Consider the following 135205-nt stretch of genomic DNA (forward strand, 5'->3'; position numbering starts at 1 on the left):
GCTTCCATTTAACACTTTTACTGCCAGATGCAATGGCTGGCCATAGCCAAAGCCAAAGCCTTTTAAGGATCTCAGAGACTATCAATCGAGCCAGCTAGCAATCGATCGCCATCGATCGCCATTCGAGCTGTAGATCGTGTTGGCGTTGTGTCTCCCACAGCGTCTCGTCGGCTCGTAAATAAGAAAAATTTTCAGCCTGACGCAGTTTCGTTTTGCTTTGTATTTTTTTGCTTTTTTAGTTTTTTATTTTACTCTTTTGAATGAAATGCCCACCAATAGATAGTCCAGACAGCTTTGGCCTGGCTTGGCTACAGCTTGGCTGGCGGTACGTAGAGTCAGCTCAGCAGCAGCGATGACTGGCTGACTGGCAAGGCATTTAGAAAGTCGCCGCTCACACGCCGCCGTTTAAAAGTCGAGGAAAATAAATTGAAAACTGTAAAGCAAATTACCGGCAAAAAGGCATTGTGACAAGACTCGGCGTGGGTGTTTTTTCTTCCTCTTCTTTTTGCCTCCTTTTTTCAGTCTATAGCTGGTGGTGGTGGTGGTGGCGGCGGTGTTACCAACATTCCCGCCATTAAACATTTGGGATCTGTTCAATTATCTATCCACACACTCATATGAATGGAAATAAAAATGTGTTTATACTGCCGCCGGTTAAACACAAACTAATCAAATCTACCATTATTTCAAATAACAAACTTTTATGACATGCACACGATCCTGGGCAAGCTGTCTTAAAAAAAAAATATTTAAACTTTAATAGTATTTAATATTTGCCTGTTTTATAACATATACAAGTGTCTAATTGTTGTTAAACATCAGTAAACAATCAGATAAGATAAAAAGCATTTGCAATCAATAACAAATTCGATGAAATTCCAATTGACATTACTAATGGCATTATAATGCGTATGCTTTACTTTTTTTTTTTTTTTGAGTACTTGACCTTAACGTCAAAAGTCTTGAGCGACACTTGCTGTGACTTTCTTTAGTCTATCATATTACTTGTTTATTTACGTATTTGGCAAATAGTGCCAACAATAACAACGTATTGTTTTTAAGAGAATATATATTATTTTTAGCATGAGCTATTGGCAAAATATTGATACACGAGGCATGGCTATCAGTTCGCTATGCAAATACCCTATAGAAACTAACGAGTGTGACAAACTAGAAACAGCAAACCTTTAATCGGAACTATGAGTTAATAATCATATCGAAGAATACCACAAAAGACACGTCACATAGTTGAAATAATTTATTGTGCACGACTTGGCAACTGGACTACCCCCTAACTAGAGCTGTATATAGTATAAATTATTGAATCAATAAATTGATTAGAGCCACATACTATACTAGGCGTCTAGTATATATTAGTTAATACAGAATATGCAAGCGAGTGAATGACGTAGTATGAACGAGTGTAATTATGCCTCGAGCCTAAACTAGACAAACAATTAACTGCGACCTTGAGCGAAAATAGCAACAAACTAGATCAGCCTGCAAGCTGGACCCCGAAATTATTGTTCTATGTGTACATTGAACTGAAATACGTGACGAAAACAATACAAAAGCAGCTGATGATAAGGCTCTGAGAGAAGGAACGAATAAAGCACAAAACATAAAGCACATGTGGGCTGTAAGATTATTACAGGAAGTGCTCTTACATACATATACATATACACATTAACATACATACAATCATATTTTAAAGAGCATGCCATTGCAACTGCATTTGCGCTATCTCTATCTCTTTTTGACTTTCTCACGTTCGAGGTGAACTTGTCGCCAGGCACGTTAAATTGGAATACATTTAAGAGTATGCTTACATACATACATACATATGCATACAATGATAATTATAATTACGCTATGGGTGTCCCGCAGTTTCTGAAGTTATCGCTAAAAATAGTTACATACATATGCACATACGTTCATAGATATGCACATACATACATACATAACTTGGAAATTCCAAACTCATGCAAAAACAATAAACAGTAAATCCCAATCGCAGCTTACCTTTCCGTATGCGCTTGTTGTTGTTGCTCCGGCTGCTGCTGCTGTTGTTGTTGTTGCTTTAGATTCAGCTCTGCTATCAGGGAATCGCCCGGTAGCTTTGCTTGCTCCACTTGATTAACATGTGTGTTTGTATTTTTATCACTATTAGCATTATTTTTGTTGCTGTTGTTGTTTAACAGATTTTTTGGCACTTTGGCAGATGCTTGCGTTTCCTCCCCCTGCTGCTGCTGCTGCTGTTGCTGTAGATTTTCATTCATTTCAATTTCACTATGAGGCACTACACTTACATACTCATTACTTATATTATTTATATCATTATTGCTATTTACATTAGACGGCAACACATTTAAATTCACTGACGTGTCTTTTACACCGCTCTGTTTTGTTTTTGTTTTCGCACTGGCCAGCTTCGACTGCAACTCCATAGCATTGCTATCTCCATTTGCAGTTTGACGTGTCGTCGCCGTCGACGTCGTCTTTGCTGTATTTGTTTTTGTTGTTGCTGCTGTTGTCGAGCTACTGACTCTTCTCGCCTCTGATGCAATATTTTGAAAGGGCGCAGGGACATATTGTTGTTGCTGTATACTGTCTGTACCTGGCGCCAAACTGGCCTGTGGTATATGTGTGGCTGCTGCATGTGTGTTTGCTTGCGTTGAAGATACATCTGCCGCTGCAGCGTTGTCGTAAAGCCAAAAACAGCAGCTGCCAAACGAAACAACCAAAGTGGTCGGAAATGCGTTAGTTAAAAGCGAATATAATATAAGTCTTGTATACCCTTACCTTAGCGTCAGATTGATGTACATAAAGCGCACTAAATGCAATCTAATTTTCATTCTTTTATTATGCACTGGCCAGGCGCGCGCACGCTCCGCTTATTTATACAAAATAAAATTTATGCAAAATACTGCTGTTGCGGGTCTTACGCGTTTCCACTCTTACGCCCACTTTTGTTTCACCTACTTTATTTAACGCACTCTTTGGCCATTCTCTCATTTACGGTATGAGCGCCCTTAAACCACGCACGACTTTTAGTTGCAAAAATAATAAATAGTGTCGCTTTCATTAAAAACAAAATACTTCTAACAAAGCGAATCGATTATTGATCGAGCTGGGCCTATCGAGCCATGGAACTAGTAACTAACTGGAACCTTGTGTTATCGCGCTGCAATTACGCGTCAATCGCTTTCTATGCACCCATCTCTAACAAGGAACAAGTGAAATTTGTGCAAGAAAACAAAACAAAGATATTTATTAATAATAATTTATATACAAAATGTCCTTTCTACGTGGTTCGGTGAACTACGTGTGGTGCACAACAAGTGTGCTGGGAAAGGGCGCCACCGGCTCTGTGTTTCAGGTAAAGTGCAACTGATAATGCGTCATTACTTGTTGTTGTTATCTATCACAATGCATAAATACAAGTGGTTTCCCCATGCAGGGCGTAAATAAGACAACTGGTGAATCGGTGGCAGTTAAGACATTTAATCCATACAGTCACATGCGGCCTGCAGATGTGCAGATGCGCGAGTTTGAGGCTCTCAAAAAAGTAAATCATGAGAACATTGTTAAACTGTTGGCCATTGAGGAGGATCAGGAGGGTCGCGGTAAGGTGATTGTTATGGAGCTGTGCACAGGCGGCAGTCTGTTTAATATACTCGACGACCCAGAGAACTCGTACGGTCTGCCTGAGCACGAGTTTCTACTGGTGCTGGAACATCTATGTGCCGGCATGAAGCATTTGCGTGACAACAAGCTAGTGCATCGCGATCTCAAGCCTGGCAATATTATGAAATTTATATCTGAGGATGGCCAGACAATATACAAGCTAACAGACTTTGGTGCTGCTCGCGAGCTGGAGGATAATCAGCCATTTGCCTCGCTCTACGGCACAGAGGAGTATTTGCATCCTGATCTCTACGAGCGCGCTGTGTTGCGCAAGTCCATACAGCGTTCATTCACCGCCAATGTAGATTTATGGTCTATTGGTGTGACGCTCTATCATGTAGCCACTGGCAATTTACCATTCAGACCCTACGGCGGTCGCAAGAACCGCGAGACAATGCATCAGATAACCACAAAGAAAGCGTCTGGTGTTATATCAGGCACCCAAGTATCAGAGAACGGACCAATTGAGTGGTCAACTACTCTGCCGCCACATGCGCATCTCTCGCAAGGATTAAAGACGCTCGTCACACCATTGCTGGCCGGCTTACTGGAGGAGAATCGTGAAAAGACTTGGTCCTTCGACCGGTTTTTCCAAGAAGTGACGCTTATCTTACGCAAGCGTGTCATTCATGTGTTTTTTACCAATCGAACTAGCTCGGTAGAAGTTTTTCTGGAGCCCGAGGAGCAAATTGACAACTTCAGGGAGCGCATATTCCTGCAGACAGAGGTGCCGCTTGAAAAGCAAATATTGCTATTTAACAACGAGCATCTTGAAAAAAAAGTAACTCCACGCACTATAGGTAAGTTGCATAGACATAAAATTCATTTGCCTATTCTATCAATTGAGTTCTTACATTTCAGCCAAAGCTTTTCCTGCAACAACCACAGAGCAGCCCATATTCCTCTATAGTAACGATGACAACAATGTGCAACTGCCACAGCAATTGGAATTGCCGAAATTTCCAGTATTTCCACCAAATGTGTCCGTGGAAAACGATGCTAGCCTAGCAAAGGTAAGAACATAGCTAAATTATACCAAATTCATATTATTAACAAACTGTATTTGTATTCAGGCTGCTTGTAGCGTTGGTCATGAGTGCAAAAGGCGTGTCGACATATTTACCACAATGGACATTTTGATCAAGAAAGGTGTGGAGAACTTTATAGAGATGTTGATTACTACCATAACATTGCTGCTGAAGTATGTAGACTACAAATATTTAAGACCTATAACTAATTTATTTTGCTTAATGCAGAAAAACGGACAGCTTTGATAATCTCTTATCGACGGTTGTGGACTATGCGGATGTGGTGCAGAGCATGGCTCAAGTGGTAAATAAAATATCGAATTCAGGATTATATCAAATATTTTATTTCATTACCATCAGACAAAAGGAGACCAGGGATTAAAGTCGCTGCTTACCACGTTGGATAGTGTGAAAAATGATTTCGATGGTGCTGGCGATGTCATAACGCAAATGCACAAGCATTTTGTCACAGATGATGAACTAAAGTATGATAAACTTAATTTTGTTATAACAATTGCTCACCTGCTTATTTATAGTGATCAGTGGACATCATCGATGCATGGCAAAAAGTGTCCGTGTCGCACGAGAGCCAGCGCGCAAGCAAAATATCTTGTGGAGCGCTTGCGAGATTCGTGGCAGCATTTGCTGAGGGATCGAGCTACGCGAACATTGACCTACAACGATGAGCAGTTCCATGCGCTGGAAAAGATAAAGGTTGACCACAATGGCAAACGCATAAAGCAGCTACTTCTGGATAATGTCAGTCCTGCTGTAGCACAAATGGCTGAGTGCTTGGCTGATTGGTATAAGCTGGCTCAGACTGTTTATTTAAAGACGCAAATACTGGAGAAAGATGTGCGTGACTGTGAGCGCAAGTTGCATAGCATTCGCGATGAGCTTTACCACATCAAATCGGAGCAGAAGCTGGATGTGGACACCAAGACTATTAACAATAATAATCAGTTGGCCAAAATTGAGGAACGAAATCGATTGCGTGTTATGAAGCAGCAGCAGTTGGAGGTGATGAGCATGATGAAGAAAAATAGTGAACTGATAGGATTACTTAATAATTTAGGCGTTGTCAGTGTAAAGGCAAAAAGTTCAGATGCATGAGTAAGTGGTAGCTTAGTTTATTTTATTTAAGTATTGTGATTAGCCGTTAAGAAAGTGCTGTTATCGATATCAGTATTGTAACAGTGATGCGTTACGTTAAGCTACTCGTGAGTTGAGATCATTAGTTCTTTACAAGAACTAGTTCAGTCGAAACGACACAGCTCTAGTAACGAGTGACAATAAATTATCGCATTCGTAACAACAGCCGGCTTAGAAATTTGTTTTCGTTCCATGATTTGTTTATTTTTCTTTGTGTTTACAATGTGAAACTACTTACGATGCTTGCCATATTCAGTTCCATCGCCAGGATCATAGATGCAATTCTGTTGCAACCTGTTGCTGCCATTATTGAAGCAATCCTGGGGGCCGTTTACTATTTCTTTGCCATTAGTTACTTTATTGGTTACTTTCTGGTAAAATGCGGCACCCTCATCTGGAGATACCTTTGCGAGGGCTATGAAGTTGCCAATGTAGTTTATAGAAGATGTGCCCACTACTTCAGCGAGCTGTGCAACATAATATTCGATGTTGCCGAATATGCATACTATGGAATTACAGATCTGACTACTGCAATTGGATTGTTTTTGAGCAATCTGCTTATGGGCATAGGCAATTTCACGATCTGGCTGCTGATGCTTCTGCCGCGTGCTCTTGTACGTCTCGCGGACTATCTAGTGAATATGCTATACAAGCTAGGCCAATATATTGTAGAGCATGGCTTACATCTTCTAGACAACGCCTTTAGACTTTCTATTGGCATAGCTGTGCTGCTCGTCCTTTACATGTTCAGACGCTATGTGTACCTAATGACGCTATATGCACTGCAAAAGATATACACTGAAATATCAAAGGCGGCACTATGCGCCTGGACGTGGGCAAACAATCGAATGTCCTGGTTGGTGCAAAAGCTGCGGATTCAACCCGCGGAGCTCAGCCTTGTACAAGCTGATGTCTGTGTGATATGCTTGGAGCGTGGCCGAAGTATTGTCATTCTGCCCTGCCGCCACCTGTGCCTGTGCAAGCACTGCTCCCAACAGCTACATCGAACTGAGGGTGGCCACCGTTGCCCCATTTGTCGCAACTATATTGACACTTTACTTCAAATTTATGCTTAACTTCTTGTTTGATTATTGAGCTTGTTTAAATATTGTTTTATATATAGCGTAAGGTTTTATTTTATATGTAGATATTGTAAATATATGTATATGTGTAAGACTGAAAGAAATCGCTTTAATTGTATGTAAGCTATTCTTAAAAAATAAAAATATATTAACGACACTTTAATTGAAACTTTAATGAAACACTGCAGATTAAACACTCAAGAAATAAGTAATAAATTTATTTCAAATCAATGAAAATATATCATACATTTGCTTAATTGTAATTAATTGTATTTATGTATATATATAATTATTGTGTATAACTTGCTCCAAAAGGCGTTTTAGAAAAAACAGTTGAGTTAATGCTTAATTATTTCTGAAATCGAAATGAAAATTTGTGGTTGTTGTGGTATTACATATTTCAATTGCATATTGTTTGATACTTAAATGTTAAATGAAACAACAAAATAGGATAAAATTACACAACGTCGTTAAATGTATGCATATATAGTAACAATAACGGGCTTCTGCTTATATACTGTTATCATACGTTAGTGGGTGTATATGTGTGTTATTTTCTTTTGTTTACATAGCATCTTTAGGTAGTTTCTACTGTAACTTTGCTAGTAGTTTGCGTTTAATTATGATACATACATATTGTATATTATAATTCATAGATTAAATTAACGCACTGCTGATGGGGCTTTAACACTAATTATATATCAAGATATTTATTCATTTGCACCAAAAGGATGTACATATTTTTTATATTCTTTTCTCATATATGTTTTTGGCATGTATATTTTTTCCTTTTGCAAATTAATGTTTGGTTTGCTTTGTTTTACAAATTTCTAGATAATGCTATAAAATTGTGCCAATTGAAGCTTCATGGGCAAGATCTTAACTAGTCGTAAGTGCTAGGATATATAATCGAAATATATATTTATGTATGAAATGTATATATTTTCAAAATATATTTATTTATGTATGCATTTATACTAACTTTTTGTTTTTCTTGTATATCTTTTAGTAATCGTAAAAAGTGTATGTTAAAATCGTTCCATCGAAAAATTGTTTATGTTTGTAATTTCTCAAAAATATTTTTCATACTTGACATTCATAGACGCGTGTATATATACATAGGTACATAACATATGTATATAAAATTACAAAAGAATATTATTTTAAAACTAATAGCATTATATCTGTATGTATGTCGTATATACCTTTAGCTGCTTGTAAAAGTTTCCTATTCAAAATATATGTATATGAAGAAGGTACAAAGTAGGTTTTATGTACGTAATTTACATAAAAAATATGTGTGTGTATACTATTATATTTCTATATATATGTATATATGTATTTGTATGTTGATATGTAACGGCTAGATAATGGCATCGTCTGTGGGTTTGGAACCCAATTCAACTTAAGTTTCACATTCAGCTTATATACTTGTAGTTTCGAACCGATTTTGGTCACATTTTCATTTTCAAGTTTGTCTTTCCCCCATTTAACCGTTACATGAGCTTAAGTCTAGGATATAGTAACTAGTTTAAATATGTATCGGTTAGGTTTACTCTAGTGCGAGCTTATTGCTAACTGTTTATTGTTTTATAGTGGATGCGACATTAAAGAAAAATGGCTGATTTCTGCATATGGATCGGTCGTACGAGTTCCATTCTCAAGATCAAAGATTTTACTTAACACTAAAAGTTTATATAAAGTTATTCAAGGATGTACAAAATCTAAGGTTTATAATAATTGTTTAATGAGCTATCTAATTCGCTAATTTAATAAAAAATACAAAAAACACATTAAATATTTCAATTTACTGCTTTGTTTTTCCATTTCAAAGTTTATGTATATGACGAAAATAAGTTAATAACACTTAAGGTGTGTTTGTTTGTGTGTGTGTGTGTGTGTGTGTGTGCTTGTAGAGATATGTTTTTCATTCATGTAGCCTAAACATTAGATAATAGTCTTTAATTTTAAATACTATAAGTGTATTGATGCAAGTGGAAATTTTTGCTAAAGGCTTTGCTTTTGAATTTCAATATATTTATATGATTGCTAGCTAATTAATTTAATATACTTTTAAAGAATTTCTTTTATAAAATAAACCATACAAAAGTTGGACTTAACACATAGATTTAATGCTGTAAAGACATCTATGTAGAATTCAATGCCAATCTATCACAAAATCACATACATATATAGGAGTAAGGGCCTCTATGCAAAATAATACACATACAGAGACAGAGAGAGATAAAGTGAGAGAGATTGAAGCATTTAGTTTAGAAAGAGAGCAGTAGTTCGAAAGTGTAGACGAGAGATAGAGAGAGAGCAGAGAGCTTGGAACGTACAGACTATAACACTAACTATAATATTTATTATGCGTCTTAATTGTATGTAATGAATACTATTGCCTATATTTAAGTAAATATGTATACTAAATTTGATATATAGCCTAGTTATATGTGCTTGTGTGCAGAGCTCTGTGTGTGTCAGACACAAATCACATGGAAGGTACTTAAACTCTCTTTTTTGTGCACTGGGACAGTGCGCTTAAAACTGGAACCAAAAAATTTCGCTACAAAAAGACTGTTATAGGAAAATACTGGGAGAAATAGTGGGAGTCAGGGTATTAGGGTATGGTGCTATACTTAATGCTAAACTTGCTTAAATCAATTGACTAGAAGTAAGTGTGTGTTTGTGTGTGTGTAGCAAACGCGAAAGGCAAGAAATGGACAAGGCAATTGCTGGGAAACGTTAACAACTTTGAGGTTAGGGCGTACACAGCAAGTGAAGGGTTGTTGCTGTTGCTGGCCATTGATTTTGACAGTTCGAATTAAACAATTTAACAATTAACGTCAACAAGTTGTGAATTCCGCGGCCACTGACAAGTCACGCACACTCCGCACTCCACACGATGCATCCGTGGACTGCTAAAATATTTATGGTTACGCGGCGCTAATTATGCACTAGTTCGGGTTGGTCGGTCTGTCGATAGGACTGTCTGATAATTTATTAAAGTGTTTTAGCTTTCCGATTTCTTATGTTATAAATTAAGCTTTAATCTAGTTTATTTGCTTTTGCCTTTACTCACGCATAAATTTAAACTAAGAGCTAAAGTTTTTCTATTCCAGGAAGCTTTGTTGGGCGGGGGTTGGGGTGTGGCGCTTAGAAGGGCAGCGTGGTAACAAACATATTCTCAATGAGAGCCGGCGCCGGCACGAGATCTTCCAGCTTGAGATAAAAGATGCGCTGCAATCCCTGCACGCTCAAGGAGCGCAGCTCAGGCAGCTTGCCCAGCAGTCCGCTGAAGTAGTGTTGCTTCTTTTGCGCCTCCGCATTGTAGGTAACATGATCTCGCAGCGAGCCAATGATCTTCATCTGCAGCTGCTCCACCTTCTTGGGCTCGCGAAGTCCATGGCGTTCTGTAACGAAAAAGGATTCGACCTTAAGTATATCTGGCGGGGATTGTGCTGCTAAATCAACTCACCTGTGATAAGCGTGAGCGCGCAGAGACAGGCAAAGGCGGATATATCAATCTCCAGGCTCTGCAGACTGCGGCTAAACTCAATGATGCCATTGAGCCAGTCGCCAAAGGAGCTCTGGCATTGGTTGCGATGCAGCACAGTGCCATTGCAGAAGATCATCTTGGTGTCGTCGCTGCGTGCGCGATAGGACAAGCGCAGCACGAACAGCTCCAGTGAGGCGGACTGAAAGAGCAGCTCCTGATCCTCGGGCGTTAGTTCGAGAAAGCCGGGAATCTTCTCAGCGAACTGCTTGATCACATCCACGGAGCTGGTGAGCAGCCGATAGAACTGCTGCACCTTGTCCGCCGCATCGCTCAGGCCCAAGGCGCTGCCTGCATTGGAGGCTGTAGCCACCGGCAATGTGCGCTGCTCCAGCGGCTCCTCATAGTGTGAGTAGTCCAGGCAAGAGGGATCAGGTGTAGTGTCCACATGGCTGCGCACCAGCGCTGTAATCAATGATATGGGCGGCGATGGTGGCGACTCCTGCGGCGATTTTGGTTTTGAGGGCAAACGACCGCGACGACCTTTGAGCGAATCAGTGCGCACCACCTCCTTGACCATGCCCACGACCAAACACTTCTGGAAGCGACAGAACTGACAGCGATTGCGCCTGCGCTTGTCCACCGGGCAGCTCTTGTCCGCCAGGCACACATACTTGGAGCCCTTCTGCACGGTGCGCTTGAAGAATCCCTTGCAGCCCTCGCAGGTGCGTACGCCGTAGTGCTGACAGGCCGCGGTATCGCCGCAGACGGCGCAGAGCTGCGAGGCCACGCTGGAGACTGCTCCCAAGCTGGAGGTGGACTGGCGTGCATCGCTAGCGGGTGAGCTGGCTGCCGAATTGGGCGCTGAGTTTAGTTGCAGCTGCAGCGCATGGGCGGCATGCGTGTGGGCGTGGCGCGTGTTCAGCGTCAGCTTAGCCAGCTTGGGACTGTGACTGTGCATGGCGCCGCCAGTGGGCGAAACGGAGCGCTGGACGGGCAAGGAGGCGCGTCTCATGGGCGGCACCACAACCAAGGAGCCGGAATTGGAACTGGCGCTGGCGGCAGCGACTGCAGCTGTGGCAGCCTCTAGCTCCGAGATGCTAGGAAAGGTGGGCAGGGAGTAACGCTCGCCATTGTGAGTGTTGTAGTTCTAAAAAAAAATAATTAAATCAAGTTTTAAAAAAAATAAAATATGCAATAAAATATTTTATATAAATATCGTTTTGTTTTTGGAGTTTACTTACATGTTGCTGATAGTTTTGCTGCTGCTGCTGCTGTCCATAGAAGCCATCATTTTGGGCCACGCCATTGTACTCGTAGAGCGAGCTGGCCGAGGAGCTGGGTGAGGGATTGGAGGCGCCATTGATGGTATTAAAGTGGCCATGATAGTTGTAGCCACTGCTGTTGCTGCTGCCACTGTTGTTGTTGTTAGGATGCTGGTTAAGATGCGGCTGAGACTGCAGCTGATGCAGGGTTGGCAACTGCGCGGCAGCGGCGCCAGCAGTGAGACCTGCTATGACCTCGGCGGCGCTGGTTAATGGAAAGCAATCCTCATCCATTTTGAGCGTGAGCACTTGATCTGTGGGCGTGGCGGCTGCTGAGGAGGAGGAGGCTTGCTGGGGGCTGCTGCCGTTGCTGCTGTTGTACTTGAGCGAGTAGGTCTCCTGGAAGCTGGGCAGGCTGCTGCCGCCCGAGAGTGGGCCGCCAACGGGCGAGATCAGTAAATCACTGGCGCCCAGACGTGGCAGCTGCACCGGCAAATGTTGCTGTTGCTGCTGCTGCTGCTGTTGGGCGTGTAGGGCGAGGGCGGGATCGCTGCTGGAGCGCAGACTGAGCAGGCAGAGGGAGTGATGCTGCTGTTCGACGCTTTCCAAGGGCTGCTCGTGTATGGAGGAGAGACGCTTGTCGCGCAGACAGGTGAGCTTGGTGAGATTCTCTAGCGAGCTGGTGATGTCCTCGCTGCTGCCGATGAGTGTCTCGCAGGAGTTGGGTGCGGGCAACTGGCTGTCCGGATAGCTGGCTGTGGACTGATCCAAAGCTGGCGAGAGCAGCGAGTTGTTCGAGTCCGAGGGAAAGAAAAGATCGGAGAAGAGTTCGCTATGCGAGACGGCCGCGTCGGCAAGATTGCTTATCAGCTGATCCTCCTCATGGGAGAGCAGCGAATGCTCTCTGGACGTGGACGCGTGCAGAAGCAACTGTTGCTGGTGTTGCTGTTGCTGCTGATGTTGTTGCTGCTGCTGCTGGATAAGTAAGAGATGTTGCTGCTGCTGATGTTGCTGTTGCTGGTGCTGCTGGAGTTGCTGCTGCTGCTGCTGCTGCTGGTGATGATGATGATGTGTTAGACTTGCTGCACTACTGGCCACCACGGACGACGTCGTCGTGCTCGTCGCTGCGCTTTGCGTTGAGAAATTGTCGAACGGCGAGAGTGAACTGAAGGAGCTCTGCAAGCCAAGACAGTTCACAAAAGACTGAATTTAGTAAACAGCAAAGAAATATCCTAGCCTAGCATAACCTATGTGAGTCTAGCCCTAGTCTAGGGGTGGAGTTAGCCTGCCTGCCCGCCAGGACATGCGCGCTGCAGCTCTAGAGCGACCGCTTGCCGCTTGCGATTGGCTCAGAGCCAAGCCAAGCAACCCCTGATTGCAATCCAATTGGTTATGCTTAAAGCATTTAGATTGTTTTGCCAACAAATTCAATTAGACAACAATTGTTGTTGTTGCTTATCACCTCAACTGTTGCAATTCACAGCGGGCAATTAGCGTTGCCATTCAGAAACAATTGCTGCATGCAAATTTTAAGTTGTTCCCGAAGCTTTCTGATGCAGCTGCTCAATTTTTGAATATCAATTGATCTTTAGGGACATTATATTTAAAATATATACCATACGGCCATAGATAATAATATTTTCTAACATTTGCTATGCATTGCAAAATATGTTCTAACCCAAGGACAAAAACTAGTTGAATACGATTTCGTAAAAAATCTAAGCAAGAGAGTTAAAAAATATAGAACCCCCGGTCACTAGGATCTCAGATAGTTCTCAAATCTAATTAATTCTTTGATTTAATTCAATACTTACATTGGGTTGCAAAAGTAACATGCTTGTGCTCGCTGGGCTTTGTAGCCTCACTTGGCTGATCTTAGTGTGTGTTGCAGTAGCTGCAATTGCTGTTGTTGTTGCTGTTGCAGTTGCTGCTTCTGTTGCTGCTGTTGTTGTTGCTGTTGTTGTGTCGCTTTCGGCTTTCACGATTTTCAGTTTAGCGCCAGCTGTCGTGTCGCTAAATTTAGTGGGCGTGGTTCGGTGCGGCTGTGACTCGGTTGGTGTCGCCTCTGCACCTGCAAGGATAATTAGAAAGAGAAAGAGAAACGATTAGCACATGCTATATGCTTCGATGGCGTTAATGTTAAGCGGTGTCTGGGGCATGCTTCGTGTTAAATGTGCGTTGAAAGGCCAGATGCGTTATAATAATAAATGCCGAACGCCCACAAAAGCTACCAGCTATAGCCTTAGCTTTAGCTACTGTCATAATTCACAACATGCCAAAAATAATAAGAAGATGAAGCTGCAGCAGCAGCAACCACAGCAGGAATATGCAATAACATTGCCCAATTGTCTTGCGTTCCACACGCAAACGACCATATCGAATGTCTTAATTAGAAATGTTCATGCGCAGCCCAAAAAGTTGCAAAGTTGCCGCTCCAGCTCCCGCCTGCAATATGCTGCATGTGACACTAGGTCTAGGTGCGGGTGCCAGCAACGGGGGCATGCAGCAGCTCACGTTGCAGCCAAAGTTGAAGTTTAAGTTGGTGCCAGGCCAACGCCGAATAAAAAATAAACGAGGATCACATCTCCATTGCAGTTAATGCAGCACATAAAATGTAATAAATTGTCTTGTCCGTTGTGGCATGCTGACTCTCTGCCGACTCCACAGCTGACTCCATGGCGTCTCCTCGCGCTCTCGCTCTCGCTCCCCACAGACGCCGCTGGTTGCCATTGCGGGTGTTCGGCTTTGATTATAATAAATATTATGGCTTATTCGTATTGCCAAATGCCAGTTGGACTTTACATTTTGCGGGTTGCCCGTTTTGTATGCCTTTGCTGCATTTTCACAATATTTTTGTTGGACGAAAAATCATTTTTCCATAATTTGCATAATTTGACTAAAATAACTATTTTGAGTAACCAACTGCTAGGCTTTGAAACGTAAGCTATAGTTTGAAAAATATTTGCTTTTTCTCACTTTAACTTTATTATTTTAAAAACTGCATTCGAAGTTCTTTCGAAATTCATTAGGCACTATTCGCATTAAAACAATCTCTTGGCTTATTTTGTTGTTTAATTAATTTAAACAATAATTGCTATGCATAAATGTTGATGGGTAAAAGATATTCTCAGTCTATTGTGGGTAAAAGCCAAGAGCGCGATGAAAGAAAAAATAAATAACAATAGTTGTCTATAGATTTGATATGAATACAAAATATCATTGCTATACTACTATGTGTGGCCCGGGGCTATTTAGAAAGCATTTGAGCGAATATTCATTGCGATCAGAAGATCAGCACAGCGGCAAGAAGAAGCGATGGCGAAGGCGAAGGAGCGGGACCGGGAGAAAAGCAAAAACACTACCGTGGGCTACTGCATAAAAAGCTACCGGGAAGAGTGCGCGCGATAAACATTTAAGATAACAATGTGCCATTGTTTTTATGGCCCAGGGGCATACTAAACAAATATGTAAGGCTATAACTTCAATTTGGGTTGGGTTTGAATTTTGTTCAAGCTTTTACGAATTGTTGCTAAACTTGCGGTTGCATCTTCAAAGCTGCGTTTGGGCCAGAGTACTGCATTTTTTTCTAATTGTTTGTAATGTTGTTGACTATTTTGTTGTTGTTGTTTTTTCTGCTGCTGCGGCAGAAGATAAATAATTTCTTTGTTCGAGGGTTTTATTTACAATCATTGGCCGGTTAACAAATTTATTATAATGGCGCTGCAGGAGAAAATGCATGCGCTGTCTTTTATTTTTTATTTTATTTTGTACTTCGTTGTTGCTGCTCGTGTCTTCTTTGCGTTGCATAAGCTTGCTAATTTTTTATATAAGTAAGATTGTAAGATCGTTAATACATATTATTTTGCAAGCAGACAGACAGACGGACAGACAGACAGGCAGTCTGCACAGTCTACGGAGTGTCTCCACTCTCCACACTCTTTGCACTCTAAACTCGGCGTGTACTTTTGAACTGCGAACTTCGTTGCATGCTACGTCGTCTAGCTGCCTGATCAATGGACATGGGGCATACATATGCATCTGCCGAAATTGACAGACAGTTGGACAGACAGACAGGCGGACAGCGGACAGGCCGACAGGCGGACTGGACTTGTGCGAGCGAGATGGCAAGAGCTGCGCAGTGACCCAATGAAATGGTAATGCGTCGTGGCTGTGGCAGGCATTTCTTGTTGGTTTGTCGTTTGCCCGTCTTGGGCTTGGGTCAGGCCAGCAGTCTCAGTCTCTCTAGGCTGGCAGTCAGTCATTGAGTCAGTGGGTGCAACGGACAGTCAACAGCAACAGTTGCACCAGAAACACAATCAGACGACGACGACGACGAAGACGAAGGCACGGCTTCGTGTGAAGTTTCTGTTTTTGTGAGAAGTATACAAATGGGTTTCAGGTTTGGGCCAAGGAGTTAGTCATGTTGCTTGGTATTGTTTTCTTTTTGTTGTTGCTGCAGGTACGGTGACGTTGGAGGCGTCGATGCTATCGCCTTTGAAATCCACGACAACGAAGACAGTTGCCCCAATAGACACAGACTGCAGTTGCTGCTCGCAGTCCAGGCTTCCTGCAGTAACTGAGATGATGATGAGGCCGTTCGTCTGCTCCATTGTTGCTATTGCTGTTGCTGGTGCCCGCTGCTCCATTGGGGCATGGGTACTTGTTTAGACTTTCACTATTAATTGTCGATTTTCATCGATTGTTGTTGTTGCTGTTGTTGTTGCTTGTGATGCGGCACAAAATGCAGTAATGCCTAATGGGCAACGGCCAATAGGTAATGGATAATGGGTAATGGGGTTGGTATTTAAAGTTGTGCAAAACAGAGCGAGAGAACGAGAGAGCAAACCCAATTTCAGTTTCAGTCTTTTCGGCTCGTCTTGCGTTGAAATTCATATCGAAATTGGATCTATTACTCAATGCTCGCGTCGAGTGAGAGACAATTTGATTGATTTATGCAATCGCAATTGGGCCTTCAGTGCTGCATTGTGTCTACAAGTACGTCCCCAGTCCCAGTCTAATTGCCCCCAACTCGTCTGCCTGCCAAACAGACGCAATTTACAGGTACTATATGCAAGCTCATTTGCCTGGCATTTGACACAGTTTTTCCCTTTTTTATTTTTTGGTTTTTCTTTTGCATTTGAGAATATTTCTTAGGCACGGCTTAAGATCAAACGCAACTGCCACAGTCACAGCCAAAGCAATTCACAAATATTTCTTGTCAGTGCCACAAACTCAACTCCACTATTTTCAATTGCAATCTTGTCTGGCACTCTTTTTTTTTTTGGAAGCGCCAGCTTCAAGTTTTAAATGATTTCATATTAAGTTTTTTTTAGCCATAAGCAGAGATTACTAAATCATCTAAAATGTGTGCGAATGAAAACTTTGACATGTGCCGAGCTAAGGAACGTAAAGATTTATTTATTAAGCATGCAATGTTTCTAGATTAAGCCAAAAAATAATAGTCAACATTTTGACAATCTGAAATTAGAATAAATATTACTAGAGCAACAGTTGGAAAAAAAAACCAAAAAAAAATTTTAGTTTACGTTGTGTTATTCAGATTATATCAATTAAGTCATAAATATGTTTTAAATTTGCAAAATCTTTTATTCAGACGCATGGGCGTAGTCGAAAATTGAAAATTGTCTTTGCAATTTTACATTTATTAATAATAATTTTTCGGTATTTTTAATTAATTTTACATTTATTACAATTTTACTGAATTTTTACATAATTTCACAGCCGCGGATACGCCCATGCTCCAAGGCTTTGACTAAATTAAAAGTTCTTTGAAACTATTTTTAATGTTCTCTAATCATCAACTTGGCAATTTGTTAAGTTAAGTAAGTCTAGACAATATCTCGTTGACAATACTAAATATTATTTAAAATTTATCGTGAGTGGTTCTTTTATGGCGTTTTTTTAAGGCCCCATGAACTAAGTTTACATATGATTTGCTAATCGGCTGACAAGAGACACGACAGACACGACAGCAACAACATTAATCATTTATTAATTTGTCAAAAAATAAAAAAACAAAAAAACCTGGCGTTAGGAAATAAAACTTTTGAAGGTTTTGAATTTGAATTGAATTTTGCAGCTGCCGCTTTTTAATAAATTCTTACAGATAAAAGTGTCAAGAAGTCAACAAAGTGCAAGCTACGTATTTTTTTTGGGTATTTGATAGCAGTAAGAAACACAACTACAAAGTATTTATTGCTGGCTTAACAATATTTTAGAGTCTGCAATTTAGGCTTTGAATTGTGTACAGATTTTTATGGCAGCTAATGTGGCACATGAGATCGTTAAATGCAGCTATGTTGAGATACTAAAAACACCTCGAAACTGTGTCAGCTGAGCCTAGAGAGTATCTGAGTTATAAGCATGCAAAGTTTGCTCTTGAAACTCGAGAAGCCATGTGAGTCAAAGGCATTTCCCTTTTTGAATGCAATCCGTAATCTCTTAAATCGCTTTGCGCCACATGCAGCCAAAAGTTTGTGGCTGAGACTGAGTCTGAGGTGGCAACGACAAGTTTGATTTCGATTTAAACGCAGACGGCGTCATCAATTTTTTAATCGTTGCAAAAACAGAAAAAACTCATTGAAGGCCATCTTGGGCATTTCATAGCCAGCCGGAGCTGCTGGCTGGTCAACAGTGTGTGTGTGGATTGCAGAGGCTTAACATGCGCGTGAGCGCATCTTAACCAGTTAATACAGCACACACACCCGCCAGCCGCCCAGCCGCTTAGCCTAAGCATGTGCTATTGACCAACACTTGTGGTCTGGAACTTGGCCATGCGACGGCGTCATCAGCAGCAGCTGAGATTTGAGACGCGGCACGTCGCCCAGCGTCGCATTATATGCAAAAGCGGATTCATAAAAATAAATTTGAAAAAGCAGCAGGCTGTCAGGCTGACGGAATTTGCATGAGATTCTAATAAAAGATTTACCGTTTAGATCTGTGCTGACGGTTGCAGCAATCTTTTCGCATTCTGTAAACTGGTTTAATTGAAATTAAGGTGTTATATCATCTTTTGCGAATCACCGTCACATAGTCACACATATGCTCTGGCTGAGCTGTCAGATCGTTATGGATTTGCCCACTTAAACCAGTTGCCAAAGCCGACTTGAGCGCGCGCATCCTTGGAGTCTAACCATTGGGTTCTCAGGCCGACATTTACTTACAGCGGCAAGTGCCTAATTTGCATTTGCTGCAACCCAAAACTTGGCTCGGAGCAATGTTCGGGTCAAAGGTGTGCAGACTGCACTGCATCAACGTCGCGCTGAGGTGAGTCTGACTGCCTCTGATTGACATGGCTGAGACAAAGATAAATAAGCTGCCAGTTTTGGAACGTCGCTTACATAATTACAAGCCAACCAGCAGCAGCACTATGGCAGCCACTAAGGCATTTCTTTCTGGCCAAGCGTCTAGCGTTTGCCAAGCGCATCCAAAATTAACTAAAAACCCAGGCCCAGGCATACGAAACAAGGTGCAGCTGCTGATGCTGGAAGCGGGTGGGAAACTGGGCAGCCAAATAAATAAAAATTTGACACAATTTGGTTTTTTTTCTTCTCTTTTTGCATTTGCTATGCTGCTTGCATTGTTGGGGCTCAAAGTTTTTTTTTTGCAATAAATATCAGCGCATTAAAGCTATCAAAACATGCAAGCGAACGTGCGAATATTGAATGCGAGGGCGGTTAAAAGAGTTGTGTTAAAACAGAAAAATCTATCAAAATTTTGTAGTGCTCAGATTCTAAAAGATACTAGCATTTATAAAAAATATATTGCTTATAAGAGTGGACTACGATCAAAGCTGATGTCGATTTTGTAATATCAATATTAAAATTAAATTATTATTCAAAACATTAGGCAATAAAATAAAACTTTATTATAGAGCTATAACTATTTTCAAATATCCCACACATTTCTTCAAACAATTTTTAAAAACGACAGCTGATTAAGCCGTTAGAAATGCAAGACTAAATAGATTTGTAGCCAAATAAGCTGCATTGATGTTGCAGCGAAAAAAAACAAACGATTTGCAATCAATTTGAATTACATGTTTTAGCTAAAGTTAATAGTCATTGATCTACCCATAAAGACACAAAAAACCTTCTATACCAACTAGTTGGAGCGTCCCGCTCGTATTAGTGTTAATTTCAGTTGGCGATTCATTGTCTGCAAAGTGCACGTTTCGGATTTCGCTTTCGTTCGAATACAGACACAAAAAAAGCTATCGTAGATCGAGAGAGAAAGAGAGACAAAGAAAGAGAGAGAGAGAGAGAGAGAGAGAACGGAGTGGGAGTAGAAGTGGGTGCAAATCGATTACCAGCTTAAGACAATACAAAGCGAGCGTTGCTGTTCCCAGCAGGTTGCAGTTGCAACCAGCAGCAGCAGCAGCAGCAGCAACAGCAATACCCAAAGGCAACATGCATTAAAACGCCAATAATGCTTTGCATGGGTATCTGTAAAATACACAAGCGCCGAGCAAAAGATCTTGCCAACTGTTGTGGCTGGATTGAAAATTAAGGCCTAACCCAAATATACATATACATTTGTCAGAGAGGTGCGCTCATGAAGATTTGATTTAGTCGCAACAGCAATAGCAAAAGCAGTAAAATTGCAATTTTTGCATATCTAAATTTTGAGGTTGTACATAAGTATGTAGCTGACGGATGTGCCAGCAAGATTTGTATATCTTTTTGTAATATTTTAAGCACTCACACTTTGATTTGATTTTTATTTTGATAATAAAGCAAATCATTTCGCACAAGTTTATTAATTTCATTAGCTCTTTTACTTTACACTTTTACTTGTGCGCCCACGACACATGCAAGTAACTGCCGACGCCCACCTGGTCATGCCCCTGGGCTGTGAGCTCGGCGTGTAAAACGTCATAAACATGATCATCATCGCTCAAGCACTTCCCATACTTGCAGGCTAAACATAACATTAGATCGCTTGCCATGGAATTTGTGGCAGGCAGCAACAGCAATAGCAACAGCCAGAGCATCATCCTAAGCTGCACACGCTCTGACTGCAGTTTAAACGTGTCTTCAAGACTGTTATTAAATCAATAATGAAGCACACGATGTCCTCCTGCCGTGCCTGCACACCCCTCCGTCTTACGGCTTGAACATGCATAATGATCATCAAGCGCGCCAAAGTCTGAGCAACATCATTAGCACTAGTTGCTGTTGTTGTTAGTGTTGCTGTTGCTGTTGGTGTCGCTGTCTGGCACGCCGGCTGACACACAAAAAAACATCGTGGAGTTCACGGAACGCACCCAAAAGCCAAGCTCACAGTTTTTGCCATTAGACGAGCTTTGTTTTTGGCTTTGGCTTTAGCTTTAGCTTGGGTTACATTTTGGGATTTTTTTCTTTTTTTTTCTGATATTTTTTTATTTCTGTTGCTTGTTGCTTGTCGATTGTCAATTGTTGGCTTTGGCGTTTGGGCTTTAGTTGGAGAGGCGCTTCTCCTAGTTTTGCCAGCAAATCGAACCATTAACTTATTGCAGTCAGTGCAGCGCATTCGTATGCGCTGGGGCTGGCGCTGGCGCATTCCAAAAAGGCTGCCAAAAGGCAGACCGTGGGTTAACTAAGGTGTGATAAATTTTTGTCTCTTTACGTTAGCAGCGATACGGCAAACAAAAGGTCTTCGTTTTCGTTACACCTTGTGCTTGCTTTAGCGACTGCCATAATTGTTTTATTATGGGGAGGAGTTGCACAGTTCGAGTTCGAGAGTTCGAACTAAAAATCTCACATTGTGTTTATTTTTTAAATTGAGGGGCTCGTGACAACGAGCCTATGTCTTTGAGTGTGCGCCCAAAAATAGCTAAATGCTATGACATCGCCGACAGTGTCAGTGTCCTCTGCCTATCGTTATCGGCAAATGTTCTCACAGTCAGCGATGGCAGCGCGTCTTATCAACGAATCTACAACGACAGCTTCCACTGTACAAATTAATGCGACCTGTTGGCAAATTGCGTGGGCAGCAGAGGGGCAGCAATAGGAAGCTGTTAGCCAACTGCTTGCCGCTTGCCGTTTGCCGATGAATTTATTTTCATTACAGCCAGACACTCTACACCTCACCCACACACACAAACACACACACTTGCTGAGGCCTTCGTTGCTAACAATGTTGGTTTTTATTTTGGCGATAATTAATAGGCAGAGACAACGCCAGCGCTTGCTACTTGTGCATACAAATTTGTCTCTTGAATAAGGCTTGATGTTGTTGCAAGTTGCAGCTACAACTGCAACTGCCTGGTGGCAACACGCAAGCGGCTACAGCATTTTTTTTGTATTTTGGGTATTACTATTTGTGTCTATTACTTAATTGCCGGCCAGCGGACATAATGCTGGGCAGCATAGGATTCACTTCAGCTGGCGAACGCAAGGCGGGGGGAGGAACTCTGGGTATAATAACAATTAGCGTGGCATTTTAATATGCATTATTGCAGTGAAGAGATCTCAAACTGATTTCACTGCTACTGCTGAGGAGTCACGATTTTGGCCAGGACGATGAGGAAGCAACAACAGTTGCCAGTTGCCGGTTGCCAGTTGCTTGTTGCAAGCAATGATGATGCACCATATGCGTTTGCAACGGCAGTTTATGTGAATTTGCCTAAAATGGTGAACAGCACTCTGCTGCTATTTTAATTACACAATTAATTTGTATTGGCATGCGAGTAGCAAAGCACTCTCACAACAAAGGGGTATCACTGTAATAGGCCAAAAATAAGTCAACTCGGGTCAAGAAGTCTTGGTTGTGAAATCGATTGCAAAATGCTGTCTAGGCAAAGCATTAAAAATGGAAAAATGTTAATACAGTTTAAAGTTAAGCAATGCAATACTTTAAGCTCTAATAATTAAACGTTTTATTCAATAGATACGCTCTAGCTCAGATACATGAAGTATGCAACTTTAAGCATCGATAAATAGCTTAGTCAATGTCAATGATGCAGACTGTTTAATTTAAATATCAAGCTAGTAAATATTCTAACTATGCAATCTATTCTAAAATTCCTTACCATACTTATAGTATACCAATGTATGTACATCTGTAACTAATGTTGACAGCTCAGCGATCACAACAACCACAAAAAAGAACCCAAAAAATGAAGCTGTACCAAGTGGACAATTGGCGTTATTTTTGGTCAAAATGGTAAACCTGTTGATGAGCTCGCAAGCTCTGCATCTGTTTCCCATGCCAAGCAACAACAGCAACAGCGACTACAACAACTAAGACATAAAAATTGATTACAATTTGATGTCGCGGCGCAGCAGCAACAACAACAACAAAAGACAACAACAGCCTGCGCTTAATTTAGACAAATCAACGCTTTTGTGGATGAGCGTATAGCGTTCAATGTATCTAAATCTTCTGTTTGCTTAGCGCATTAGCGGCATTCAAACTGGTCAACAGCAAACGAAAGCAAAAGCAAAAAAAACACACACACACTCAAGCGTTTGAGGTGCACAGAACACAGTTATGGCTCTCAATTAGAATTAACGATGGAATTGAGCTGGCTCGACTAGCAGATATGCTATTTAAATAGAGTCATTAACACTTGAAACAAATGATAAGCGTGTAAGAAAAAATAGACTAAGCGCGGCTTTCAATATTAGGAAAATGTTTTAAAATTATTTACTAAAGAGATTCAATTTTGAGAAATTGATAACTAATATGAATTATATTTCTTCCACTCTTTAATATACCCTACTCAGACTATAGGGTATGCGAAGAGAAGCGCCGCGGCGCATGCGCAAAGTGTTTTGTCATTTTTTTCTATAAAAACTTTTTTTTACTATATTATTATTAGCTAGTTGTTGTTTTTGTTGTTGTTGCTGCTGTTGTATTGTCTTGGCTTTGTTTTGTTTTTGTTGTTATGCTGTTCTTGTTGCTGTTGACGTCGACTTGGTCGCTGTCGTTGTCGTTGTCGTTATGTGTGCTTTATATGGCACGATTAGAAGCTGCTGAGTTCGGTACTAAAAAGATCGTCGGTTAGTCGGTCGATTGGTTGGTCGGTTGGTGCTCGCGGCATGGTCATAAATAAAACGGAATAACTATGGCTATAGAAATAGAATACTGAACACATAGAATTCGCCGCCGACTCCAAGTTGAACCGGTTGTATCACTTTTACTCTCATCACCGATTGCATCACATGGACAGATGAGACGAAGGCATAAGTAGTATCTATTCGATTCGAGCGCTTGCCTATCTTGCGACTTGCAGTATCTATCTGCTGTGTGTGTGTGTGTAAAGCAAATTTAATTTATGCTAATTGCTTGACACTGCGGCCAATTGGATAGCACGCGAGATCAGCGATTTCAATACTCCAAATTATAATTGGCCCAACATCGAATCATCGAAATCTGTTGGACCTTGGCTTAAAGCGCGCCAGCATTTGCACGCATTTCTTTTTGGCCAAACTGATGATGGACATGAACAAGGTCTTTGGCTAGCTTTGGCTTTGATGAATGCAACAAATCAACAATTCATCGTTTCCAAGCCCGGAGCCCAGAGCAAGCGCGCGCGCTTGACGTTCAACTTGCCCCATAATTCAGCGCATTTTATTTGTATTGTGGCCAGGTCTAAGGTGTGTGGTGTGTGTTGCCAACGATTGGCGTGTTAAATGCACAACAAGGTTCTTATTTCATCCGTTAGATCCGCAATCCAAACAAAATAAAAAAAAATTGGCTTTTATTATGCCATTTTACATACGTTTTTTTTTTCTCTCTAGCCATAAATCATTCGATGCTGTGGGAATCGAGTCTAGTTAGCTCTAACTCTGTATCTATGACTATCTATGTCGTTTTGCCTGCACAGCAAAAAGTTCAATGTTAAACGTAGATCTTTGCGATCAGACACATAAACAAAAAAGAATTTGCCACAGTTCAAAGCATCGTTCATTAAACAATTTCAATTTGAACAATTCCAATTGTCATTGCAACCGGCTGCAAAGTCAAGCAGTCAACTGTTAACTAGGCAAGTCAGAAGAGACCAAAAGGTCTAACAAATTGAAAACGAATAAAACCAAAAACCCACAACAAAAACTGGGCGCGATCTCTACATAACATTTGCCTTTTGTTTACTTTAAGGTGGCAGCAGTTTGAGCAATTGGTTCAGGGATTGCTCACAGCTAAGCGAAAGGATGTGAAACAAGGTAAAGCACAAATGAATATGAAGTGTATATATATAATAAAAAGTTAAGATTTAGCTTAATTGAAATTATTCTAACATATGCACATCATTTTGGCGCTTTACAATTTTTACACAAATTAACTGGAATAACAATTGACGATTAGTCAGAATGTGGGATACAGGGGCAACCGATGTGTTAATTAATAAAATGTATAATGAGATTGTTATAATCGAAAGTTAGATGCAGCCGAAAGATAGCCATAAAGACAGCGAGAACAATGCCTGGGGGAATACCAACAGCTCGGCTGAGCTCAGCTAGTTAGTTAGCAGCTACAAAAGTGAAGGCTGCGTCTGCCACTTAATCATGCTGCAGCGTCAGCGGAGAGGCAGAGATTGGCACATCTGCTTAGAGCAGAGCGGTGCAACTAGTCTAAGTATGCTGAACTAAACTGAATTGAACTGTTGCCATTTGGTCAGTATGAGAACTTTCAGTTTGTTATACAATTGCAATTGCAGCTTGGCAGATGCATTTATCTAGCACTTTATACACATATGTGAGTGTGTGAGTGTGTCTGATGATTTCAAGGCCTTATTGCCAAGTCAATGGTTATGGTTTAGTTTCGCAAGCTTACAAGTATTTTAGCTTGTTTGCTTTCTTGTTGTTGTTGTTGCTGTTATTATTATTGCTAATGGATGATGTGGGCGCTTGGCATACAATCATCGTTTCATTTCATTCCTTTTTGTATTTACTTTTAGGTTGTGTCGCGTTTATGCGATTAACGGTGTGTGTAATTAATTAAAATAAGCATTTGCCTGGCTATAAATTGTGGAACAAATGCGTTGAGATCTCGAGTTAATTTCTTGCTTGCGCTTTTAGCTAACAAAATAATTAAACATTTTAACGATGTCCAAAGCACAGTTAGACGAGCAGTGCGATCATAAAGTTATCTGCTGACTAATAAACGTGTTGATTACATACTTATGCTTTGGCGAAGTGCATAAATTATACACTTAATATTTGTTAAGCTTAGGCATCCTGTTTATTCTTGTTCTAATTAACAGCAATTTATGCAAGCTCGCTTTGGTGTTAGAGAACAAAGCTTTGTTAAGCTAGTTTCATATGCAGTTTAATCCGAGCTGAGCGCACTGATTTATAAACCATTCAAAACTCTTTCATTTCATAAATAATGCAAAAGCCAAATTATTAAACTCGCCCAAAAAACAAACTCGTTTCATATTAAATGCAAGTCTTTCGATTTCCAGTTTCGAATTGCACATCCATAAGGCGATTAGCATGCTTCGTCTTTATAGCCCCCAAGGTCAGCTATGCTCTAAAATAAGAATTTTGTTTGTTTCTAACGGCATTTTTTTTGGTGTGGGGAAATTCGATTAGAACAGCTTAAAAAATATATACAATATATATATATATATATATATATATATATATACAGCTGCAACGCTCTGAATTGTATAAAATTTATGGCAACAATGTTGCGCCTCAACTTGGAAATCGAGTATATAAAATTAACATATGTATATAGGTATATGCAATGATTCAGAACGCGTTTTATTTATTTAGAGATTCTTTGTTTAAGACTCTCGACTTGATGTCACTTTGTTGCTATTTGACAATCTGGTCACATTGTTGTAGTCGGCGACTACTTCTCGATAATGAGATGCGATTGAATGCGATACGAAGCGATGCGCTGTGATCGTTGTTCTTGCTTCAATTTAAGCCAGGCTTGTTAGTGTCGTTAGTGTTGACATTGTTTGTGGCTTTGACAGCATTTTACTTATTTGATTTGCTTTTTATTTTTTGCATTTTTATTTTTATATCATTTTTATACACTTGCGTTTCATTTTAATGGCCACTCACTCTCTTGGGAGCGCTGCAAAGAATTTTACATACATCGGTGTGCTTGTGACTTTGGCAACTTTTATGGCTTAATTAGAAAACGATTGTCTTGCGTTTATGCAACAAGTGGCATCTGTCTAGCTAGCTGAATTTCAACAACTTGATCGCTATGATTTGCTTAATTGCATAAATAAAACTTGTTTATGTTTTTTTTTTCAACTGACGTATGCGAAATATTGCGCATACGCCGCGTATATGCACAAAAGGAAGCAAGCGGTGAGAACAGAGTACTTATTAAAGATACACAAACACTCACACACACACCCACACATACATGTATACAGACATGTATTTATAGCGTGTATTTATAAACGCATAGCGCTATCTCACTCCCGCTTTGACGTCATCAGTTTCATTTCCTACTTGGCAACAGCAACGAGTCCTGCGTACAAAGTTTTGCTGTATCGATCCACTGCTTGCTCTCTTTCTCTCTCTATTATATGTAGTGAGGTAGGGCATTGAAAGCGTGTTTGGGTACAGCTGTGAACTCAGTCAAAGCCAAGGACGTCATGACTCTCAAGTGCGTGACACCAACCCACACACTGGCAAGTACATTCATTTATATATGTAAGCGCTTTATTTTGCAATCAATTTAATGACATGGAGGGCTCGCCACTCTCTTCAGCGAGAGAGAAACACACACACACGCACACAGTTACGGACAGTTGGATTATTGTTGCCTAGCTTGAGGCGTTCTTTTTACTGCGCGCATGTTGTAAATTTCTAAAAATTTCCACTTTTAAGTCACATTTCAAGGTCCATTACACATAAAAGCACAAGAACTACTAGCAACAATGCAAAGGCAACAAAAAGGAGGCGTGTGTGTTGGCTGCAATGTTAAGGGGAATGGCTGAATGGTGGTTAGTGTGAAATCATCATGGGGTTGGCCCCAAAGCACACAAAAAAGAAAAAGCAGCGCGCAGCAGAGAAACGACCTTGAAAGCAACGGGAGAGCGCCACAACACGCGAGAGCTACAAAAATACGCTTCGTGGTGGTATAACTTTTACCGTTATGTACACACAAACACACACATACACATAACTGTGTGATAGCAATGACGACCCCGACCTACAGCTGTTGGTCACATACACAATGACGTCACAACGCGGCTGTGTACTATTTTTGGTATACACACACACACAGGGATATACATGCGCCTGTATGCGTGTGAAATTTTCACTCAGATTACGCCATCAAATGCGAACGCCATGCTCAAAGTTAGATATAAGTTTTATTTACAGTTTAAGTTCTTCGATTTTCTTTTTTTACTGCTGCTGCTGCAGTTATGTGAGCGTTTAAAAATAGTTTGAGGCAGCAGCTGCTACTTTTACTATGCAAAGTGTTATATTCAAAGTGTAGCCCTTTTTTTATTTTAATAACGCAAGCCAAGTTTTGTATGTGGCTGGTCATAAATTTAAAGTCACTGTGTGACGACTGAATGTCAATCAAGCGAACGCTGCCGCAGTTGCATCTTCAAGTGCGACTAGACGACGGCAGCAACAACTTGCAACAAACAAGTTACGCGCCAAAACATGAAATAAACAAGCCAATTGACTCAGTACGCGTGCAAAAACAACAATTTAAGGCAGACGCTACACACTAACAAAAACTAACATAAAAAATGATGTTAAAATTTAAGCTTTACAACGGCGCAACGGCAACAACAATTTATATGGCCAATTTTCCTTGCGACAAGAACTGTTAACGCAGCTCCAATCAAGCTTACATACATAGTTTGTAACCATCTTCTAACCAGCAGCAGCTGCTGCTAGCTAAGCATTTTTTTCTAAATTTAAATAATGAAACAAAGTTTTGCATTAATTATTTGTAGCAGCTAAAGATATTTTAGAGAAAAAGCAAGCGTTTTGTTTTTATATTTCGCAGATAACTTGTTAAGTGCAGCACATTTCTGTGTTAGGGGAGTGGGGTGAGCTGAGGATGCATCATAGGCCGCTCACATTCGTTTCGGCACATTTGCACAGATAATTAAAATAGTAAAATCAAACAAGCTTCGAATTATGGACAACAACAAATTTGTTCAACGCAACCGGAGGCTTCATTAATTTGATACCAATGTGTGTGTGTGTGTGTGTGTTTGTGTATGTTTGATTGGGTTGAAGTTGGCAGCCATATAGCAAGAATGTCGTATTATTGCTGCTGTTCAAGTATTGTGTAACTTTTTAAATGCAGCAGTGGCAAACGTTTCGAATTATCGATAAATTTGCTTACAGTACTTCCCCGAACACAATTTTCGAATGCTCTTTTAACTATTTGCAATTAATCAACAATTAATCAAATAAGTTTGAAAAGAACATCTTAGTGCAAAAAAAATATCAAAAATTTAATTTTATGATTGCTTAATAGCCATGGCTAAATTATAAACTTGATCTGAGATTTTACATGCAATAACTAAGCTGTTGAGCATGTAATTTGTTAGCCGAAAAAAATAAAAGAAATAAGATATAAAGACGCTGAGAATTTTAGTGCTTATTAAACTTAATCTTAAAATGATCAACTCAAACGCCCATTTTATGCAAACTGGCAGCCATCAGCTCATCAAGTGCATGGCAAAGTGAAGAAATAATACAATAAAAAAATAATACAACAAATTTTAAGCAAAACGAGGTAACAGCAACAACAACAAGAGGCCAACGGCCAGGCAATCCAATCAGTTTCAAATTAAGGTTTACATATGCGACGACGCCGTCGACGCCGCCAGCAGCCAGCAGCTAAATTGACCAACAGCCAACCAAATAGCCAAAAACTGGCAACAGCAACAAACAACAATGATTAAAAAAATAAAAAACAAAAAATAAACGTCTTGAGGAAAACCAGCTGAATGAACTCTAGCGACGCCTCAAAATGCATTCCCATGCCAACTGGCCTCGACTGGCGCTGACTGCGTCTCTTGGCTGGGGCCTGGGGCTGGGGCTGGGGCTGAGGATTGAACTGAAGACTGAGGAAGCGCATACGATTAACCATTAACCGAGACGGATCGGCACGTTCTCGGCATGCCAAGGCATGTGACACTTGCCGCATGATGCGAGGACATTGCACCCAATTGCAGTTTAGAATTTTGTGTATTTCGAAATCGAAATTGAAATTGAAATCGAATAAAAGCAGCAACAATGCGGAATCAATTTACTCGAAATAATTGCAATTGCTGAAGCTTGGGCACAGGTCACTGTCTATTCCTGGGGACGCGCACAATTTGAAAGCAATTGTTTTAAAATTAGACAAGAAACTGTTAGAGTGAGAGCGAGAGCAAGTGAGTGAGTGAGCAAAAAATATGCCAACAATTTGAAAGCAGCGTGCGAACTAATTGCAAACCCAATTCATGCCAATTAATGACCACAGATCAGACAATTAATAAATCTCTGTATAATCAAATACGAGCACAAAACACAAATCGAATTCATAAATATTACGTCATTATCTCGCGCGTTGCGTTGTCTTTGACGATCTTTTGTTAAAACAAACAACTAAAAACCCAAAAATCCAAAATCAAACCTCGTATGCTGTGTATGCTGTGGACTGCAACTGGGACTCTGCCCTGGTCAAACATCGATCAATGGCAGTCAGTCACAATACAAGTAATAAGCTAACAACTACAACTTCCACTCATCCTCACTAGCCGAAAACAAATTTGTGTCTCTCTATGTTGAGTATAAAATTCGCATAAATCAACGCAAATATTTTTTGAGCGCTGCCAAAGACACGATAATAATCATTAGCGTAGACAGAAAAATATATTACGAGTATTAACAAATGTTTTTTATTTATCATACGTTGTGGTTATTTCACTATTTTTTATCTACTTTGTTTTGGTTTTGCTGCTGAGGTGCGAAAATGAAGAGCAAATTTCGATTTACGCATCATATAAATATATAAACAGATATGGCATATTGATTAAATTGCAAGTGCTTTAGTTGATATATGTAAAATTTCTCTTTAAGCTGACAAGTGTTTCAGATTTAAGTCTATTAAGCACTAAAGCTGATTGATTACAATATTTTTAGCAAATATAACACTTTCATTAGTTGGCAATAAAAGTTGTTTTTATTAATGAAAGCTTAGGCATGTCTTTGAAGGGATAAAAGCTAATTTAACGACCAATAGAGCAAGCTTTAAATTTACACACAGCTTGAGCCAATGTATATTTATATAGTCTGCCACGCAGCGTAGCGTTTATTCTAGTTTTAACACGCAGCAGACGCGACAGACAGAAATAGCAAATAATGAAATCTATATAAGCAGACTTGAATGGGCAACGCGACATGAGAGCAACTACTGGTCTTAAAGCTGGCTGAAACCGGTGTGCGAAGCTATTAGCCATGAGCGATGAGCCATAGACTGAAGCAAGCAAGCCAGCCAGCAGCAATCAACAACAATCAACAATGGAAGTCCAGACAGCGTCACAAATGCTCAAGAAACGCACAAGAAGATCGTGCAAAAATATCAAAGCTATGATTACAATGGGCAGTAGCAATGCCATTTATTACACACACACTTGGTGTGCGCGCGTGTGTGTGTGTGTGAAGCTATTTGGCATCATTTATCTTGATCAGTTTGGCAGTGGGTCAATCAAAGGAATGACGAGATTATGATAAAGCTGATGCCAGCCCCAACTGTTCAGTTATCCAAACATTAAATATGTATATTTGTATATGCTGTGTGGTAATGCAATTGGCTACGCCCAGGGATGTGTATTTAGTTTTGCTTATGATGCTGAAAACGGGGCGTATGAGCAATGCGCAACAAATAATACAAGTTGGCAGCCAAAAAAGAAATTTACATTTTACAAATAAAAGCACCAAAAAAAAACTGCAATTCACACGCCATAAGAGAAATAAAAACAAAAAAAAAAGCCATCGCATTAAAATTAGCTGGGGGCCATCAATAGCAACAGCAGCAACAAAAATAAAAACTGCAGCCGAAAATGACTCGTGATTATTTTAAATGCAAACACGCATACACAGACACAAGCATATGTGCATGTGTGTATAGACTGCTGTCTCATCAGCAGTTCTGGCGACGTCATAAGCACGTGGTCTTGGCCATCGTAGCGTTTCGACCAGAACATAATAAATATATTGATGCCATCATATGCAACATGCTGACGCAGTTGATCAGTCGCTAGCCAAAAGAGAGAGCAAGAAAAGGAGAGCAAGAGAGATAGAGAGAAAGTAGCCTTGTGGCTGGACGATGACGTGCCACGCTTGTTGCTGTTGCTGCTCGCTGTTTGCCGCTCGTGCCGCTTATCCCGTGTAATTTGTAAAGCGTGAAACTGCTGTAACGGTTCGCATCAACTTTATGGCGTCGCTGGCGTCATGGTTTATCATCCAAGCAAAGCCGCATCCCCGTTTAAAATAAAAACACGTAATGCACTAATAGATTGAGCAGCATTAGTCGACCATGCCCACATGCAAATCGAAAGAACCAACTAACCAACTAGAAAAGTTAATTGAAATACTAAATTCTCAATGGCTGCATATATTTTTAATGCAATTAATTGCACATTTAAATACACATTTGAATACTAAGAAAATTCTACAGGGTAGCCCACAATTATCAAGTTCAAGTTCTTTGCTCACTCTCGCTGTCTTATATATAGAACTTGTGTGTGCATTAATATTGAATCTATTGCAATATTTTGTTTGCATTGCTTTATGTTTTGCGTAGTTTTGTTTAGTTTGTGTCTGCAAGCGTGTGTGTCTGTGTGTTTGTAGCTTATAAATCATTTTACGTCAGGGCATTATGCCACCAAACAGTGGAACTGGCGCAGCCCCAGCCCCTGCTTGGCCCTCGTTTGTCTGCCACAGTGGTTGCTCCTCTCTACGCTGTCTGATGGCACTGTGATGCTTTGCTGACGCTAGTAAACAAGTGTATAAGCCACAACACACACACAACACACACCACACAGGAGAGAGACACAGCACTCGTATTTTTTTATTATTTGTTTAATATTTTCACTATGTGTTTTAGTGGGCAACGCGCAACGCAACGCATCGAACGGGCAACGGGCAAGTCAGTGATGAAAATTTATGTCGTCATTGTGCGTTGTCGCCCCGAAGCGTGTAAACAATTTATTTAATGCCTGCATATAAGATTTTCGCAGCTACTTCTTGAAGCTGACAAAGTTTTCTGCTTTTTGCCATTAAATTATGCAGCTGATTTGGCAATGCGCATATTGCGCATACGCAGCGTACGCCTACCAATTAGAAACCCAACACCAATGTATGTATTGTAAGTGTGTGTGTGTGTGTGTGTGTGTACATACGCGTGTGTAGTCCGTTGGTGTGCCAGCTGCTGGCGTGTGCCTGATATCCAGGTGAACAGCCGAGATGGCCAATGTCGCAGCCGTCGGGGAATAGATTGCGACAGGGATAGATTAGGGCTGGCAGTGTGGCATTTAGGTTCTGCCTGTAGCAATTGTTGTTGTTTATCTCAATTTGTTGATAGTATGTGGGCAGAGCATACAAGGATTCACACTTAATTGCTGAAGGCTGTTGCTGCTGCTGCTGCCGATGATGTTGTTGTTGTTGTTGCTGCTGCTGCTGCTGTTGCTGCAATAGCTGTTGATTATTGCTGCTGCTGTTGTTGTGGCCTATAGACGCCACCGCCTCTTGCTTCACCACAATCAGCGAGGCAAGACGATCGCGCATTATAGTGTATGAGATTCAAATGAAGTTCTAAGCGTGCGTTTGTTTTATGTGCAAATGTACGAACATATGAGAGTATGCAGGCATAATAAAAATAACACACACACATACACAAACACAAAGACAAACAAATAGAGTGAGTGAGAGACAAGCACCTGTTTGGCGCGCTGGCAATCGCAGTTGGCAATCCAGCACGACTGCAGTTTTGTCCTTTGGCAAACTGTGTCCAAGTGCCCGCTAATGTTGCTTGTTCTTGTTCTTGTTGTTGTTGTAGTTGTAATCAGGCGTTGTGTGCTTCATTTTAGTTTCATTACTATGTCCTTGCCAATTGCGCAGGCAGCACGTCCTTAGACTTGAACTGACCGCTGAATTTTTGCCTTCTTCTTTGGTTTTGACTTTTGCTTTCCTTTTTTCTTTTTGGCGTTTGCGCACTGCTCTCTGTCGACGTAAGCAACTGACGACGTAACAACTTACGCACGTAGTACTAAGCACATGTACACCATGTGTACAAGTGTGTGTATGTGTGAGCAAGGACACGCGCTCAATGCTGGAGCATAATCCACACACAGCGAAATATCAACAAATGTTTTGCAATGATAAGCACTTAAAGAATTCGAGCATTAATGTTCATACGCACTGTTGCCGCTGCACAATACACATACGCACTGTGGGACGCGCGCTGCCCTTGCAATGCAATTATATTACGCATACGCCGCGTTCGACTTCCGTATCCGCATTTACCAATTTATGTATTTATGTAGGGACTAGTCGTCGGACACTTGTTGCAATTAAATTAAATCAAATTGTTTAAACTTTAGGCACACTCACGCACACATCGACTCGAGCGAGACACACACACACACATACACACGCGCTTATTTAATGATGCCCGTTAGACGCATTTGTAATGCAAATAGTTCAGCTTGTACCGTTAGACCAATTGCGATTTGTAATTCTTTGCTAATTTATTTACTAACTGTTTGTTGTTTGGCTTGGCTTGGCTTGGCTTGGATTTGTTTTGTTTTGTTTTGCTTTGAGAGCTTCAGAGAGCTGTGTGTGCTGCGAAAAGTTGTTAACAATGCGGCGTCTGTGACGCGACTGAACTTATCTTTACGGTTACACGCGACTATATTCCAAGCGCTCGACAGTAGAGCGCGCTGCGGCCGCTGCCACTGCTGCTGCTGCTGTCGCTGTCGCTTGTGGCTGAGAGCGAGAGCGAGAGCGCGCGCAAAGTGTTTCGGCGACGGCAGCGGCACACGACCTACCTCGCTGTCGGCTTTTACGGCTTGCCGAAGTGCAAGTGATATTACGTCATTCCCAAACCCCAGCAGCAGCAGCAGCAGCAACAACAACAACAAAGTGCATCCAAAGCAAAATCAATGACGTCGTTGTTAGGGCGCCTGCGCTTGCCTGCCAGCAAACAAACAATGCGGCAGTGGGCCAACTCTCTCACACACACACACACACACATACACAGGTGGACGCTGTCGCTGCCGCAGTCGCTGTTGGCGTCGACGCACGAAAGCGAAAACGGAAATAATTTGCGTCATTAAAAAGCTTGGCGCTGTCTCTGTTTGATGCACGGCAACGACCAGGTGAGACCAACAAACAGCAAAAGCAACAACAACAATGGCAATTGATTATTTCAGACGCTTTATTAGCTCTCTCGCTCTCACGCCCACGTTCTCAGCTGCCTTTAAGCCGGCACTAGCCGGCAATACGCCCACTGCAGTCATCTCCAACTCCTACCATGCGTACCCAGGAAGCAATGCGAGTCCTTAACGTGTAGGCGATATGAGCTGAATTTGCCTTTGAGCCAGAAACTTGTGCTCAAGCAATAAGTTTGTATAAAATGATTAGTAGTTGTAATTAAATTATCGAATTTTGTATAAATCATAATATTCTAATAAATGTTTTAGCTGCATGAAAGTTCTCTTGATTAGCACCGGCAAAATTTATTGCAAAAGCCAAAACGAAATTCAAATCGACTGCCGAAAGGCAAACGAAACTGAAACTGAAAGCAACAAGTGGTTCACACACACACACACACACATGCATACATACGAGCTGAGCTTGAAGCCCGGCTTAGGCTCTCTCACTCTCTATCTCTCTTTGCGTCTCTTAGACAATGACGCTGTTAGTTGTGGGAGAGTGAGAGTAAGCGTCGGCGTTGACTGCGGCTAAGCTTAGCTCTGTTTCAGTTCCAGTTTGCGCCGCATGTATGTGTGTGTGTGTGCGTTTGTGTGAGTATATTAGGCAAGTAGAAGTAGGTGAGGCCGGCTGGGTTTCGTTTTCGTTCGTTAGTGTCGTTCGTGTCGTGTGTTGCATTCGTTGTGGCTATTTTTAGACAGGTTTCAAGCCACGTTTTCCTAACTGTTGTTAGCGTATGGGCAAAGCCTAAGCCCAAGCTAAGCTAAGCTCTGAGCTCTGAGCTTGGGACAAACGTGAGATCGTCGCTCAGCCGACTTGGGCGCAGTGGGCTGGTTGCTCTTCCTTTCGTTTTCGTTTGCCAGCAGCAGCAGCAGCTCACTATAGAGTTTTTTGTTTGTTCCCACAATGCTATTAGAGGCTGCCTGCAGCTTCAAGCCGAGCTCAAGCCACCACCACAGTGTGGTGTGGCATACAGACAGACAGACAGACAGACAAACATATTATTTTGGGAGCGACGCAAGTGGAACTGGTCTCTGGGCCATGCATGGCGTTGTTGTAGTCATCATTGTTGTTGCTGCCGCCGCTGCTGCTGCTGCTGCTGCTGCTGCTGACCCGCTCGTGGCCCCAAAAAGTGCATGCAAACAGCTTCAAAACTCTTCGGTGAGCAAGCGTTGGCATCGCTTTCAAGTTGTTGTTGTTGTTGTTGTTGTTGGTTTTATTGGCTGTATTAAGCATGACATGCCAAGCCAAAGTCGCAGCCAAGCCAAAATGCTGGCACTCCTTGCTTTGCTTTGGTTGTTGTTGTTGCTTTTGTTGCTGCCTGCCTTTGAGTCTTTGTTTGTGATGATATTCTAAATGTGCTGCGCCAAATTTACTTCGTTTTGCTACGTCTATTTAGTGTTGTTGCTGTTACTGTTGCTGGTATTGCTTTTGGGCTTAATGCATGTATCGTTTTCGCATCGTTGCTCAAAAAGTTCGTGAGTTTAATTTAAGGAATTTTTTAGCTCATTTTGATTGCTATTTAGGCTTTTGCCTTTGCCAAATTTCAATTAGCATGCGGCACTTTGCGTTTTCTTGTTGCATGTTGTTGTTCTTCTTGTTGTTGTTGTTTATTTTTTATTGATATTGCTGCTTTTGTCATTCGCTGCCGCTGCCGCTGCTCCGCTGCTCGACGTCGCGTCGCATTTGCAACGGCGCCTTTTGAGTGATTTGCATAAATTGCTTTTAGTTGCGGCAACCCTTTTGAGCTGTTTACAACATTTGCTTTTGGCTTTTGTTGCAACTTTAGCTTTGCCTTTGCCTGTGCCTGCGCTCACCCGTAGCTATGGACATGCCCACTTCATCGATGTCCCCACCTAACTAACCATTATCCATCCCATAACATCCTATGCAATAATTTCTGTTGCTTTGCTAGCCTGCAGGTGCATTTTGTGGCGAATTATTGTCATTAAATTTACACACACACACACACACATACTGTTGCAATATACATTTGCCACTCGTTTGCTATTTTTGTATGCAATTTTGGGCTATTTTGGAGCCTTGGCTAAATTGCGTATACGCCCAGTGCCCAGAGTTGACATTAGTTACATTTTATAATATGAATGAAGCATAAATATCATTCAAAATATATAAGACAAAGAAATATTTTATATTTCAAGCAAGCAATGATTGGTTTTAAGTTAAATTAAAATAAACGCTTTAATTGAAAACAAATATTAAAATTAAGTATACGTAACTAATTGTATTAAATTTAAATGCATTTTTATTTTTATTTCGAACAACATCAGATTTCTTTAATGAAAATTAAATTAAATATGATTAAATAGAGGCTCGAATGGATTCATGAAAGGACTAATAAGTGCAGCAAAGATTAAGATATATGGGAATAAACTTTGGGTCACTCCTAGCAGGAACTAAGTTTACTTCAATACTTTGTTCATTGAAATCAATTGCTTTAATGCCTAATCGCTACTCATGGCACTCGAATCGATGGCGTCACAGAGAAGAGCTGGAGCTAACGTCTTTAGAGGCTCACGGTCACTCCCAGCGTCACGCAATCGCATCGGATGTCGCATTTCCATAGGTGGAACTGAGTTGAAGCATGAAATTGATTTTATAGCGTACCGCTTACGCGTCATAGTTAAATGGCCCGTTGTGCTTTGCGGACGTCGCAGTCAGGCATGACGCCCTCAAGTAGGCAACAGTTTTTACTGCCACGTTGTTGTCGTTCGACCGATTATGTGTGTTCGATTTACTGTTATCATGCGGTTTGATTGACACGCACATGCGGCACCATCGAATAAAATATTTATAAACTGGACGCATGACGTGGATAGAGCGCCAGAACTTTGACCCCAACGCATGGAACTGTAATTAGTTGAAATCGATAGGCGTGACATTGAATTGGCCTCAGCTGAGTTGTGGCTCAAGCGTTTTAGAGTTGCCGTTGTTGCTGGAATTGAGGATTCAATGCAACCAATTAACAAATTTACAGCTTTAATTGCCGTGCAATTATTTATAGCAGGCTTGCTGATTTAATGACGTCACACGCGTGTGCCAGTGACAGCAATCAATAAACAAAGACGTCATCACTTTTGGCTGCCTGGCTGACTGGCTGGCTGTGGGCATGGAGCATGCGCATTGGCACCACGCCACACTCCAGACCAGCAGCAGCCAGCATGAATGAAAAGCCGAATCGAGGCGAAACGAAGCCAAACGCAACGCAAGTGGCGACAATTGATTACGGCAACAGCAGGTGGAGCGTAGCAAACTGGGCGGAACGAGAGCGAAGCCGGCCGGCGTTTTGCTGTTCGCTGCGCGCCTACGTTAGTTGGTCTGTAGTAGCTGCGGGCTACTCACTCTCGCTCTCACTCTCGCTCATTCGCGTTGGGGCACGTGCGTCGATGACGTTGCAATTGCTGCGTGTGCGCGCTACTCTGTTGCTCTCGCTCTAGCCCCAGCAGCAGCTAATGCTATCTTGCTTCATATGACGTCACAGTGTGGCAAACCGAAGCTGCTCTGGCGCTCTCTTGCTCGCAATGACGTCATAGCCAGGCGAGCGGCGAGCCGCTGTTGCCTCTATTTATGGCCGAGGCCCATGGTCAATGTTAAGGCTGATGTCACACACCCACATTTACTGCAGCTCGCATACATAAATAGCCAAAGGATAACGCCACGTGCAGGCGTCGGCTTGCAGCACAGAAATAGTTGCAGTTGACATTATAGGCAATTTATGGTTCGCCTGCTTGCCACAAAAAGATGTCTAAAAAAAAACATGCACATGCATTACTGCAATGATATTTACTTGCGAAATCCATTTTTGAACCAAACAGCTAATTCCATTGCGCCTTATACTGTGAAGACTTAATTAATAAAATACAATATATTTAATTTTATTGTACAACAGTCTCTGGTCAAGCTCTCAGGCATTTATTAAAATATTTTCTTTTAAAAGAATATGCAGTATCCTATAGCAAGTGAAAGTTAACAAACAATTAACATAGGACAATTATTAATCGCAATTTATATTTTTTAGACTTGGACAAATTTTAAATAAAATGACCTTAAGTGATTTGCATAATGGCAGATAATCCCGCATTCTATTTCAATTATATGTAGTAATCGAGAAAATTCGATATATTATGTTATTTAATTTCAGCTCACATTAAATATAAAACTAATATAATTAGTCAATGGTTACAAGTACATTACATTATTTAACAGCTATGTTTGCATATCATAAAATTATAATTAAATGTAAACTAATATTGTTGGAACTTCAGTTGTTTGCATATACTTATGGCAATAACTGTAGCAGTTTGTCCGGCCACTCAAGGTCGTCTGATTAATGTGTACCGTTAGTTAGTTGACAATTGAAAAGATGTGCGAGTCCACAGCAACAACTAAGCTGAAATGAAAATTGCAATAAATTAAATAGTTTGTCATTTGCAAAGAGCAAACACAATATGCACGAGAGCATCCATGTTGCTCATCTATGAGCATTTTTTGTTTTTCATTCGCGCCCGCGGCGCTTGGACAGCTGCCGCCGTTGCTCGCATGCTGGCCTCGACCTGTCCCATGCGCATAGCCGAGTTGTTGCTGCTGCTGTTGTTGTTGTTATGTGAGACTCCAACTCGAAGTCTCCAAGTCTTGTCGTATTATTTATTGGCATTCAGTGTGCAATGCTTGAGTGTGTTTGGCTTCCCGCGCAAAGCTCGGCACGTTTACGTCTCTATATTCTAAATTGTATAGATTTGTATCAATTGATAGCCAGCGTGTAATGTTCCAGCAGCAACAAGCAACAGCTAGCTGCATGCACCTTGGTCAACAATTGAAAGGCACTCGGCAACATGCAACATGCAGCGACTCCATGTTAGCGACTCAAAACCGACTCTGCAGCCACTGGCACCTTGACAAGCCTGCGCACGTCTTCGGGCTGCCAATTGCCAACATTCAAGATGATAATAATGATGATGCTGCTGCTGCTGCTGCGGCTGCTGTCTCATCGAGCTGGACAGACAAACAAATCTAAGTTCATATATGATATGCGGCTGCTGGTTGAAGCGTAAAGTGTTTATTGTTGCGCAAATAATCTACTAATATTAATACTAAATTTAATATTTATTTATTAAATTTAATACAAAATATTGCAAATTTAAAAATAAAAAAATATTTATATATTAAAACATATCAAGTAGTAAATATAACAAATATATAAATAGAGAATAATTATTTCGTAGCGCTTATATGAAAGGTGCACTCACCTTTTAAATGAAATATTGGGAATTCAAAAATTAAAATATTAAACATTATCCATATATAATTAATTTATTTAATTTTTAAAATATTTTTTAAACTATTTATTATTTTACTTATATGTGTATATTTCTATTGTATTAATATTATAATTGAAGTTTTCAAATATTTTGGCACTTTCCTGATCAGTAACTCTATTATATGTATATAACTTTGTTTACTTAAAATATACAAAGCTTAGTTAACAGGGTATTTTATAAGATAACATGTACCCAGAATTCGTTGAATTAATTAAACTTCTCGAATAAGATGTACCTACAATTTGCATGGCCCAAAAGCTCATGTCTCTTCATCTATTGCTGTTGTTATTGTTGTTGTTGCTATTGTTGCTAGAACAAGTGGGAGTGTAGTGTAAATTAACTTGCTGCGCTGGCCATTAACATCATCATAATCATCATCATTAGTCAGTATCATTATTGGTATGTCGTGCTGGAAACTTTGGCCAGACATTGGGCATTACGGATATGAATACGAAGTCACATTTGGCAGGCGAGTAAAATATTGTAATTTTATTGTAGACAGCAGACAGCGGCAATATTTAATTAAAGTTTGCAGCAACATGTTGCACTGGTAGTTGCCATTGCTGTTGCTGTTGTGTGGCATGCTACAAAATAATTTACTTCAGTGGGAGTGGGTCACTACAATTGGCAAGACTCTCTCAGTAAACGTTAATATTTACGTTAATTTGTTAATTCATGGCAATTACACTTAAGCCTTGTATTTTTTTATTAGGTAAGCAAATTTAAATATGCACCAATCAAAAAGTATAACATTTTCATCTAAATTCATGTCTTATATAATTATTTAGTTAATGGAGGAAGACCCAAATAAATAGTTAGTCTTTAGCTAGGCAACAGACAAATTTAGGTGTGTGCGATACCAAAAGGCATTTCCCATAATCGCAACAGCATAGAAAATAAAATGTTGCTGAGCAAGAAGAAGAGAAACAACAACAACAGCGACAGCAACAACAACAATTTGAATTTCTATGGCAATCATTTTTAAGGCTTGTCTTACAAGTAAGGTGCCCGCCGCATAAAAATGATGAAACGAAGCCTTTTAAATAATTCACAGGCGTGATTGGACACGCTCCAAGAGAGTTCGCGCAGCAGCAGCAGCAACAACAACAACTGCAGCTTAATTTGTGCTTCGCATGCAAGCAGCAACAACTGCAGCTCATCTTGCCACTTGTTGCAGCACAGGAATGCGATCGATCCAATGTAAAATGTCAACGAGAAATACGTTAATTAGTCAAAGCCGCCATAAGAACCATAGCAGCCAAAGAGCCAGCAGACACCTGAACATGTCAAGGTGCTTGTAGATCACCCCAGCAGGCCAGCCAATGCTATAACGATAAACGACGGCGCAGTGGCCACTGGGCTCTCATGTACTACAACCAAGTCACAGCCAATGGCGATTGCATCCATTTAAGGAGCACTCCGAGGTCAGTTCGTCGCACTCGCTGCGATTGTAATTGTAGCCATGGCTAATCCATTGTTGCAATGCACTCGTAAAAAAGAAGCTTATAAAGTAGAAATTCATCAAATTAAAGATAAAAAGATACTAACTAATTTATTTATCATATCAAGTGTATCGGTTAATTACAAATTATTTTTTAAAAAGGACTTCAATGGTCTTGCATCAAAAGCTTACCAATAATAATTCCTAAAAAATAACAATAATTATAATCTTATTATAATTAATTTGTAATATTATCTAGTGCATTTAATATAAAATTCTCTATATCGTATATTCTTTGTTTGTGCCTATTTTCAAGTTGAGTAAAAGTGTAAATTATGCATTTTGTTCGCCGCGTGTAAAGCGATGACTAAACCAGAGCAGCAAGCATAACTAAGTCGAGTAGAGACGGGGCTTCCTGCTGCTAACACAGACATCAATTCAATTGGCTGGTCGATCGGCTGGTTTTACTGGCTCGGAAGCACGGCAAAGTTCAAGCGGCAATGCTGTAAGCGAGAGCACGAGACAATTTATTGCAATTGGAGTTGTGAGCAATGCGCCAAGGTGCCATATAACTGGCAATTAAGTTAATGGAGCATTGTATGCGTGAGTTAGAACAACTAGACGTATACGTAACGTGATATATGTAAAGCAAACACTTCCTTGTTTATAAATCGTTGATGTGTGTGTGTGTGTGTGTGTGTGTGTGTGCTACAAAGGCCAAAACCGAAATTAGACTACAACATTCGTAAAGTTTAGCTTGACTTTGTTCTGCGGCTGCTCATAGTCCGGATGCTGCTTGGAAAAAAAGATCTAGTTAAACTTATGGAACATAAATTAGCGCTTACCGTCAGCATGCTACTGCTAATCTTAGTGCCCTGCACATTGAGCAGCAGTGGGCGTCTGGAGGCCTTGCCACAACAGTAAATGGCATTGAGCACTAGCTGATCGGTGATCTCATCGCAGCTCTTCAGATCGATGCGTTGCAGCTTGGTGCACTTGCGTACGAGACGCATGAGACCCACATCAGAGACGCGTCCACACCAGGACATGCTGAAAACCTCCAGCGCATGCAGCTCATTAAAGAACTTGAAGTGATCATCGTCCAGCACATCGTTGTTGCACCAATGCAGCTCCTTCAATGTGCTCAACTGACCCAGACAACGGGCATGCTCGTTGGAGATTTCGAACTGACCCGTAAGCTTAAAGTAGACAAGCTTGTTGCCATGCTGCGCCGCCAGCGTAGAGAGAAAACCAATGTTGAGCTCATTCGAAGTCATCCAAGTCTTCAGCGTGCAGCGCTGCAGGTTCGGCAGCTGCGCAATCACTTCGAAGCTTGCATCGCAGCCAGAGAAGCTCAACTCCTCCAGCAGTCCGCAGCACTCGGCTATCTTCTCGTACAACGATTGATTCACCACCTCAAAGCAGCAATCGTCCAGCACCAGCGTGCGCAGCGCTCGCAGCGGTATGCCAAACTCACCCGAATTCCAGAGAAGACAGTCGCGCAGCACCAGGCGCCGCAGCTGTGGAAAGCCGCACAGATTCTTGCCCGTGTAGCAGCCATTGACGAGCTCAAAGCTTTCCAGCTCACGATTGGTGTCCAGGTTAAAGTTGAGCACATCTTCCGCATCCATGCAGTCAATGCACACGCTACGCAAATTGTTCAGACGCGGCATTATGCTGCGATAGTGAAACTCGTCCGTTACATTGGTGTAGCGAATCTCTTGCAGATTCTTGCAGTACTCCGAAACAAATTCCACCACCAGCGATTCCTTTTCAAACGAAGCACAGTTAACTGTCAGCGTCGTTATATACGGTCCTGCTACCTTAAAGAAATCAATTATATCGGGCAGCCGCATGCACTCCACATCTTCCGCATCCAGCGTATGCTGACTCGTGCGCGCCCAGCTCTCAAACGCTTGCCGGAACTTGGGCGCCACGCACGCCAGTCGCACCTTGTCGCTCAGACGCGGCAAATATCCAAACAGCTGGCGTATGATCTCCTCATGCAGTCCCAGTATGTGGCTGCTTGGCTCTGGCTTCGCAGACGCTTGGCTCGACTTCGGGAACAGTCCAGCGAATACAGACATTCTGATAGGTTGGCTCAAACCTTTTGCGAAACAACATCAAATTTTCATAGCTACGTTTTTGTGTATTTTCTTCTTTTTTTTTTGTTGACAGCTCTAGCGAGAGGTAAAGATTTAAAGTCAGATTTCAAACTGGTTTCCTGCATTTCTTACAGTGCATTTCCTATGATTCCAAAAATCTAAAGAAATTATACTTTAATTTAAAAATTATTTATAAAATAAACTTATTTAAAACAGAAAAAATAGTTATAATATCTAACAAAAAAAGCGTTAAAAACTAATTTTCATTTTGACTTTGGGCGGTACCAGAGCTCATTTCAGAACTCTAGATTCTGCGATAAGTATTCAAAGAATTCTTAGAACATATTTATTATTATTTGTTTATGTTTACTTTATTACAGCTGTTAATGCTTCCTATACAAACAATTGTTGCTGACAGCTGCTAACAATTTTCATTCCTTAACTAACGACACACTCACACACCTACAATATAAAGCCGAATAATAATCAGTTTCGTTTTTGCTCGACAGCAATTAATAATTGCATAATTGCCTGCATAAATGCATAAATCAAATACACTTCTAAACAATGAAATAAATAGCGACAAATGAGATATAGCTAGGCTCTAAAAAGTTTTTAATACGACAATATCGATGACTCGATGATATTAAAATTTATTTATTTTAACCGGATATGTTTTATGTTTTATATAATTTTTTGTTTTTCATAATTAGTTTACTGCATGCGACATTGACATTTTTTTAAGCGATCAAACTAATACATATGCAAGTATATAGACTTTTATAACTTATGAGTGCTTCATACATTTTAAATAAGTGATTTAATTACTGTGAGCATAACATAACGCAAGGGACTTTTTGTTTTAAAATATTTTTCAACAATTCTTACGCTTTAAATTTTCATAAACAAAAAACATGAATCACTTTTGTTTATGTTGCAAGTTTATTGTTGTGCCTGAGCGGAATTCATTGAATTCGTCAAGTATTACATTTTTTATATGTATATATATAGTACGACCTAGCTAGTTATACACAAATTCAGATTAAAATAGATATACGTATGTGTAATATTGGACTTGTATTGTTAGCTGCTGGAGTTTAAATCCAATGCGTGAGCTGTAGAGTGCCGTCGTGGGTGCGTTGGGTGTCCATGACGCTCATCTGGCGCACCAGACGTTTCATAGATGCACGATTCGGACGCGGAGCAACGCTGCCACTGGCGGTCATATCCAAGGGCGTGCGTTCATCGACGCTGCGCTGAGTGCGAGGACGACGATTATCCTTGAGCTCCAGTTCCACATCTGAGGCATTGTTGGAAGAGCCTGCCAGCACATCCAAGTTCTCATAAGAAGCTGGCGGTGATAGGACATCGCTGGAAAGCGTTAGGAATGTTAATTGAATTGAACTCGTCTATGGCTTGAATTAAGACTTACGGTTGAGGCTTGCAGTTGAGACAATCCTTTAGCTGCCAGTTTTTGCCAAACTCCTCACCCTCCTCGATAGTCTGTGGCAATCGATGATGCAAAGTCTCCGGCAAGCGCAAGCCCGTCAAGCCGCCCAGCATTGAAACAAATCCCATAATGACCAATGGCAGCTTCAGATTCTCCTTGCCCAGGTAGGTGACAAAGGGTATTACAATCAGACCCAAGCCGCCAATATAGCTGGAGGCGCCAATGCCAATGCCACGCACTTGCGTTGGATACAGCTCTCCCGCAAATGGATAAATGATAAGAAAGGAGGCCGAGAGCAGCGCCTTTGAGATCAGATAGAGCACCAGCGTTTCATCCACTGCTGCATCGGGCAGCATGACGGTAATGACGCAAGCCACGCCCCTGAATAAAAAGGTATAAGAAAATTGAAAGCAAATTGTACTTGTCTTACCCCAAGATCATGGACAAGCTAAGTGGCCAGCGTCGACCCCAGGTGTCCATGAAGTACCAGCAGCAGAGATAGCTGGGTATCTCCACCACGGCAGAGAGGAAGAAGCTCAGGTACTGGCTGGTGCCCAGCGAGGGACCATAATAGCTAAGACCCAGATAGACAGTCTCATTGGCAAACCAGCTGAGCGTAATCAGTATCGTCTTCAGACGCATATTCGGTGTGCGGCACAAGTCCATGAGGCCCGCATTGGCCACCTTCTTCTTTTGCTTGAGCTTGTCGCGTCTGATTTGCGCCTCCAGCTTGCTGTGCACCGCCTCCGGAAACTGGCGACCATTAACACGCGCCATGCGCTCGAGTATCTTCAGCGCTTCCTCCAGACGGCCGCGCATCAGCAGCCAGCGCGGCGACTCGGGCATAACAAACAAATACAAAAAGTACGCATAAAAGGGTAGCGAGGTGTAATACGATAAACGCACCCAATCCCGCTCCAGGTAGGTGACCAATGAGAGCAGCATAATGCCCGAGGTGTAAAAGGTGCAGGTCATAACGGTGACAAAGGAGCGATAGTTCTCGCCCACCAGCTCCAAGGCTGTGAAAACAAGAGCAAGCATGAGTCCGACTTTCATATGCACTTTCGTCACTTATTTAGTATTTCAATTGACAAAGTGTATAGGAATTATCACCCAAATGTCTACGTACATATGATGAAGGGTATCTGGTAGACGGCTGGTATGGTGAGACCCACAATCACACGACTACCTGCCCAGGTCCAGAAGTCCTTGCTGAGCGACGTCATCAGGCTGCCCGCCAGTAGCGTGGCCAAGCAGCTAAAGTAGGAAAGCCGCCGACCAGCGCGATCGTTGAGCAAGCCGAACAGATAAACGCCCACGGGTCCGCCAGTGTTAAGCGCTGCTAGGCCAATGGTAGGATAGATGTCCTGATCGCACACCAAATCGAACTGCAAGCATGGCAGGGATCAACATCAATTGTGCGCTGGGAGTTTAAATGGCATGGAAGAATGCTGGGGTAAATGAGTGGACAAACAAGCTCTAGATGTGCTTTGATGGTAGAGAAAAGGGCTTTGGCTTTCACATCAATCACTATGGAGGACCAAACGCTGCTTGTGTTGTACTCCCAGCCCTGGCTGCATCCCATTATTGGCCAGCTATCATTCGGCTGCAGTGTGATCACATCTTGTGCCATGGACTCAAGCAGCTCCGTCCAGTTGACCGCATATGTAAGACACTTGCTATAAACCAACTCATCCTAAGCCAGACGAGAGAGAAATTAGTTGAAAAGCCAACACTGTGTGTGCTTGAGAGTGCTGCACCTGTTCCATGGGTATGGCCAAGGCTTTGCGCTGCTCCAATTCCATATGCTGCAGCTCGGGCACACGACACCAATAGTCGTCCGGTGTGTCCGCCATAAAGAGCTGATTAAAGGCACAAAAGCCACAGGGTATGCAAGCAGGCAAACAAATGCCAAACACCAGCAGCTTCTGATATTTGCCAAACTCGCCAATGAGTGGCAACAGCTCATCCAAATCGAAAGCCTCCTGCAATTGAATAAAATGCAAATTTAGCACATTTAGCAAATTTGTTAACTTGCTTTTTACTCACATCCACCGACTGCTGTGGTATGGGCTTGTTGCGTTGTCGCAACTCCGTAAGCTCATCGTACTCATCCTCGCTGTTGTTGGTGTCGCTGTTGGTCATGGAGCTGCTTTGCTTTGGTAAATCTATTGAAAATGCTGGTTCTTTTGTTGTTTGGCGGAGGCGGAAGCCACAGTAGTGTTTGATATCTGGAGAGGGTTGCAAGCAACCAATTATTTGCATGTTAAACTGTCACAATAGATGGCGCCAGTTGCTTGATTTTATATAATTTATTTTATTAGTTGCAAGTTAGTTTTAAATAGTTTTAACTAAAATACACATGTTAATATTAAGATGTTACACATTAGACGGTCGATAATGATGTTCAAAATTCAAGCTATTAATTACAATTGATTTGCTTTGGGAAAAGAATTATAATTATTTCATATTTTTCATATTGCGTCTTAAGCTTTTGCTATTTTCGATTTTCGTGTTTATGAGGGGCAAGTAAACAATTATAAATATAATTAGGTTCTATACAAACAATATTGCTTTGCTTTTTGAAGTTTTTTCTTAGTTTTTTGGATTTTCTTGCAGTATGGAATTTACATAAATATGCAGATAGCATGAAATGGACACAAAATTTTGAAATAGAGTGGGAGGATACAAATGTTGCTTATTCAAAGTGTAGCTTTTTCAAATAATGTGCGCCATTTCTCGCACACACTCACTCATTCACTCGCTCATACACACACACACGCACATGCACACACACTGTCTCTCTTTCTAAATTTCTCTCAGTTGCTCTGGTTTTACTTAAGATTATTGCGCGCATTTGAATCTACAACATATTAACACGCACACACACACATACACACGCATACACCATATGATAAATGTAAACTTGGGCACATATGTGTGTGTGATCGTGAGTTGATTTTAATATTAAACAGAAGACCGGCCATGCACGCACAGCACAGAAATCACACACGTTAGGCTTAAGTGTAAATTGCGGTGTGTATGTCGCCTAGTCCACTTTAACAACGCTGTAGATTTTGCGTATAAACCAGAAGCACGCAAAGAAACCAATTGTGCCGGTTAGCAAGAAGAATAAGAACACCATAATGGCCGTATAGCCAAAGTAAAGGAACGTCGATGCGCTATCCTTAATCGAGAGCTTTGTGACGAAATAATGGCAGCAATAGATAAACAAATAAACGGCCGTAAAGCCGGATGTTAGAAACGAGCGCCACCACCAATGATAGTCCTCGGCGCATAAATGGAAATAGCAAAGCAATATTGTTGTCTCCGAGCACGTGATGATCAGTATGATAAAGACGAGAAACAGAAAGCCGAACATGTAGTACATCTGGTTGGACCATAGCGAGCTCAGTATGAAGAACAGCTGGATAAAGATGCAGCCAAAGGGCAACACACCGCCCATAACGATGCCAGGTATGGGCTGTGTATAGATGGATTGATCGGGTATCTGGCGTGGTATCTGATTGGTGCGCACCGGATGCTCCAGGGCCTGTAAACGAAATACACGAGATTTTAGCATAAACTAAGTTTCTTTTTAAAATAATCGAACTTACGCGTTTGCGGAAACCAAAGTAAGCGCCAACAAAGGTAAGCGGCACAGAGACACCAAACCAAAGTGCCAACAAAGCCACCAAGGTACTGAAGGGCACAGCGCCCGAGCTGCTCTCGCCCCATAGAACCAGATTCATCACAAAGAATAGGGAGAAAACGACACTGCAACGAGAATTTTTAGACTAATTAATGTTTTCAATATATAGAGAAGCCACTTACCCAGGGCACACAATTGAGGTGAGTATAACGTTACTCTTCCATTTAACGCCGCCAAAGCTCTTGTAGATGCGCGCCGAGACATAGCCAGCTGGTGTGCCCAAGGACACGAACAACACCATGGAGCAGGTCATAAGAGCGCCACGATTCGCGGGCGACAGGAAGCCAAGACAAGCAAATGCCAAGGTGACCATAGCCATGACCAGCACCTGAACGCCAGAGCCTAAAAACACCGACAGTAGCATGCCCTTACGCGGTGGGCGGAAAACATCGCCATGTACCAACTTCCATCCGAACTCCTCTTGCGCATCCTCACCGCTGTCCATTTGATTATAGCGAGCAATATCCTTGTGCAGCGTACGCAACATTATCATGGCAACCATGCCGCTAAGGAATAGCACAATGACCAACGAATTGAGTATGGAGAACCATTGTATGTTTGTGTGCGGAATTGACTCCAAAATATAATCCCAACGCGACGACCACTTCACCTTGTTGTTCTGCACAAACTTTACGCTATACGTGTAAATAATTGTCTGAAAATCACCAGTTTTAAGCGAATTCTCGCTAATAGCCAGCGGGTCGTTGCTCTGACAGTTCAGCTTGTTGGCATCAATATGACTAATGGATCTGGGTGTTACTTTAACGGAAATAATGCGTCCACTATTGCCACCAAAGGCAATGCCCCAATCCTCACGAGCACCGCTGTGGTAGGTAATTTCCAGATCAACATGATTGAATGGATAGTAATGGTGGGGACGATTGTAGATGGAGTTAATAGCACATCCTTCACCGTCGTTGCGTACCAAACAGCCCATGGGGAAGCCTGTGCTGCAGTACTGCTTGCCCGTCTCTAGCTGATAGCACCAAGTAACAGGCATATTGTCCACAATCCAATGATGTTGGTAGTTCAAGCTAATACCCTTTTTTAGCACCATCATGCGACGATCGCTTCCCGCATCGCCGCCGGTGTAATTCTTCTGACAAGCCTGTTGAGCAAACAAAGAATTAAGTATAAATCTTCTAGATGAACTATGCATATTTCTTACCATAGCGCACTCGACATCCTCCAAGAATTGTATGCGATAAGGACCTGGACGAATGCGCTCGCCAAAGACAACCTGGCCAAGATTCTCCACCGGTGAGTTCTCCTCCTTACCCAGACAGAAGTCAAAGTGATGATACTCATAAGGTATCACTGACTCTTCAGTATTCAAGCGATTCACATACAAAATAACATCCGACTGCAAAGTTGGCAATTTATGGGAAATTTAACAAACATTAATTAGAAATTATATGTGGCATGTACCACGCTCTTGAGCAGCGTGGAAAGTTTATCAGACATTTGTTAAAGTGATAACATACACAAGGTTCACTCAAGTCTCAAGATAAAAGTCAACTACTTGGCACTACTTTGCAAAACTATAGATCTTTAAACAATGGATAAGCATGCCAATGTAGGCAAAACTTAAGTAAACCGGGGAGCGGAACTAATGTACCCGCACTACGCTTATCATTTGCTTCCGTTGCAGGAACATTAGCGAGCACTCAAACATAAGCACATATGCTACCATTAACTGATGATAAAAGCTAGCGCACACACACATACACATACATTGCACAAGAAGTGCCAGGTACTTACCTTGCACGTAGATGACACATCAGACTTCTTGCAAAAGTTGACCGGCGCCAGGCCAGGTAGGTAAAATGCATCAATAACTTGCAATGTACATGCCAAGAGTAGTATCGTCGTGATCTGTGGAGCAGCCAGCGCCAAGGAGCGATAGCGCCGTGGCGTATGCATGTTTGCTATATTGACACCCACAGAACAGTGAACCCACAGAACGCCCAGCAACTGCAAATTATTAGTCTGTTCAGCTCACAATCTGGCAACTGAATATTGCCGACACCTTTGTGAGTAGAATGACAGCAAGAGCGCTCGGTGCGTGTGCACTTGTCCTTAGTTAAACTCCGTTTGCGGCGTAATTGGAGCTTAACAGTCGAGTTTGACGACAAATAGAGTTTTTTCCTTGTCTGAATTTCTGTTTTCCGTTTCTGTGTGATAAACGTCAGCACTATGTGACTGGCCAGCTGGTGTTGCCACCTAGTACTTGGTGGACTGCCAACTTGAGCTAAAACGCAGCAGGGATGTCGCTGCTTATTATTAATCGTATCGAAGATATATGGTATTACTATTGCTCAGATTTTACAATTATTGCAAGAATAAATTTATTTTGACAAACACTGTTTATTTATTATTCATTTATTTATGACAGCAATTTCAAAAATAACAGACAATTTACCCAAGCGTGGGGGCTGCCAACTTATTTAACGAGTAACGCTCAGCACTTTTCCCCATGTGGAGTTGAAAATTCGTCAGAACCGGTCTGGTTATTGTTTCTACTTCGCTTTTAATTCGCAGCTTGTCGCGGACTCAAAAATAATTTATACTTGACCAATTTAAATATACTTTGAAACAATTCAACGTACCGCGTTTTTGACATATCGAACACAATTAAAGCTCACTGACAAAGAAGAAACACACCTAGAGTGAGTGCTAGTATAAGAATAGAGGCCAAAAATCAATTTTGCTTTGACTAAATGTATTAAATCGCTTTCAAGCGTTGTACAAGCAGTAAATATAATATAATTAATGTGTTTTTTTTTTGTTTTGCATTTGCAGCTGCTCCGTATTGTCTAACATTACTAACACACACAGGCGTCGGAGCGATTACGAAAAATTTCCACACATACCCGCCTAAGCGCAGCGTCGTCAAACGAAACGTCAGTCTATACGAAATAGAAAGTAAAAAAGAACGCTAAAATGACTTCGGACATAACAAGGCAGTTGATTGCCATTTTGGAGAAGACGGTATCGCCAGGTCAGTGCTACAAAGATCCTGTAAAATTAAAAATTCATATTGTATGCGGTGTCTCATGGCCATGCTAGTCAGAAACCATTTTGTAGTAGGCACCAGCAGAGACGCCTATGGTGTGTGTGTGTGTATGTATGTATGTTTGTGTTTGTAAAAATATGTTGCGCAGGGTTGCAAAATAATATTAGCATTACAGTATGTTTGGTTGCTAAGGCACACACAGACACATTAACACACTCTATATATATATATGTGTGTATATGCATGCATCTGTATATATTATACGCAAACCAATCGTTTAACTGCCTTTCTGATTAAGGACTTATGTGCATATTTACCTAACCTCAAATGTAATTGAACCGAAAATAAAAATCATTTGCTTGTCTTTTCACAGACAAAAATGAACTGCTGTCGGCAAAGACTTTCCTGGAGCAGGCTGCCGAAAGCAATTTGCTGGAATTTCTTATTGCGTTATCGAAAATTCTTGTCGACACCACAAATAGTGTTGTGGCGCGTATGGCGGCTGGTCTTCAATTGAAAAATCACTTAACGAGCAAGGACGAGAAGATTAGCCAACAGTATCAAGAGCGCTGGCACCAATTTCCGGAGGAAACTCGCGAGATCATCAAGAATAACGTAAGCTCATATGCACTCTAAATAACACATGATTATTGATCTATTGATACTATTGCAGATACTTAATGCTTTGGGTACTGAAAATACGCGACCATCTTGCGCTGCCCAATGCGTTGCCTATGTGGCTGTCATAGAGCTGCCCATCAGTCGTTGGGGCCTACTCATACAGACACTTGTCAACAAAGTCGTGCACGATGGGTCGACGGAAATGCATCGCGAGGCGGCGCTGGAGGCCATTGGTTATATATGCCAGGACATCCGCTATGGCGTTCTTGAGAATCAGTCCAACCAGGTGCTCACAGCCATAATACACGGCATGCGGAAGCAGGAGCCCAGCAACCATGTGCGTTTGGCTGCCACCACAGCGCTGCACAATTCTCTGGAATTTACGAAGGCCAACTTTGAAAAGGACATGGAGCGCAACTTTATAATGGAGGTAGTCTGCGAGGCTACACAGTCGACAGATACCCAAATATGCGTAGCTGCCTTACAGTGTCTGGTGAAGATTATGTCTCTCTATTATCAATTCATGGAGCCCTACATGGCACAGGCGCTCTTTCCCATAACACTGGAGGCTATGAAGTCGGATAATGATGCCGTTGCTCTCCAGGGCATTGAGTTCTGGTCGAACGTGAGCGACGAGGAAATCGATTTGGCTATCGAGAGCCAAGAGGCCACCGATCAGGGACGTGCACCACAGCGTGTTTCGAAGCATTATGCGCGTGGAGCCCTGCAGTTCCTTACACCGGTGCTTATGGAGAAGCTGACCAAGCAGGATGAGTGCGATGATGAGGATAACTGGAATCCAGCCAAGGCCGCGTCAGTTTGCCTAATGCTGCTTGCCACCTGCTGCGAGGATGAAATTGTGCCGCACGTCTTGCCATTTATCAAGGAACACATTGAGTCACCAGATTGGCGTTATCGCGATGCTGCCGTCATGACATTTGGCTCCGTGCTTAGCGGATTGGAAACAAACACGCTGAAGCCGCTCGTGGAGCAGGCAATGCCTACATTGATACGCCTTATGTACGATTCTAGCGTCATAGTGCGCGACACTACTGCCTGGACATTTGGACGCATCTGCGATGTAAGTGTCTCTACTGCTTGGACACAATAATCCGATATTTTAATGTCTTTTTTTTTTAGATAATCCCTGAGGCAGCAATTAACAAGACATATCTACAAACGCTGCTCGAATGCTTTGTAAAGAGTTTGAAGTCGGAGCCTCGTGTGGCCGCCAATGTATGCTGGGCATTTGTTGGACTGGCCGATGCTGCCTACGAGGCAGCAGTTACCACTGAGGGCGAGACCCCAGAAACTTATGCTCTCTCGCCATACTTTGAGTTCATTATCACACAGCTGCTGGAGACCACGGATCGCACAGATGGTGCTCAGGCCAATTTACGTAGCGCCGCTTACGAGGCATTGATGGATATGATTAAGAACTCGCCCTTGGATTGCTATCTTGTGGTGCAGCGTACTACTATTGTTATATTGGAGCGCCTCAGTCAGGTCATGCAGATGGAGAACCACATTAGCAACCACAGCGATCGCCATCAGTTTAATGATTTGCAGTCTCTGCTTTGTGCGACATTGCAGAGTGTGTTGCGGAAGGTGCGCGAAGAGGATGCACCGCAAATATCGGACGCCATCATGACTGCTCTGCTGACCATGTTCAATTCTAGCGCTGGCAAATCGGGTGGCGTGCAAGAGGATGCCTTTATGGCCGTATCCACGCTGGTTGAGCTGCTCGGTTATCAATTCTCCAAGTACATGCCGGCATTTAATGACTTTCTCATTATGGGTTTGAAGAATCATCAGGAGTACCAGGTGTGCTGCGCCTCTGTTGGCCTAACTGGGGATATTTGTCGCGCTCTCAAGCAACTGATCGTTCCATATTGCGATGAGATCATGTCCGTACTGATGAATAACCTGGCTGAGCCAAATCTACACCGTAGCGTCAAACCACAAATTTTATCGGCCTTTGGCGATATGGCGTTGAGCATTGGTCACGATTTTCTGAAGTACTTAAATGTGGTTTTGGAAATGTTGCGCGCCGCTTCGAATTTACAGGTATGCAATGGTATATCCTTGTCATATTCGAGTCTAATTGTATTCTTAATTACCCAGATCGATGCCAATAACTATGATATGAGCGAGTACATCAATGAGTTGCGTGAGAGCGTGCTGGAGGCCTACACTGGCATTATACAAGGCCTCAAGGGTGTGGAGCAAACACCCAATCCAGATGTGTATAACTTGGAACCACATCTAATGCACATTATTGATTTTATCAAGCGCGTTGCCCATGAAGGCGAAGTTTCTGATTCCATGGTAGCTAGTGCTGCGGGCGTTATTGGCGATTTGTGCACATCGTTTGGGCCACGCTTGTATCCCATACTGGATGATGTGATCATTACGCAATTCCTTACCGAAGGCAAGCGCTCCAAGGTGCAACGCACCAAAATGCTCTGCACTTGGGCGGGCAAAGAGATTAAGAAGATGAGCAACCAGGTCATTGCGCAGTAAACTCAACTGATCAACTTTAACAACAACAAAAGCACCTCCCAAAATCTCTCTTGTTCCCCATAACTTATATGTATGCAGCCAAACCTGGTGAGTAACACACATTCATCACAGTAACAAATTATAACTGCTCTTTATTCCACAATTTGGAACCACAACACATTAAAAATTTTGCAATTCTTACACTTCTTTCTCTCTTTTTGCAGTCCAGTCCGAATACAAATTCAATAAAAGTTCCAATCTGCAAGTTTGTTTGTCCGATTTATATAGTTGCTGTGCGACGCCTATCGTTTAAGAAACTCTTTGTTTTTAAGCCTTAGTTCTAAGTCTAAATTCAGCTATGATTACGATATTTATGTGTGAAAAAATCTAGCAAAATATTTCGAATGCCCATCTTTTCATTTGAGCAATTCTAAATTGATTACACATTCTAGTAAATTCCGATTTTATACATCAACAAAATGCAAACGGAAACACAAGAGATTTGTTAGCCAAAATTATGTCATTGTCTCTATTGAGCTATTAACCTAAGTAAAACAAAATCGGTAGTAAAATTATTACAAAAAATACAAATTAAAAATCGAAAAGAAATGCTAAATTGTACTACACCGTTAAATTGCAAAACAAAAAATATTTATTCTTTAAGTTACAACTATGTAAAATTCCCAAAACAAAAAAACTAAAAAAAAAAAAATGAATGAGGAGTGAATGTTATTAAAAGATGACCCTAATCGTATGTGTGCGTGTGTTAGTGTGAATGTGTTTTTATATGATTGGTATGCCTGTGTGTGAGCTGATTAAGAATATATTGTAAATTTGTGTGATTGAAAAAGAAAACAAAAGTGAAGTCAATGTGATTTGTCTGCGAAAAGAAAAGACAACAAGGCTTCAATGCTAGCGCAAATAAAATTTTTCAGGAAGCTAACTACTCCATAAGTTTAAGTGTGAATCTGTGATGAATGAATGACCTGGGTGTGGGTGTCTGAACTGAGAACTGAGCTAATGTACTGTGGGGAAATCTTTCCCGCTATAGGTATGAATTTTAATTGCGCGCGTGTGTGGGCGTGTGTTGTGTGATATTACTAAATGTAAGAGCATTTTCAAAATGAAAACTGTAAGCTTAAAACCGATACTGAAATGAAATTTGATATGATATGAATGATACAATAAAATATAAAGAAAACAAAACACCAAACACCATAAAGGATTTTAAACGGATTCAATTTCAAGACTAAATTAAGTACGTTGACATGAGCACATGTTATGTTGATTTAGTCATAACTCAAATGCAACAAATATATAGAAATAGAAAACACCCAACGATTTTAATGCGTTGTAAAAATCTAAGTAAAACAGTCAAAAGCAATCTTATTCAAACTTCTTCCATACGAACTGAGTTGAGCAAGCAATAACAACCAAGCTACTACCTGCAATCATACATATATATATAAAGATAGACTTTTAGAGTCACGATTACGGACCATATTCATTTTCTATATGTACTAGGTAATGCACATAGGACATAGGACATACATACGTACAAAGACAGTGAGTTTTAGGGATAGACCATAACTTAAATACAGATCCTAACACATATGACGCACAAGCACTGACAGATTTGGTAAGTGCAACAACAAACCGTTTAAAATCTTTTTACATACCATAACAACAAATAAAATGTCATTGTCGTTTGCATTAAATATCGAAAACTTAAGTTGTAACCTTAATACACGTACGATGCATAAGTAGTTAAGTTATTGTTGCTGTCAAAGCAATTGCCATCCCAAAGTTGTTCATTTCAAACTGAAATAATTAATCGTACAGCCGTCCACATAAAAGCATTAATTAATTTCGAAACTCTTATTTCCGGGCATACAAGACATATTTGAAACAAGAAATTTAAACGTAATTTTTGAACTTATTTTGATTATAATGCAAGAGCTTTGAGTTGGCAATTGTTAAGTTTCTTCAATGAATATACATATATGTATTTATAAGTGAGATTGGTAAATTAATTAGCTTAATATTACTACACAAATAGCTTTGTATGGAACTTTGGATGACAATGGGTATTGAAATTGATGTATGCCTGCCGGTATGATGAATGTCAGGTGACAATGGATGTGTTTGTCTGTCTGTCTGTCTGTCTTATGATGATTATAAATTGAGCGATGTGGAGCGCCAAAAAGGAACTTGAGTGGAACATATATGGCTGTGGTATGCGAACGTAAGTTGCATATAAATTAACATTTAAGACTTTTAATTCTAATCTGTAGTTAGTTGAAACGCATAACATATACATAACATACATATTTATTTTCATATGCAATAATTATTAATATCTATCTCTTTCTCTCTAAATCTTTTTCCACACAATTTTACAGGTGTGTTTGATGATGATATGATATAATGTTGAACTAGATGGATGATGCTTGTGCTTGATGTATGATGAAAATAGTGTTTGTGAAGCGTGACTGATGGTGTTTGTTTCAGGACAGAATGGCAAATGGCAAAAGTGTGTCTCTCTATAAAAAGTATGAGCATGAGAGTCCGAGAGGTAGTGAAGTCACAGAATTGCTAACACCTACATAATAGAAGAGATAAAATTACGAGGATCAGTGGGCACCACAAGTCATACAGATGACTATAGTCATAATAAACATCCTAAGTGTACGTGTGTTGTTGTAATGCAAAAGCAAAAATTTTCCAAGTCCTTACACGCAAAATATGCCAAAAAATCACAAATAAAATACTGTATGTTAATTCAAATGGTCTGTCTGTTAATATGTCTAGCCTTTATATACAAATGTATATGTGTATATAATTTGTATTAAGATTAAGCCCCAAGCATTTGTACACTTGTTTCCTTTTATTGTTTAAACATTTATCTAGTATGTATGCCAATCAACGAACAATTGTGCACAGCATGTGCATGTGTATTGGTTTAGTATGTGTGTGTGTGTGCAAGTCTGAGTCGATTAAGTAAAGCACCACGCGCAGCAGAGCAAATTGTAAAACAAATAATTATTAATGTAAGATTGTTAACAAACGAAAACGAAATCGAAAGCAAAACAAACAAAAACCAAAACATTGTAAATGTAAACTAAACAACAAGGAATACTTGAACGAAACAACAAATTGAAAACGTAACAAATGGTACTGATTTTATACTGAGAACTGAGACTTACTACTTATACAATAACAATTACAATTACGAATACATTACAACTACAAATACACACACACAAATACAATTACATTACATATACATACCTACTCTACTTACTACCTACAAAGTACGTACATTAAGGACTCGCATAAATTACTTTAAAACGCGGACATTTAACAACGTACCAAACGAACTAACTACAAACTAAAACTAGTGAAATTTACAAATACTAAATAACGTGTAAACATAACATATAAACAAAAATGAAAAAAAGACAAACATGTAAGTGCATTAATGATGTACATACATATATATAGTACATAAATATAAAAACTTGGTAACGCTGACGCGCGGTGCTTTAGCCCAAAAGCATAAAACATAATGAATATAATGATTAATGGGGACACTATTGTGTGCATTGTGCTCCATTTCTGACAGAGATTAGTTTTAAGTTGTGTGTAATAGTTGTATAGCATGTAAGTTGTGAAGATTGTGAGCTGGGTAATGCGGGTAGCTTATTGTAAATTGAGCCCAAAAATCTCCGTAAAATGTAAACCGTGAATCCTTCTACTCAATCTGAGCTACATGTTCTATTGAAATCTATTGTATGACTGATAGTTTGTACGCGATGAATAGCAAATGTAATTGTGTTTGTGTGTGCAAGAGTGCGCGAGAGAATAAAAGTATTTTGAATGCAAGCCAACGAAAAAAAACTGAACTGACTTTTATTTACTTTTAATTTCTCTAAAGTTTGGCGTGTGGCAGGGGCAGCGTCAGCACGCCATCCGCCTGCAGTTGATGCAGCTGCTCCGCATTGAGTTGCAGCTCATTCAGCAGAAATTCGTGGTCGCAGGTTGTCGTCTGGCGACTTAATCTACCAGGTGAGCGACTTAGACGAGGCGCAGGACACGGGGCCCATGTCTCACCAATACGTTCAAAACTTTGACGCTCCTGGTTATGGTCATGCTCCTGCACACGCTGCCAATCCAGCACAGGATACACACACGCATCCACATCTTCAAATAACGCTGACCACTCTGCTTGGGTTTTTGTCAAAAATGCAGCGGTTAGCAGCTTTCTGCCCAGTTCCTCATGCTCTTCGCCGTATTGCATCAGGTCTGGTGGCAGTTGTAAGCGCTCTTTAATAAGCTCAAAGAATTGCGGCTCTAGCGCAGCCACTGACATGTAGAGTTCATCTTTTGTTTTGTACGTATCATAAAAGTAAGCGCCGCCATCGAGTAAATTGTGTCCGCGTTGCTGTCCCCAAATTTGCAAGCCTCTGGACATGAACAGCCAACTGGCCACATATGCTGCACCTTCCACCATAGCTGCATCTACCAGCTGTCCACGCCCCGACCGATGTCTTTCCAGCAGGGCCAAACAAATGCCCAATGCACACAAGACACTGCCTCCAGCAAAGTCAGCCAATAAGTTTATAGGCGCGCTTGGTTTCTCTGATTTGCGGCCTAGCATGGAGAGCACACCCGATATAGCTGCATAGTTGAGATCATGGCCTGCACGTGCTGACAGTCGGCCTTGTTGGCCAAAGCCCGTTAGCCGTGCATAGATAAGACGGGGATTATCAGTGCAAAGCTGTTCCGGCCCTAGGTTAAGCTTTTCCATGACTCCCGGACGAAAAGGCTCAACGATAACATCGCACTTATTAGCCAGTTGCCGCACAAGCTGCTGACCTGCTGTCATCTTTAGATTAACAGCCAAAGTGTGTTTGCCATGATGCAGCACATCCAAAGAATTTTCCAGCACCTGTTAACAAAATTTGAATTAATAGTTTATTGCAACGGCTTCACAGGTAAATTACTTTATCAATGCGTGTGACACTGGCACCAAAATCTGCAAGTATTTTGCCACACAGCGGACCTGGTGCCAATCCCACAAACTCCAAAACTTTAATACCCTTCAATGGCATTGAATTGATTTAAAGTAAAACGACAACAAGTTGCCTATTGTGTACTTTGAGCAAGTCCAAACTTTGTGCGTCGATCAAACAGCTGTTGCGATTTCGAAGCATTTTCCAACACTATGTTTTTTACAAGCTTGTGAACAAAGTCGAAATTTGCCTGCGAGCTGCGTACTAGGCCCATGTCAGTTGGCAACTTGTTTTGCGTCAACAGGCCTTAATGAAAGCGTATAAGCGAAAGACAAAGCAATAGCAAAATCACAGGTAATAATCAAGGATGCCCCAGCAGCGGCGCAAGTTGCCTTTTAGCGGCAAGAAGAAGAAAGACCAATTGCTCCAAAAACGCAGCACAAAAGGTAATCAAAGCTCAAGCCGGCTCCCGTTCCTGTTTTTATAAGAACTTAATTAGCAGGGCCAGCAAAATATTTGAGCAGCACGCATGAATCGTACGAAGACAGCGATGTACCGGAGACATCAGCGGCACGCAAGCTTATGGAGCAGCCGCTGACACGTGCTGGACGCAATAAGAACGTGAACCGCTACAATTTGCAATTCTATCAGGAGAGTAAAAAGGAGCTGGAGCTTATGAAGCAGGAGGGCTTCAAGCCGCTGAATGTGCTGACAGCACAGGAGTGTGAAATTGATGAGCGCTACTTTGAGAATTGTGATTTTCCCGTAAGGCCACCATGGAGCCTAGAAACCAGCCGCGAGCAGTTGGACCGCAGTGAGAATCGTTATTTTAAGGTATGTTAATGTTAATGCCTAAGCGATTTACTTATACGTCCCACACAATTGCAGGAATATGTTGATGAGCTGCTGCAACGGAAGCAGCGCGATGAAAGCCATGCTGAGCTGTCGCTGTTTGAGCTTAATCTGGAGACCTGGCGTCAGCTTTGGCGTGTGCTTGAATTCTCTGACATCTTGCTCATCATTGTCGATGTACGATATGCTACACTTATGTTTCCACCCTCACTCTACGACTACATTATAAACAAACTCAAGAAGCATGCAATTGTCATATTCAACAAAGTGGATTTGGTCACGCCCGAGGCAGTCATTGCTTGGCGCCACTACTTCAAAGAGCGCTACCCCCAGCTGCCCATTGTGCTTTTTGCCTCGTTTACGCCACGCAGCCGTAATGGACGTGCTGCCTTGGCGCATCGTCGCAGCATGGAAGGTGTTTATAATATATTTCAAGAATGCCAGCGCTACGTGCAGGGTGAAGTGGATCTGGCCGAATGGGAGCAGAAGATTCGCGAAGATATGCGCAGCGAGCAGCTTGAGTTGCTGCACAATGCGGCGTCACACGAGGATGCATTGACAACACAAATCGAAGGCGAGCTTAAGATCAGCAGCAACATAGACACCACACCACATCAGCATGTAAAATACTACAACGGCGTGCTCACTATGGGTTGCATTGGCTTTCCCAATGTCGGCAAATCCTCGCTGATAAATGCGTTAAAGGGACGTAAAGTGGTTAGCGTTAGTCGCACGCCAGGACATACTAAGCATTTCCAAACCATTTTTCTTACGCCTCATGTACGCCTCTGCGACTGTCCAGGCTTGGTCTTTCCGTCCACCACACCAAAGTCACTGCAGGTGCTGCTGGGAAGCTTTCCCATTTCACAGCTACAAGTGCCTTATCGCTCGCTTAAACTCATGTCCGAGCACTTGAATCTGCCGCAGCTGCTGCGTTTGCAGCTGCCAGAGGACTATGATGCGTGGTCAGCTGTGGCTATCAGCGATGCGTGGGCCTATAAACGCGGTTTCCTTACAGCCAAAGCTGCGCGTCCGGATCGCTATCGTGCTGCCAATCACTTATTACGCATGTGCCTGGCTGGCCAACATCAGCTTGTGCTGCAATTCTATCCACCAGGGTTTGCAGAGCTAAGCGACAAGTGGTGTCAGCATCCCGACCTGGCCGAGGTAAAAAAGTATCAGCAAGTGGAAGAGCAGCAGCATGATGACTCGTCTCCATCGGATAGTAAGTGTAACTGTTAAAGTATGCACATTTTGTACTTAAAACGCTTTGATTTTGTTGCAGCCGCCGATGATAGTGAAAACGAGGACGAGGATAGTTCCAATGATGAAACCAACGCCGACGATGATGAGCAAGTGTCGCAACCAGCCCGTGGTCGGAACGTATTCGCTCTGCTTGAGGATAATTAACTTGTAGAGCGATTAACAACAGTTTTTGTTGCCGTTGTTGACTAGAGACAAATTTATTAAATTACAACACTGATCGAGATGAATTATAACACACATATACATATATATATATTATATATCATATAAATTTATATATTATCTATGTCATCGGAGTACTCATCGCCCATGCCTTCGTCCAGTGAGAGCAACAGCTCGATGGCTCTGCAAAAATTAAATTATATATATTTATATTCGAAACGATTTTAACACTAATTTGATGTGGCATTTTCAATATCCTTAAGTAACTATTCATCATTAGTGTGCTCAATTTTGGAAGCCCATAATCTTACCGGATCAATTCATTCTCGTGGCTATTCTCATCGACTGGGGCCGGATAAAGTGCCTTTTTAAGCAAACAAGGTGCTTCAAGCCTGTCTCTGACCTCAGGCTCGCATCGTACCCTGTACATGACGTAGTCTACTCTTACCGCGAGGATGATATCAAGTTTCGACACATCTCATCGTGGAAAAGGCCCAGCAAGGTAACTGTGCGAAATGTGCAACGCACATCTTTAATGAAAAATCATATCATATCCTCTCAGGCGTTCAAAAACTTGGAGCTTACTAATTATGGGCTGTCCGCTAGCCGCGCACACCAGATACACCATAGGACGCTGTTGTGACAGTCTCCTGGTAAAGTAATTCGCTTCTCACCGAGTAGGAGGCACCCTTATCATGCTTACCAACGTTAATGATACTTGAGGAGTCCGAGCGGGGGAGAAAACCATTGTGGCGTCCAGCAAATAAAGCGCGGATGATTTCTGTCGCTGATAGTAGACAAAGTAATTGGACTCGAAGCTGGCTTCACCGCTATTCACAGAGGATGGGTGAAAATTTACATGACGCCCATCGTCTGTAGTCATTGAGTGTACAGTTCTAACTTGATTCCTGATTTGACGCGCCTTGTGTAAGTGTGCCATGTTTGGATAAAGACCAGCTCCAATGATGGCGCGCACCAAGCTCACGTTCTCCGAGTTGCTATTGGACTTATCATGCTGGCAATCCGATGAGGAGAGAAATCTGCAAATAGAGATAGAAAACTTGATTCATTGCCATATCAACAAATTAGGGTTAGTAGCGGGTATTCACTTGTAGTTATGCAACAACTGGGCAAATTGTTGCTTCATGCGCTCTAGCTGCTGCAGTGTCATGAAGCTAAGAAAGTTATTGTAGCAAAAGTCACGCTGACGTTGTGCGCGACCGCACTCACGATAAGCACAAATTGTATTATGCAGGCATAAATGATCACTGCGCATATTGCAGGCCAGACGGCGTTTGGTCTCATCTACTCGCCGCTCTAGTCCAATCGGCGTATAAAACGGACTCTTGTAGGATAGTGCGGCAGCCGCCGAGCTTATAGGATCCCAGCAACGAAAGAGCGTCGACATGAGCATCATTTTGCCCATCTGCGGATCAATTGGCATCTTGGCCAAATGCATGCCCAAAGGTGTGAGCAGACCAGCGCTGTCCAATGCCTCAATTCTGTGAAGGAAGCATAGAGGAAAATTATAATTTACGGCAGAGCTTGAACGAACCTCTTAAGCAATGCCAAGCCATTGGAAATAGCCTCTTTGGCTGGCGGATTAATTAATGTTTGCAGAAAGCCATAGGGATCTTCAATATGCATCAGCTTGAGACTGAGTAATATTGATTCTAGCTTGCTGCGTAATATCTCTGGCGTGGGCATCTCCGGCATGCGCTCTTCACGTGCACGACTGAACAGATTATAACAGATGCCTGGTTGCACGCGACCTGCGCGTCCGCGCCGCTGCTGTGTGTTGGCTTTGGTGACCCAGGCTTCTTCCAACGCTTGTATATTTGTCTCAGTGTCATAGCTGCTGACCTTGGTGCGGCCTGTGTTGATGACATAGACCACATCGTCGATGGTTACAGAGGTTTCGGCAATAATTGTCGATATGATGACTTTGCGCTTGCCTCTTGGCACGCGTCCAAACACTGCCTGCTGCTCCACTGAGGGCAGCATAGAGTGGAGCGTATAGAGCTGTAAGTGATCTTTCCAGTGCTGACCCAACGCTGTGCGTGGCTTTTCCAGAATGCTATGAAGCTGCGATATTTTGTCATAGCCCGGCATAAAAACTAGAATTGCGCCTTCGGCTTCTCTTGAGCAAATGTGGTAAATGAGATGCGACACAAAGTCAATGTCGCAACCCTCGGATTCGGGTAGACGGAGTTGTTCCAGCACACGCTTATCAAAATTTCCACGCACGCGCCGTATGTAAGGCTCAATCATGGCTCTGTGCTCGGCCTGCTCGGCAGCAGATTTGGCACGTTTCTCTCGCTTGCTATCGAACTGATAGCCTGTGAGCTCAAGTACATCCTCCAGATAAAGCATCTGCACGGGAAACATAACACCATCTATGTGAAACATGGGACACTGATCAAAGTAGTCGCAAAAATCCTGCTCCCCGCACTGTAGCGCTCATTAATATAACCTTTAGAGCTGGTCGATGCGGCAGTATGAGCTTTAGCAGACCCATCAGCAAATCCGTCTCTACGCTGCGCTCATGTATCTCGTCCAATATGAGTACGCTTGTGTTGTGCATCAGCGGATCCGACTGAAGCTGGTGCAGCAGCACACCCGTGGTGCAGTATGTGATGGAGGCGCGCTCGCGCGGCTTACAGGCTTCTAGCCGTATCTGGTAGCCCACCGATTTTCCAATTTTTTCGGCACGCTCGTAGCTTACACGCTCCGCCACGGTAATGGCTGAGATGCGACGCGGCTGGGTGCATACAATTCGACACTGCGAGCCAATCCCCTTGCCAATTGCGTCATCCAGCAAGATTTGTGGCACTTGGGTTGTCTTGCCGCAACCAGTACTGCCCACAATTAACACCACTTGATTGTTAGCCACCGCATCGATTATGTTTGCCGCCTGCGCCATTGTGGGCAGTCTAAGGCGCGCTCTATAACGCTCTTGGAAAATGTTGTTAAGCTCATGAGCTTCTTCCTGCTTCTGTAGCAACTGCTTATCCAAGCGTTCATTGTCGAAGCTTTCCATATTCCCATGCTGTTTCTTCATCTCGTCAAGGAACTCATCAAAGTCAACGCTTATTAAAGCCCCAAACTGAGTTTTAAAATCCTCATTCAACCTCTGTTCATTTACCTGGGTTGCAACACCGTCCTTGAAAAGCTTCACATATCCTTGGACACGGTCGAGCATGGCTGGCGGTACCGATACATCACATCCAAGTTTAATTTTAGCCTCCTCTTTAGAATTTTGTTTACGCTGCTGCGATAATTTCTTATAGTACATGCCAATTTCCTTGCCTTTCAGGCCGTAAGGCCGTTTTCCTTTGTTCTTCGACATTTCACTCAACTAAATAAAATTTTCTTTGGTCGCGCTTAATATTGTGTACAATTAAATAGTGAGGCAAAAATAAAAAGCTTTAAGATCGATGTATCGATATTTTATCTATCGATTATTTTCGATTTCAATTGATCAGTGCTTTTATGTGGCAAACAATTGAAACCTTAACTATTTCCTCTCTCTTTCACTATGATCAAAAGTAAAATAAAGTGTTTCGATTTAAACTGTTTACATACTGATAAACCTTCTGATTATCAATTTAATACTACGCAGTGTCTGGGTTGAAAAAATATCCAAATCAAAAAACAAAGAGAACATGATTTAGTATATTCTGCTTGTATTGCTCTCCGTGTTATACATAAATAAATAATTTATCCGTGGGCTACATTGTACAAGTGCTGGAAGTAGCTTGAAGAGCATCAATATAAGTGTTAAAAAGTGTGTTGTTTGCTTAGAGCTGACGAAAATATGAATACCGATATTGAATTAGGGGTTTGTATCAAAGTGCTCTTTAACAGAGAATTTTATTTTATTAAATAAGCATCGCTTAGGAACGAATTGCGTACGGCGTATTTGGCAACGTAACGAAAGCAATGTACCAGGGCAAGGAAATCGTATTATCAAGACTCTTGCTACGTGCGTGTCCCCAATCATTTTATGAATGTCGTCATCCAAATTTATTAAGCATATACGGAGTGGACGAAAGGAAAAATTTAATGATTGAGTATGTTCAGTATACAACTCTGGCAGACGTTTTATTTGACCGCGAACAAAGAGATTATACATTAAAGCAAGCTATTAATTGGATGCAACAGGCTGCAGAGGTATGACTTCAATCAGATACTATGTGCAATTAAAAAATTTTATTTTTTAGGGCCTTTTTTTTTTACACAACATGACGCCAAAACTAATAAGCCTTGATTTTGAAACAACAACATTGCTCTTAACTCAAAACCTACAGTGCTTAAAGATCGGCGGTACTCCTTTCTGTCTGGAAAATGATCAATTGCCGCGACATGAGCGTGTCTGTCATATGGCTCCCGAGGTTTGCCAATATTTTTTCTTTAAGTAATAACGAGCCTTTGTATGTACATATGTATTTGTTAATGCTTAGGTTTTTAACGGTGATCCAGTTACAGAAGCCTGTGATGTTTATAAGTTTGGAGAGGTACTCTGGCAGGTTATGACGCGTAAAAACGACCCATATTTGTTTGCTGACAGAAGTATTGATCGTATGCATTCTCCTCTAAAATTGATTTGATTTATATATTTAATTCGCAGGGGAATGCCCCCCAATAAGTGAGGTGTTAGTTATGAACACGGACGACATAAAAGCATTAATTGAAAAATGCTGCCAGAAAAATCCGATACTCAGGCCGTCAATAAACGATGTGTCCAGCATTCTGAATTTGTTTGTTGAGTAAATAAATATTTAGAAAATCTGAAGACTTATGCTTAAAATTCATTAAAAAACCTTTTTTTTAAGATCTTCGACCTCGGAAACTTTAGAGTACATTTTTACCGCTGACATCGGATCTGTAGTGAGCTGTAGTACTATAAATTTGACAGAGGACATGGTGAGGCTACCCGTTAAAATAAACTATTAAATTTATAAAATTCTTACAGAATATCGGAGAGGGTACATTTGGTAAATGCTACAAAACTACCTGGTACAATAAAAGTGTTGTCATTAAAGAGTTCAAAAAATTGGAGAAAACATCTGAAAAAAGTTTAAAAAATCTTAAAAGAATTATTGCAATTGCTACCATATCGGCCCCAAATTTGATCGGCCTGGTGCTCCCATTTGGAATTATTATTGCCCACGATAGACTTTCTTTAATTATGGAGTATGCAGACTGTGGTTCTTTATATCAACGTATATATGGAAAAAACAATCAGCCATATACAGAAAAAACTGCCTTAAATTGGATGAATCAGGCTATGGATGTATGGATTACTTATATTAGTTTTTAACGTTCCTCAGTTCATGCATGTGGCCATTGAACGGGAATACACATTATTATTTGTTGTCGTAGGCTGTCACAACATTACACCAATTGAGATGCTTTGTTCACGGCAATATTAAGCCACAAAACATGATGCTGTATGACAATTTCAAATCCCTGAAAATTGGAGATTGGTGCACAATTTTTGAACATAGCACATTGTACAAGCATAATCATCATGACATAGATTACATTGCACCGGAAGTAAGTGGCAATGTAAAAATATTGAAATTTTTTATTTAATATGTATATATTTAATTTAAGACAATGGATAAGGGATGTTATACAAGAGAAAGCGATATATATAGTCTTGGTATTGTATTTTGGGAGATATTAGCACAAAGAAAACCGTTTGATCACATAAGAAGTCTAAAAAGAGGACCTAAAATAACAAAAATAATTGAAGGTAAATAATCTTAAGCGTTAAAAACACTATTTTTTAACTGAGTTAAAAAATCTTTTAAAGGTGAACGCCCAAGACTTGAAGACATAAAATTTCATAACATGGACTATGAACTTTTACTAAATAGCTGTTGGGACCCAACTCCAGAGAATCGCCATATAATAAAAGACTTGGAGAATTTTTGTGAAAACGAATTTAAGTATGTGCAAACAATCTATATAGTTTCATATATCTTATACTTATATTTCTTTTTTAGTTTACCAAAAAGCGGAGATAAAAATTTTGAAATTTCGGAATTTACAACGGAGTCCAACGAAAATATAGCAAATGTTTGTTTATTTCATATTGTTGTTAACAAATTGTAACTATTTTTATTACGTGGCAGATTGTTAATATCGGTTCTTATGGAGCCGAACTCAAAGTCAATTGGATTAATGAGGAAAAGACTGTTGTACTCAGCAGAGTCTGTAAGATGATTAAGAATAATGCTGAGAAAATAAATAATATTATATCTGAAGTTCAACGGCTTATAACTGTCGAGCACGTAAATATTTCTGCAATATTTGGTTATACTTCTCACAGCAAATTCCTATACGTGATCACCGAATATGAACAATGCGGATCGCTACACAATTGCTTGCATGTTGATAGGATTGATTATAACGTACAGCGTGCTGTTAACTGGATTCTTGGACTTGCCAAAGTTGGTTTGCTATAATATTATTGTATAAGCAAATTAAATATAAAATAAATGTTTATTTAAAGGGCTTGGAATACATGCATGCAATGAAGCCATCACCTATGATTCACGGTAATCTAAAGAGCCAATGTCTACAGTTGACAAACAATTACACGGATTTAAAGATTAGCGGCTTCTGGACTGATTCTACGGAATTAAGTGTAATGACAGCACCAGAGGTTCGTAGCGGTATGCATTTCAAATCAGGTATAATGGTATTATATTTTATCGAAGGTGGTCAACAGTAGGCAGAAGACCAAAGCGAGTGACATATATTGTTTTGGCATTGTTTGGTGCGAGGTTTTGACTCGCCAGAAGCCACAAAAAAATAATGGTAAAAATTGTAATCAATAGAAGGAGAAAAGCAATAGTGTTCTATTAAAAGACGTATCATTACAGGCGAAAGTATGGTTGACGCCATTCCGGAAACTAAATTCAAGCATATGAAGCCGTTAATAATTAGTTGCCTAAACAAAAGTTCAGAAAAGCGACCCTTAATAGAAAAATTAACAATAATACTTTCCAATATTAAGTAAGTATACCAATACTAAAAGTTATTTTATGCCAAAATTTTAATTATTTCTTTATTTTTTTAGATCTATTGAAGAACTGCCTGCTGAAATACAATCAAATATGATTGAATCTTCAGACTTCCACGATATAAAGGTAATATTCAAGTAAAATAAATAAAATATAAGTTAACTTAATATTCATTGTTTCAAAATGTATAGGTGGCTGCTCGTGGAAGCTTTGGAGATGTGAAAATAGCAAAGTGGCGGGATCATAACGTTGCTCTTAAAATGTTTATAAGCATCAACCAGGAAGAAAATATTCCTCAATTTCAATATCATGAAAAGGAAATAGCTCAGCTGCTTTGCTTAAAGCATAACAACATTGTGACGATTAATGCCATTACATTTGATATTGACTATGTATATTTAGTGATGGAGTATTCAGACTGTGGAACACTGTATACTTTAGTACACGATGAGAGTGAGAAGTACACCATAGAGCAAGCTTTTGATTGGATAGATCAGTTGATTGAGGTACTTGTATTACAATGCTTATAATGACAAAAATATTTTCTCATAAAATATATTGTTTGTAGGGCATTGAATATATGCACAGCGTACCGTTAATACATGGTGATTTGAAGACCAGCTGTGTTTTCCTATTTAAAGAAAATCGTATTGTAAAGATTGGTGGCTTTGGTACAGAAGCTTCTGAAGAATCCCTGTTAATCGCACCAGAAGTAAGAAGTTGGAGAACAAAAATATAGCTAACATGTACTAATTTCTAGCGCCTATTATTAGATTATAGATGATGACACTAACTCGGAGGAAAGCGATGTTTACAGTTTTGGCATTATCTTGTGGGAAATAATGTCACGCAAGGAGCCGTTCTATCATTTGGAGCATCTTCCTACCTACAAGAAACAGTCCAAAATTTGTAAAGGTAAATAGTCCGTATACCTGATAGTACCAATAACGTGCTTACCGCTTTCCAGAGGATAATCGTCCACCACTTGATGATATAAAGAAATCAAATTTCGACAACAAATTGACAACCACTGAACGGTGTTGGGAGAAGGACTATGATAATATATCATTTATAATTGAAAGCTGTTGGCAAAAGGATCTTAAAAAACGTCCAGTGGGAAAGCTTTCCTATTTGTTCTCTCACGTTAAGTAAGTTGATTACTAGTAAAGGAAATTATATGTTGACTGCCAACGACTTTTTCTCAACAGAGCCACAGATAAATTGTGTGAAATGTTAAATATTTGGGAAATAGAATTTGGAGAGGTAATATAATTGATTGAGAGTGTTTTCATACTGTTTATTGTATGATACCCTTGCATTATGTATGTATAAAATAGAAAATTGGTCAAGGCGGATTCGGCACAGTATTGAAGGCGTTGTGGCGGAAACAATATGTTGCAGTGAAAACATTAAACAAAAACATTGACAAGGAAGCTATGACTAAGTTCGATAAGGAAATAAAACAACTATCCAGAGTGAATCATGAGAATATTGTTAAGCTGTACGGCATTACAGCTGATAAGAATAATATATATTTAGTCATGGAGTACGCGGAATGTGGATCCCTACATGATCGTATTCATAAGTCCTCGGAAGGTTACACAGTGAAAGACGCAATTAATTGGATGTATCAATGCGCTAAGGTTCGTTAGGCAACAATATTATTATGTGCTCATATTATAATATACAAATTTAAATTTTAGGGTATTGCGCACTTACATGGTATGAGTCCAAAAATGATTCACAGGGACCTAAAGCCGGACAACTTGTTGCTTACCAACGAATGTCGCATATTGAAAATAGGCGATTTTGGAACGGTGGTTGATTTAAAGACACTGATGACGGGTACGAATACGGTAACACCGGGATATACGGCACCAGAGGTTTGGTTATTCATTTTAAATGTACTTTGTATGTACTTATGTATATCTTATAAACCATAGGTGGCAAATGCCGGACATTATACGGAAAAGTGCGACGTATTCAGTTTTGGAATTATCTTTTGGGAGGTAATGAAACGGAAAAAGCCTTTTCATGATAACTTTTCGGAGCCGAATTTCTGGGCAATTTCATATGCAGTTACTACTAGAGTTCGTCCACCGGTAACTGATAAAATATTTTCGAACGTCAAACAGCTGCTTGAAGATTGTTGGATTCATGAGGCAGAACAGCGGCCAATAATAGAAATCGTGCTTGAGACTTTAAATAAACTGGATAATTCTACTATGCCGGATACTGTGCTAACAATACCGATTGTCGAAGATAAATAAAAATAATAATAATTCCAACCATTTGTACATTTGTATATGCGAATATACATTTATTGTATATATGTATATATATAAGGAAGTAACAAAGTAGCTCTATTGACATCGATCTTTTTTTATCATTTAATAGTAAATATATGTATTCTATAAAATTTATAATTTATTGCAAGCACATTATTTTAATTATATACTCAGGTTCTTTGCAAGAATCTTTCAAGATACCTCATTCTACCTATCGCCAACGTTATTCGGAACAATCACTCACAATTGCGATTGACACTTTAAAACGAATTACGTTGCTCTTACATGTACATGTAGCTGTAGGTATTTATTTAATCTAATGTAAGTTAAGATGTGTATGTATGTTTGTTTGTATGCATTTTGAATCAATTTTAGGCATCATAAACTACTAATTAACATTTTTTAGTTAAATGAACAACAAGTGAGAAGTTTTCAACATCTCAAGTTATAGTATTTATGATAAGTTATGTGGGACATTGGACATAGAATATAATGCATTTTGCTAAATAACGCAATAATTGAACAACAGTTAAAACAAAGCTTGTGCACATTAGTAAATTATATATATGTATATATAACATTATTTTGTTTACTCAAATAACATTTGTTCACCGCCTCAATAAGTGAATTCATTTAAATCGCTTAGCAAATTAAATTTGTAAAATCATATACAATGAATACAGTTAATGATTACTACAATAAATTGAGGGAAGGAATTTATGTGCTACAAGTTATATAATTAATGCTGCGGCCACAAACAATTTAGTTAATAACAATTAACGGGAAGAAGAAATATGAGGGAGGGCATTGCAAGCGGTGGTGATTAATTTCTCTTCTTAAGTACGTATTTAATGAGGTAATACAAACGTGTGTTTAATTTCTGAACTCGATAAATCTCAAAAATATGCTTAGGTTACTGAGGGCCATACTGCTGTGTTTGAAACAATTATGCTTAAAAAAAAAAAAACCTAGTGCAATCGCAAATTAATATCAGCATTCATCTTTATGCCTTACAATATATAACTCTAACTTGCTAAACAAATTGCATTGTCAACATGCATACAACAAGAAATGTAAGAAAACAAAAATGAAAATAAACAACAATAAGATATACCAAAGAGAATATTAGGAGAAAAAAAAGCAGCAGTGATTGCGATTTGCATTAGAATATTTGTGTTTGATTGTTATGGAAAATTTAATTTGCGGCATCTAGTTCTTAACAAGAAGTGTGTGCTGCGAAAACTGTTGTTATTGTGGCTTGTTTTGTCTGGGATCGTTGTTACTTTCATCTGGCTTTGGCAAAAGCGGTGTGGAAGCCGCAGCTCCATCCCTGTCATCATTATCTCCATTCGGCAGATCTCCTGCTACATCTGAGGTAACCAGACTACTTAACGAAGCATCTTCTGTATGCTCTGGACCCATTCTATGGCTCGTCTGGTTGTGGCCACTGGCACTGTTACTTCTCTCATCCTGAGATAAATCGTTGTGTGTAGGCGATGACGTTACACTTCTATTGGGCTTGGATAAGCGCCTCGCACTTTGGCTGGCTGCCAAAAGACGTGGCCTCTCATCTTCAGTAATTGAGTGCAGCAGACGCTCAACTTCGTCATCAAATGTTTCAGTTGAGAACGTGCCTGACTTGCGACTCTTTTCTAGAAGCGTAGCTTTCTTAGCTGTTAGATATAAACTACGTTTAATTGCGATGTATATCACGTCGGAAGATGCGCGAACAGAATAGTCTGGGACAAAAGTTTGACGAATTTTGGAGTCCATGTTTAAGGACTGCATCGAACCCGTCTGTGATGGTGAATCTGTAAAAATAATGTACAACAATTTTATAAATAGTAATATGCTCTATTGCTTACAAATTCTGCTTACCAATAACAACATTTTGAACTAATGCCTGTGTTCCAAAGTAAGTAAACGGCCCGCTTTCGAAAAGAAGACCTTCCTTGCCAATTGTCACTTCTACACGACCCTCCAAAATAAGTACAAAAAAGTCAACAGCTTTTCCCTGCGTAAATATAAAAAGGCTGGGATCGTCCTTAAGTTTGCCCTTTGCCTTAATATTGTGGAAAACGTCTTGATTAAGTAAGCGCCGCAATATTGGTTCCGATATGACATCCTTTTTAAACGCATCAACAGCTATAATGGTTAAATAATACCAAAATATTACATAACTATTTGCGGACAAGATCGGCAGCTAATAAATACCTGTACTTAAGTACTGGAATGTTGCCAGCGTTAATTGAGGAGAAATACGCACGGCCTGCACTTCGCGACGCTCAGCAAATGCCGAAAAGTCGGCCTTCTTGTAACGATTCCGGCGCGTTTTAGTACGATTGTCCACAATGACATCGGTTTCGTCAACGATTTCCGCTTGGATTAGCTCCTCAATGACATCTTCAAGAGTAACGAGGCCAATGGTCTCGTAGAAGGGATCGCCGTCGCCTTCATTATTGACGCGATGCACGAATGCGATGTGACCAATGGAGCCTTCCTTGAACTGATTAAACATAATATCCAAAGTGTAATCTTCGAAAACGAAATGCACGGGATTTTGATAGAACTCGCAGAGCGTCTTTAGCGGTGTATTATCATCGGTGTCGACAAATGCCAAGTCCTTGATATAAAGCAGTGTGACAATGTTCTTTCTATCGCCATCATAGACAGGTATACGTGAATAACCAGAGTTCATAATGTCCGACACAGTTTCAAAGTCCAAGATAGCCTCCAATGATAGCATATAAGCATCATTTATATGCGTCATAATGTCGGCAACTGTTTTCTTTCGCAACTCCAAGGCGCCTGAGATGATATTCACTTCGTTCTTGTCCAAATCATTACTGTCATTGGTCACCTAATAAGCAGGACCATGAATTATATAAACAGTAATTTTATTTTTTTGTAGACAGCACACTTACGCGAACAAGTTCCTTTAGACGCTCACGATTGAACACATTTCCAATCTCTTCACCCAGCAAATAATCTAGGATGCGAGAGACTGGATACGAAAGCGGTGCTGTTATGGCCATAACAGTTTTGGTTATCAAAATGGTTTTGGCACCAATTGCTAAGCCATGCCTTGAGCATACAGCCTGCAAGGAAATCAATCGTTATTTATTTTTTTTTTTTTTTGGACATAGGGATATAGTGTAAAACTTACCTGAGGTGTGATTTCACCAAAGAGTACAATGGCCAGTGTAGAAAATATAACAGCAAATAGTCCAGAGGTCAAACCATCCAGCAGAATGGTAAAGGTGGAGTTAACCAACACATTACCCAAGAGAATACTGCACAACAGATAATTACCTTGATCTCTAACTGGTGCAATTTTTGCAGCATACTTTCGTTCTTTTTCCGTGCCAGTATTACGCAAAATCTACAATAAAATTGTTGGTTGTAAGTTACTATAGTTACATATATAATTTCTAGTTAAGCATTAAATCATACTTTTAATTCGGTACGATCCATGGCCATTAGACCCAAATTGAGGCCTGAGAACAGCGATGAGAAACACAAGCATGTTACTATTATAATTACTGACAGCCAAACTGGCAGTAGAGGTTTATTTGTGCCCATTTTCATCCATTTCTCATTGCCCTGATGCTCAAGCGGAATGGCTTCGGCGGCAGAGCTGTGCTGTGAACAGATGAAACATTTGAATATGGATTTTGGTCCAGTCAAATAAATCAATTTACTTACAGCGGCACTTATATCGTTCTTCGCACATATATACAAGTCTTTCTCTGAATACTTCACATTGATCGAATACGTGGCTGTGGATCCATCGGGAGAGACATCAAATGGCTTGAATATAGCCGACACCGGAGTCTGACAAGGTCCCTTATAAGAATTTTCCTCATTTGTAAACGCAATCACAGTGTTCTCGTTTAATCCCTGACCGAAGACACGTATCATTTGTTGGGTATCACACAAAATGCTAGGTATGCCATCGTTAGACTCCGCACTATCAGCTTCCAAGCGCAGACCAGTAATACGGGTAATATCTGCGGCTCTAAAATTGCGTGTACAAATTTCTTATTATTATGTATGTATATCAAATTAAAATCTAATGTCTTTTAAAAAGTAATTTAAGTAATCTTATGACTGCATCTATTTTCTACAAAGATGTTGTTTATTCTTCAATCAGTCAACCTACTAATCCAAATAGATTATTAAGGATTGAATCAAACAAAAGAAAAATTTGCAGCAATGAATTGTGTTTAAAGTTAGTTGAAAACTAAAACCACGCATGTGCTTCAACCGAAATTAGCATGTGCTAGAATTGAAACAAAACAGAAAAAGCTGATTAGAAAGCTTTAGTATTACAATATATTTTGTCCATGTGTGCGTCGGTTATATAATAATATAATATATACATACAGAAAATTTGTAGCCTAAGCGCCAGCAGATAATCACTGAGATGGAAATTAGCTGGAGCTTATTCTAACAATAAACGTATGGTTAGCCCTCAAATAATTATCACATTTATGTGTTTGTGGCTGATAACGCTTTTGCACACATGCAGATAATTTATATTGATAAATCAGTGCTATGACGAAGTGAATTCAATTGAGCTATATATTATTTAGCACGCACTTCTTAGCTGAGATCTATAGCACATATGGCTAACCAGATAATGCCAAGGCTAAGCTAAGTGTATACATAAATAAAATTTATTTATAACTGCTAAGCAACAAAAACAATATTCAGACATACATACATAAACAAAAAAGGTTTGTGACGTAGTCAATGCCTTAATTTTGTGTTATGCAATCAATGTACTTGATAGTTAAAGATCAATTGTGAACAAGAACTAACCAGTATGAACTTAATACAGCCACGTCTAAAAAGATAATCTTTTATTGAGGACAGTCATAAGATTTGAAAAAGCTTACGTCATAAACGAAAAGGTCTTATCTCGAATAACTTTATCAATAACTAAATACGAGTACCAAACAATCATATATCTCATTCGATCGCACGTCAATTGTGCATTAGTGTTGGTGTTTCTGTCTGTGTTAGCGCGTTAAAGATTGCCCGAGGTAAAAAACTAGTCTTGACGTACGTATTTTTATTAGGCACAACACCACTTATAATTTCATTTGATATCTATAATGAAGTAGGTGGCTTAGAATCGCATAAACCTTGTAATTGTTTGTTTTCAGTAAACATAAATCTAAACACTTTAAATACATAAGATATACCTTTTCCATATATGTAAAAATTAAATATACTCTTTGAAATTTGCAAACATTTTTTAAAAAAAATTTGCCAGACAAAAAAAACTGGCACAGACATAACAAAAATGAATGGCCAGCATAAACCTATGTCATAATTACAGTATGTATAAAATGCATATGTTATGTATTTGAAGCATGAATGTGTGAACAGAATTATGTATACACTTATGTATTTATTTTTAGCATTGTCGTACGATATGCGTCCCATCAAAGCTACTTTATCGCGGTTGGCAGAAAGCAATAACCTATCTCTCCTCAAAATAACGAAAAATGTCTGGAGAAAGAATTAATTCCAAGCCATTCTTTGCAATATTTATTTAAATTCTGTGGTGTACTTTAACATAATTTACTCGGAGCAAACAGTGAAGGAGGCAGGCGTGGATTCGGGATGCTCGAACGATTTCTGCATGGTCAGATCTAAATACATATTGTTTATCATAATTAGGCACATATGTATTTGTATTGTGTTGTTGTCATTAGTGTATATGAAATATTGCCGTGCAAAGAAAATCGCTGTTTTGTAAAACAGTAATGCATTTAATGTGTTTTATTAAAACCTATACATTATTGAGTGTATAGTGGTATGGTTGAATGCTTTATGTTCCAAGTTATTCCTGCTTTGCTTTGTGTATGTGGCTACTCTAATTCAAAATTAAAAATGTTGTATCTCAATTGATTGAGCCATGGCCTGCCCCTCCCCTCGCATAGTTGAATGCACTTGAATAATATTTGTTTATTGTTCGTGCTTGATATTCTTGTTTCTAAGTATATATCATTTTCAAATTAGTCTCATATTTGTTTGGCGTTATATAACATCTTGTTTATTAAATTTACTACAATACATAGCTGATCTCGAGTCGCGCTCAACATACAGACGATCTTATATTGTTCTTCAACGAATAATTGGAATTATTTATTCTATTTGAACGGACTCGGCTGGAGCGAGTCACGCTGTATCTACGGGAAGTTGGTATCGATCTTAAGTTCAGGTGCTCACTACACATAATATCAAACATTCTGTCTATGGACACTACAGCGGTAACACTTCTGTTGTCTTGATTTAATTTTTTGAATTCGAGCTTATTGTGGATCTTTAATTATATGCGACTTGGGGAGCGTGAGCACATCATGCTCTCATATGTAGAGGTAATTAAAGATTTAAAGAGGAGAGTCAGGTCACTGAGGTTTGAAGGAGAGCGACCAGTGGGGTTTGCAATTAAGGCAGCTCATACATAGTTAGCATACAACATTACTCGAAGGAATAAGAAGCAAACATAACTAACTTACTCACGCACGGTAATTGCTAAATAATTGCGCTGAGGCCCACCAACAATATAATGAGTCAGAAAGACAATAGAATTGCGTGGCGGCTGTAATTTACCGGGACACTAGATTTCCTAGTTCTTTTATTTATATTTTCTGGTTTTTGGTGATCTGAGGTTGTGGAATCGGAAATGGATATACGTGCGAGGAGGAGTCTGAACGGGACACTCCAACAACTCGCGGGATGTTGGTGTATTAGGGTGTTTTTTGGCATGCTTATAGTAAAGACCTATATTCACGTGCAAGAGTCGCTTCCTTTCCCTGCGCACACATCTTTATTTGTTATGGGTGGTAGTGGGTGAGACTACAAACGAGCCCCGACTAATCATTTATTTTAGTTTTAATTATTTCATGACAGTACATTTATATTAATTTGATTTTTGTTAAGCTTTGTTAATGAGTAGCTCAGTATTCCTTGTACCTATATTAACATGAGATGATTAATTACCACCTATAACATGAGGGGCGTAACACTTGGGTGTGCCCAATAAAGAAGATAAATCGCTAAAAAGCGAAAGTAAGCTACGGCTCAAGTAATTACCTTCCAGTTATCTAGCCAGTTTACACGATGAGCTTGAGTGATAGCGGGATATACCTCCACCGGCTACCATTTAGGGCGAGGTACTATATTTTGTTTTGATCTCAGTCTGTTTTGTTTGGTTTTAAGTTTGAGTTCTAAAAATTCAAACGTGCCTGTCAGCAATAGTAGGAGAGGCATTGGCCTAAGAACGAGAACCGCTGGCAAAGCTCACGACTCATTAGTGAAATTGTTTGCGGTTATTTGCAGTTTGTTTTAGTCATCGATAGGGCTTTAAATCCGCATATATATGTACATATACATATATATTACTCTGTGAGTTTATTTTTATATGTATAGCGGTATTGTAATAGCTTTAAAAACTGTGTTTGGTATTATACGTATTTTAATAATTTTGTGTTTATCGAGAAGGGTGTACCTCTCGTGTCGTTTCAGTGGCCAGTAACAGCTAAACCAAAAAACATTACAATTGCTTGTTTGCTTTTTCATTCAACTACATATATTTAATATTATACAACATACATTTATGTACTAACTCAGGTGTATGTATGTTTACTGTATTGTTATATTTGTCATTTATGCGTGGCAGCACGTATTACTTATTGTTTATTCACTTTCGTAGTTCTTCTACAAATGTTCATTCATATAAAAGCAAGGAATGGTGATGATTTTGCACACTTTCGTCTAGTTATAAATAGAATTGGCAGCTAAAACCAAATAAGATACATAGCCCACGTCAGATATACATATATATGTATATATGTTGTAAATACATATATGTATGTATGTGCATAAAATTATGCTGTAAACACACACATACATATGTATGTATGTATGTCCATGCGTGCAGTGAACGTATGTAAGTACGTCTATTTGTATTTAGTATTTGTGACCTCAATACTTTTAATTTTCACTTCAGCGAATTCACATTTTTTATAAGATTTATGAAAGCAACAAGTCAACTAATTTAGGCGCAAATCTAAAAACAAACAATATACATACACACAGTATTATACGTGTGTATGTGTTTTTGTATGCATGTGTTGTGCGTTGATAAACATTGCCATGATAACAACAAGAAAATTGAGTCAGCATTTTTCAGCCTTCGGAGAATGCGAGTAAATAGAATTATCGTTAAAAGAAAAACAAAGAGTCTGAGATTGTTTTATGGTATCAAGAATTTTAAGCATAGAGCGTCAATGTGGGAGAGAGAAACTAACTAACCCCATTCTCATTAAAGGAAATCAATAATGTTGTGCAAATTCAATTACACGAACTGACACACGCAGGATAAACTTCACATTTACAGCCTGTGCCGCAGAAGATTCTCACGCGGCAGCTATGCCCGAGTACATATGTTATGGGGGTATCATGTATACTATGTAACGTTTACTATTCAATCAGTGGGGTGTGGGGGGTAACAGATATTCTGACAGTATATATAACTTGTATTAAACGTTATTTTTCATTTAATATTCCATTATTTTTTAACTGAATAAGCTTAGCGCATATTGTTTACAGATGATATTGGTGTAGCACAGTGACTGCGAGTACTAACTCAAGTCAATAGATTTTTCGTCACTTTCTTGGTGTCTTGCTCATTTATTTTCATACAATGCTCTAACTGACAACAATACCTCATAGACAGATGAAATAATGACTCACGGAGAATATTTTGTTTTTATCATACTTTTAAGCCCGTTTTTTTACATTCTTTAGAAAAAGTTTAGTAATGATCCATTGTACTAATTTAGGTTGTGTCAATACAAATTATACTAACAATCACTCAATTTGCTTAATGTAATACTTAAATTAATTTGTTATTTCTGTATCAGTTCGATAATCGGTACTCCACATTTTTAATAATAATTATGGTACAGTTGAACCTATTTTGTGGTCAAAAACATAAAAATCTACTTATTTTCTTTAAACACACAATCTACGAGAAATGACATTAATATGCAAGTGTCATATGACCTCCCTTTCCTGATGGGACTCGGCTGTGGTTATTTAGTATAAGGAGGAGAGGCGGTGCAGTATATCATTGAAATGTTTATTTGTTTTCCATGTATTTTTCGTCTAAAGAGGAGAACATAACAATAAGACCAAGTGAAAACTCGTTTTTTTATTTTTCTAGTCTCGTAATTTCACGTTGTATCTATGTTGTGTCAACAAAGGTTTTAATTACTAATCTATTGTTCTAAGTCAGGTTCTATTATTTTAAACTGAAAATTGAATGTGTGTTACTCTTGTGATGAAGCTTTAAATAGAGGGTAGGGGGGGCTATATTTGGGGCCTCCTAGTAAAGTGAACTTTTCATTTATCAATTGTTAAGTTACTCTTATATTAAAACCGAGTCAAACATACAGTCTACAGTGCCAGATCATGTGATCAATGATCAGGCTTTAACAAGAACCACTCATGGGAGTAAAAGACTCACAATTACGAGTATCTGTAAGTATTTCATATAAACACATTTATGTACACACACACACACACACACACACACATAAATAAGTTTTCATTTTAGTTACAGTTACAGTTCATATTATTTTTTGTGTGTGTGTGCGCACATAATTTATTTCCCAAACGCTTCTAAATATTTTTATTTTATATCATTATATCATATATTTATATCGATAGTATCGATAACATTTGCGACAAGCATAGCGTTTGCATTTAAATTTGAATAAATAATTCATTCAATTATTTTTGAATAATAATTTAAATGCTTAAAGCAAATTGCTAATAATCGAAAATAATTCGGTATTTATAGATAATTATTTAAGCTAGTGTTAAGTATAATATAAAAGTTCATAAATATATACTGAATTTTTATTTAATAAATAGTTATATGTACATTATGTTCATTGTAAATTATTTTTTTTTATTTTTGTGTTTGTCGTAGCCACAAATGATTTTCTAGGTAGGTATATGTTTTTTATATCATTACCATAAATTATACAGCATTAGGAAATATTTGAAACCTCTTCGCTGTGGTTCTGTATGTTTATTGATCGGGGGGTTTAGAGCTTACAGACTCAGCCCATACTCTTAATTGTAAGATAGGATTAGAATTATAACAACATCATAACATTCTGACATGCATATATGTCATCTCATTACATCTAATAAAACAGCTTGTACATCGCCTGTGATTTTGTATAACATTCCTCAATGATCTTATGTCCACTTTGTAACCCTATATAGCAGAAGATAAGATCGGGCAAGGATAGTGTATATTGCGAGAATTAAATGTAGCTTGACTATAATTATTGCTAAATAATTCTCAGACCTAAAAAATACAACTTGACCATTAGACTGACAATTGACGTTCCTATTTTCAATTAGATGGTAATCATGACACAACTATCCCCTTGCGCGTGATGTTTTATTTATTTTAATAAGGATACCAAAAAGCCTAATAACCCCCAACAACCAGGGTGGCAGAGGTTGAGCGGAAGGTATTTGTCCATTGCCATCATTTGGAGTGCTAAGACCTTAATTGTATATTTCAATTCACGAATATCATAATTATCGCTAATTTTATGGGAAGAAGACGGATGCTGCGTTTGCTCTTTCGTTCTTTGTTTTCTTTGTTTTGAGGGTTAACTCTCTCTCTGGTTATCACGGACCTCCGTGTGTCTCTGTCCACATAATTTTTTTGTACTGTACAAATTAGTTTTTTTTCCATCTTCTCTCATCTATCTGCGGCATCGTTAGTTATGTCTGGTAATCTATTTAATGATGGTGTTGACCACTATTAGTACCGTATTAATGAAATTGTATTTTAAACACTTATTAGCATTTTTTTTTTCCTATATATTTTAACGTATTCGCACTAAATTACTAAAATGTCTAATTAGTTTTTTCTTGCAATGAGTGTTCAATTAAACTTTTAGCCCCCACATAATCACGTCCAGTAGGGCAACAGCAAATTTCAAATATATACTTTAGAATCACAACTCGGAATTGTTTTGTCTCACAAATTGGACTTTTCTACAATCTAATGTTCGCTCCTCGGTTCACTGTCTCCATATGCCGTATCGGGGTGGGGTCATCAACTGGAATAGTTGAGCGGGAAGTCATGCTAATATATATTTATTGTTCATTGACCATTGGTTTGGTGGTTTCTTTTGAAATTATCGATGAATATCGGATTTGGTGTTTACACTAAGACTTACATCACTAGTTCTCATCTCTATGAGCTATTGTAAGAACAATAACAATATATAAATTAAATTTAATAGCACTAAATATGGAGTCTGAAGAGCTTTCGGCAATTGACATTGTCACATTTGTTACTGAAGAGCTGCAGGAAAGCTATCGCAAGTCCGATGCAGACAAAACAAAAGTGTTTCAAGACTTTCTTGGGCGTTGGCATTGGGACAAGGAAGAAAATTCATTGGCAAAAGTGAAAGCGTTGCAATTCGAGTTCCAACCTGGTTTGTTGTAATCATATGATCCCGGGCAATAATTTATATAATTAATCATGTAGATCTGGATTGGTTTAATGTCAGTCGACCGTTGACGCTAGCTGGACTGCGTGGGAAAATTGTTGTGCTGGATTTCTTCACATATTGCTGCATCAATTGCATGCATGTGTTGCCCGAGCTGCGTGCCTTGGAAGAACGATTTCCAGTTGAGAGTGGACTTGTTGTCGTCGGCGTACACAGTCCGAAGTTTGAAAATGAACGTACGGCAGCAAACATTTTGTCTGCAGCACAGCGGTATGGAATTCAGCATCCTATAGTAAACGATTCAAGGTCTGCACTGTGGCGATCTCTGGGCATACGTTGTTGGCCCTCAATTTTGGTCCTAAATCCAGACGGCGTTCCAATGTTATTGCTAATGGGAGAGGGACACGGTGGATTTCTCGAAGAATTCGTTGGCGCAGCACTAAAATATTATGGGCATCAGCAAAAAATTGACCATACAAGTTTGCCGTTGCAACTGTCAACGGATCTACAACCGGCGTCGAACTTACGCTTTCCAGCGAAAATTGCCCGCTCTACCGGCCGCTATGCTATCGCCGATGCTGGCAATAACCGTGTGCTCGTAGTCACTACATTAGGAGTTGTGGAGCATAAGATTGGTGGTCTGGACGCCGGGTTTGTTGACGGCAGCTTGACAGCGGCGCGTTTCAACAACCCACAGGGAGTTGCATTTCTTGACGAGCAAACCCTAATTGTGGCCGATACGGATAATCACGCGCTGCGCCAAATATCACTTAAGGATGAAGTTGTGGAGACATTGGCTGGAACTGGACATCAAGGTCACGATCGCACTGGTGGGCGTCTAGGCCCACTGCAACCTTTATCATCGCCTTGGGATGTGGCCGTTTTCCACACACGTGACATGGATATGTCCTTTCACCTTGACGAACTTAATGTACCTGCCAAAACTATTGTATTAATCGCCATGGCTGGCACTCATCAGATTTGGGGATACTTTCCCGAAGGTATTATCTGGTGGAAGTTTCGCAAATTCGAACCGCGTTGTTGCGTTTCATTAATTGGCAATGGCCTTGAAGAAAATCGCAACAACTCGTATCCTCAAAATGCCGCCTTTGCTCAACCCTCAGGTTTGGCCATGTCGAGCGATTGTCTGTTTATAGCGGACAGTGAAAGCTCAAGCATACGAAAGGCTTCCCTCGTCGACGGGAAAGTAATGCCGGTAGTCGGTGGAGATCGAAATCCATTAGTAAGTTACGCTTATTTTTAATTTCTTATATATCTGCTTACTGTTTTTATATTTAGAATCTGTTTGCGTTTGGTGATGAGGATGGCAAGCTGTACAATGCAAAACTTCAACATCCATTGGGTGTGGCTTATAATCATGTGGATAATAGAGTTTATGTGGCTGACACATATAATCACAAAATCAAAGTAATTGACACTGATACCAATACGATTTCAACTTTGGTTCTTAAGAACCAAGATAACAGCGTTTTAGCGTTGAGAGAACCATCGGGACTTTGCTTAGATGATAGCGGTAGTAATTTATTAGTGTCGGATACAAATAATCACACCATATATAAAGTTGATTTGGGCACTAATATAGCGCAACGATTCGCGCTAGACTTTAAGCAAATTTCCTCCGCCAGCGAAACCGATGCACCATCTAAGGAAGTTCGCATGCAGCTGGTGAAGCATTTGCCTTTACTAGAAGCTAAAAATTGTAGCATCAATTTTATTGTAAAGACTTCGGCTGAGCTGAAGTTTACATCAGATGCACCACAAAAATGGAAGATTAAAAGCACAAGTCCCAATTTGGAGTTTACGGATGCATCTGGAAACTTAACGGATGGCAAGTGCAGCTTAAAATTATATAAAAAAGAAAATCTGCCATCAAATGTATTTGCGGAAACAGACCAAACTGAATTGCTAATTGAATTCTCATTAAATCTATGCGATGCCAAAACCTGCATGATCAAAAGATTTAACGTTACAATTGTTAACGAAAATACAGTGGCCTGCAATGACGATGCTCGTACAATGGATGTTAATGTGCACATAGATCGCTCTAACATAACTTTGTGATTGTAGATACTTGTGCACAAACAAATTTTGTCTTTATTCTTTGAGGTACTATGTTTAATTTACGTTGAGCGTTGTTTATACTAAAAAAAATAATGTTAAATATTTATTTGTTTTAAATAATTATATAATATACAAAGCTTTTTTATCTAAACTAACAAACAATAATAAAACATTTTACAGCAAACAAAATGACAATGACAAAGAAGCTATTTGTGAAGACGCTGGGGTTTGTAAATTATCATATATACACATCAATCAATGCAAATTGACGGAATGTTCGAATAGCGGCTATCAGTGTTTGTTAAGCTAAGACTTGTTGCAAATTCGCTGCGTCTGTTCCGTGTTTCCAGCCAACTTGCATACCTCTGCCAGCAGATCTTTTAAAATGGAAGCCTGCTTGCCTTGGGAACCATCCAACGTGACAGTCGGAATAAATGTAACTGCTGGTCGCAACGCATGGGTAGCATCGCCATTCAGTTTTAATAGCTCAGCGCCATGGTCGCTATCATAGCACTTTTGTATCAGATCAATATTTTCAATGCTATTCTGCTTGGCGCACTGCAAATAGAGAAGCACATTGAACTAGATGTACCTTGTGCATAGCCTCTTTGGGATTGCGGTTGTCTCGTATCATGCAGTTAACAATTTCCAAACGTATGAGCGGATCTTCAACAATTTCCGCCACACAGGCATGGTAGATATTTCCTGCACATTCAGTCTCTCCATGCTGGCAATTGAATATATATTTGCCATCTGCATCTGTCGTTGTTTGTGCCTTATATAAATAAAGACAAAATACAGTACAATTGAAATATGGGAATTGTAAATATTTACCTTGCCGTAGGGCACCAGCTGCACCTCCATAATCGGTGCCGCCACTTTGTACGTTGTCAGCAATTGCTTCGTAATAAAAAATTTGGAATCTGGACATAGTGCTTCATAGTAAACCGTTACTAAAACAGGGAGTGAAACGTCTGACTTGCGGAGCTGCACTTCATCCTAGAAGTGCAGATATAAAAATAACGTATTGAATATTTTGTGGTAATTACAAATTAGTTGCGCTGTTGCGACACTTAACTGTGACTCTTATCAATTGCTTACAGTTACATTAAGGAAGCAAATCATGATATGGCCACTTACCGTCAAGAGATTATTAATCAACACAATTCGTATCAAAAGACCCACTGTGACTATTAATAATATAAATATCACAATTCGTTTGCGTGCCGCTTTCATTTATAACATTCATTAAAGTTCACCAACTTGTGCAGTGCTTGCAATACAAAAGCTAACCGACAGCACATCAAACACCTTACAAATACTAAATAGGTGCATAAAAAATAATAAATGAAGAAAATGCAATAACGTCGGCAGTAGCAGCATACGCAGGTGTGACCAAATGTATCAATTGTTAGTATTCGGTATTTTACCAGTGTTGCCATATTACTATTACAATACTCTTAATTGGCGCTACAGTTAAAAAAGCTCGCTTAAGAAATCTTTAATGTAAAAGAGTCGTTTTGCAAAATGTAAATATGTTTTTGGGTATTTGAAGAAAATGGTTTTATTTGTAACAATTGAAATCTAAAAGACGGTAATATTATATTGTCATTTATGTAAATCTCCTGAACATTAAAATCAATAACAGTTGCTTATATTTTAGACTAGACTTTCTTATATCTGTATATCATTTTTGATGTAACGCATCCTCATTAATTTGAACTGCTTATTTTCAGACTATTCGTTATCAGTTCTTTCCAGCTCAGTTTTAAATACTGATGAAATCTCGTTGAGCATGTCACTTGCTACCAAGCTACGTCCAAACTTTTGAAATGCAGCATAGTTTAATTGTTTAACAAAATAACTTGAGACGCAGGCTGATAAATAGGCAGGATTTGGTTGATTGGACTGCAACGACCAAAAAAAGAACGTTGCCAAGGATCCACTTAACAAGTCTCCTTGACCACCACAGCGTCTTCCTGATCCTCCAGCAGGCATGGCGTATATTTCATTTGTGTGCGGAATGTGAATTTTATCACGAGCTCCCTTTTCGAGCACTAAAACACCATCACCAAGCATGCACATCTTTCGTCGAGCTGCTGGCATGTCTTTGCCAAACAATCTCTCAAATTCAATGGCGTTCGGCGTTAATATAACGTTCCGTTTGCCACAAACTAATTCAATATTTTCGTTAAGTATGAACAAACCATCCGCGTCTATCACAAGAGGCTTATCAGCTTCCAAACATAATTTAATTAATTCAGAAGCTGTGTTTAAGATTTTTGGATCCCTTCCCAGACCTGGGCCAACAACCTAAAAGCAAAACGTAATTACCATTTTAAATTCATTCCTTAGACTCTCTTCTTACAACAACGTGCAGGCGTTCTAGCCAGGGCTTTATTTGCTCTAAGGCATCAGTGCGGTCTAGCATTGGGTGTACAATCAAGTCGGGACTGTAGGACTTAATCACTGAAGCAGCCTCGGTATGACAGAAAATGTGCGATAAGTCCGCCCCGACCGTTCATTGGCAGTCATAGCCGCAAAATATGGAGCCCCTGTGGTACTCTAAGGAGCCTCCTATAACGCCAACGCGTCCATATTGTCCTTTGTACTTTCCACTTGTTAGTTTTGGCACAATTGATTTAAATAATTTGAGCAGCTTTTGTGTGTGCACAGGAATTTCTATGATCTTGGACATTTTGTAAATATTTTGCTGCAAGTTGCACTTTTCTTTTATTATTATCGATTATCGATTTTTGTGAACTGCGCTTATGCTGTTAGGGTTGCTCGCTAACTTTTGGTTCACATACTTTCCTTAATTAAAATAAATAATTTAAAATGTAAAATATTTTTATAGATGTAAGTGCAGGCATCTAATAACTTTAACGATAACTTTCCTTATTATGAGGTCTGGCAACTCTGTAGACATATGATCGTTGGCAAAATTCATTGACACAAACGTGTATACAATACACCTGTTGCGCAACTATTTTGATTCCATATCCTTTTGATAAGCATAAAATTTAAGCATGAAGGTGTCAACTTTAGCTCGGGGACTTTTGGGCGCTATCAAGTCCAGTGCCCCAGCATTGACACGATCGCATTTTACTTATTATCCAACAAAGTTCTCAAAGGGATCTGGTGAGGTGCAAAAGATGAACATGTTCCAAGCCATAAATAATGCTATGGACTTGGCACTAGAGCAAGATAAGTCCGCGCTTCTCTTTGGCGAAGATGTCGGCTTTGGAGGTGTTTTCCGGTAAGCTTAACAATCTTTCTGACTAAGCAAGACCTATAATTATATCCACTTTAATAGATGCTCTATGAACCTAAGAGATAAGCATGGAAACGATCGTGTTTTTAATACCCCTCTTTGTGAGCAAGGTATTGCAGGGTAGGTACACATTAAATATGTGAAATCTAATGATCTATATTTATATAATTTGATTTTATATTCACGCACAGTTTTGCAATTGGCGTAGCTAATACTGGAGCTACCGCAATAGCTGAAATTCAATTTGCCGACTATATATTTCCGAGCTTTGATCAGATCGTTAATGAAGCCGCCAAATATAGATATAGAAGTGGCGGCCTTTTTGACTGCGGCTCCCTAACGTTCCGAGTTCCTTGTGGGGCTGTTGGACATGGTGCTTTGTATCATTCGCAGAGCCCCGAAGCCTATTTTGCGCATACACCAGGGCTACGTGTTGTGGTACAGCTATTAATTTATTTAATTAAATTATAGAATATATAATATATATTTCAATATTTTTTAGATACCTCGTGGACCCATCAAGGCTAAGGGATTGTTGCTGGCCTGCATACGTGATCCCAATCCTTGCATAATGTTTGAACCCAAAACACTCTATCGTGCTGCGGTAGAAGAAGTGCCAACTGCATCTTATACGGAAGAATTGGGCAAGGCGGAAGTATTGCGTGAAGGAAAGGATGTCACGCTTATTGGATGGGGTACTCAAATTCATGTGCTATTGGAAGTAAGCTCATATATAGTTTAGAAAAAATTGACGGTTTAATGATTTTAGTAATTTGAAAGGTTGCTGATTTAGCGAAGAAACAATTGAACGTTGATTGTGAAGTCATTGACCTCGTATCAATTTTACCTTGGGACACCCATACTGTGTGCAATGTAAGCTATGAAATTAATTAAGTAATTATATTTTAATCTTATTTGCAATTTACTTTTAGTCAGCCAGCAAAACCGGCCGAGTTGTAATTGCTCATGAAGCACCTTTTACACAAGGATTTGGATCAGAGTTGGCAGCTTACATTCAAGAAAAATGTTTCCTTCGCCTAGAGGCCCCTGTAAAGCGTGTGACTGGTTGGGACACTCCTTTCCCTCATGTATTTGAGCCATTCTATCTCCCCGACAAGCATCGCTGTCTATCTGCCGTCAAGGAGATCGTGAATTATTAATCCAACGATCTACAAACTAATCTATTTGAAACGGATGCATTTATTTACAATTTGTGTTTTTAATTATTCGTTATTGTATATAACGGTTGTTGAAAAATATTAAGTTTTTAGTGAATAATTTACATTGTTTTGTATGTACGTATGTATGTATGACATTGTAAATATGTACATTGTAAACATGTTGTGTTTGAAACTACGCAATATAAAAGGGTTTTTAAGATTATAAAAATGTGTACCTTTTTTTGGAATGGTGTTTTGAATGCTGTTTAAAGTGGAGTCCCCTGATAAAACTTTTCTCTAATTTTAGCCTAATCTAAGCTTGGGAAATCCCCTAGAAAAATTTGTTGATTGAGTTGAGAATAACAAACATTGGATTTATTGCATAAAGATCTTTGGTGATGACCAGTGTGTATCACTTTTAAAATACATATAATATGAATATAACAATTACTTCTAAGCTATAGATATATATTTATATGTTTAATTACAAGAAAAAACATATTTATAAAATTCTGGAATAAAATGGATATTTCGTAATGGGCTGCAATTTTCCTAACCCATGTCCGCATCGTGAAGTACATATGTAGATAGATGTGTATAATTCGGAAGGAAATTGGCTGCCACAAAGAACTCTATTTTATCGCAGCGTTTTTACACTATTTTTCGCGCTTTTGTTTACTACAAGAAAAGTTTAAAGATAAATTATTGTAATAACAATTTAATTTGAAATAGATATGATTACAACTAAAATTTATTTTATGATAGTTATAATTAATGTATGAATATACAGAATCACATGTTTCGAAACAAGGGTATGGTATGGATAATGGTTGTGTGTTTTTAAATCAAATGTAATAGTTTACTTTCTGGCCAACGCTATTCCAAGTCCCAGAATTCCTCCAAATACAAGAGCAGCACCTCCTGCAACTGCCATCCCCTTTGCCACCTCTTTATCGCTTTGCTTTTTAATATATTCCTAAAATTAAGAAAGCCCATGGGGATATAATCAAGCTAATTATTAAATGAATAAATACCTCTAACGAGCGCACTTGGTCATTTGACTCGATTTCAAGAAAAGCTCTGCAGTATTTCAAACCCTCTGAATAACTTTTGATACGCGCATTTCCAAAAGCAAGATAATATATGTAATCACGACGTCCATCAGGATGTACACGTGCTAGCTCCTCCAAAATCATTATCCCCTGGATTAATATATGTATATATTTTTAGTTTTGGCAAATACTCACAAAGCACTTTTGTAACACAAATGGGTACACTAATTAATAATTTTATGTACACAGTGTGCACTACACATATAATGACTCACCTTTCTAATGTCATTTGTGTAACGACTCCGTACCAAACAAAATGCGTATCTATATAAACAAAAGCCTTTATAAATAAATGCATACTTATTTTTGCTTAATGAATAATATATTAAACATGTATCTACGTGGTACATACTCAAATTTTGTCTCTGTTGTGACCTCTCCATCTAGCTCAAGTTCGTGATGATATTTTCGTTCAAACCTCTACAATGATAAATAATTTATTTAAAGTTATGTTTTATACAAATATATTAGAAGAGTTTACCTCTAAATCCTCCTGTGGCACAACTTCGTTTAGCAAATCTTCCATTGTTTTCTATATGTGTATTTCACAACAAAAAAGTACGTATATTGTTTAGGAATAAAAAAAACGTAGAGATGCAAAACAATGTTACGTATCGATGGTATCAGTGGCGTAATCGATAGTAATTAACTTTGGATATCAGTTGAGATAAGATATTAAATTATTTTCATTTCATATAATTAAATGACAAATAATGTGCAATAGCATTCGTTAGAATGTGTATATTTCAAGTTCCGTAGCTTGATTAAAACTATCGGCTATAATTATGTGTGATACTAAGCGAGCAACTTTGAAATTTCGTAGCGAATGGGTAATAGACAGAAAAAGAAGACATTAGCACCGCGTACAAAATGTAAACAAAATTTGTGTTATCTGAATAATGTTGTTATTAAAAAGGTACTTAATTTTATTTTTAGGAGAAAGCACAGAAATACAGTTCAGGATAATACACTGCTTGCTTTTATGAAGAAGCATGGAGATATCAGTAAAATCAGAGGTGCATCGTCCAAAGCATTGTGGATAGATCTTGCCGCGAAACTTAACAGGGTTGGGCCACCGACTAAATCTGGTCCTGAATGGCGTAGGGTATTAAGAACAAATACGTTTAATTTAGTTCTGTTTAATATGTAAACATTATTTTCAAAAAAAAGGTATGGAAAGACTGGAAAACTAGCGTACGAAAGAAGATTGTTTACAACAAAATGCATACAAGATCGAAATTACCATTGAAACTTGCTGATAATTCAGTTGCTATGATAGCAGATTTAATGGATGAATCATTTGAAGCTAGCCAATATGTGTCCATTGAACAACCCAGCACATCAGAAAATGAACAGGATGGTAAGTTTCAGTGCCTATTAAATTACAATACCTAGTGCACTCTATCCTTTTAGAATGGGAAGACATTGAACCTCCACCAAATAAGTCTAAATTAGAAGAACCCAAAGAACAGAACGACGCTGAAATATCGACGGTTGTGTCTGTTGGTAGCAGTAGAAGCAACAGCACAAGTAGCTTTAGAAGCATTGATGACCGACCTGACGACTTTGATAAGACAGTTCTTACCGATATTGTAGAAGAGCTACGGGAACTTAACAAGCAAAATCGTTCCAATGCCGAATTAATGTTGGCTATGGGTGCTAATTTAATTGACATGATGCAACAACAAATAGACGAAAGGAAAAGATTTACAAACGTTTTTCAAAAATACCTTTCCAAGCTAACGGATAAAAAATGAATATTGCTCAAAAAGGCTCTGCGTAACAATTGTGTTTTTAGCTTATGTGAATGAATGCATACTTGTGTGTCCCTACATAAAAATTGTTTATAAACATATCACAAATTATTTAACCTGTTACTTCTATTTATTATTATATTTGTGCAGTCACGATTAGCTAAAACAAGCAAGACATATAAAATTATAATTATAGAAACAATATACATTTAAATAATTTAAATAGGTGTAATGGCTCCGCTAGTTCATTTTATGTTTGGCAAGTGTGGCAACGCTGCGTTCTTTATTAACTAAATGCAAATAAAAAAAGGTTGGCAGTCCTATTTTAGGCAACCATATTTTTTCTGTCTACAAACCAAAACAGAAATCGCGAAATAGTAATGGTTTATTGAATGCCGTTGTACAAATTAAGTTGTCCATTATTTTCGTTACTGTTTTTACATGATTATGAAATTATACAAGAAGTAAAGGCCAATCAGTCAAAGCAGAGCAATACTCAAACAAAGCATCAAAGCACAACACGCGCAAATGGAGCAACAGCCACAGAAAAGCGCATTTCACGTCTCAAAGTTGTTTGTCTGCACTCCTGTCGACTGCAAAGATGACGTTGAAGAGGTGGCTAACTATTCATGCCCGATCTACTGATGATTGACTAACAATCACTTTTGTTTTTTTGTTTTGTGTTAATTTTAGAAATTTGAACGGTCGCACGCTAATCTGCAGCAACAAATTGCGGGCCTCAGTGATAAGGAAATGCACGAGATGCTCTCACAGTTTGTTTGCAAGGAGAAACAGCACGATGAGATATCAGTTGGATTCTTGTACATAATGCTTACTGAGCCGGCAATGGCACCCAAGACATATCGAGACATAACGCTTGTGTCCAGAGATGGTATGAACGCAACTGTGTCAAATCTCTCTCTATTGATTGCAGAGAAGTACGCAAAACTCACGGAAGTTGCACGGCGGCAACTAATCTGGGTAGTACGTGAATTTGTAAAGCATCAAGTAATCAATGTGGAGAACGTGATTTGGAATTGCCTGCGGCAAGCGGGTGGGGGTGATGTCTCTCATAGAAATCTCTATCTGGTTGAGAGCCTTTTGGATATTTTCATAGAGTACAAGCCTTGGCTGGAAACCATTCCATTTCTTGTGCAGTCCGCAGTATACAATTTCGTACGACTCATCGAAGATCATGCGAATCCCGCCTTAATAGCATTACGTCAAAAGGAAGTTAAGTTTACAATATCGCTAATAAGGGATCGTTTTCATGATATTATACCGCTTGGCAGAGACTTTGTGCGGTGAGTTGAGACCTAACTAAAATTATATTTATTGTTAATAATTCATTCAAAATTTTATTACCATTAGCTTGCTGCAGAATGTGGCTCGCATTCCGGAGTTCGAGCACTTATGGCGTGATATACTTTATAATCCGAAAAGCTTACATCCAACATTTAATGGAATTTGGCATTTATTGCAAATACGCACCAGTCGTAGGTTTCTGCAGTGTCGTTTGCTACCCGAAATGGAACGAAAGTTGCATTTTCTGGCATCAAATGTTAAATTTGGTAACCAGAAACGATACCAAGATTGGTTTCAGGACAAATATTTTGCTACACCCGAATCACATAGTCTTCGCTCGGACCTTATTCGTTTTATTATAAATGTAATTCATCCCACAAATGATATGCTTTGCTCCGATATTATACCACGCTGGGCAATTATCGGTTGGCTAATATCATCATGCACAAATCCAATTGCTTCGGCAAATGCCAAGCTCTCGCTGTTCTACGACTGGCTATTTTTTGATCCTGCCAAAGACAACATTATGAACATTGAGCCGGGCATTTTAGTAATGTACCACTCGATCAGAAATCATCCATTCGTTAGCAGTACGCTGCTTGATTTCCTTTGTCGCATTACAAAAAATTTTCATTTAAAGAGCGAGGATAAAATACGTCTGGGCGTATACAATTCTCTCAAGTTGATACTCGATAAACAGGTAATTGAAAACGAAAGTTAAGTTGAACTTATATTTTATTTACGATTTTTTCTTAAGGTCATTCCAAACCTACAACCTCTATTCGAATCGCCAAAACTTGATCGTGAGTTACGCAATTTAATACGCGAAAATTTCAGAGAATTTGTGACACCCGTCGCTAATATGCCACAGCCCATGTATCCAGCGACACATTCTATACAAGCGCCAATCTTCAAGAAAGAGTCTGACCAGCGTATGATGCAGAGCGGTGAGTGTACATAACAGTAAAAATAAGCAAATACGATGGCAGACTTATAAAAATTATTTGTTAACAGAAAATACAGATATTGGTGGTATAGGCTTTGTTCACAGCAGTGCCAACATATCTGGCCTATTAGTAGATGAAGACAACAAATTAGCAGTTACGCCAATAGAGAGCACAGAACGGGACACCGATGCGGTATTTAGCGACGAAGAGAATGCTGAGAATATAGGTAGAGGCAACAAGAATGATGAGAACACAGATGACGATGATGACCTGCCACTTTCCAAAGTTAGTACAGATGTGAAGCTATTATTCAATTGTTATTACAAAATTATTACTCTCCAGGTGCGTCTTAAAGAGAAACCAGTGCCGGAGAAATTGGATCTGCCAGTAGCAATATCGGAATCATTCGAAACATTTGTTACCAAACGTAACTCCTTTACATGGGAAGCGTTTTTGAAAGACTTTCGCCCACTACCTGCCTCAGCTTTAGACGAAGCTCAGCTCAATTATGTGATCTCAAATACGGTACTGATTCTACGCGAAACATTGCCACAACAGAATGTATTCTCGGAAAGCAAAACAGAGGAGAAATTTTTGGCAAAGAGCATTAGTTATCCGCTATACGGTTTATTTCGGTTTCTCTACGAGAACGAGGACAAGAGTAAAAAGCCTTTCCAAACGCTACTATCCGAGATATGCGATCGTTTAACTGAAACTGGCTATCTGTTGCTCTACTTCATGAAGATTCATTGTAAGCTGCAGACTCGTAAAAATGCGCAGCAATCATATCAGTTCAAAACGGCAGTCTATAGACAAATTTGTGAAGCGATGGATGAAAAAGTTGGCACTTGCCTGGCGCGAGACCTTGATTTACTTGAAAAGCAGAACACATCCTTTTACTTATGGCTTCTGCCCGACATCTATCGAGAATTCAAATCTATTGCGATTAATAACATGGAACTTTTGCGTATTACTTTGCGTTGCATTGATGCCAAAAATCTGCGCGACATTATGTATTCGGTGGCTCAAGGCAAACTGACAATGCTTAAGCATGACGGTCTGATTGAATGTATTCGAGATAGTCTAGAGTATGAGACATTTGAACAAGTTTGTCTTTGGCAACTAATTCAGGCGCATGATGTGCCCCTCAAGTGTATACAGGTAAATTCTCAAAAACTATATGTAATAAATGAAAATTTTACTTACCAGTTACAAGCCAATCTAACATTTGATGCATTTATGTTTCACTTGACAACATTTTCACATTTAATAAAAACTTTCCTCTCTCATCGCTTGGAAAAAAAAACAAATGTGTATGCAATTGTCAAACGTCAATTAAATGTCAAAATCAGTGATGTCAACTTTTAACTGTCATTATTTAAAACAACTTTCGATAACAAATATCAAACGATGCACTTTGATCAACCATTTTGTAATTGTCTTTTGTTTTTATTAAGGATCTACTACCGGAACTTGAAGCTGCTAATCATCCAGAAGCGCTAGGCCACTTGCTGTTACTATTAAAAAATGAGGAGCCAACAAATGAAATAATTAGACTATTGCTTAGTCGGGACGCCAAGTCTAGAGGGGATTCTTTTGTTACCTCTGCTTTAAGGTTAATATTGAGTTTGTATTTTTTAAATACATTACTTATTAAATGTGTAACTTTTGGATTTAGGTTTTGGTATCAGCGATGGGAAGAGAAGCTTTCCGAGCTGCTTGCATCCCTACTCACATCAAAATATCCCAGTTCGTCTCCCAACAAACGAAAGCGGTCCAAAAGTACTTCCGCTGCCAGCAGCACACCATCCGCTGAAAATGTACGGCTCATTATTGCTCATTATTGTTTATTATTTAATTTCAACAATCAATTCTTTTGCAGGTATTAAACCATTTAGAGCATTACAGAAGAAGCTGCAGGCATGGTTCCGGCACAGGACTTTTCGTTCATGAGCCAATGCAGCGAGCGTTACAATCGGCATATTCACATAGTAATGAAAGCACAAAGGTATTTGTTTAATTCACAATTATAATTTGAAAGTAACGTATTATATTACATATTTATTTATTTTCCTTTGCACAGAAACAATTCAGTGATCTGTTTTCCTTGGCTGCGGAAGATGAAACCACAGCCGTTGGTCGTCGAGGCGGCAGTGGGCGTGGTCGTAAACAACCGGTTGGGAAAAAGGACTCAAATAACCACAGTGCGGGGAATAAAAAGAATTCGGATGCGGTGAAAATAATATTTTCATCTGATGAAAACTCTAGTGAGGTAACGTTGGTCAATGTGTATTTGTTACAATATACTATCTATGTTTTATATTTTAGGAGGATTGGTCAAAACTAAAAGTAACACAGGCAGCAAAGAAGAGAAAAAAAGCAGTCAATGATTCCGACTGACAGTGTTACTTTGATTTCATAAATAATATAAAACATGAATATGAGTTTTTGGACGAAAATGCTTAAGTTCAAAATGGTTTAAGATTTTATCAATTTATAATTAGTAAAACCAATTGTAGAATTTTTGAATGTTGAAATTGTAACGTTATATTTTTTTATTTTTAATAAAAATAAAAGAAACTTATTCAACAAAATATGTGCCTAATGTATACAAAATTATTTGCCTAAATAAATTTATTGGTCAAATGATTTATTGACTTTATTTTCTCAATTAGTAGCATTGTCAAAATTTAATTTTTAAGCTCTTCTATGGGTATAATTAAGTGCAGTTAACATTAAAAGGCATTCGAACTCTTTATGTGGCCAAGATACCTAGATAACTTTGGATAGCTTCTGGGTCAGCTTTCGTAAATGGAAATATATCTCAAGAGCTACTTGGACAAGCAGAATGAAGCTATGTTTTCTTAACTGTAGATTTCGGTGTGCTAGGTATTTCAACGAGTCTCAAACGCATCAATAGCAAGAATAATTGGCCTACTAAAATAGACCTAACTTCAAACATATGTACATGCACACATACATACATTAACAAGCATATTATGTATGTATGTGTGTGATATGTAAGTACACAATATGTACAGAATAATTTCTTTGAAACGAGCACATTGCAAACAAAACAAGAAGCAAAACAACAACCACGCATTAGATTGTTCAAAACCCGCTCAGCGAATTCACGATAATGAATGAAAAAGAACAGGTAAATTCTCATACATACATACACATACATACATACATAGTACATGTACACAATTAGGTAGTTGGTTGTTGTTGGTAATTGAGAGCAAAGCTTTTGATACTCGCTCTTACTCTCACGCGCTCTCAGTCTGTCAGTCTATCTTTCTCTTCGTACTCTCACTGACGAAGGTAGTCAAGTTGGCCACTACCAAGATCGTCGTTGTTGTGAAAGCGTTAAGCGCGGATTGCGGTCTTTCGTGTCTGTGCTGCGCAGTCAAGTAAACGACTAAAAGAAAACGAAAACTTGTATTTTGCAAAAACTGCAAAGAATAAACAGAACATAAATGTTCAGCTGTGAACATATTAAAAACAAATAAAAAACAAGAACAAGTAGTTGTGTACATACAAATGCATATAGCTGTATGCATAACTCTTGAACAATTTCTGCAAATATCTTCAATCAAAACAAACTTGTGTACCGAATGGCATCTCAAAATAAAGAAAGAAATGGTAATATTTTTTCTGTGAAAAAAGAAAGTTATTCATACATATGTATGTATGGGCATATTGCATTCAAGCTATACTTAAATATGCATGTATTCAAATTAATACAACTCGTGTCTATCAAAATAAATCTCACAAAATATTATTTATCGTGTGTACGTGTGTTTGTGAGCGCTAAAGACATTGTAATTTATACATTTCAATTTCAATTCGCATTGTTGTTTGTGGTGTTGGCAGGTCGGTTAAGGCATTTCTCTTGATTTACTAAGTACATACAAACAAGTAGTATGTACATTATAAATGTATTAGAGTGTATAAAGAATGTTTATTATTGCGACCAGGTGTAAATTAATTTAAATATGTTCTCGTTTTGAAAATAAGTAAAGGGGCTAACTAAAAAAAGCATCCGCGCTAAGAGGGAACTTTCCCTGATTATTTTCCAGTGGCAATATGCAAGTAAATTGTACATATGTATGTATGTACAAGTTAGTTAAATGCGTATATTTAGAAAACAAGATGTGGGTATTTCGAAGTCGTTCACTGCTTGCATTTGCATTTGAGCTTTGGAATGTACAAGACACACACACAAGATTGTATCTGGCAAAGAAGAGCTTAAGCTTGCGTGATATTTTAATGCAACAACTATAACGTGAGAAGTACTTGATCTAACCTACATAATATGACCTTCATTAATGCTTAAAATACAAAAGAATTCGGTGTTGTAAATTTTAAATACAAATATGTTTAACATGCGCTTATGTTTATTTTTACAGATTAATTGAAATGGGAAACTCGGGAAGTGCTCACAATTTACATAACGAGCGATCTATTAATGATCATAACACCTACTATCAGCCAACATTTCAACAAACCTTACATCGTCAGTACCAGACAAACAGATCTGGCTTTAGATCTAGCCCAAATGGTGCGCAGCGTAGTTTGACTACAGAATGGCGTAGATCATATCCATCTGCAGGACCCAGAGTGCCCAAACTACCAACGGACGGACAAATTAAGGTGCTGCCTGAACTAGATAAGCGGCTACATCTGCGAGCCACAACAAATGGTGCAATACTTAACTCTGGTGGCACAATAAGTGGACGAAAGTTAAATGAAAATTCTTTTGTAAAAAGTCCAAATGCACTTAGTCAACGTTCCCAAACATTCATAAACGAACCTTCATCCAGTAAAGATGGTCTTTATAAGAAAGCGGAAGCACATCCTGAATTTACGCGTTCACAGACGTTGCTCTACGTTAAGGCCAAGACCAATGAACCAGCTTTACAATCGACCAAGTCGAACTTGTCGCGAATGCAGAGACATACATATTCAGAGCCCGAGCTTATCAATAAACTCAATAATGAAGGTGATATTTCCAAATCAACTGCAAATATGCTGGATCCCTTGTCTAGGCCAAGCAAGCGGAGCAAATATACCAAAAAACGAAGAGCTCCCGAGGCACCAGCATTGGCTAGCATGGGAAACACTTCATCATCAGTAGGCACAGATGTTGAGGTTCCACGCAATACGGCCAGCTCTGCGGATCAGCCGAAGCCTATGCATTTTGCAAAAAATTCAGATCGTATGAGCAAGATTAAGCCACACACATCGTCATTAGCACAAAATCAACATCAAAATACAACATTTAGTCGAGGCAATCAAAATCGCAACTCTGCGAATGTCAACCATGCGCAGAGGAGCCCAAATGAGCCACCCAAGTATGTCTATCGTAGAGAAAAGAGCTCAGATGCCATACTCTTAAAAAGTAGAAATTCTGCTGGACATGGACATAGTGAGTTAAGAAGAACTACAACAAATGATGCAGAGCAGCAGCCGATCAGAAGTAATGCTGTTCAAAGCAAGCTGAAAACAACGAGTACTAATACCAATTTTATGCAAAAAGAAAAGGTGGAAAAGCTAATTATACCCGTGCAAGCTGATAAGGTGCAACGTACATTTTATTTTGGCATGGACATGCCAACGCCGGCTGAAGATGTCAAGCAATCTGCTGCTCTTACTGGTAGCCTAATCTTAATACATAATTATAGCTATATTTTTTAATAATTTTATTTTGTCGTCCTTTAGTTGATGATAAGCAACAAGTTGATGTCAGCCAGTTAACACTCATGCCTAGCTATGACATTGAGTACAAAAAACCCAGCAATCAAGAGGAGAGTCATGATGATAATGGACTACTAGTGCATATACACCCCACATTGCCACGTCGGCAAATTGAAACACCTTCCTTTAGCCCCGCACTGGCTTGGCGCTCGCTTGTCGAGGAGCAAGATCGGTTGGACAAAATGCGCAAAATGCAAGCAGCTGTCAACAGCTGTGAATCAACTGTAGCTAGTGAAAAGCCCATACTGCCTAGCTGTATCTCTCATGCGCGTCAGCTTAGTAGACCAAATCAAGTACATGCCGCCTGGACACCCGAACAGGATCTTGCCGAAGAAAAGGATGATCGACACTTGAACAATCTCATACAAGATGACTCAAGCTCTGACGAATATAGATCGAAATGTGAAGACGGCTTTCTTTTTTATGGTAGCAAGACTCTAAAGCCAAGTCAGGACAATACAACAAATCTTCCCATTCATACGTTTAGTCTGTCGCTGCCAAGAGATGCGCACATTAACCATACACGCAGCAACACGGATAGGTTAAACGCTGGTGATGTACGCTCAATTTTAGACTAAGCTATCATAAGTCAAGCTAATGTAACTCTTTACACAAAGGTATGCATTTACAAAAGCCTACAGAAGTCAAAGCCAGACTACACTGCGCATAAGAATAGCTCGGCAACTGCCTTCAGCCCAAGAAACTCTGGCTCACGAGGGCAGATCCACTCAAGCAATTTCGAGGGCTCCAACAACTGGTTGTTGCATAAGAATAACAGTGGCGTGAAGCACACAACAAAGCACTTGGACTATTTTGACAAGGAACAGCGACTGGTGTCCATTGAGCCGCAGTCTATTACATATCTGACTGGTGGCAAGCATGTGATGTATTTGCCGGGCAGCGATAACCAAGCAGCTGCTTCCTCCCGACCACACATAAATGTTGAGACGGACAATTCAGCAGGCACTCAACCAAAAAATCAAACAAACCGCCATTTTAAAAGCCGACAACGACATGTACCGCAAAGTCTTCAAGACGAGACACCAATTTTTCCATTAAAGGTATGCAGCATAAAAAAAAAGTGGTTACTCCATTGTATTTAAATGCTTTTAACACCATAGTCAACGCATGAACAGAGCTTTAAATTAGACGAGGAAAAGCCATTCCATCAACGATTCTCATTTAATAATCCCGTGCGACTCTTGGAGAAAAGTTTGCGCATTGAGAAATCTACAAAGTCCAACAAAATTGAACGAAGCTTAGCAGGTGAGCTGGAAGCTCTGAAAAAGTAAGCTGACTTATTATTTGAATTGTACTTACGACGGCTTTAAATGAAATCCAATTGTTATTATTTTAGGGTAGAGGAAGACTTTCAACGAAATCGTGCCAATGAAAAGGAAAATATTCAGCATCAGCTGCGTCTGCATTTTGGAAACGAAAGTGAACAATATCATAGTCTGCCAATATCACGAGTCGTCGATGGCTTCTCAGCTTTCAATCTAAATGATACGAATAATAATTTATTCTGTCGTGATGATCCTGAGGGCTGCGTATCGAATGTACCTTTTGTCAGCCATGAAAGTGAAGAACACAAAACAGTCTTTGGTGCAACTAATATGTTAAGCTAGTGACAAAAATATAAATATGTAAATAAAACACGTTTAAAAAACGAGAACTGACAATTTTATTTATTTAGATCTAAGCATATTTTAAAGAAGTAGCAGTGTGTGCGCGAAATTATTTGCTCGATATCAAGGCAATCGATAGTTGTCCAAACAGCTGATGTTAAAAAAATCGCATATCTCGCATATTTATTGACACAAAAATACACAAATAACTATGGAAATTTTAAAGAGCATAAATAATAAGGAAATACTAATGGAGGTAATACTGAAACTTAGTAATGTTAAATCGTTATTAATAATTTGTATAATGCATTCAACAGGTTCTGCATTTGTCGATTGAATTTTTAATTGGCAATATTAACGACCAACAAACCCTTCGTTTATCACACAAATACGGATTTCAAAATCCTGACGACTTTCTCCTGGCAACGCGTACTATATCTAAATACTATAAGCACTGTTGCACAGATAATGATGAAGCTGAGCTATCGGAAAAATTATCTTACTTAAGCCCTGAGCTTAGGCCGTTGGTGCCACTGGTGTTGGCAGCCAGATTGGATGCTGTGGAGCATGCTCTTGGAAAATGTGAATACTTCAAGAAGAATGTAAAATTAGTTGTCTCCTTCTCCTGGGACACCAGATTATTGTTGGGCGACAGCAGTTACCGTAGTAATGTACGCCAAGTGGCTACAGTTAATTTAAATTGTCGTTCCAATACACGCCAGGATGTGCTCTATTTCGAAATGAGCTTGGATAAGCTATGCGAATTTATAGAAGTATTAGAAAAAGTTTTTAATGCAAACAAGTTAGCAAATAAATAAATTTATTAAGTCAAGTCAAGGACGTTTCCAAAATGTATTGTACTTTAAAGCTGTTAGGGAGTGTTCAGGTGGGTTGTGGACAGGAATTGTAGACCTTTTAATAAATGGATATATTAATATATTTGACAAATAATGAATATTAGGTATAGCTGTAGCATTTATTATAATTTTGCATAACTTTAACTTAATACGCCAATGGGCATATTATTAGAGGTTGAGCCAATTTATATTACATATTGGACTTTACATCTTATATATTTTTGTCAATTTAGGAAAGTTTATGTACATTTGTTTATTTTATTCAAAAAGTGATAAATTCATGCTGGATTTTTTTATTTATTTATGAATAATATGGTATAACAGAAACAAAGTCATATACACATGTATAACTATAGGATAAGATAAATTCATTTAAATAACTTTATAAAAATAATTTACATTTAAACTTAAAATATACATATGTTGTGTTTATGCATTTTAAAATATTTTATAAGCGAATTATCCAGACAATTCTTTGGAGTTTCGTGTGTATTTTTGCTTAACTTAGGTATATACATTTTTTAATAAAGGCAAACTTCAAGCAGGCAGCCCCATTTTGGGTGCGCATTTCCATATCCAGAGCGTATAAAATAGTACAGCGATGGCTGTAGATACTCGCTTACTCAGCTGATACCTGGTGCCAAATATTGATTCTTGTAGTAATACGCACAGACGCCAACAACAATCGATATAGCCGTAGTCACAATCACTGATTTCGGTGTTAATATCTTCATAAACCATGTTTTACTCGCGCTATAGCTGGGTTTGGAAGCTGCTGCGCGAGAAATACGTTTTCGCTTTTCCTCCAGTTGACGCTGCTCTTTCCTAAACATGAGAATAAAATATAAAGACGGCTATTAAACATTAAAGGTCTTGGCTTACTCTAAGCGTATAAGTTCCTCCACTTTCTTTTCTATGACAGTCAAACTATATTTATCATATAGTTTACTCGACGTTTTCAAAATATCTTCAAACGGCAAATCATCTGGCAGCTACAAAATAAGATTTTACATAAGATTACATATAACCAACTTGCTACAGCCTAATAAAATACCTTGGAAAGAAGGCAATGCACAGACGCCATATCACAATCCTCTTTCACTATTTCATCCGCGCGGTATAATAGTATAGCGGCTGTTACAAATATAGCTGTGTACATGGGTGAGGCTAGAAAATAATCGTACAATCGCACTAGATCCTTGTATGAGTTCAGACTGTGTCCAAACCAGGTTAAATACCAAGGCAGCGCAAAAAGTGTGCCCACTGATGAGCGTTGCAGAAATTCAAAGAGTTCAGGTTTTTCAAACTGCACCACAGGCCACATAAACATGAGCCGCCGCTGAGTTGCCTCCATGGTTTCCTCCATGCATTCGGAAAAATGTGTGGTGGACAGCTGTTCCATTATGGCATATGCCACTTCTTCCCCAGCGACTAATAGGAATGTGACGGCCACGTCATGATAGCCTTGATAATAACGCAAATTTGGGTACTTATTGATTACACGCAGTATAAGCACTGTCAACTGGTCCTGCAATGCTATACGTTGTTCGTAGGGAATACCCGGCGGGAACCGTTTAAGTGAGCGATTCACATCCAGCACAACTTGATTGTACTCCGGGTGACTTTGCAGCTCATCGAGAGTGGGTGCGCGCTCTAAGCTATGTACATCCACACCAGCTAATTGTGGCCATAAAATCCGTCTTAGGTCATCGTTTACCAAGCCATAATCACTAAGAGCCAACTTGCACAGCTCTTTCAGTGGAATATTTTTGTTTGGGTTCTCCAGAAGTTTTTCCTCAATCTCCAAGCGTTTACTGCGCTCATCTTCGTTTTCGGGAGCTACAATAACATACAAATATAATCAACAACATATGGCAAGCAAATTACGAATTTTATTTGTCATACATACGTATTTCGAAACTAAGTGGCAGGTGATCGATTTTTACTTCGTCATCAGCGCCCATCGTTAAAAGTGTTGTTTATGCGCGTTGTACCAATATTGGGTGATTGTAATCTTTTTATTTTCTGAGATAGACTTTGTATCTACAGAGTAAAACTTTTTTCTTCACATTTATCAACGAACATTGGTACAGCAATAATAGGTAACATATATTTTTGCACTGCACACAAAAGAAAAACAAGGTAGTGCTTAATCGACTGCAAGTACTCGATTTGTGGTGTTATCGACAGGTTTTGTGATGACACTGTATACAGCCGATTGGCATCCAATATAACTGGATTCAACTAATTCAAATTTAATTTATTTTTATGAACAAAAGTTACGAACTTGGAAAATTTGCAGGTTTTGGATATTTTACATATCCTTATGTGTTTCAAACAAACATTTTATATTTGAAATTGATTTATTAATTTATTTTTCTGGCTTTGAAGTAATAAAAAATTAGGCTTAGTTGTAGATTTGTTAGTATATCTAAGTCTAAATAAATACATATGTATATACAGATAATAAGAGTGGTTACTATAAAAAGTCTTCGTTCTTTTGTTGTGCACTTTGTTGGTTCAGAATTTCGAAAACAAAATTTCTGAATTGTTTTGGAAACTATCCAATGATCATGTGGTAAAGTAATACGTACATATGTATATAGTTGATACATATATCTTGAGTAAGCGTAGTGAAAAGATTACTCTTGCTCAAATGTAGCTCAACTATGCATACGTTTAAATCAAATACTCACAACAAAATATTTGGATATTTTCGACTTAAATCGATGAAAATAGTTTCGTTAAATATAAATGCCAAAAGATGGACAAATTTAAAGATTCTTATTGGTAATATGCTTATAGCTTTAAATGTTAGAATAAAATCATCAGGGCGGGAGCGGGGGCGACCAAGGTGATTTTTAAATATTGTTCATATATGTAAGTTAATTACACGCATTGATTGGTTTTTATAATATAAGCATATAAGTTGTGGGTAAGTCTGAATTCATTAAGTCACTTACAATACATTCATATGTAGATTAATTATAATTAATAAAGGTTCTTGTTTTGTTAGCCACTATTGAATCCTTATTTTTTTATAATATTGATACACAAATATAAAAGCATCAAGTCGAATTTTATGTATGTATGTATTTATGTATACACATGTTTATGTACATAGATTTGGTGTGTAAATTTGTCTATTTATTTGTATTCAATTATGTTATTTTAGTTTGCTTAGTAAATGTCAGTTGCGATGCAATTATATATTGCGATGCAAATATATGTGTGTGTATATTTTTTAATTAGGTATAATAGTTATAAGTAATTATTAAATATAAAATAGTTAAAAAGATATTTTAAAAAATTTGTTTTTTGTTTTTTGGGATTTTCTTGTTTTTGTTTGTTATCTAAACATTATATACTTATACTATTGGAAATTTGTTGGTTTTAAACAGTAACATATATCTTTTATTTTTTTCTTGTTTTGATTTGAAAAAATAGAATCTTTAAATACTTAGGCTTTTATATGCGTGTTATATTGATTGCATCTGTTATTGATTCCCTTCTTAGAAGTTGTTTTGTATCATTCTCTATTTCAATTGGCGATATGCCCGCACTATGATCGTTCATGTACGGAGCATCTTCCTCCACAATTTTCTCAAGCAGTATGTCACCGGAGTTATTTAGTCCTGGGAGATGTTTAAACAACTTAAAAAATATTATTCAATTCGCTAGTAAAGGCTCTACTAAATAAAAATGTAACTAACCATTGCGTCCCACTATCTGACTATTTGACATACTCTCTGTAGCAGCACAATGTACCACGGCAACATCTGTAGGCGAAGCGGAGCCGTTGCGTCCACTTTTTTGTAAAGCCACCGCCTTGCGGGCGTGACGCGTAGTTAACACTCCTGTTTCCACATCCCGCTCAAGCCGATGTCCTACGAAATACGGTTGTGCTTGATGGCAATACAATAAACACGAAGTGTTGACTTACCTGACCGCGATCTGGTTAGCTGACGTTGCACATAGTCCTCGAGGTCTTCTTCCTCTTTGCGACTTATCAAGCAGTTTAAAACTAATAAAAATAAACCCAAGCCAAACGAAAACAAACCAGTGCAGGTTACTTCATTCCACCACGCAGTACTAGAGCCTATGTGTAAAAAACATTTTTTAAATTTAAATATACTTTTTCAAACAAAGATGTTCTTACTAAATACGTTCCAGGACATGGCCTCATCGGGAATGATGCCAGCACCACATAAGAAGACACCAAAAACAATAAATACAATACCAATGTGCAGCATTCCAATACTTGTGACGACCTAAAAGAAATATTAAATATTCATATATCTAAAGTTAACTTGACATATTTGCTTGCTTATTAACCTGACTATCCAGCATGCCTGGTCCCGGCTTGACTGCATGATGTGGATGGTGATATTTGCGTCGCACAGATCCACTGGGTGAATGAAAGGTTTCACCGCTTTCTGAACTCTGGGTACTATAACGTCGCTCTCTGGCTCTCTTCTGTTCATCGCGGCGCTTTCGCTGGCGCTTAATGGCCATTGCCGAGTGGATGCCCACGGAATGCATGTTTTAGCCTGATAAACAATAAGACAACATTATATGGATGAAGTCAAATAAAAATCTGGTACAAAAAAATTTAAAAAAGAACCATCTTCAAACTTATGCTGAAAACTTGTCCATTGATTGCCATTGTATGAAGCTTGAATGACTCAGCTACAGTCTGTATTTACCAAATAAAGGATAATCTGGTTGCACAAGTTTTAATAGCGCACAACAAAGAGTTATACTAACGCAAATACGCTATATGCATTAATATACCTTTTATAAGGGTTGTTGCTAGCAACCGTTAATAACCCATTGTTGCATTGCTACCGGCGCCACACACGGAAATCTAATTACACTTTCTAAATCACAATCTATTAACGGTCGTTCCGGCAATGCATTTACTTTTCTAGCACTGGCCGCTTTTGAGTGGAGTGTATGACTTCAGCAACCCCCAAAATGAACATATGTACATACACAGATGTACACTTTTTTTTGCTCAAACAGAGCTATAAAGTACTAAGGCACTACTACTATATGCACATTGTGTCCATGTGTCATGTTACTCACCTTTATATGTAGTACGATTATCCTTAATAACGTTAAGCTGTCATCTAATTGTTAACTTAATATCATATCACTTTGCACATAGCGGGGATTACATATATGAATAATATGCATATGAATTAGATATGTATATTTTAGCTTAGTTGGGTGCATTCATAAACTTAAACTAGTTTAGCTGAAACGCGAAGTTATTTAAAACATGTAAGGCATATTAAATTTCATTTAACAAGCATATGTACATAAATACATAAACAATATGCATCAGCTTTAATGCATATGCATGTGTAGTTGTTATATATGAATTTTAAATTATGATTCAGTATCGATTTTTGTTGTTATTCGCACAAGTTTCTATTTCGTCAAAGCAGACTCTTGTATTTTTATACACTTTTCACTGATTGAAATCTCGACTTTAAATGTATACATTGCAATATAATTATATATGCATCAACATATGTACATGTATGTATGTATGTATGTACACTTGTATGGTTAAATTGTAGTTTTAGTGGATTTGTTTTATTTACAGCGGAAAGCGGAGGACTCGGCCTGTGAAAATGCTGCACTTTGCAGTACTAACTGCTGTTTGTGAATTTGTGTCACGAACGGCAGCCCAAATATCCTTTGGAATTCATGAGAAAGCTCATTCTCTCACACTTTTCACGCACATTCTCTCTCGAAAGCTTCTTTGAAGAGTGGTTGCTATATACAATAAACAAAAACCGGGAGCTTTTTTATTATCAATGCGTTTCTTTATTGCCAAGGGAAAAATAGAACTTAAAGCAAATTCAAAATATAATACTCAAAGCAGAACTTCAATAAATAAAATATTCAAAAATATATAAGCTAGGCTGTTTGAAAATATAAATTCAGCCATTAACTGCAGTTGTTAATGTGTCTAATGCAATCGCCTGCACTGCTAAATGTCAGCATAATGTCCTGTAAGGTCTTCAGCTTATCTAAATATAATTTGTGTGTTTTGCTGTTGGGGTTTCTGTACTTGACACCGTCTATTAGTTTCGAATTAATATACGATAACCAGAACACATTCGTCTTTGGCGCATACTTTGACCAGTCGTTTCTTAAAAGAAAGTTTATTTAGTACATGCACGTGTTTTATTACAAAAATTAAAAAAAATATTTAAAAATTCACTTTACTCACTTGAGTTCATCCCGCATCATGCGGTAAATGTCATATTGATAATCTCCGGTGGCCTCAAATAACTCTTCGTCCACGGAGAGGTCATTGTAGTGGCAATTCTCATCCACAGTAACCCTTGATAAGGTATAGTCAATGATTGTCAATTTAATGCCTTTTGTCTTAACCGAAAGGTCTTTCCCATTAAGTTTATAAGCCAGTTCTCTGTTGTCGGTTTTTTCGATGAGTATATTGCCCCAGTGCAAGTCCCGATGCTCAAATTGCAATGCTTCCTCACCAACTGCCAGCGCCGATGCGATCTTGTGTTAAAAATGATTAATTAATAATAAGAACATAAAAAACATTAGTGTAAATGTAACCTGCTGGAGTGCGTAATAAGATTGTTCGGCGTTTAAAAATGTAAAAATGTTGATAAATCTGTGCCTGCATATTTTAATTCCAGCACTATGAACAGTTGGCTATCTGAAAAAATCTCGGGATGTTCGTTCTCAGACTCTTTCGCTGAATCAAAGTCTTCCCAAAGATGTATTAAATGATCCGGATAATGTCCTTTGACTAAGCATACCTAGATAATTTGTTTAAAGTGATTAAGTGACTAACTATTAAGTACAACAAAACGCTTTGCTCACTCACATTATATATGTCCACATAGCCAAGCGTTGCATTTGCTTGATTATCGCGCAGATTACACATTTCTTTGGAAATTATAATTTCAGGCAATATTTGCTCAAACGTCTTTTGTGTTTCGCCATTAACTTGGATTTCACCCTCAATGGGTATCACTTTGAGAACAACATCTATTTCTGTACTATTCTTTGGCGTATATTTAAAAACCTCGCCATAAACTCCCTCTCCAATCTTTGATGAACCAATCATTTTCGATGCCGCATATGCTGTGCCAAATCTTAGCGCTCTACGCTGATTACAATATTTAAGTACTTGTTTCTCGTGACTTAATGGCATAACAGCTTCCAAGCTGGTCTTTACATTGACGGACTTACGACTATTTCGTATTGTAGCTTCTAAGTTAACTGCAGGTGTACTTTTTATGGGTAATGATTGCTTTTGGCCAGGATCGCTTCTGGGGGGCATGTCCTGCTGATGACATGTGCGCCGCCAGGTGATTAAGTTCTTTTGCCATTTTCCCGGTTGTAGTACAAGTGAGGATCGGCGAATCTCAGCTAAGACAGTCTTAGTTCGTTTGCGGTCGGCAACAGCAATTTGAGGCTTATCTACGTTGGGTTTAAAGCAAACTTGCTTTGTCTTACGTATTGGCGCCTCTGCATTTTCTTAGTAAATTTACATTATTAAAATACAAGTTAATAAATTCATTGCAATTAATTTACCTTTGACTTCTATCATCTTAGGATTTAAATCAGCTATCAGTCCATCCAGTTTAAGCCCGCCAATAGGTGATAATGCGCAATCAAATAGCATCGACCGCAAACGTTTGGGACAAGGAGTGGAAATCGAAGAGACATTGTTAGCTGTAAGTTTCATATTTGCTGAAGGTCCTGGAGTCTTAGGCTCCAAGAGGTTTGGGTGCGACACATTGCTGACGCTCAATAAGTTGGAATTGCTATTTTCGACGCTGGAGTCAAAGTTGAACGATCTTCGAACATTTCTCTTAATTATGTTAAGCTCACGGAGTTGTCTGTTAACACAAGTAAAGATTGCCATTTGTTTATTCTTTATCAAATGCTCAGTGTCACTTACGGGCGCGGGTCCAATAATTTATCAAAAGAGTCTTTCCAAGCGTCATCTGGTAAAGTAATGTTCACGCTGTCCATTCTGAGTTCTGGTTCTTACAAGAAGCACTCGCTTTCATTCAGAATTCAATTGCATTACATTTGTTTTTATTATGTATAAAATAAACAAGCATCTGTTTTTTTCAAAGTAAAATCACTTTTCATTAGGGTTGTTGCAGAGATGTCATAATACCGATATATCGATAGATATTTCATGCAGTACACATAGATTATTTACCCTTGGTCACACTGTTTAACGTCTATTTTATTTCAAATTAAAATATGTAATGTAAAGGCATAGACAAATACATAAAAATAATGGACAATTAATTTTAGGAATTGTAAAATTTGTATAGGAAAATATTTCTCATTTTGTAAGTAGATTGCTTAACAATTTGATTTGTAATTGGAAAAATATAAATTATTGAAAGCTAATGGTAAAAGAGCAATGTCGAACCACTGTGCAATAGGAGACTTGACATTGACATTCATAGATTATGAAAGATAAACAAATAATGCATTGTAAGAAATTGCTGAGATCGGAGTTACTAGAGAAAAATACAGTTTCAAATTTCGTTTCATATGTAAGATTGTAAATACGCAGAAACTTTATTAACAAAGGGAAGCAATAACACCACCAATACAAATATATGTACATAGTATGTACATATGTATGTGCATGTTTATGTATTTTCACGTGCAAAGACTTTTAAATGATTTAAGCTAAAATTAAGATTGGCGGGTTGATAAACAAACTGGAATGTGAAATACGCGCTTTCCCAACTAAGATATACCCAGCTTTTCATGATGTTGCATGATATGAAATAATGTATACAGGGTATTTTTTGTTACATACTAAACTTTTGTTTGATTCGGAAATAGGATTGTTACAAACCGTTATTCTATTTTAAGACCTATAAAAATTTGTTAATCAGGTTTTTTAGCTGTGAACATACATATGTACATTGTATGTCATTTCAAAAATTAAATAAAATTTATCAATGAATGCTTATTAGGAATGTCAAATAAAAATTCTTTGCTGTTGTATGTTGTGAATGCTTGTACATACATATGTATGTATGTAAGCAAACGACTTAAAAATACCCTTTCTCGAAATTGCAATGAGTATCAAGAAACAGTTATCTGTTGATTAAAAGCAAAACGAAAATAAATACCTGTTCGGCTTAAATAACAAATACCATGATTATACATAGGTATACTAAAATACACACACACATATATGTATGTGGATCATTTGATTTTTAACTTTTATTGATATTAATTTTTACTGGCGCTATAATTCGCTATTTTTGAATGTTATTTTTCATATTTTCAAATACATACTCATGTAATATGTACATATGTATGCATTAAATGTTTGTATCTGGTTTCTCTCAGCCAAATTTGTGGAGTATGCAAATAAGTATGTTCCCATGTGTGTTTGCATACATACATATGTATGGATGTAAGTAGTAATACGTATGCAATATTATTGCATTCAAAATAATAACAACAAACGCATACATATTCACGTCTCTTTTTAATTTATATTTATTTTTAAGAGAGCGACGCCTGCCGCTGTTGTTGTTATTCTTTCTGCTGTGTTTATTATTATGATGAAACAGTGTAGAGGTAATGAAGAAGAACTGTTTTTGACGATGCCTGTGCTTTAGTCGCTGCTTCTGGACAGTTTTGACAGGCACGGAGAATATGAAACTTGTTCCGAAAAGATCGCTCATTATTTTATGCTCGCCGCGTACAGTTTCAGTCAATTATTAAGCTTCAATCGGAATACAACTCAACTCACGATAAGTCGTTCATTCGAGTGCCCGAGTACATCTGTATTAACGGGAATACTCAAAAGGTGTTAAGTTTCAATGTGATTGTGTGGAAGAAACCGTTGGATTTTGATCAATAAACACACGTGTAATACCGGCAAAACTGAATGTGTTTTTTTTTTTTGTTTTGGTGCTTTATTTCGACAATTTAATGGCAAATTAATTGTGATCTATTAAAACGGAGAAATATAAGCCATAAATATATTTGTTCAGGCATGTGCGTTTATATGCACTAAACTGCGTATATCTACATTTATACATATATAGTGCTTAGAAAGAAACAATCAAATTATAAAAAAATATATTTAAACAGAACGACAAAAACATCAGACCGAGTATTTTTATTAAGTAAATATATATGCCATACAATACAAATATAAAAAACAAACAGCTTTATTAAAATTTTATTTTAAGAACATAACAGTGGGCGTTGATCAGCTGAAACTAAACGGTGGCACCATGGAACCATAATTTGCATATCTGAATGCTAGGAATTTAATGTAAGTTTATAGTGAATAAGTATCTACATATGTATGTATATGCATACACACATATGTAGTTATGTATGCATTCATGTACATGCCTAGACGCCGTATACACCTTTTTTATTGGTTTGTTTATGATGCAAGACGGTAGTAAAGATAAACTTTAGAGAAAATAAAAATAAGATATGTGCATGTAGAAGTTCTTATATGCTATATTTTATTATAAGCACATATGTACATATTTGCAAATGCTTCTTCAAACAAATGTTTAGTATGTTTTAATTCGCAATATTTTTAAAAGTCAAGTGCTAGTTTAACTGCCTTATACTCTGTACTAATATTTATTTCTTTTCTAAAGTGCATTTACTTTTGTGCTATACAGAAAATTAATTTTATAGCTTTATAATTCCAAATCAAGTATTTTGATATCAACACTTTTATACGCGCTATAAAGTCCAAATTTAAAACGTCTGAGTGACTAATTCAATGGGTGTCTAGCAACTTAGCAATCATATTTTAGTATGCCATTTTAATTATATATATACATACATACTTAATGCGGAATAACCAATAGACAATTAATACAATCGCTAGTTGCATAAATCAAGAAACATTTTTTTTTTAAATTATCACAGGGTATACTAATTATACTCAGCTACGTACTGTATCTGAACAGTCAAGATTTCAGTCAAACACGTGTCACATTAAATATCGACTTTGTTAACCATAACGTTTGTACAATGCAACTTGAAATGTGCTTTTGTTATTATTTTCTCTGCTAAAAAGCAATTTTGCTGGTGAGAATCGTTTCGTTTAAGTCACACTTGATTAAATGTTTATTTACTTGTATATATTTAAAGTTAAAAATAAGTATAGCTTGGCTGAAATGGGCAACAAGCTAACTGACTAAGCACTAGACCGGTGGCTATTTAAACATATCTATATATCTTTATTTGAGCAACAAATCCTTATCCATCCTAGACATTATTTAGTTAAGATAATTATACACAAAAATTTGTACCAAAAGCGTTCATTATATTAAGTATATTAATTATATGCCAAAAGCTTTTAAGATGCTAGCTTTAATTTAAATAAATTTTATTAGAGGATTGTTTGACAGGCATTATTTTGATATTATGTTTGCTAATCATTTATTTCTTGCCTATCTCCAATAAAGTAGACTTGAGCACAGGTGATTTTGTTTTGTTTTTCATTTGTTTTATTTATACGCAAACTTAAGAATAGATTTTATTATTGCTTTAAATTCCATAAAAACGTTATGTTCTGTCCGGCTTTATGTCAGTAGTTCGTGCCAAAAATTTTTGTTTTGTTTTGCTGATACTTGCGATTGTTAAGAAGGCGGAAGGTTTTCATTTACACATTCCGTTTCATGATATGCCAATTTGCTGTAAATACAATTGTAAACATATTAAATGTAATTCCAAGATTTTGAACAAGACAATGCTTCATAAGCATTTGGGCTGTTTGAGTACTACAAATGTATTCACATATATTCATTTTGAATTTTGAATAATGTTGTTTTTACAGAACACAAACTGCACTGAATCCACAACAATGTTAATTTACCATAAGCATATATTTTTTGCACAGTTTGTGCTTTTAAGTTGTTTACTATTGTTTTCAACTGGAAATGCTGAAGAATTGTTTCAATGCTTCGAGGCAAATGGTGAGTGCTTTTATATTCAATACATATAGTAAATTCGCAAATTTAATTGAACACATATTTCAGCCAACATAAAACATGAAAGCCAATCAACGGGCATTGGCTTACAGGTGACCAATGCGCCCATGCATCAGGTGATGACACGCATTTTTCGCATATTTTTGACAGAGATTTTAGGTTTTGACAATGTGCAAATCATACCGTTGGAATTTGAGAACCCAAACAATTTGGTCAACTCTCTGGACACCCTGGACTCTGTCTAGTAATATAGCCAAGAATTAAAATCAAATCCAAACTATAATTCAAATTATTTGCAGCAACTATAAAAACTATAACATAAGCATGATCAATTTGCATGTTTGGATGACCGTCAATGTGTTCAGTGCGCATATGGAAAATGTTTATATCGCAGGCTCCTCGATAATGCCGGGTCGCTTTGGATGGTTCGTGCCCAGGTCGCTTGTTGCCGAAGATGAAAAGTCGTACAGCTTGGACTATGAAATCTTCAAGAGTTTGAACAGTACATATTACGAGCTATATGTGCTGGAGGATCACATCGAGCAGATGCTCAGGCGCAAAAGGTCAGTGCAATTGCTCCATAGGCTTAACTTTAAACTAATTTGCGTTCGTTGCTTACAGTGTTGAGCAATATATGAATCCCAAGTGTGTGAATCGCACATGTGCCACAATTCTGGCTGAACATCGCAATGATACGGATTTCATAAAATATGAATTGGAAACGATATATTTAAATGTATATTGGTTGGGTGACAAGCTGAGGGATACGATAAAGCAGCTGCCTGAGCAGTTGAGCGCAGGCAAAAGATTTTTAGTGCTTCACTGGGTGACTTCGGAACTCATAGATGAAAAGAATTACACACAAATCAAAATGCCGCGCTGTGAGGAGCTCGAGTATCTGCAGAAGACCAATTGCCGCTACGAGTTCACTCCCATACTGAAAAGCCATGCGCAGCGTTCCTTCGAGAACAAGCGATTGATGTATGCGCTGCGTAGATTCAAACTGGAGGATGCCGCTGTGGAGTACATACGAGCGAATTTGGGTAAACTACGAGAGCAGGGCATAGCTAGCACCCATTTGTATAATAAAGTGGCCTGCAATTGGCTGAAGAGTACGCAGAAATATCAGAGCTGGCTGTCGAAAGGAAAGATACCTCTGACGATTGGAGGCATATTCCCCATGAGCGACACAAGACGCGGCCATCAGAATATTACGGGCGCAGCTCTGCAGGCAGTCAGAGCAATAAATAATAATGCAACCATCTTGCCCAATTACAAGCTGACACTCAAAATCAACGATGGCGAGTGCAAGTCAGCGATGGTAATGAAGGCCTTTATACATTACTTTTATGCTGAGCATGACATGCTGGGTGTGCTGGGACCCGCTTGCAGCGAGACTGTGGAGCCCATAGCTGGAATATCGAAGCACATGAACATGCTGGTCATGTCCTATTCCGCCGAGGGCGCCTCCTACGTTGATCGCAGCGCCTATCCCTATTTCTTTCGCACCATTGGCTCCAATATTGAGTATGTGGATGCGTACGTTAAGATCATGCAGCAACTGGGCTGGAATCGTGTGTCCATACTGACAGAAGATGGCCATCAGTATGCAGAGTATATGACGCACATGGACAACAAGCTGAGGCTGCATAATTTCACGCTCAGCTTTAATAGAAAGCTTGAGAGCGACATTAGCGCTGAGGATATGCGTGAAGTGAGTAAAATCGGGTTTGAATTAATTTATAATTATAATGAATTTTGTATTTTAGCACTTGCTTAAGCTAAAGGAAGCGCAGTCGAGAATAATTATAGCTGATCTACGTATGGAAAATGCTGCTGTAGCCCTTTGTGAGGCCATCAAAATGGGTGTAAGTATAGCCGACTTTGTTATGCACTACTTCAACTAGAACTTTTCACATGCAGATGACTCAACGAGATGAATATATTTGGTTCTTGCCCACTTGGCTTTCCAAAGATTTCGTGCTCTGGAATCGCACAGTAAATGGTCGCTGCACAATCTCAGAATTTCGTCAGGTATTAAATATAAATATTTATGTTATCAACGTACTTCAAAAGTTTTTCTAGGCCATCGAGGGTCATTTCAGCATAAGGCACACGCCATTCGGAGCACCTGATGGGCAAATGCAGGAGGAAAAAACACGCCAAGCTTGGTTGGATGAATACGGCAGGGAATATAAGAATTATTCGAGCTATGTGGGATTCGTTTATGATGCCGTCTGGGCCTACGGCTTGGCCGCTCACAAGCTGCTGCAGGCGGATAAGCATGCCGTGAATCATTTGAGAAGTAAAGAGACCGTAAGCCAATTAACCAAACTGCTCTGGGAAACGGACTTTGTGGGCCTATCCGGTCGTGTTAAATTCGGGCAAGGCGAGTTTGGCGGCTCGCGCATCATTGATCTGGATGTACTGCAATGGCGGAACCGCCAGCTATGTGCTCGTCGGCAAGTTCCAGCCCCAAGTGGAGGGCAATGCCTCAACATTGCGGCTTAGCGGCGGCCATCTCGACTTTAACCGTAATGCCGTCTACTGGGTGAATGGCAAAGAGCCTGAAGATGGTCGCTATGACTGCAGGTTCTCCTACCTGGCGCGGTCGCTGCGCCTAAGCTGTGCTGTGGCCGAAATAGTGTTCATAGTTCTCATGTGTCTGGCGACTGTCGCGTTTATGACGCTAATCTCATTCTACTTCTGGAAGCAGCGCTACAATCGCAAGGTGCAGCACTCGGCGGAGATCATGAAGATGTTTGGCATTGATCTGATAACGCCATCGCGTAACAAAGTCAATACGCTGGACAAATGGGAGATAGCCAAGGAGAATGTTGTGGTCAATAGGCGGCTGGGCGAAGGCGCCTTTGGCACAGTGTATGGCGGTGAAGCATGCCTAGGCTCGGGCGACTGGACTGCGGTGGCAGTGAAGACGCTGAAGTCTGGTGCCAGCACTGAGGATCGCCTGGACTTTCTGGCGGAGGCAGAGGCCATGAAAAAGTTTGAGCACAAGAACATTGTACAGCTGCTGGCGGTTTGCCTGCAGAGTGAACCGATTTACACGATTATGGAGTTTATGCTGTATGGCGATCTGAAGACCTATCTGCTTGCCAGACGCAACATGGTCAACGAGAAGACTGGCGATGAATCGGACATTTCAGCGAAACGCCTGACGATGTATGCCTTGGATGTGGCCCAAGGCCTGGCCTACCTGGCGGAGCAGAAGTATGTGCATCGCGATATTGCCTGCAGGAATTGTTTGGTGAACTCACAGCGCGTGGTGAAGATTGGGGACTTTGGAATGGCGCGTCCCACCTTTGAGAGCGACTACTATTGCTTTAATCGCAAGGGCGTGCGCAAGTTGTTTCCCGTGCGCTGGATGCCGCCTGAAACGCTGTCCTTGGGCCTCTTTACGCCTTCGTCTGACATTTGGTCGTTCGGCGTTGTGCTCTTTGAGGTGATTACATTTGGCTCGTACCCGTATCAGGGCTTGACCAACAATCAAGTGCTGGACTTTGTCAAGGCGGGCAATACGCTGCAGATACCTCCGGGCGTTAAGCCACAGCTGGAGGCGCTGCTGCGCTCCTGCTGGAGTCAGGATGCCAGCAAGCGTCCCACTGCCCTCGAGGTCATTGACTATATCGTCAAGTATCCACGGCTTTTGACGCCAACAATCGACTGTCCCGCAACGGCCGTGCAGCTGCCTGAGATTGAGAGCGATGAAATGGAACTGCTGCCACCTGGACGCGCACGCAAGGGCACGCCATTGAATCAGGGCTCCAGCTTGGATTTGCTGCAGCCCTCGAAAAGCGGAAACAGTCTGCAACAACTCAATTTCAACCAGAGCGATGAGAACAGCTACGACAAGCTGGCCAATGCGGACTCTGGCACCGACTGCATGCAGCTCTGTAGCTCCGGCTCCTTTTCGGCCACTACGCCGGATGGCTATAGCATAATGTCGCCACTACTCAAGCATCAGACGCATGCTAAATCTGACACTAAGCCTAAGCTCCTACCTTAATGCCAATGCTACTTATATAGATACGTTTTAAGATCTCTAAGATTAATGGCCATTTACTACAAATTATGACATGAAAGTTAACTATTTTTTTGAAGAAGAAGAAGGTGCGTGTATACTAGAGAGTACCCTGCAGTGCGGCTGACTGGTTACCGGTCACCAGCTTTGCTTACAAATGTTTGGCGTTAAATTACTTAAGCTATAATTTTGATGAAATCGCCAATTGGTAGCAGCCGTACTGCAGGGTATTTTTACAATACAATATAATACATACATATGTATATGTATTTGTAAATTATATTTTCTGACTTGCAAGCTAAGCATTTAATATATAAGACTCTATTGCATAAGATACATTTAGAACTACTTGGAATCTTGTTACAAATATATTTTTTCATACTTTTTTATACATTTATTATTAAGTGTACGCATTTTTGCTATTGCATGCGTTAATTTTCTTTATTATGATAACGCGCTAAAACATAAATCTACACACTTATATACGCACACTTGCTTATATACATGTGTATTTACTTTTGTATGTATTCGTGTGTAAGTGGATCAACTTGGGAGTGCAACACTTGCAGCTTTGCGGTATTTAAAGGGATTTCATATGCACAGAGCGAGAAAAGTCATAAAATATGAATGGAATAGAGGCGAATGCACAATGAATCAACTGTTCTAGACTTGGGGCTGAGCAGGAGCTGCCTCTCTCTCTGAGTGTGTTGTGTGTGTGCTTATAAAACCAACTACACATACGCGTATAATGAATGTGTACACACACATGCACTTTGTCGCACACACACACAGTTGCAAGTGCGTGTTACAGTCTCCTTCTCTTCTCTTTCATCTGTTTTCTTCCTTTCTGTGTGTGCGTTGTGTGTGGTGTAACTGTATTCGTTAAATCTGTGAATTAGAAACATCATAATAATGACTCAGGACGTTATTTGAAATCACATACGGTTGAGCTACAGCCCGCGCCTGGTACAGCTCCGGCGTAGGTGTTGCGTTGCTGCTGTCGTCGTTGCGTTGCGTTGCTGTGGAAAGTGCACAACGACATTATGTTTCGCTCTACCGCGCTAATGCAATGGTCTATCAGCAGCCTTAACAGTAACGTCCAGAGGCAAGCCCAGATAAGGAGAGAAAGGGCGCAAATGTGTGAGGGAACAGAGCGAAAAGACCAAAGTGGAATGCGACAACGCCGTTGGATGCAATTCCACAGTCATAGTCATCATTAGTTGTGCTAATGCACCGGCGCTCGCGGGTTGCAGTTGATATGAAGATGAGCATGAGTGTGGGCTGGGGCTTGGGTTTGGGTTTGGGTTTGGGTTTGGCATCATAGGGTGCTCTTGATGAAGCTGTGGGTGGTGTTATCGCGGTAACAGCCACAGCAACGGCGTCAGAGGCGGCAGCTGCTGCTGCTGCTGCTGCAGTTGGAGCTGCAGCCTTTGCAACAAAATTGTCTGTCAGTTGCAATTCGAAACCAAACGGATGAAATTGTTTCATGTTACACAATAAAAATTCTATATATGGAACCAAAACAATGGCTAAGTAAATAAATGCGGGAGCTGAGCGTTGACTCGAAATAAAAATATTTATTATACACACATGCATACAATGGGATATTAAAGCATAATGCTTTTTCATATTTTGTCCTTATTGCACGCTAGGCACAGTGGGCCGTCAATCAATTTACTACGCAAAAAAGTCAACACACAATAATTATTTCCTCAACATAATAACGTCATGCCGCTAAGCTCTTAACCAAACAATTGAGTCAGACATTTTTCTATTGTTGTATTATACCCAAAAATTATGCTACGAATTATGATAATAAAAGAACTGAACAATTTCCATTTGGCTTGCGTTTTTAATTTCCAAAAAATTGTTATTATTGCTTACTATTTTGTTCGTAACTGGTCTAAATATTTTGAGAGTTACGCTCACATAAAATAGCATTAAACAGTTAATGCTTTGAATGGTTTGTCTTCATTGTTTAAATGTTAATTATGTTCATTTTAATTGCGATCTCTAAGCGGAGGCAGTCATATGATGACCAAAATATCTTTTTGTTGTTAATATACAACACAACCTTTAGTTACTGATGTACAAACAATCTTTGGCTGCTGATGTACAAAAGAAAAAACCTTTGGTTGCTGATATACATCGAAACAAACTTTGATTGCTGATGTAAGCAAACAATCTTTGGTTGCTGATGTACAAATGAGCTTCGGTTGCAGATGTAAACAAACAACACTTGGCTGCTGATATACAAAACAAACTACCATTGGTTGCTGATGAACAAGCAATAAACTTTTGGCTGCTGATATACAAACAATTAATCTTTGGCTGTTGATGTACAACGTAAAGATTCTTTGGTTACAGATCAGATGTATCCACGAGTCTAATAAGGCATAAAATGAATGAAATTGTAGTCCATTTGGTTAAGCGACAGTATTTCAAGGGTGGATGTTTTCGTTGTTCACCATTTACTTCACAGCTGTGTTAATAATAATGTTAATGTTATTGATGTAACAAGCTTTTGATATTCATTTAATCTATTAGTTTCTCCAGTTGATAGCGACATGCAGCAATTTGTTCTTAGCCATGTTTAAACACAAAGCTTGAATTTGATTAAAAAGCATGAACACATTTAAGTTGTCCAACTTTGAATGCAGTTTTGTTCAAATTAAACTCTAAACTCATTTGCTTTTTGATTGAATATTTCTAAAAAGTATTCTATATTGTTTGGTATGCTGCTTACAAATTGACTAAATTTTAAAGAATACATTTATACTAATTATACTCATTGTACTGGTTTGTCTCAAAGCGATTTAAATGTATGAATGACATTCGAGCTTGTCAGCTAAAAACTATAACAAATTTAAGTCAAAGTGTATCAAAAAGTTGATACGTTTTTGTTTGCGCTTTTATATAAGAGTGTAAATGTTTATCAATTGATGAGCGTATGTTTGCTGGCATAAGTAAGCATATTATATGAACGCACATAATACAATATGAACCTTGCAATAATAACTTTTTGCACAATTGGCCCTTGCCCCCCCCCGAGCTGTACTATATGTATATGAATTGCTTGTGGATCGGGTCGAAAGTCTGGCTGCATCGAAAGCTGCAACAAGCAAAACGATTACGATTTGTGACCCAGCTGCTGCCGCCATGCTCCGTAAAAATAATACGGAATAAAAAAGCAGCGCAGACTACGGCCGTTAAGGCGACAATACGCACTCGGACATCCTGTTGTGTATGTGTACTATGGGCAGCAGACTTAAGTCCGACATTCACAATCTTTCGACTTACTGTCGAAATTATAGTTCAGAATTAGTAAAAAAATGCAAGCAATGATATGCTCAAATTAGATTTTGTTTCAGCACTTTAAGCAGTTGCAATAAAATAATTTAATCACCGTACTCACTTGATCTTTTGTGTCCGGGTCAAAGTTCCCATTGTGCTTGGCTGTATATTCGAACGTACATGCTTACGTATATTCATATATGGCCAAAAGACTTTTTGCATGTTTTTCGCTGACGCTGCAAATTTTCCGGACACAACTGGCCAACTGGTCAGTAAATAGTGAGCATCGCACAGTGGTCGTGGCTGCTGCCGCGACGTTGCGTCCGTGCGGGGTCAGGGTTCGAAATTCACGAAAACGATATCGAAGGGTGACGCATGCCAAACCGAATGTCGGGTGAGAAAAATGTGCAAATGGCAATCATAAAAACAAAAAAAAAACAAAAACCTGGCGGCATCGTAATCCGTTTATCGTTACTCTCCAGTTATGTATGTATGATGCACAGGATTTAAGCGCGACTACATATGGATTATATTTCAGTGGATAGTAATGTATTGCACTTATTGCATTATATGATTTTTTTTATTATTGTTTAACTGCATTTATGCAAATACAGGCATTAAATAATATATGCAATAGATATAATTCATTGTTCAACTGTTGGATTGTAAATGCTGATAGCATTAAAAAACAGTAACAGTAAATAGCCTTCAGTACGGTGAACTGCAATTAATGTGGGGAAAATATATATTCGGCATTCATCAAACACATTCGCCTGCTTTGTTTCTTAAGCAAGGAATGTTTGAAATAGCAAATTACTTAATCATTATTGTTATTTTTATTAATTATCAACTGCTGCCAGCTGTACTGAGGGGGACATAAGTAGCTTAACTTTAAAATATTTAAACAAATTAAACAAGAAGCAGTAGCTGAGATTAAAAAAAAAATTTGCATTAAGTGCCTTTATTTGTTTAGAACGCATTGCATACAATTGAAGTTTGTTGTTCTTTTGTAGCTAATACTTTAATTGCAGTTGAGTAAAATCCTGGAGCACATGCAGTTGAATGCCTCTAGAGTGGGTGTGGCAGTGGGCGTGGTGTCATACAAAATGCCTATTTTTGGAATCCATTAGCGTGCAACATTTGGCGACAATTTGAAGCAAAAACAGTTTTTATCGTAAAAACGCGGGAAATGACTTGCAAAATAGTTAACAAAATGCAATTAAAATACTGCAATTATAATTATAATTGGGCACAGCAAAAAGGAGCGCACACAGCAATCAGAAAGGCAGTCAAAAAGCCCAAAAGCTGCTGCCAGGGATGAGAGCATGATGATGTTAAGCGTCGGAAAGGTTGCACAAAAAAAATTTTAAAAATGAAACGAAACGCGAAAAGCGAGAACACCCAGGGCTAAGTAAATCTGAAAAGCGTTAATTGCTGCAAATGTCTGAATGCGCATCACACAACAATACAATTATTCCAAGCAGCGCAGTTTCAGACAAATCCGGCCAGACCAGGACCAGGACCAGGAGCAGGCTGCTAAAATTATTTAAATCCTTGCTGCTAAAAAATAAAATGAAACATGCTCGCTTTATGACACTGCAGAGCCAACTAAACAGAGTTGAATTATTTTTAAAAATATATATCTTTTGGTTTTTGGTTACTTAATAATAAATTGTATTATTTACGCTGAGCGCCGCTCTGCAGTCGACAGAATCTTTATTTATATATTTAAAAAATAGAAAATAAAATGCGCTAAAAATGCTGAGACCTAATGTCTGGATTTTGTTTTTTATGCACACATAAATTTACATATACATACCATATGGGTGCTGAGATGTAAATACGTAGAATTGTTTTTAATATGAGCTGACTTCATTTTTTGTTCTGGGTCTGCTCCCAGCTCCAGTCCGTATTTTGGCTAGAAGATATGAGCAGCAGCAGCAGCAGCAGCTTCGGAGCTTCACTGCCACATTTCATAATCCTATTGGGTTCAGATTGTTTTTGCTTGGCCACAAGAGAAGGCCACTGGCCAACTCTCTAATCGCTGAGCAGTGCACACAGCGTGTCGAGGTTTTCACACACACACACACAGCCAAACACACGCACACAGAGACACACACACATACAATATCCATTGCCTTTGAATGCCGTTGCGCCATCCGGATTGATTTTTCCTTTTTCCTGTTCGCTTCGTATTTGTGGGCGACTTTAATTCTTTTTCCAATTGGCTTGATGATAACACATGGCGACAATTGGAAAGTGATATGCAAACATTCGCCTCAATGACAACGAAAATTGTCAATTTGTGCACAACAATTTAACAGCGTCATAAGTTTGTTCAATGCCCAGCATAATAAATATGCCAGAGCTTAGCAAAAGTGTTCAGAAAAATTCGACTTTTAATTTGTTTGTTTTATGTTTAGTAATTTATTAACTTAAGAACAATTTAATTTCAATTTAACGTACGTTTTATACATTTTGTTTGATAGTATGGGTTTATTGTCCTGTATTTCATTTCTGAGTATTTCGTTAATATTTTATTTTTGTATGTATATATTTTATAAGTGTGTGTGTATGTGTGTATAACTGTATATTATATCATATTTATATATTACTTAGTAAATGCAAACTTATTTTAACTTTTCAGTAACTTTACATTGTTTAATTGTTTTTCTTTTTGTTTATTTCAAACAACTTTCAAATTGTTTAAAGCTTTTCAAAAATTACACTAGCCGACATATTCAAAATATATTTAGCGCACGTACTTTATGAGTTTAGAAATTATAAATGAGCATCAAGTATTTCAGTTAAAAATATAAACTTTTTGAATTTTTATAAGCTCTTATTCAAAATCTCTTAACCGAATATAAGCTTATGCTTCATTTTTATTTTATTAATTTACAGCTGCTGTTGATTTGTTGTTAAACATAAAAATGAACCAAATAAATTACATCATGTTCCCTGATATTTTACATTTTATTTTGTATAATTAAGTAAGGAATTTGTTTATATAATACAATAGATAATTGTGTTAACTGTAGATATGTAGTCGAGTGCGTAGATATTGTGTTTAAATTAAATAACATCAAGTCGTTAACTAGTTAACATAAGCCATGTGAATAGTTTAACCAACTGTTGCTGGTTGGATATGATTATGGATATGAATATGAAACATATATTAGCTATATATTAGCAATAAATATTCAGGAGTTATGCACAAAATGTTCATGTACAAAATGTTTAATTTATTGTTCATTACGAGTTACTTTGATTATTCGCGGTTTATTGTCTTAATGTCTATTATTGTTAGTTGTTAGCTCAAAACACATAAAAAATGCAAAATTTTAAATTAACAGGAGCACAGCGCAAATTAGCCGCATACAATATGTAAAAGTACAGGCACTTACATAAGTATGTGCACTGATTATAGTGCTGGGGTCTTGAATTTAAAAGCACTTATCGAGTTTCTGGATTGCATAAATCAAGTTGCAGCCAACTTGGCAAACAAACACACACAACACACAAAAAAATATGTTTGCTTGTCTATGTATGTTTGTCTACAAATAAACACAAGCTTTTCTGCATGTATTTGCTGAAATGAATGTGTGCAGTCACGACAACAATTATTGTTATTTTTCATATATGGTGGGGTACATTCATATATATTTTTGTTGCTTTGTCTGCTGTACCACATTTATACTTGTTTGCATAAGTATGTGCAAGTATTTACACACTAATATTTGTACAATATCCACTGTCATTTCAGGGCAGGTGTCTTCTCGCACCCGCAAACGTCGGCCCCAAGCCATGGCCGAACATAAACAGCTTTGCGTATACGTGATGCATGTGCTGCAGATATTTTGTTTTTGCGGCATGCACAATTGTTTGCACACACACAGATACACACACACACAGACGTGCATTTGTTGGTGTTGCTGTGTGTTTATTAACTACGTATTGTTAAGAAGTTGAATTTGAATTGACCAACTCGAAATTTATTACAACTGCATTCCAAATAGTAACCCATGGCACTTTAACTTGCATGTACCTGTAATTAGTTATTATGTTGAAATGTGAATCTTAATTTACAGGCGAGCTTAGTTTATTAAATGAAATGTGCATGCAATTTATTTGTTAAATAAAAAGCACGAACATGCATTATGACCAGCCCCTAAAAGTATGCTTTAATATTTTTATTATAACAGAATTTGAAACTTAGTGGGCCCACACCAGGAGTCGTTTGTACAATACGTTGGCAAAAACATGATAATTCTCACACATAGTTATTGCAAATTTGAGAAAACTCTTGCGTTGACACGCACACTAAATGCATAATGCAACATCCATATGCAAATACACACGCACAAATAATAAATTAAAAAAAAGCACATGAAAGTGCTGGCAAGTAATTGAAACTAGAAAATACCCTGTAATATTTAGAAAATGCAACGAATTTACTTTTGTTTCAACGCGCTCCAATTGCTCAGCACATAGAGGAATGTTTTAAATCTTTGCCTCTTAAGCTTGGCAGTGGGGCAGGCTCACGCTTAATGGATATCACGCACTGTTTGTACGCGGAGCTGGGAGAGATTGCAACATGCACATGGACGAACGAGAGTGCGGCGTGAATGCAGCGTCATATGGCACAGGAAGCGAGTAAATTATGCATGCAGCTTCAAGTGCAATAAAACAGAATTTAATGGGAGTTTAATGTCGAAAACATTATCAGGCTCGCAGATTCTGCATTGGTTAAAGTGTAGATTCGACAAACAAACACACACACACACACTCATGGATAAGTATGTGCTTTTGCCGTTTGTTTGCCTGTGTGTGTGTGTAACCAGCTGACAATTGTCTTTAGCGTCGGATGTCTAACTAAGAGAATTTCAGCTATGACACACTAAGTGTGAAATTATTTGTCTATTGCCAAGTTTATGCTTTTTCAATTTGCTTATGAAGAGAGGAGAGCTGTGGAAATAAATCCAATGTTTGCAATTTATGTGGTGCGGCGTCAAGGACTGTTCATGGCAACTGGCAGACTTAAGCTCTACACACGCTGCAGGCTAAATTAGCGACAATGAGTGCGGAAAAGCATTTCCCAATGCATGAAATTCGTAAGCGAATGTAATGCACACACTACGGTACAGCCAAGGTGCAATGTTGTTGTGTTGTTGTGCTTGGTTAGTTGGTAGTTGGTCGGTGGTGCGTATTGGGCCATTATGAACGGCTCTCGCTTCCTTTCGTGCGTTGTGGTGTGCGTCTGCATGAAGCGCACTTGAAGGTTTCATTCTTATCGCCCATTGTCCATGCGGACTCGATAAACAACGCCAGCCACTGAATGGCCACCCACCCAGCCAGGCTGGTAAGCAGGCAAGGCAGCCGGCAAACCTCGAACAAGCCCACTACGCAGTCTGTGGAGAGTGTGTGGGCGCATTGCCTGCTCGGCCGTCATTTGCACAAATGCGCATCATCATCGTGTGCTGACCGCTTTTATTAGGCAGAACTCGAAATGCAACAATAGCATGAACCACAACGTTCGGCCACTAAACGGGCCCCACTCCCACTCCCGCCCCGCCCCGTTTCACTCCTGCCTCATAACTTTGGTTGCAGTTGCAGCAATTGCAGGCGCTCGATGTCGCTGCTGTCTGTTATTGTTGTTGCTGTCGCTGTGCCGCGCTTTGTTCATGTCTCTTGGCGATTGCAGTTTGGCTTTGCCACTGCAGCAGCAGCAGCAGCAACAGCCACTTTGGCATTTTCAATCGCATGCATTTATGCAAATTCAATGCCAACTGCAATACACACCCACACACACATATTGAGATATATACAGGCGGGGGTGTTGACCATGACAGTGATATTTGCTGGTGGCATCGTATCGAATTCATAAAGCAGCAACATTTGCCAAATGTTAAGCGTAATCGCCATTGCCATCGACAACGAGCTTCGCAATTATTAATATTCCACAAGGATGCACATCTATACATACGCATGTCTCTTTGTGTGTGTGGGTGTGTGTGTGTGTGGCATATGAACATTCGTTTTTATATAAAAAGTTATATATTAAGCACAATTAAATTAAAGTTCAGTTGAAAGCAAAGATTTTGTTGATTAGCTTAGCAATTTAAACAAACTACACTATAACGACAAGTACAGTAAGCATTCCATATGACAGTCACTAATCTTTATCCTCATTTTTCAAAAACTACAACTGTAGCATAAATTGTCTATATTGTAAATAATAATTATTTAACTTTCTTTAAATAAAAACTAATCAGCTTATAATGAATATAATTTATATCTTTCTTATACAATGTATTACTTTTTAAATTTCTGATTTTTACTAATAATAATATTATTATTGTTTTATATATTATCAAAAATTTTTAAACGCTCATTGTAAACACAAATATAATTTGTTTTTCATTTTGTAAATAAATATTAATGTAAATATAAATTAATGTTGAGTTGAAATTAAGGTTGAGTTACTGAATTTTCAAATAAATAAGTTCATCAGTTTCTTTCTTTTTTAATGGACGAATTAAAATTATAAAAGATTTATTTGAAAATAAATGTTTGACAGTAAAAATTGTCTAATGCAGAAGTTGCTACAATTAAATGTTGCCTATATAGAATGCTTACTGTGCTGTTGCTTTAACAAACTTGTGACTTTGCTTATTGTCTTGCTTACGTTTTATAAAAATAAATATAGGTATGCATGCTTGATAAACAATTTGTGGCTAATTTTTAGTGCTCACTGTTGTAGATAAATACCGCGTATTATTATTTTACATGTCGTTAGTCACACTTAATAATTATTTCATTCAATTCATTTCTTTATATCGGAAGACATTGCTGTATTGCATAATAAGTATTGTTAAGTATATAACTTTGTTATTTGGTTAATTTACATTATCTAAGCTGAGCAAATAAGCTCTCTCTCTTTTTTTTTTCGTCCAATCCCTCCCTCTTAATTACAAAGGTGTTTCGTTAACATTCAATTTCCTGTTGTGTATAATTATTGTTATTATTTTTCATGCATACACACACACATTTATAAGTGGTATGTATGCTTACATATATAATAAGTATGTATATATATATATTTCATTGTTTTAAGTTGCGTTGGCCTTTGAACTCTTTTTGTTTTTTTTTTATAGATGGAACATTAAGAAATATGTAATTGTTCCAATATCTGAATATTTCAGTGTAGAAAATAAAAAACTCAAGAGTTTAAGGAAATATTCAGACGCTTAAATATTTTGTTTATACGCTCATATGTCTGTTGTATATGTATTGGTTCAGTTTACTTAACATTTTGTCTGTATATAGCTTGGATATAACGTATGTATGATAGTGTGCGATTAAGTTTATAGCATTAAGTATTGGAAAGTAACATAAACAACTGTGTTTCGAGACTCAGAAGATAACGTGACTGCAAGTGAAATGCTCCCAAAGTCAGTAAAAATAAAGAAATAAACACAGACGGCGGGCGGGGTGAGCGAGCGGCCTTGACTATCCTTTGAAATCGACTTACCCCACAGAGTGGGGTCGAAGCTTGGGGCGGCGACACCTCGCCTGTTTGTCCGCTGGCTCTCTGCTTCGATGTTGTTGTTGTGTCCTTGTTGTTGCTTGGATTTAGTTAGGAGCATAATTTTAAATGAGCTTAAGCGAATACATAGACAATATGCAGAAAAAAGCCATCAGAGTATTTGTCGCTATCGTGGAGCAGGCCAGCAGCTGGGACCCCGCGGACGCGTGGTTCCAAGGCGGCCGCAGGGAGGGCGCCACGCCCGGCGACTTGTAAGTTTTATCGTATCCATTGCGTGCCGGAAGCTGCGTATGCACTGCAAGCAGAGAAATATACACATCAAGTTAATAAACAATAAAAAGTGAAACTTTTAACAATAAAAAAAAAACAAAGCAGATACTAAGCCAAATTACAGTGGCCCATTCGATTATAATAACTAATTATTTGGTCAGCGCATAGGGCTGGCAATTCAAAATTGAAACTGACTGGTGGAAAATTAACTTCAAAAGGGATTTGGAGACAACACTGAAAGGTTGTCCCACTGATAAATCAGTGTGTGCTCGACAGCTGCACGAGTGCTAAGCTGGCAGTGGGTGTCGCTTAGCTGCTAGAGACTTAAGCTTGCAGCAGTTAAAGGAGGTCACGTACGCCGGGAGAATGAACATGAACACGAGAGCAGAAGCACAAGAATAAGCCTGAGCATATGGGAATGTAGAATGAGTCTGTTGCGGTTTGTTGCGCGCCTTCGACAGCGGCAAAGATCGAATGGATGAGAGGCAGCGAGCCAAGTGAAGCAGGCGCCACCGAGAGTTTCTTGAAAAGGCCAACAGCAGCAGCAGCAGCAGCACTAGCGACATTATTATATTTGCCCAACTCATAGTCCCCACAGGCTGAGAAGTGCCCTCCGGCCAAATGCAAGCGTACGTATAACCTATGAACGTACGTACGTATGTGTGTGTGTGTGTTCTAGTCCGGTGTGTCTCTGTGTGTGTGTGTGTGTGTGACTGCGAGTGTTTGTAACTGCCGCTCATGCCTGACTTCATTCTCAGCTTGTGCTTGCAGCATGTACTTGTGGAATTTTCTAAATCGTAACTTACCTTCCGCTCCGTTTATCATGCCGTTGACGTTTCCACTTGCCACAATACCACCACCAGCGCCAGCACCACCACCGCCAGCAGCAGCTCCAGCAGCTCCTGCTCCGTTGGCGCTTTGGGGCACACCAATACCGCTGCCGAATACATCGTTCTCTTGCTGCATTTGATTTGAGAAATGGGTTTCCTTAGCACGCACCACTTCGTTCAGTCCCTTGTTGTGGCCGGGCTGCTGCTTCCGACGCGCTTTGGCCGTAGTGTGCACGTGAGGTGTTGCCGTCGTTGTCGACTTGGGCGGTAATCGTAATTCTGCAAGAAATTGCACCAATTATGAAATGCCGAATGCTTCTTTGCTTGGCTAGAGCCGCACACACACACACACACACACACACTCGCACACTCACAACAGTTACAGAGAGTCCTACAATCCTATTCTGAGGCTGAGTCAAGGCAAGGCAGGGCAGGGCATGGCTGAAGCTGTTGTGAAGAAGTTAAACAAAGCCAAGCGGCAGCTCGACTGGCAAGTCACCCGTTAAACATAAACAGACCCGAGCAACAGCAACAGCAACAACAACAATTGCAAATACAAAATTTCGTAAGTCAGGTGGGTGAGCCTGGGGGGCAGGGGCAGTACTTTGGGGGTCTGTGGCTTTTCTCCAAATATGTGTGCATGTTCCGCTTTGGCTAGAACATTATTACATGCTGCAAATGTGAAATGGTAAATGATTTAACTACTCTGCACTTCACTAGCATATCACAATTCATTAAAAAATGTTGCTTACGAGACTGTTGTTGAATTTCCCCAAAAATAAATACACACACACACACACAGACACAAACATAATTGCCAAGTGTAAACAAAAAATAGTTCAGCTGCTTAAAACAATTTAATAATAAAGTGGCACTAGTTTATGAAAAGTTTTTCAATTACTTAGCACGCTAGTAATTATAATTGACATTTAGACAAACTGAAATTAAAATATTGGAGCAATCTAAAATTCTACTAATTGTTTTAGCTTAGGTAAAATTAAGCATGAATTAAAATTGAAATGGAATTCCTTGAATGTTTGTTTTGACTTACAATTAAACAAACTCAAATTAACTAAAGCAAATCAAGAACATATATACAATAAACCAATTTTAGAATTATGTGTAAATTTAGTTAACTAGTATCCGATTGATATAAGTAAATTGGTTGTAAAAATAGCAAGACGTAATAGGTGGCAGAATATTGTGCTAGATAATGAAGTTACTCGGTATTTAGTTAGAACCTACAACTTCGCTATTTAGCTAGCAAAACAAAGATTTAAAAAATGGCTGTTCACATGTTTTTTCAATGAAACTAAATAAATTTTAATGAAGTAATAAAAAGCGTGCTACGATAATGTCAGTTGGACAATATGAATGTAAAGAAAAGAAAAGCTTATCCTTTTTTTTTTTCTGTGTTATATTTTGTGTGAAATTCAGGCTGTCACAATATTCAACCCGATGAATATTGAGCTCATTAAGCAGCAGAAATTGCAACTTAACTGCATACTAAACATTAGTAATTTGCATTATTATAAGGTTAAGCAATTAATTATGTTGGCTGACACGTTTACTAGTATTTCAATCAACCCCAATCACTGTCACTTGGCAATAAATAATAACTAATGAGAACTGACTATAAGTGTGGACAATCAAGCGCATAAGCTCGCCAGTTGGGTGTTGATCAAATGAGGCTAATTTAAGTGCATGAAGCTGCAAATAAAATGGCAAACTGTTTGTGCAACAAAAACATGGGAATTGATTCAATCAAACAAGTTTATAAGATCAAAATGAAAACCAACAAGCTTATTTTCGGTCTCAGCTCTAGTCTCCGAGCTGTGAGTGAAAATTGAAATTGCGCCCACGAACTTGCTGCAGCGGCAATGGCAGTGGCAGTGGCAGACGCAGTCGCAGGATTCAGTGGCAGTGTCGAGCAGAGAAAGTTTTCCGCTGATTGTGCAATAATTCATGCTTAGTTTTCTGCGTTCCAACTCCAACGCAGCGGCAGCGCCAGCGTTAGCTTCAGTTCCAACTCTACTTTACTTGGCATTGGGATGTTTAGGATGTAGAATGGGTATGGGGGATAAGGACTCACTGCGCGCAGATGAAAGATAGAGAAAGGCTGCAGTCGTCTTTAAATGAGTTCGATAAAAATAATAGACCGACGGAAATCCTAGGTGATTTATTGCTGGCAAACTGAACGAATTACACATGCGATGTAGATGTAGACAAACACACACACATACACACACGCACACACACACATACAGAGATACATGCTCATGTGCTCTACGCTCATTCTCAACAGAATTGATGGCATCGAATTTAAAGAACTATTCGGCTTAGTCTGCACTCGCTTCCAGTATTAATGTCCCTACCGTAGGATGTGTGTAAGGATGGAAGGAAGGAAGTAAGGAATGCGTCTCTAGCATTGAACTTGAAATGAGTTTCACTTTGTCTCTCATTTACCTTGCAAGCGAATACGCGCCTCGCTCTTGCCCAGCGCATTCACGCTGGAGCAGCTGTATGCCCCGAAGTCCGCCTTGGTCAGATGTCGTATGGTGAGATTGAGGTGCCACATATACAGGTTAATCATGGCCTCCGATATGTTGTACTTGTTGCCATTGTGCAGCTTAATGTTGCCTGCAAAAATAAACAGCAAACGGCCAACAGCAACAGCCAAATTAACAACAGTTAACTCAGTCAAGCTGAATAACATTGTAGCATAGGTAGTTTGTATTATTTACCTTCATTACGATACCAGCCGTTGAGTGGTTTGGGATACACTTCGACAATACACTCCAAGGTAACCTCTCGCTCCACGGGTGCACCCACCAATTGATTAACGGCCTTAATTGTCGGTGGAACTGTAAGATAAAATTAAATACCCTGTAGTTTCAACTAAGCAAGCATGTATATTAAATATAAATAAAAATAAATTCAATTTAATATTTATATAAAAGCTATTTCGCTTATAAGCTAATTAATTTAAATATTTAGAGAAAATGTAATAATGATTACAAATAATTGGACATTTGAGATTACAAAATTCGAGGATTATTATAATTCTTGGATTACTTTTTGATAAATAAGAAAGCTTTTATGTCTAAATGAAAAATAACCAACAATAATAAAATAAATGTAAAATTTACAATATAAACAAAAATCGGACAGCTGTGAAGAATTATTTGTGAACATAATTTGACTTAAATTAGTAACTGAAACAAAACGATAATTTTATTTGAATAACCTTTCACATTTTAAATAACAGTTTCCTAATTTCCAAATGATGTTGATTAGTTATCATTTGATATATTTATGTTGCTCTGTGGCAAACTCAAGTCAACGCTTAATGCATTAAATAAACAAAATGCTTGATTTATAATTTATTTCAATTGCTTTACAAACAAGCCTACAAAATGTTGAGCAATATGTTTGCAAATTCAAATTAAATGCTTTGTTTAATATGCATATGCATATTGAAGTTGATTCATGAATGAAGTTTTCATAGCTCAACATGTTTGTACTTTTAAATGAGTTAAGAAAAGAGACAGAGCGACAAAGAGAAAGAGAGAGAGACATACAGAGGTGGCCAGCACCTTCAACTTTTGCAGCTTCAACTTTTTTGGGTAATTTTTTGTGTGTGTGTCTCGCTTTTTGAAGTTGCTACAATAATTTTTCACTTATTTCTCCCTTTTTTATTAGTCACCGCAATGATGACTGTGACTGCTGCTGCACTGTAACTACAGCAAATGACTGTGACTCGGGCTGCATTCATTTCAAAGACAAACTTTTCGTATTTCGCCCAGATACAGAGACAGAGACAGCAGCGATAACTTGCCAAGTGCGCCCATTTGTGGGGGGCGTGG

At 39.0% G+C, this 135205-nt stretch overlaps 26 protein-coding genes across 34 annotated transcripts in view; 12 read left to right on the top strand and 14 right to left on the bottom strand.

Moving 5' to 3' along the window:
• Window positions 1-3238: 3238 nt before the first annotated feature.
• On the top strand, window positions 3239-5848 carry LOC108594455 (serine/threonine-protein kinase TBK1). 2 transcript variants are annotated; one of them, XM_017979631.2, is made up of 7 exons: window positions 3239-3379; window positions 3461-4487; window positions 4549-4700; window positions 4761-4888; window positions 4944-5016; window positions 5076-5200; window positions 5252-5848. In XM_017979631.2, the coding sequence occupies exons 1-7, from the start codon at window positions 3296-3298 to the stop codon at window positions 5826-5828; spliced, it is 2166 nt and encodes a 721-aa protein (XP_017835120.1). In that variant the 5' UTR covers window positions 3239-3295; the 3' UTR covers window positions 5829-5848. The 2 variants fall into 2 exon arrangements, with proteins under 2 accessions (XP_017835120.1, XP_017835119.1); XM_017979630.2 differs by having other exon boundaries at window positions 3241-3379; window positions 4944-5019.
• A 183-nt stretch (window positions 5849-6031) lies between these two features.
• Window positions 6032-6987, top strand: LOC108594456 (mitochondrial ubiquitin ligase activator of NFKB 1). The gene has a single exon (XM_017979632.1). It carries the CDS (start codon window positions 6107-6109, stop codon window positions 6941-6943), a length of 837 nt encoding a protein of 278 aa, XP_017835121.1. The 5' UTR covers window positions 6032-6106; the 3' UTR covers window positions 6944-6987.
• Window positions 6988-9064: 2077 nt separating this feature from the next.
• Window positions 9065-34521, bottom strand: LOC108607987 (probable nuclear hormone receptor HR38). 2 transcript variants are annotated; one of them, XM_017999142.2, is made up of 5 exons: window positions 33594-34521; window positions 13528-13784; window positions 11693-12889; window positions 10431-11598; window positions 9065-10365 (listed from the first exon to the last, which is right to left on the bottom strand). In XM_017999142.2, exons 2-5 carry the CDS (start codon window positions 13546-13548, stop codon window positions 10109-10111), a joined length of 2643 nt encoding a protein of 880 aa, XP_017854631.2. In that variant the 5' UTR covers window positions 13549-13784; window positions 33594-34521; the 3' UTR covers window positions 9065-10108. The 2 variants fall into 2 exon arrangements, with proteins under 2 accessions (XP_017854631.2, XP_017854630.2); XM_017999141.2 differs by lacking the exon at window positions 33594-34521 and adding an exon at window positions 33057-33276.
• Window positions 34522-42162: 7641 nt separating this feature from the next.
• On the bottom strand, window positions 42163-44047 carry LOC108607430. Its single transcript, XM_017987304.2, has 2 exons — window positions 42714-44047; window positions 42163-42660 (listed from the first exon to the last, which is right to left on the bottom strand). The coding sequence occupies exons 1-2, from the start codon at window positions 43953-43955 to the stop codon at window positions 42598-42600; spliced, it is 1305 nt and encodes a 434-aa protein (XP_017842793.1). The 5' UTR covers window positions 43956-44047; the 3' UTR covers window positions 42163-42597.
• A 652-nt stretch (window positions 44048-44699) lies between these two features.
• LOC108607420 (carcinine transporter) lies at window positions 44700-47671 on the bottom strand. The gene is made up of 7 exons (XM_017998222.2): window positions 47473-47671; window positions 47184-47408; window positions 46946-47119; window positions 46553-46811; window positions 45854-46442; window positions 45406-45804; window positions 44700-45344 (listed from the first exon to the last, which is right to left on the bottom strand). The coding sequence occupies exons 1-7, from the start codon at window positions 47566-47568 to the stop codon at window positions 45071-45073; spliced, it is 2016 nt and encodes a 671-aa protein (XP_017853711.1). The 5' UTR covers window positions 47569-47671; the 3' UTR covers window positions 44700-45070.
• Window positions 47672-47781: 110 nt separating this feature from the next.
• On the bottom strand, window positions 47782-51377 carry LOC108607425 (transmembrane 9 superfamily member 2). Its single transcript, XM_017998236.2, has 5 exons — window positions 50897-51377; window positions 50304-50498; window positions 49258-50243; window positions 49041-49200; window positions 47782-48976 (listed from the first exon to the last, which is right to left on the bottom strand). The coding sequence occupies exons 1-5, from the start codon at window positions 51056-51058 to the stop codon at window positions 48473-48475; spliced, it is 2007 nt and encodes a 668-aa protein (XP_017853725.1). The 5' UTR covers window positions 51059-51377; the 3' UTR covers window positions 47782-48472.
• Window positions 51378-51621: 244 nt separating this feature from the next.
• Window positions 51622-57820, top strand: LOC108607410 (importin subunit beta). Of its 2 annotated transcripts, XM_017998208.2 has the most exons (8): window positions 51622-51804; window positions 51938-52136; window positions 52525-52766; window positions 52825-53853; window positions 53913-54839; window positions 54897-55382; window positions 57334-57519; window positions 57677-57820. In XM_017998208.2, exons 2-6 carry the CDS (start codon window positions 52079-52081, stop codon window positions 55293-55295), a joined length of 2655 nt encoding a protein of 884 aa, XP_017853697.1. In that variant the 5' UTR covers window positions 51622-51804; window positions 51938-52078; the 3' UTR covers window positions 55296-55382; window positions 57334-57519; window positions 57677-57820. The 2 variants fall into 2 exon arrangements, with proteins under 2 accessions (XP_017853697.1, XP_017853688.1); XM_017998199.2 differs by lacking the exons at window positions 57334-57519; window positions 57677-57820 and adding an exon at window positions 55499-56763.
• Window positions 57821-58912: 1092 nt separating this feature from the next.
• LOC108607431 (alpha-methylacyl-CoA racemase) lies at window positions 58913-60455 on the bottom strand. Its single transcript, XM_017998247.2, has 2 exons — window positions 60281-60455; window positions 58913-60225 (listed from the first exon to the last, which is right to left on the bottom strand). Exons 1-2 carry the CDS (start codon window positions 60386-60388, stop codon window positions 59206-59208), a joined length of 1128 nt encoding a protein of 375 aa, XP_017853736.2. The 5' UTR covers window positions 60389-60455; the 3' UTR covers window positions 58913-59205.
• A 92-nt stretch (window positions 60456-60547) lies between these two features.
• LOC108607429 (guanine nucleotide-binding protein-like 1) lies at window positions 60548-62641 on the top strand. 2 transcript variants are annotated; one of them, XM_017998244.2, is made up of 4 exons: window positions 60548-60735; window positions 60789-61123; window positions 61178-62366; window positions 62427-62641. In XM_017998244.2, exons 1-4 carry the CDS (start codon window positions 60657-60659, stop codon window positions 62549-62551), a joined length of 1728 nt encoding a protein of 575 aa, XP_017853733.2. In that variant the 5' UTR covers window positions 60548-60656; the 3' UTR covers window positions 62552-62641. The 2 variants fall into 2 exon arrangements, with proteins under 2 accessions (XP_017853733.2, XP_017853734.2); XM_017998245.2 differs by having other exon boundaries at window positions 60549-60735; window positions 60792-61123.
• On the bottom strand, window positions 62596-66173 carry LOC108607396 (ATP-dependent DNA/RNA helicase DHX36). The gene is given in 6 exon segments (XM_033294058.1): window positions 62596-62752; window positions 62881-63012; window positions 63244-63609; window positions 63679-64071; window positions 64125-65014; window positions 65016-66173. Coding segments are annotated over 6 exon segments (2757 nt in total). The 5' UTR covers window positions 65919-66173; the 3' UTR covers window positions 62596-62679.
• A 147-nt stretch (window positions 66174-66320) lies between these two features.
• LOC108607953 lies at window positions 66321-71890 on the top strand. 2 transcript variants are annotated; one of them, XM_017999078.2, is made up of 24 exons: window positions 66321-66410; window positions 66470-66742; window positions 66793-66963; window positions 67033-67141; window positions 67200-67338; window positions 67405-67495; window positions 67545-67865; window positions 67955-68128; window positions 68189-68330; window positions 68391-68526; window positions 68584-68656; window positions 68713-69030; window positions 69093-69245; window positions 69301-69400; window positions 69466-69598; window positions 69663-69732; window positions 69798-70112; window positions 70175-70318; window positions 70380-70521; window positions 70574-70754; window positions 70815-70869; window positions 70944-71249; window positions 71310-71489; window positions 71550-71890. In XM_017999078.2, the coding sequence occupies exons 1-24, from the start codon at window positions 66387-66389 to the stop codon at window positions 71874-71876; spliced, it is 4077 nt and encodes a 1358-aa protein (XP_017854567.2). In that variant the 5' UTR covers window positions 66321-66386; the 3' UTR covers window positions 71877-71890. The 2 variants fall into 2 exon arrangements, with proteins under 2 accessions (XP_017854567.2, XP_017854569.2); XM_017999080.2 differs by having other exon boundaries at window positions 71310-71451; window positions 71550-71738.
• Window positions 71891-72000: 110 nt separating this feature from the next.
• LOC108607954 (metal transporter CNNM2) lies at window positions 72001-77567 on the bottom strand. Its single transcript, XM_033294059.1, has 8 exons — window positions 77491-77567; window positions 75600-75912; window positions 75348-75536; window positions 75061-75276; window positions 74819-74992; window positions 74109-74754; window positions 73773-74039; window positions 72001-73705 (listed from the first exon to the last, which is right to left on the bottom strand). Exons 1-8 carry the CDS (start codon window positions 77565-77567, stop codon window positions 73143-73145), a joined length of 2445 nt encoding a protein of 814 aa, XP_033149950.1. The 3' UTR covers window positions 72001-73142.
• Window positions 77568-83224: 5657 nt separating this feature from the next.
• LOC108607955 (NHL repeat-containing protein 2) lies at window positions 83225-85610 on the top strand. Its single transcript, XM_017999083.2, has 3 exons — window positions 83225-83446; window positions 83500-84704; window positions 84761-85610. Exons 1-3 carry the CDS (start codon window positions 83260-83262, stop codon window positions 85541-85543), a joined length of 2175 nt encoding a protein of 724 aa, XP_017854572.2. The 5' UTR covers window positions 83225-83259; the 3' UTR covers window positions 85544-85610.
• Window positions 85611-85701: 91 nt separating this feature from the next.
• On the bottom strand, window positions 85702-86917 carry LOC108601546 (gamma-interferon-inducible lysosomal thiol reductase). The gene is made up of 4 exons (XM_017989448.2): window positions 86684-86917; window positions 86378-86542; window positions 86136-86318; window positions 85702-86101 (listed from the first exon to the last, which is right to left on the bottom strand). The coding sequence occupies exons 1-4, from the start codon at window positions 86777-86779 to the stop codon at window positions 85850-85852; spliced, it is 696 nt and encodes a 231-aa protein (XP_017844937.1). The 5' UTR covers window positions 86780-86917; the 3' UTR covers window positions 85702-85849.
• A 224-nt stretch (window positions 86918-87141) lies between these two features.
• Window positions 87142-88271, bottom strand: LOC108602609 (ATP-dependent (S)-NAD(P)H-hydrate dehydratase). The gene is made up of 2 exons (XM_017990750.2): window positions 87912-88271; window positions 87142-87856 (listed from the first exon to the last, which is right to left on the bottom strand). The coding sequence occupies exons 1-2, from the start codon at window positions 87972-87974 to the stop codon at window positions 87281-87283; spliced, it is 639 nt and encodes a 212-aa protein (XP_017846239.2). The 5' UTR covers window positions 87975-88271; the 3' UTR covers window positions 87142-87280.
• Window positions 88272-88476: 205 nt separating this feature from the next.
• Window positions 88477-90182, top strand: LOC108601155 (2-oxoisovalerate dehydrogenase subunit beta, mitochondrial). Its single transcript, XM_017989090.2, has 6 exons — window positions 88477-88802; window positions 88860-88937; window positions 89009-89255; window positions 89320-89538; window positions 89598-89690; window positions 89750-90182. Exons 1-6 carry the CDS (start codon window positions 88573-88575, stop codon window positions 89975-89977), a joined length of 1095 nt encoding a protein of 364 aa, XP_017844579.1. The 5' UTR covers window positions 88477-88572; the 3' UTR covers window positions 89978-90182.
• A 280-nt stretch (window positions 90183-90462) lies between these two features.
• On the bottom strand, window positions 90463-96400 carry LOC108608345 (mitochondrial fission 1 protein). The gene is made up of 7 exons (XM_017999688.2): window positions 96302-96400; window positions 91571-91621; window positions 91442-91509; window positions 91305-91353; window positions 91012-91179; window positions 90841-90953; window positions 90463-90655 (listed from the first exon to the last, which is right to left on the bottom strand). Exons 2-7 carry the CDS (start codon window positions 91613-91615, stop codon window positions 90634-90636), a joined length of 465 nt encoding a protein of 154 aa, XP_017855177.1. The 5' UTR covers window positions 91616-91621; window positions 96302-96400; the 3' UTR covers window positions 90463-90633.
• Window positions 91879-92933, top strand: LOC108608344 (CG30428). Its single transcript, XM_017999687.2, has 4 exons — window positions 91879-91961; window positions 92026-92194; window positions 92260-92449; window positions 92503-92933. Coding segments are annotated over exons 1-4 (705 nt in total). The 5' UTR covers window positions 91879-91959; the 3' UTR covers window positions 92847-92933.
• Window positions 93213-97552, top strand: LOC108608342 (integrator complex subunit 3 homolog). Its single transcript, XM_017999686.2, has 11 exons — window positions 93213-93458; window positions 93537-94147; window positions 94215-94848; window positions 94906-95095; window positions 95163-95380; window positions 95438-96256; window positions 96553-96710; window positions 96774-96915; window positions 96978-97103; window positions 97179-97367; window positions 97424-97552. The coding sequence occupies exons 1-11, from the start codon at window positions 93372-93374 to the stop codon at window positions 97493-97495; spliced, it is 3246 nt and encodes a 1081-aa protein (XP_017855175.1). The 5' UTR covers window positions 93213-93371; the 3' UTR covers window positions 97496-97552.
• Window positions 97553-98626: 1074 nt separating this feature from the next.
• LOC108597959 (CG40439) lies at window positions 98627-102520 on the top strand. Of its 3 annotated transcripts, XM_017984585.2 has the most exons (7): window positions 98634-98740; window positions 99508-100577; window positions 100638-100754; window positions 100820-101412; window positions 101473-101916; window positions 101977-102143; window positions 102213-102520. In XM_017984585.2, exons 2-7 carry the CDS (start codon window positions 99518-99520, stop codon window positions 102481-102483), a joined length of 2652 nt encoding a protein of 883 aa, XP_017840074.2. In that variant the 5' UTR covers window positions 98634-98740; window positions 99508-99517; the 3' UTR covers window positions 102484-102520. The 3 variants fall into 3 exon arrangements, with proteins under 3 accessions (XP_017840081.2, XP_017840074.2, XP_017840066.2); XM_017984592.2 differs by having other exon boundaries at window positions 98627-98740; window positions 99508-100754; window positions 101977-102121; window positions 102213-102303; XM_017984577.2 differs by having other exon boundaries at window positions 99508-100754.
• A 154-nt stretch (window positions 102521-102674) lies between these two features.
• On the top strand, window positions 102675-103572 carry LOC108604412. The gene is made up of 2 exons (XM_017993882.2): window positions 102675-102739; window positions 102801-103572. The coding sequence occupies exons 1-2, from the start codon at window positions 102695-102697 to the stop codon at window positions 103299-103301; spliced, it is 546 nt and encodes a 181-aa protein (XP_017849371.2). The 5' UTR covers window positions 102675-102694; the 3' UTR covers window positions 103302-103572.
• Window positions 103573-103768: 196 nt separating this feature from the next.
• Window positions 103769-105460, bottom strand: LOC108600030 (TBC1 domain family member 20). Its single transcript, XM_017987356.1, has 4 exons — window positions 105250-105460; window positions 104395-105179; window positions 104223-104332; window positions 103769-104165 (listed from the first exon to the last, which is right to left on the bottom strand). Exons 1-4 carry the CDS (start codon window positions 105302-105304, stop codon window positions 103964-103966), a joined length of 1152 nt encoding a protein of 383 aa, XP_017842845.1. The 5' UTR covers window positions 105305-105460; the 3' UTR covers window positions 103769-103963.
• A 1310-nt stretch (window positions 105461-106770) lies between these two features.
• On the bottom strand, window positions 106771-108469 carry LOC108603795. 2 transcript variants are annotated; one of them, XM_017992896.2, is made up of 6 exons: window positions 108429-108469; window positions 107676-107890; window positions 107500-107611; window positions 107284-107439; window positions 107054-107227; window positions 106771-106975 (listed from the first exon to the last, which is right to left on the bottom strand). In XM_017992896.2, the coding sequence occupies exons 2-6, from the start codon at window positions 107880-107882 to the stop codon at window positions 106809-106811; spliced, it is 816 nt and encodes a 271-aa protein (XP_017848385.2). In that variant the 5' UTR covers window positions 107883-107890; window positions 108429-108469; the 3' UTR covers window positions 106771-106808. The 2 variants fall into 2 exon arrangements, with proteins under 2 accessions (XP_017848385.2, XP_017848393.1); XM_017992904.2 differs by having other exon boundaries at window positions 106891-106994.
• Window positions 108470-109237: 768 nt separating this feature from the next.
• On the bottom strand, window positions 109238-111490 carry LOC108600815 (putative serine/threonine-protein kinase haspin homolog). The gene is given in 7 exon segments (XM_017988604.2): window positions 109238-109506; window positions 109588-109883; window positions 109944-109988; window positions 109991-110149; window positions 110218-110873; window positions 110931-111238; window positions 111301-111490. Coding segments are annotated over 7 exon segments (1743 nt in total). The 5' UTR covers window positions 111375-111490; the 3' UTR covers window positions 109238-109301.
• Window positions 111491-115438: 3948 nt separating this feature from the next.
• On the top strand, window positions 115439-119708 carry LOC108594433 (retinal guanylyl cyclase 2). Its single transcript, XM_017979607.2, is given in 7 exon segments — window positions 115439-115601; window positions 115657-115920; window positions 115979-117071; window positions 117127-117225; window positions 117281-117391; window positions 117443-117799; window positions 117801-119708. Coding segments are annotated over 7 exon segments (3642 nt in total). The 5' UTR covers window positions 115439-115464; the 3' UTR covers window positions 119382-119708.
• Window positions 119709-130343: 10635 nt separating this feature from the next.
• Window positions 130344-135205, bottom strand: part of LOC108607807 (lachesin) — a 9484-nt gene continuing 4622 nt past the window's right edge. The window contains exons 7-10 of the mRNA XM_033294061.1: window positions 134084-134203; window positions 133806-133979; window positions 131316-131618; window positions 130344-130534 (exon numbers count right to left, since the gene is read on the bottom strand). Coding sequence (XP_033149952.1) covers window positions 130344-130534; window positions 131316-131618; window positions 133806-133979; window positions 134084-134203 — 788 coding nt within the window. The remainder of the gene's footprint in view (window positions 130535-131315; window positions 131619-133805; window positions 133980-134083; window positions 134204-135205) is intronic.

Source organism: Drosophila busckii, chromosome 2L (assembly GCF_011750605.1).
Source record: "Drosophila busckii strain San Diego stock center, stock number 13000-0081.31 chromosome 2L, ASM1175060v1, whole genome shotgun sequence".
Lineage (NCBI taxonomy): Eukaryota > Metazoa > Arthropoda > Insecta > Diptera > Drosophilidae > Drosophila > Drosophila busckii.

Excerpts from the sequence above, each read along its gene's own strand:
- LOC108607425 (XM_017998236.2), bottom strand. The coding sequence starts at position 51,058 with ATGCATACGCCACGGCGCTATCGCTCCTTGGCGCTGGCTGCTCCACAG. Across the intron at positions 50,244-50,303 it reads AGGATGTCGAGTGCGCTATG|GCTTGTCAGAAGAATTACAC; the intron begins GTAAGAAATATG and ends TTTGCTCAACAG. Across the intron at positions 48,977-49,040 it reads ACTTTGGTTTCCGCAAACGC|GCCCTGGAGCATCCGGTGCG; the intron begins GTAAGTTCGATT and ends TTTCGTTTACAG.
- LOC108607431 (XM_017998247.2), bottom strand. The coding sequence starts at position 60,388 with ATGCCATTGAAGGGTATTAAAGTTTTGGAGTTTGTGGGATTGGCACCA. Across the intron at positions 60,226-60,280 it reads GTGTCACACGCATTGATAAA|GTGCTGGAAAATTCTTTGGA; the intron begins GTAATTTACCTG and ends TTTTGTTAACAG.
- LOC108607420 (XM_017998222.2), bottom strand. The coding sequence starts at position 47,568 with ATGACCAACAGCGACACCAACAACAGCGAGGATGAGTACGATGAGCTT. Across the intron at positions 46,812-46,945 it reads GGTCCTCCATAGTGATTGAT|TTCGATTTGGTGTGCGATCA; the intron begins GTGAAAGCCAAA and ends CCATGCTTGCAG. Across the intron at positions 45,345-45,405 it reads CTCAACTGCAAGCCTCAACC|CGATGTCCTATCACCGCCAG; the intron begins GTAAGTCTTAAT and ends AACGCTTTCCAG.
- LOC108607987 (XM_017999142.2), bottom strand. The coding sequence starts at position 13,548 with ATGTTACTTTTGCAACCCAAT. Across the intron at positions 11,599-11,692 it reads AGCAAAACTATCAGCAACAT|AACTACAACACTCACAATGG; the intron begins GTAAGTAAACTC and ends ATTTTTTTTTAG. Across the intron at positions 10,366-10,430 it reads CGCGCTCACGCTTATCACAG|AACGCCATGGACTTCGCGAG; the intron begins GTGAGTTGATTT and ends TTTTCGTTACAG.
- LOC108607955 (XM_017999083.2), top strand. The coding sequence starts at position 83,260 with ATGGAGTCTGAAGAGCTTTCGGCAATTGACATTGTCACATTTGTTACT. Across the intron at positions 83,447-83,499 it reads GCAATTCGAGTTCCAACCTG|ATCTGGATTGGTTTAATGTC; the intron begins GTTTGTTGTAAT and ends TTAATCATGTAG. Across the intron at positions 84,705-84,760 it reads GTGGAGATCGAAATCCATTA|AATCTGTTTGCGTTTGGTGA; the intron begins GTAAGTTACGCT and ends TTTTATATTTAG.
- LOC108607429 (XM_017998244.2), top strand. The coding sequence starts at position 60,657 with ATGCCCCAGCAGCGGCGCAAGTTGCCTTTTAGCGGCAAGAAGAAGAAA. Across the intron at positions 61,124-61,177 it reads GTGAGAATCGTTATTTTAAG|GAATATGTTGATGAGCTGCT; the intron begins GTATGTTAATGT and ends ACACAATTGCAG. Across the intron at positions 62,367-62,426 it reads TGACTCGTCTCCATCGGATA|CCGCCGATGATAGTGAAAAC; the intron begins GTAAGTGTAACT and ends ATTTTGTTGCAG.
- LOC108601546 (XM_017989448.2), bottom strand. The coding sequence starts at position 86,779 with ATGAAAGCGGCACGCAAACGAATTGTGATATTTATATTATTAATAGTC. Across the intron at positions 86,543-86,683 it reads TGATTAATAATCTCTTGACG|GATGAAGTGCAGCTCCGCAA; the intron begins GTAAGTGGCCAT and ends CTGCACTTCTAG. Across the intron at positions 86,102-86,135 it reads CCAAAGAGGCTATGCACAAG|TGCGCCAAGCAGAATAGCAT; the intron begins GTACATCTAGTT and ends CTCTATTTGCAG.
- LOC108607430 (XM_017987304.2), bottom strand. The coding sequence starts at position 43,955 with ATGTCTGTATTCGCTGGACTGTTCCCGAAGTCGAGCCAAGCGTCTGCG. Across the intron at positions 42,661-42,713 it reads TTAGCAGTAGCATGCTGACG|CATCCGGACTATGAGCAGCC; the intron begins GTAAGCGCTAAT and ends TTTTCCAAGCAG.
- LOC108594455 (XM_017979630.2), top strand. The coding sequence starts at position 3,296 with ATGTCCTTTCTACGTGGTTCGGTGAACTACGTGTGGTGCACAACAAGT. Across the intron at positions 4,488-4,548 it reads AGTAACTCCACGCACTATAG|CCAAAGCTTTTCCTGCAACA; the intron begins GTAAGTTGCATA and ends CTTACATTTCAG. Across the intron at positions 4,701-4,760 it reads ACGATGCTAGCCTAGCAAAG|GCTGCTTGTAGCGTTGGTCA; the intron begins GTAAGAACATAG and ends ATTTGTATTCAG.
- LOC108604412 (XM_017993882.2), top strand. The coding sequence starts at position 102,695 with ATGGAAATTTTAAAGAGCATAAATAATAAGGAAATACTAATGGAG. Across the intron at positions 102,740-102,800 it reads ATAAGGAAATACTAATGGAG|GTTCTGCATTTGTCGATTGA; the intron begins GTAATACTGAAA and ends TGCATTCAACAG.
- LOC108601155 (XM_017989090.2), top strand. The coding sequence starts at position 88,573 with ATGAAGGTGTCAACTTTAGCTCGGGGACTTTTGGGCGCTATCAAGTCC. Across the intron at positions 89,539-89,597 it reads AAATTCATGTGCTATTGGAA|GTTGCTGATTTAGCGAAGAA; the intron begins GTAAGCTCATAT and ends GTAATTTGAAAG. Across the intron at positions 89,691-89,749 it reads ACACCCATACTGTGTGCAAT|TCAGCCAGCAAAACCGGCCG; the intron begins GTAAGCTATGAA and ends ATTTACTTTTAG.
- LOC108597959 (XM_017984577.2), top strand. The coding sequence starts at position 99,518 with ATGGGAAACTCGGGAAGTGCTCACAATTTACATAACGAGCGATCTATT. Across the intron at positions 100,755-100,819 it reads GCAATCTGCTGCTCTTACTG|TTGATGATAAGCAACAAGTT; the intron begins GTAGCCTAATCT and ends GTCGTCCTTTAG. Across the intron at positions 102,144-102,212 it reads GAGCTGGAAGCTCTGAAAAA|GGTAGAGGAAGACTTTCAAC; the intron begins GTAAGCTGACTT and ends TTATTATTTTAG.
- LOC108600030 (XM_017987356.1), bottom strand. The coding sequence starts at position 105,304 with ATGGGCGCTGATGACGAAGTAAAAATCGATCACCTGCCACTTAGTTTC. Across the intron at positions 105,180-105,249 it reads GCCACTTAGTTTCGAAATAC|CTCCCGAAAACGAAGATGAG; the intron begins GTATGTATGACA and ends ATGTTATTGTAG. Across the intron at positions 104,166-104,222 it reads GAGGAACTTATACGCTTAGA|GAAAGAGCAGCGTCAACTGG; the intron begins GTAAGCCAAGAC and ends TCTCATGTTTAG.
- LOC108603795 (XM_017992896.2), bottom strand. The coding sequence starts at position 107,882 with ATGCATTCCGTGGGCATCCACTCGGCAATGGCCATTAAGCGCCAGCGA. Across the intron at positions 107,612-107,675 it reads CAGGCATGCTGGATAGTCAG|GTCGTCACAAGTATTGGAAT; the intron begins GTTAATAAGCAA and ends TATTTCTTTTAG. Across the intron at positions 106,976-107,053 it reads TCAGATAGTGGGACGCAATG|GACTAAATAACTCCGGTGAC; the intron begins GTTAGTTACATT and ends AACATCTCCCAG.
- LOC108594456 (XM_017979632.1), top strand. The coding sequence starts at position 6,107 with ATGCTTGCCATATTCAGTTCCATCGCCAGGATCATAGATGCAATTCTG.
- LOC108602609 (XM_017990750.2), bottom strand. The coding sequence starts at position 87,974 with ATGCTAGACCGCACTGATGCCTTAGAGCAAATAAAGCCCTGGCTAGAA. Across the intron at positions 87,857-87,911 it reads TAGAACGCCTGCACGTTGTT|GTTGTTGGCCCAGGTCTGGG; the intron begins GTAAGAAGAGAG and ends TTTTGCTTTTAG.
- LOC108607410 (XM_017998208.2), top strand. The coding sequence starts at position 52,079 with ATGACTTCGGACATAACAAGGCAGTTGATTGCCATTTTGGAGAAGACG. Across the intron at positions 52,767-52,824 it reads GCGAGATCATCAAGAATAAC|ATACTTAATGCTTTGGGTAC; the intron begins GTAAGCTCATAT and ends ATACTATTGCAG. Across the intron at positions 53,854-53,912 it reads CATTTGGACGCATCTGCGAT|ATAATCCCTGAGGCAGCAAT; the intron begins GTAAGTGTCTCT and ends TTTTTTTTTTAG.
- LOC108608344 (XM_017999687.2), top strand. Across the intron at positions 92,195-92,259 it reads CTGGTCCTGAATGGCGTAGG|GTATGGAAAGACTGGAAAAC; the intron begins GTATTAAGAACA and ends TTCAAAAAAAAG. Across the intron at positions 92,450-92,502 it reads ATCAGAAAATGAACAGGATG|AATGGGAAGACATTGAACCT; the intron begins GTAAGTTTCAGT and ends CTATCCTTTTAG.
- LOC108608342 (XM_017999686.2), top strand. The coding sequence starts at position 93,372 with ATGGAGCAACAGCCACAGAAAAGCGCATTTCACGTCTCAAAGTTGTTT. Across the intron at positions 94,849-94,905 it reads AGTTGATACTCGATAAACAG|GTCATTCCAAACCTACAACC; the intron begins GTAATTGAAAAC and ends TTTTTTCTTAAG. Across the intron at positions 97,368-97,423 it reads CTGATGAAAACTCTAGTGAG|GAGGATTGGTCAAAACTAAA; the intron begins GTAACGTTGGTC and ends TTTATATTTTAG.
- LOC108607953 (XM_017999078.2), top strand. The coding sequence starts at position 66,387 with ATGAATACCGATATTGAATTAGGG. Across the intron at positions 66,743-66,792 it reads GGATGCAACAGGCTGCAGAG|GGCCTTTTTTTTTTACACAA; the intron begins GTATGACTTCAA and ends TTTATTTTTTAG. Across the intron at positions 69,599-69,662 it reads ATAATACTTTCCAATATTAA|ATCTATTGAAGAACTGCCTG; the intron begins GTAAGTATACCA and ends TTATTTTTTTAG.
- LOC108607954 (XM_033294059.1), bottom strand. The coding sequence starts at position 77,567 with ATGTATTTAGATCTGACCATGCAGAAATCGTTCGAGCATCCCGAATCC. Across the intron at positions 75,913-77,490 it reads TCCTTCACTGTTTGCTCCGA|AGCCGCAGATATTACCCGTA; the intron begins GTAAATTATGTT and ends ACGCAATTTTAG. Across the intron at positions 75,537-75,599 it reads AGAACGATATAAGTGCCGCT|CACAGCTCTGCCGCCGAAGC; the intron begins GTAAGTAAATTG and ends ATCTGTTCACAG.
- LOC108608345 (XM_017999688.2), bottom strand. The coding sequence starts at position 91,615 with ATGGAAGATTTGCTAAACGAAGTTGTGCCACAGGAGGATTTAGAG. Across the intron at positions 91,354-91,441 it reads ACAACAGAGACAAAATTTGA|ATACGCATTTTGTTTGGTAC; the intron begins GTATGTACCACG and ends TTGTTTATATAG. Across the intron at positions 90,954-91,011 it reads ACCAAGTGCGCTCGTTAGAG|GAATATATTAAAAAGCAAAG; the intron begins GTATTTATTCAT and ends TCTTAATTTTAG.